A 144,179-nucleotide genomic window follows, 5' to 3' on the forward strand; every position below is an offset into this window, starting at 1 on the left:
ATACGACGTTTCGATTGCAACACCACCAAGTAGGGTGTTGACTGTTGTGTTCGCCGACTCTCTGTGTTGCATTGCATTACATTTTTAAGTTTACTAGGTTTGTTTTCTCATTCATTCCTACCCGATGAGGATTGCTTGTGTTGCAATCGAAACGTCGTATTCTGGTATTCAATTATTTTCTTTCTCCGTGACTTCACCGAATGAACCAAAGAGGTGCAAAAGAAGTTCAACATAAACCGCACCTCCGATTAGCACGTTTGGCTACGTACGGTGTGAAAGAAGTGCAACTTACACACAATACCACCGTGGTAGCGTCCGAAGCAAATGATGACCGGGAACCAATGTTGTCGGTTAGAGAGATCGCTTTTAAAACACACACATATACATATATACATATAAATACATGTTACCACGAGGTGCATGAAAAAGAAAACATCAGATCGAGATAATTATCGAGGAGTCTTCTTCGTTGGGGCGGTAACACCTCTCGAATGGCACGACAGCAAAAAAAAAACATCCCAAAAGTTAATTATAGTCAATCAGCTGTAGAGGGGGGGGAGGTGTGGGAGGGGAGACGAAACTGAAAAGAGCTGTCGTGTGGGCCCCTTTGTGCAGGAAAGATCTGCGGCGAAGGATCGATTCCTGAGAAGTGAATTTTACCGTGCAGCGAGTGACCTTGAGAAGAAGGAGAGAGGGTTTTGCTTGGTGCCTTCGCGGTTTCCGGCGGTCGTTAATGTGCAACCCATACGGTTGACCTCGGCTGGGCTCAGTAGACCTTGATGAGATGATTCATAGACGATTACGATGGCGAGTATGGTTCGTATGTTCATGACAATGATCACGGCTATGTTTAACACCCCTGTGGGTGTGGTGTTGGCCACCCACCCCCTCGCGCGCCGTGCCGGCCTTCATATGTGCTCGCTAACAGCACTTGCCCCAATCATATGTTAAGGCTATACGGGGGATCTTTGGCTTTGTGTGTGAGTTATTTTAAATATAATTTACAACCTCCTTATGTGTCTTCGTGGAACTTCTTTCGCACCGTGCGTAGCCACCCGTGCGGATCGAAAAACTGCGGGATGAAGGCCTCCGAATGCCGTGTCGGCTGTTGGGGATGTTGGCCAGTGCTTTTTCGGATATCACTCAACAAGGATGATAGCTGTGCCGGGGAATCGAACTCAGGTATGGCGGGTTCACGGTGCAGCGCGCTAACTACTGCACAATAAAATATATAAATAAATCGGTCGTGTTCAGACTGTAGCAATGCTATCCAAAATGTAAAGGTGCAGCACCTGAAATTACTTGCTGTTGGAAGAAGAGCCTCAACTGGATGGGGGGGGGGGCTCTAGAATAGCGCCGCGTCTCTAGATGGCACTTGGCCTACTCTTCCAGGCTGGACAGACTTCTTGGGAGAGGGGTGGGTACCCACACTTTAGCCCCCCACCGACACGAGACCTGCCGTGCGGTTGGACCCATTTACACCGCTCGGTGGAGGGGGTGGATTTGAGAAATCTTGCACCGTTGTTTTGCAACGGACACGCTGCGAGGTTGAACCGGCAGCCCTCTGGACTGTAGGGTCCAGTTTTTGAACCCTTAACACACCACGTGACACACGGTGGGTTATTCAGTTTAACACGTAGTAGGCTTTCGCGACCAATATTATTAATAAACGTGTTTTGGGGTTTAGATCGCGTAAGTATAAATGTGTCGTTAACCCACCACCAATCGACACAGCCAACCAGTAAGGTGCCAATTCGTTACTACTTCAGCCCACCGGTGTGTTGGAAAGTAAATCCACAACATTTATAATTTGAGTACTGTGACGTTTCGCTGGTAATCACGTGAACCAGCATCATCGGGCGACCTGTCAGAATTGCGACGAGATCCACCTTGCTTCCGGTCTTATATAGAGCACAAATTTGACGTCATCACGGTGGCCTATTGTTTGTGTGCGGTCATTGATTGCTTGAAGTCAGGCAGAAAGCCCTTTTGGACCCATCGCTTAACCTCCAACAATGCGAAGTTCGACCTCCCCCCCCCCCAATGAAGTTTGTAGAGAGATGTAAACGGAGTTCAAAATAACTCACAAACAACGCCACGTTGTGAAAGATCCAACGCAGAAGATCTCTGTGTTTTATCCTTCCACGAAGTTCATGGTTCCACTCTAAACCACATTCACTGCACAAACCATGGCATTAGATGCGGATACCTGATGATGCACAAATGGGAAATGTAAAACTCTCCGGCCGACTGTGATCATCCAGAGCGGACCGTACAACATATAACGACCCAATGCCCCGATGCACAAATAACGAAGGAGACATCACAGCGATGATAATCCACTCCGCTGCTGCTGACGGCGGTTATCTGGCTTGACCACTTAAATATGAAATCGTAGTTGTTGCTCTGCATCTACATCAGCCGTACGAAAGATGAAGATTGATTGCCAAGTCGAGACAATCAACTGGCTACAACGGAGAAGCCGGTTTCATTAAACTTAGCTGCTGATTTCAACTCAGATTCTCAGGGGTGGGGACAGGCGTGTGTATGTGTGTATGTTGAACTTCTTTCGCACCGTATATAGCCAACCGTTGCGAATCGGAGGTGCCGGGGGAGGACACCAAACTGAACACAACAATCAGTTCTAAGAAAATGAATTTTCAATCTAGCTTTAAAAGTGCATAGCTCCAGTGGCTTCCTAATATCGGAAGGAAGAGCGTTCCAGACGGCTGCAGAAGCGCATCTGTAAGCGCGCGATGTGGTGGCCGATGGCCAGCTAAATGCCGCTGCTGCGATGATGACCGGAGTTCGCGTGATGGATTATTGTCCTTGACAAGATCGGCAAGGTATTGTGGTTCATTTGTGGCAAGCACTTTGTGTGTGTAACGGGTGCGACATTATAATGTATACGTTCAGCAACGAAGTGTGGTGACAAGATGGTGGGGGGGGGGGGGAATATTAGAAACTCGCCGCATTGTTTCAGCAGCCGCGCCGGGAGAGATGGAAGCGAATCGACGACTCGATGGCAAGTCCCTTGCGTGACTCCCATTTACCCCATTGCAGCATCCTCGTGTTGCAGAAGTAACAGATGGGACAACGTGCCCGCCCGACGTACGTATACGCGTCGGTGCATTGTCGAGACGCAAGGACATTGCCTTCCAAAGCAGCGCACAATTGTGCCATTACGAATTTGCTCCGATGCCAGCCAAATGCCCCCACGAGTCGCACAGGATACATTGCCGCCCGTGACATTTACATGCCCAGCACCAGCGGAGTGTGGACAACCGTGCGTGTGTCGACTTGCAAGCACGTGTTGTTGTCGGTTGTTGTTTGTTGTTGTTGTTGTCGTCGCTATTGCTCCGCTCATTCAAACGTCGCCCGAGTGTTTTGTCAGAGACTCGGGATCGTCCACCACCTCTGCATCTTCCACAAAGCTGAGTCATCATGGGACCTCCCTTGCCAGTATCAAAAGATAAGAGGAGGTTTTACCCTTTCTGGCAATAAAACAGTTTGTGTTAAGATGTTAAAACACCAAGCAGAAGCCTTCTGCAAGGACTCATGTCACTGCATTAACCACATATGCTTGCGGTGAACATGCATAAAAAAAAAACATGCTGTGGAAATTTTTTTTGCATGAATGCAGACATGATTCCTTGAAAAAGTTTTCAGTTTGGTGCTTTAGCATCTTAAGACAAACTGTTGTATTGCTAGACAAGGGAAACCTATTCCTATATTTTGAAACTGGCAAGGGAGGTCCCATGAGGTAGCTGATCACCGCGAGCTCTCAATGCCCTGAGAGTGGCATTGTCTTTGTGCTGTTCGCCTTTTGGCGTCCTCTGGTCTAAACTGTTTGAGACTAGGCTCTAAAGAAAGCTGTCTCTGGTGTGGACCAATCAGTTTCAACGACAATGCATCATCATATGCTGTACTGCCAGAGCATATTTTTTGTTGTTTGCATGTTCGCCACAGGTATGTGTGGTTAATGCAGACATGATATCTTGCAAAATGTTAATGTTTGGTGTTTTAGCATCTTGAACACGAACTGTTTTATTGCCAGAGAGGGTTACGAACATCTATTCCGAAAAGCCGAGTCAGCTCATGTCGTAAAGATTGCATGAGCCCCCTACCGGTCTGACTTTACCATTACGTTGGAGCTGGGGATGGGGGTGGGGTATTATCAGCGTCGTTATTATTAACACTGCCAAAATGCGTGGCGTATGCCACGGGGAATCGGGAGAGTCAGTCAAGGACAGCATTTCAGGTCGCCCCTCGCTTTACGAGGGGTTTGGGTCTCTGCGCGATTTCGCGTGCCGTGTCCGGCGAAGCCTGTTGACACCCACACAGTCGCCGCAGTTTGCCGCTTGAAATCACTCGGCATGCGGCAACTGTGCGGTCGCACGTGGGGACAACATTGTGTGTACTGTGTAGACTGTGTGTACTGCGTGTACTGTGTGCACTGAGTGTACTGTGTGTACTGCGTGTACTGTATGTAATGTGTGCACTGTATGTAATGTGTGCACTGTATGTAATGTGTGCACTGTATGTAATGTGTGTAATGTGTGCACTGTATGTAATGTGTGCACTGTGTGTACTGTATGTACTGTATGTACTGCGTGTACTGTGTGTACTGCGTGTACTGCGTGTACTGTGTGTACTGTATGGACCGTGTGTACTGTGTGCACTGAGTGCACTGTGTGTACTGCGTGTACTGTGTGTACTGCGTGTACTGTGTGCACTGTATGTAATGTGTGCACTGTATGTAATGTGTGCACTGTATGTAATGTGTGCACTGTATGTAATGTGTGCACTGTATGTAATGTGTGCACTGTGTGTACTGTGTGCACTGTATGTAATGTGTGCACTGTATGTAATGTGTGCACTGTGTGTACTGTGTGCACTGTGTGTACTGCGTGTACTATGTGCAATGTATGTACTGTATGTACTGCGTGTACTGTGTGTACTGCGTGTACTGTGTGTACTGCGTGTACTGTGTGCACTGTATGTAATGTGTGCACTGTATGTAATGTGTGCACTGTGTGTACTGTGTGCACTGTATGTAATATGTGCACTGTATGTAATGTGTGCACTGTGTGTACTGTGTGTACTGTATGTACTGCGTGTACTGTGTGTACTGCGTGTACTCTGTGGACTGTGTGTAATGTATGTACTGCGTGTACTGTGTGCACTGTGTATACTGTGTGCACTGTATGTACTGTGTGCACTGTGTATACTGTGTACTGCGTGTACTGTGTGTACTGCGTGTACTGTGTATACTGTGTGCACTGTGTGCACTGTATGTACTGTGTGCACTGTGTATACTGTGTGCACTGTATGTACTGTGTGTACTGTGTATACTGTGTGCACTGTATGTACTGTGTGTACTGTGTATACTGTGTGCACTGTATGTACTGTGTATACTGTGTGCACTGTGTGTACTGTGTGTACTGTGTATACTGTGTGCACTGTATGTACTGTGTATACTGTGTGTACTGCGTCTACTGTGTGTACTGTATGTACTGTGTGTACTGTGTATACTGTGTGCACTGTATGTACTGTGTATACTGTGTGCACTGTATGTACTGTGTGTACTGTGTATACTGTGTGCACTGTATGTACTGTGTGTACTGTGTGCACTGTGTGTACTGTGTGTACTGCGTGTACTGTATCTACTGTATGTACTGTGTGCGCTACTCGGCAGTGCCGGAGTGCAGGCCACGTGGGGCGTAGCCACTGCCGCCATGACAGAGCATTCAGAGGAAGGAAGCCCTGTGTGTGAAGAGACGTCAGACGAGGAGGGAGGGGTGGGCTCCCTCCGATAGTCGGAAGGAGCTGTGATGCACTTCTCAATCATCGAGTGTGCAAAGCCGTGTCTTTAGGGGCCGTCCATAAATGACGTCACGCGATTTTGGACGATTTTTGACCCCCCCCCTTCGTCACACGGCGTCACAAAAGTCAGACCCCCCCCCTCAAATATGACGTCACAATGCTCTGCCCCCCCCCCCCAAAATATAAAACATGCTTCAAACCGCTTTAAACTATTGTCATTGTAGTGCTTATTTAATGTGGCGCTGCACTCTGATGTTGTCGGAGAAAACTTTGATTAAAAAGTCTATTTAATTAAGTGGAACGTGTTGTCTATATTTATTTAAAGTTGCGCATTTTTGCGTGACGTCACATTTCTACCCCCCCCCCATCGTCACAAATCGTCACAGATATCTGACCCCCCCCCCCTAGGTGCGTGACGTCATTGTTTTGGTTAACCGTCGAACAAAGAAGGGCACTGCATCTCGCGCGCTTTCAGATGCGCTTTGGCTGCCATCTGGAACGCTCTTCCTTACGATGTTATGAAGCCACTGGAGCTATGCACTTTTAAGTAATCTACATTGAAAACAGATTTCTTTAGAACTGCCCTTTGTGTTTAGTTTGTTGTCCTTGCCCCGCACGGTTGGCTTCGTACGGTGTGAAAGAAGTTCAACATATTTATAACCTACAGGGTCCTCCTCTGACTTTGGCTGCAAGAGATTTTCGGAAATAGATTTTTTTCATATGCCAATAACACAATTAGACTTGAGGTGGGGGTGGGGGGGGGACGGACGGACGGACATGAATAAATAATCAAGTATATATGTCATAGTTATTATTATTATTGCCATCATAAATAATCCATTTGGTTTCATTGACACTGGCTTGTAATTGGCCGAATCTTACAAGTGATATCTGAGGATTCATTTGCAACTGCAATTCAGCAGCAGCAGCCAGCGGAGTTATCAATTTGTCGTCTTGAAAGTGGTGAGACTAATGCACAAAGCTGTGGTACATCAACAATAACACAAACATGTGGGCCAATTAAACTACAGTCGATGTATTGAACATAATTGTACATATATTTATTCCGTTCATGCAAACATATTTTGTAAAATAAAAAAATGTCCCGCTGATGCTGCCCTGGAGTGCAATGCTTAGCACACCAGAACCTACAAAACCAGAGATCCATCGGTTTCTATCTCACGACGTGGAAGATGAAACAATGGATCAAGTTTCTAAAATTCCACTCACTCTCTCTCCCTACCCATGTTAACTACATCGCCTGATTTGCACGAAACGTGGGTTCAATCCCGACCCTGGCGCCTGTATATTTGGAGTTTGCACCTCGCTCTCTCGCTCTCTCTCTCTCTGTGCCTGTGGTCGCGTGGATTTTTCTCCGGCTCCTCCGCTTTTTTTCCCCTCCACATTTAGAATCAACGTCACGCGCTTGAGTATCTGTTCACGTGATAAGCCACTTCATTGGGCTACGATGTGTGTGATGGCCCACCATCTAGATCCCTTCTGTAGGGATGCCTCTAGTGGCGTCAGGGAGCAATTGCAGGGATGCCCCTTTGTTTTACTGAAGTGACAAATTGTTCACAGTTTTGTTAAATCGCTTAATGCGTGTGTGTGTGTGTTCACATGTCTGTGCAATGTGCTCCTCATTCATGCATTCATTGAATCAATCATTTGTTATCTGTAACCTTGGATTTGAAATAATCTCAGCAAAATATGCGAAGAATTTGTTTCACGGAACTCAATAGAATAGCCTCGGGCCTAATGGCATTCTCATGTCATGTTAACAAAACTCGACCGTGCCCTTCAGCACGTAGCTTGCTTACCTTCCCTCTATGTTGCACTCATATCGATTTCATTGCGTTGTTCGTTGTTGTAACTTGCTGAACCCGCCCCGACTATACTTGACATCTGCGGGGGAAAAAGAGCTTCATAGCTCATCGGATTCCTCCAGTCTCAGTAATGATTCTGATCGCTATCCAGTATTTCAAGTTCAAGTTCATTTACTAGGTATAGCCCTGTGAGCCATTCGGCTCTTGAATCGGGTGCAACCGCAACAAACAAAAAAACAAAAAAAAGAACAAGAAAACATCTTAAAGTGAATATGTGACTAAGACAGAAGGGGGGGGGGGAGACATCACCAGTTTTGGAAGCCGGAAAGGGAAATTGGACAGGGGGGAATCCCAATATAATGCATTTTGCCAGGCACAATTCACCCATGCTACGCCACTGGGGCAGTGCAATATGTGGCGTGTATTATTGGATACAAAATATATGTATAATCATCATTGGGACGCGCTGCTCAATACACAATGACTCCAGGATTGCATGCAGTGGGCATAGCCGTCGAGGCTGCAGGCGATGTGCTACTTCGCTTGGGCCCGTTGGCCAGAGGAACCAGCTAAACCCATTAAACTATATCAATGTTTCTACATTTGTACCAGGTAAGGCCCACTGAGCTATGTAGCCGTTTTTTGAAACGACCTGGCCACAAATGATAGCTCAGCGGAGTGACTTGTCACGTGGAGAATGTATTGCCGTAGCCAAACACTCTAAGACGCGTGGTGATGTTGATTCTAAATGTGGATGGGGGGAAAAGCAGAGTGGCCCGGAGACAAATCAACGCGACCACGGGGAGAGAGAGAGACACGCAAACTCACACATTTTCAGTAGCATTACTCTTTGGTTCTTTAGGTAAAGTCTTTCTACGTGACTTTACCGAAAGAACCAAAGAGTAATTCCTGCAGCCACGAAAGCTTCAAATCAAGTTTTATACAGCAGCAGGCGTCAGGATCGGGATCAAATCCACGACCTCCTGTATGCCAGGCGAGGTAGTCGACATCTTGCACAACCGTGGTGCCCGTCGTCGGGGCTACGGTTCGAGGGGAGAGGCGGACAGGCGTCACACCGCCCCTCCTGTGTGGGATGCGAGTAACCTGATGGACTCATTTCGCTGTTGCCATAACGTTGTTGTTGTTGTTATTTGTGCCTTTTTGCTTTGGTGCCATTGCTTAATGTCTTTGTTTAATTATGTTTAATTTTGAATGGCAGTAGGGGGGGGGGTCTTCATTTGCTTGGTGGTCGGATTTGGTCCTTGTATCTAATTAATGTGATGTACAGCGTTATGGGATGCAATTAGCACGAATGACGCTATATAAAATTTAATTATTGTTGTTAATTCATTCCTAGCATCAGGGCCCGTGCCAACCACTCATCCACCCTTACATCACCGTGTCCATGTATTGAGCAATGCAGATAATTGGCGGTATTTTTTTTTGTTAATAGAATCCCATGTATGCATAGTACATCTCTTTGGGGGTGGAGCGGTGGCGCAGTGGTTATCGCACTGCTTGGCGATAACCTGGCCGATCTAACGTCGATTACCTAGACGTCGGCTCACATGGGTGGGGAGCGATATCTGCCCCTTTCCACCAATGCGCTCTTTGACCAGCTTGGTGAAGTATGTTCAAGCAGCCCCTCGCGACCACCTCTGCCTTCATCCAGCAGCGGACCGACCCAAAGGCCTGCAAATGGCTAAGACACGCAATACGAAATGGCACGACATAATGATTACATTTAGGGGTTCAGTGTATAGCTCAAAAATCGAATTATAAATATGACAGTATTAACTAGAGAAGGAATATCTTGATGTGTATAAAAGTGAAGCTGTTTGATAAATCTGCTGGTTATTAATGGGATATGGTATCATGGTATTTAACACCATCCACCTTGAAACAGTCAGCCAGCCTTGGATATCATTTTCTGCTTCAGAACTCATTACAGCGCCATATGACCACGTGCTTAGCAACACGCGGGGCTCTGTGCCCTGTGTGTGTTACGTGTTTGCGTGTATGTGCGTTACGTGTGTGTGTTACGTGTGTGCGTGTATGTGCGTTACGTGTGTGTGTGTGTGTGTTTGCGTGTGTGTGCGTTACGTGTGTGTGTGTGTGTATGTGCGTTACGCGTGTGTGTGTGTGTTTGCGTGTGTGTGCGTTACGTGTGTGTGTGCGTGTATGTGCGTTACGTGTGTGGGTGCGTGTATGTGCGTTACGTGTGTGTGTGTGTGTTTGCGTGTGTGTGCGTTACGTGTGTGTGTGTTTGCGTGTATGTGCGTTACGTGTGTGTGTGTGTGCGTGTGTGTGCGTTACGTGTGTGTGTGCGTGTATGTGCGTTACGTGTGTGTGTGTTTGCGTGTATGTCCGTTACGTGTGTGTGTGTGTGCGTGTATGTGCGTTACGTGTGTGTGTGTGCGTGTATGTGCGTTACGTGTGTGTGTGTGCGTGTATGTGCGTTACGTGTGTGTGTGTGCGTGTATGTGCGTTACGTGTGTGTGTGTGCGTGTATGTGCGTTACGTGTGTGTGTGTGCGTGTATGTGCGTTACGTGTGTGTGTGTGCGTGTATGTGCGTTACGTGTGTGTGTGTGCGTGTATGTGCGTTACGTGTGTGTGTTACGTGTGTGCGTGTATGTGCGTTACGTGTGTGTGTTACGTGTTTGCGTGTATGTGCGTTACGTGTGTGTGTGCGTGTATGTCCGTTACGTGTGTGTGTGTGCGTGTATGTGCGTTACGTGTGTGTTTGCGTGATGTGTGCGTTACGCGTGTGTGTGTGCGTGTATGTGCGTTACGTGTGTGTGTGCGTGTATGTGCGTTACGTGTGTGTGTGCGTGTATGTGCGTTACGTGTGTGTGTGTGCGTGTATGTGCGTTACGTGTGTGTGTAATGAGTGCGTGTATGTGCGTTACGTGTGTGTTTGCGTGTGTGTGCGTTACGCGTGTGTGTGTGCGTGTATGTGCGTTACGTGTGTGTGTGCGTGTATGTGCGTTACGTGTGTGTGTGCGTGTATGTGCGTTACGTGTGTGTGTGTGCGTGTATGTGCGTTACGTGTGTGTGTAATGAGTGTGTGTATGTGCGTTACGTGTGTGTGTGTGCATATGTGCGTTACGTGTGCGTGTGTTATGAGTGTGTATGTGCGTTACGTGTGTGTGCGCGTGTATCTGCGTTGCGTGTGTGTATGCGTTAGGAGTGTGTGTATGTGCGTTACTTGTGTGTGCGTTTATGCGCGTAACGGGTGTGTACGTGTATGTGCGTTACGTGTGTGTATGCGTAATGAGTGTGTGTGTATGTGCGTTACGTGTGCGCGCGTGTATGTGCGTTACGTGTGTGTATGCGTAATGAGTGTGTGTGTATGTGCGTTACGTGTGCGCGCGTGTATGTGCGTTACGTGTGTGTATGCGTAATGAGTGTGTGTGTATGTGCGTTACGTGTGTGTGCGTGTATGTGCGTTACGCGTGTGTACGTGTATGTGCGTTACGAGTGTGTATGCGTAATGAGTGTGTGTGTATGTGCGTTACGCGTGTATACGTGTACGTGCGTTACGAGTGTGTATGTGCGTTACGTGTGTGTGCGTGTATGTGCGTTACGTGTGTGTATGCGTAATGAGTGTGTGTGTATGTGCGTTACGTGTGTGTGCGTGTATGTGCGTTACGCGTGTGTGCGTGTATGTGCGTTACGAGTGTGTATGCGTAATGAGTGTGTGTGTATGTGCGTTACGCGTGTGTACGTGTATGTGCGTTACGAGTGTGTATGTGCGTTACGTGTGTGTGCGTGTATGTGCGTTACGTGTGTGTATGCGTAATGAGTGTGTGTGTATGTGTGTTACGTGTGTGTGCGTGTATGTGTGTATGCGCGTTACGTGTGTGTGTGTATGTGCGTTACGTGTGCGCGCGGGCCACTCACCCTCTCGTGTGCCGTGCCCGCCTTCACAGGTACTCGCTCGCAGCACTTGCCCCAAACGTATGTTTAGGCTATACGGGGGATCTTTGTCTTTGTTGCGGGGGTGAGCGGTAGCGCTTAGCGCGCTGCGCTACGAACCCTGGCGAGCCGAGTTCGATTCCCGCTCACGGCCAACACCGGTGACGATTATCTGAAACGGTTCCTGCCCCCCCCAGGTCGACTCAGCCTCAAATGAGTACCTGGCGCAGAGTGTGTAGACATCGCCACGAGGAAGACAAAGGCGGTCGGGCGTGGCGCTGGCCACCCACCCCCTCGTGTGCCGTGCTGGTCTTCATAGGTGCTCGCAAACAGCGCTTGCTCCTATAGTCTGTTACAGCCTATACTGGAGATTCTCGTCTTCGTTTCCCACTGCTTGTGCCTCTCCATATTACACCGTGGGGCTGCGTGAGCGTGCCTGTGTGAATGCGTGTCTGGAGTGCGTGTGGCCTGGGTGTTTGTACGTGTGTATGTCTGTATGTATGCGCGAGGCAGTGCACTATTTTAACCGGTTCTGGGCCTCCCCTAGGTCGTCTCAGCTTTAGACGAGTACCTGGTGCTGTGTGAAAACATCAGCACAATGGGTCGTCAAAGGCGGCCGGGCGTGATGTTGGCCACCCACCCCCGTCATGTGCTGTGCCAACCTTCACAGGTGCTCGTTAATTGCGCTTGCCACAAACAGTTTGTTAAGGGCTATACGGGGGATCTCTGTCATTGTGCGGTGTCTGAGCACGCGTGGGTGTCTGAGTGGGTCTGCGTGGGTCCGTGTGGGTGTGTGTGTGCGTGCGAGCCAGTGTGAACGTGTGCGTGCGCGCGTGTGTGTGTGTTCGTACGCCTGCGTGCGTATCCGAGTTGAGAGCGTGGTGCTGGCCAACTCACCCCCTCAGTGTGCCGTGGCTATCGGCCTTCATAGCTATTCGCTAACAGCACTTGCCCCCCCCCCCACCCGCAAATTCTCTTCCGACGATACGGAGCGATCTTCGTAGGATCTTTTGGTGTGCGTGTGCGTGCGTTGCTGTGTCTCCCTCCGTGTGGGCTAGCGGAGACTTGGCGCTGAACGGGGCGTGCAAGAGAGACACGGGGCGGGGAAGAGAAAGAGTGAGAGAGCGAGAGAGCGTGCGAGCGAGAGAGCGTGCGAGCGTGGAGGGAGGAGAGGCAGGGAGAGAGAGGTGTTGCTAGATGCCCGGGAATCAGTGGAACACACACTCGCTCGCAGATCGGCAACGCGCGCAGTCAGAGAAGGCTGGGGCGCGGTCCGCAAGTACCGAGCGCTATTCCGGGTTCGATTGGCGTGTCTGTGCGTCCCTGCTGTTCAATGTAGTCGCATAGCCCGACGACCATTAACGCAGCAACGACAAAGCCGAGCGCAGGTAAAATAAAAAGAAGAGAAGAAGAATCATTGTCACCGCTCCTGCAACAAGAAGCGCGCCGAGAAATACGAACAGCAGACAACCTGCCCAGATATCGAGGGGACGATGCCTTAATTATGCCGACACCCCGCTGGGAGAATTAAAGATACGTTGGCGTGTTTTTTTTTTATTTAAAACACAACTGTGAGAATTAGAGCCATTGAGGAAGAAGAGAGAGAGAGCGAGAGAGGGGGGTACGGAAGGAAGACACGCAACCCGACTCAAACCGAGTCGACAACTACGCGTGAGCCGACGCTGGTTTGCCGGGGCATGCAGCTGCCCTGTGGCGCCGCTGCACTCGAGGCGTGCGTAACGGGCGTCGCGCCGGACAGGCGCTGTGGACGAGCGGGAGACCAGCTGGCGGCGAGGATGCGGGAGGGCAGACCTCCACTCTTGCCCTTGCACCTCCTCTCCTGGTCTCTCGTCCTCCTCTGCCTGGCTGCACGTGGACACTCGCACCCGCAGCCCTGCCGCATTCTCAAGCAGATTCGCAGCACCGTCCGCCTCGCAGTGGTGCTACCCACCTCCTCCTCCGCCACTCTGCCCTCCTCCTCGGCGCATTCCACGCTGCCCTCGCCGGCCACTCAGAGCCGCTCGCTGGACGCCGAGAGGGCCGTTTGGGCGGCCGCAAGCGATATCAACGCGCGGGGCCTCCTGCCGTACAACATCACGCTGGACGTTCAGACGGCCGGCGGGCTGGGCCAGGGTCATGATCCGCAGACGCTGATGCAGGAGCTATGCCACGGCGTGGTGGTGCACGGCGTGGCGGCGGTGCTGGCCTTCACCGAGTCACCGCGGCGGTTCCTGCAGTTGGAGATGATGTCGGCCGCCCTCCAAATCCCCTTCATCAGCATCAGCGACCAGGACTACAGCGCCCTGGCGCAGGTAAGCCGGGCGGTCCCTGTGCTGTCACGTCGTGTGCGATGTGATGATGGTCCGTGCGACGTTGTCCTTTGCCACCCCATTCGTGCCACGTGTTCATAACAATGCCCCATTCCGCATTCCATTGTTTGTACATCATCAGCATCATCATCATCTTATTCTTAGTCAGTCGTGGTCAATTCACTTCTGTGCGCGCGAGCCGATTTCACCGCTCCGTCTACTCGCTGGACGCTTCCATAGGACGCGTTTAATTCATTCTCCGTTAACTCTAGGACGCGTTTCATTCATTCCTCGGCATCCACTCCGCGTCCTTGCCCACGTCTTCCCACTTTTTGTTCATAGTTTGAGCGATTCAATTAACCTCAGCCGGCACACCACGCTGTTCGTGTGGCGAATACGCATCTCGCTCGCCATGTCGGCTTTGTCTACCCTGCCATGCTGATGTTTACTTCAGCGCTGCTGCTGCTGCCGTAACAGTAGCAGGTAGTCGTTTTTTTTTGGAGGGCGGGGTGCTGATGAGATCTTACCGGGTATGACTGGGACCCCGCTCAGATTGTATACCCAGCATTGGCGGAGTGCATGGCACATGATTGAGTCAGACCTCGTTCGCCAGGCTTGCGGGCCAATGCGTTAAGCAGCACTGTCCCGCTAATAGTCCACCGACACAAAATCTACGGAGTGTATAACGAACACCGACTCAGAGTTGCTGAGCGAGTGACGGAGAGGCTAATGATGGTCTGGACGGGGCCAGAAATCAAATATGCGGGAGAAATGAGAGCGGAGTTTGTGCTCACAGTGAGAGGCGCGTTCGGTTGATTGGTTTCACTCGTAGGGCGAGTTCAGCCTGAAGTTCTTACTCTGCTTGGAGGTCTCGTGCTAGACATTTACATAAATAGCCTTCCACCCCCAGCAACAGCGAGCCCATTGTTTTTTTCTCTGTGGTGTGTGAGGCTAAATCCGAGAGAGAGAGCGGGTGAAACGCCGCTAGTAACTGGTTACTCGTGTAAATAATAATTATAATGTTTCACGACTGGTCAATCCACTGCTGCATTGAATGCCTTCCCAAACGTAGTGGGGGGGAGGGGGGTTGTTTGATCATACTTCACCATCACGCTGGTCCGTGCGGGTATGATATAGCACTCGCCACTGGTGTTATCCGTGGGGTGGCAATCGTAAAACTAATGTCCACCGGTTTCACAGCGCGGCGGTGCGCTAACCAGCTGCGCCACCGCTCCGCCGGTTACCAGTATAGCATACTGCACGTAGCAGTCACTCAATCAGCCGCTCTACGTCAGGCGGTTGTTTGCCCTGTCGCGTTCACGATTGGTGTGCGTCGCATAATTGTGCGTACTTCGCATTTTCGGCGTGCAACACGCGACCTCTGGCATCACGCGCAACCCTGGAACGCGAGTGGCATTGTCAGCTGGGCTTCAGGGACGCGACACATAGGATAATGGTCTCATGTGTAATTGAATGGGATTCCATCATAGTTGGGGGTGGGGGGAAACACGATGGTGTCGCTAATTGGATAGTTATTTTAGTTGTGAACGTTCGTTATAAAAGTGTTACTTTTTTGCGCGTAGATGATATATTTTTTTTATTAATTACAACTCCGTTCATTATATTTTATCTATTGAAATAGCGCACACTTGTTTTCAGATTCAAACACATGTAGACACAGGTTGCAACCCGAACAATCGACACGCGGTCCAACAAGGAACCTCTCAGCGAATGCCCCAGTAGAGTAAAAGGGGATGAGATCATAATTGTAGCCGTGGTAATGTGAAGCCTGGGCACACACCGTAGATAATTGTGCGTGTCGCATCGTGAGCGATTGAGTGACGAAAATAAAACTCATTCCAACGACATCAATAACAGCTTAAACGTGACAAAAAATGCAAGAGTGCACACACTTTCAACGTTTGATTAAAGAAAAAAATTCCAATCCGATTGAGGATTATTGCGTTGACAAAGCCAATGTAGAGTCGCGAAGCCAGACTAGCACTTTACAGCAGAGAAGCACCCCCCCTCTCTGACCGCATCCCCCGTATTAAATTAGCAATGTTGAAATTTGAAGCGCAACGGGAGGTAGTTCCAGGAACAACGGAGATTTAATTTAATTTCAGCACCGGGGACAGCTACTTTGTGGTCGAGAGCCGAACCCGTTTATTCCACGAAGATTCGCTCGTTGAAAAGAGGCGTGACGGAGTTTAACTCCTAGAGACTCCGTCAAGGCCAAATTGAGGCCGCGTGACCTCTGAATTATTACGAATCACTGCGAAAATTGTACTCGGGATCTCATCGTGATGCGTTCAAAGTTTCTGCGAGGGCGAGTGGAGCGCTGTCTAGTGGCCAAGTGCTGTTCATTAGCTGGGATAAGTGGGCGGTACAGCCACCTCGCGGTGCTGCGATATCAGATGTTTTATCCATTGCGTCTAGAGATTCGTGTTTGACATTTAAGTGGAATTACCATTTCACTGCAGTTTCATCCCCCCACATCACCCCCGGCAAAATGATTTGTATTCTTGATTGTGATATTGGGCCCATTTAATGTACGAGTATAGTATGAATGGTTATGGTCGTGTATGTACGGTATGTCAAAGAAAAAAACCTGGCATTGTAATCAGAAAAAAAGACTGAAACAACAGGAATAACTTGTTTGTGCAATAGCCTTCACTTGCTGCGCTGTCACTCCAAGGCACAACAGTGTTTCCCAGGTTGGATATGATACATTGAAATGAATTAAACTCGACTGCCTGGCCATGTTATTCTGTTTGCAGTACCTCTGTTAACTGTTCTCACTTAGGTGGAAGACAAACGCCTTTACTACTTCCTCTAAAATGACCCTAATAATTTCACCTTTTACTGCGTGGAATATTCTTCCGTGTACGCTCTCGTTAACTCACTGACGAATGCACCCTGGTTGCACAGAACACTGCTGATCATCGCCCTGTAAGGCCAATGCATACTCGGAATACAAATGGACGTTTAAATGCCACCTAAACACGCGCGATCTCTCTAATTGAGCTGTTACCATTGTGTAGCAATTATGCGTCTACACCTGTTTTTCAGTGACTGTGTAGATCGCTGTAAATTGTCCTGAGCAAAATTGACGTAGTCGTCATTAATGCGTCCCCAATTAAAATCCTTGCTTTTGAGCATAAAGAGCCGACGTAAAAAAAAACAATTTTGGTGAAAACAGAAGTTATTCGAGAATGAAATACTGTTTTGCCAAGGATCATTATGGGCAGTGGTACAAAAACCCTACCAATTAAACGTGCAAAATGTTATATACTGATACTATTCCCGGCAGTGGAAAACACAGCATTACTTAACGAAGGTCAGGTGTACCATTAGCAATATATCCTACCCATTTCGCTCATTACAGACTTGTCATATATGTTATGGTTGCAGGCCATAAATTGTGTCTGCTCCGTGTTCTCGTGCGCAGGGTGCAATGTAATGGATACGTTTGATTCAGTTGAGTATTAAAGGTTGTATTATTCCACTTGAACCTTTAAAATGATATTCATCAAACCGATCTGTCAATGAGAATGAGTTCAATGTCACTCAATGTGCCTGCCCTTTCTTATAGATGTCAAGATGGTGATCTCTAGGAGAAACACTCCGAATACACTCATATCAGTTATCTATGGTAGGCAGCGTCATGGAGGATCCATTAAATACTCTCTCTCTCTCACGCTCTAAATAAAAGTGGGCCCTTTTAAATATTCAAAGTGGGTATGTACAAAACAAAGGTGCAGCCCTGAAGTTTCTTCTTCACACCACTGCTGGAAGAAGGGCATCTGCTGAAGGGAGATCCCTAATGAGCCCTTGGAGAGAATATGTTGGCTTACTCTTCCACGCTTTGGTCAGACATCTTAGAAGAGGTGGCGAGTGCCTACACTCTGCCCCACCAGGCACCACGGCAGCATCCCCTGAGTTATTGTGGCCTCTCAAATATCGATAACTCGTGAACCTGCAATCTACGAACAATACAAATTAAAATATCCAATGCACTTGGTCGTAGCCTGACGTTAACAATAACTGCACATGACACGCGCGGGAATTATGCATTCATGGCTTCGTGCGCAGGTCAGGACATTTGCCGACGCAGCAATATTGAGTAGACGCAGGTTGTGCAACGCATAAACATTATGGGGGGGGGGGGGGGGCAGCGAAGGTTGGTGGATTACACTGCTGCCGTGACAACTCCCCTTCCTACGGGTGTCGAGCAGGTGCCACACCCTGGCTCGCCAGGAGAAGGTAGTACAGCAAGTGCAGAATAATCGCCATCCATAACAGGATTTTGGTATAGATCGCGTAAATATAAATGCGTCGTTAAACCTGCCACCAACGACGCAGCCAATTAGTAAGGTTTGTAACGTAAACAAATCTAGCCAATTCGTTACTAGTACATCACACCGCTGTGTTGGAGAGTAAAGTCACAACAATTTTCATTCGAGTACAACGTTTCGCCAGTAATTACAACCAGCATCATCAGGCGAAAGCCAGAATCTCTATATGCGCCTTCTGTGTGGGATACGGCGTTGCCCGTCTCCCTCCTCACACACATTTGGTGTCTCCACGTGCTCCAATTTCATCCCACTTCGTTGTATAAACAACTCAGAGGTTGGCTGGAAACATTTTAAGATTCGAAATAAAATAAACAATACAGCAGGACCATCCTGGATACATCAGTAATTGTAATTGTTTTGTATGGTAACGACGTAAGGATTGGTCGTGAAGTTCTTTATGGTGAAGCAACTAGAGCTACGGACTTTTAAATCTAGATTGAAAACTCATTTGTCTCGGACTGCTCTCTGTGTTTAGTTTGTTGTCCTTCCCCCGTACTTCTGATTAGCACAGTTGGCTGCATATGGTGCGAAATAAGTTCAACATAATACATACTTACAATTGTGATACCAATAATAAGTAATACATTTAAGGAAAGTGGGGTTTGTGTTTGTGTGTGTGTGGACCCAGCAAACAGAGATTAATTCTCATCCACAGCTATTATTAGCGGCAAGTTTTGTTTAAACCTGTTCTGGAAAGCTCTAGGTCAACTCAGCCTTAAACGGGCACAGTACCTAGCGGGGTGTCAGCACTGGGAAAGAAACTCGTCTGGGTGCGATTTTGACCACACCCATACCTCAGTGCGCTGTGATAGCCTTTAATTAGTGCTCGCTCACAGCACGCAATCGTCTATGCAGCAACATCAATAGCTTCCAGAGCTAGATGTCCGTCTCGTTGATAGGTGGCTTAGAGAGCGAGAGACTTCCTCTTCTTCACTGCTATTGTGAACGCACCTCCGATGAGTGCGGTTGGCTAAGTACGGTGCAAAAGAAGTTCAACATGCACGCGAACAACGCCGAGAACTTTCCTTTTGACACCTTTGCACATACTCTTTGTTTTTTTCGGTAAAGTCACGTCGGTAAAACAATCAATAATATAAAATAAATGAAAGCAACTCAATAAAATCACGACGTTTCGGAGGCAACATAAGCTTCCTTCATCAGGTGTAAAAAAGGTCACAGCTAAATAACTATATGACAATGTCTCATGACAAGTAACTCTCGCTACAGTTCTTTTGCTGTGCCCTTTTTTTACACCTGATGAAGGAAGCTTGTGTTGCCTCCGAAACGTCGTGATGTAATTTAGCTGTTTTCATTTATTTTAATTTATTGATTGTTTTATCTACGTGACTTTACCGAAAAAAAACCCAAAGAGTATGAATTCCTTGCAGTCACGAAAGCTTCACATCTAGAACCTTTGCACTTGTTCTCATCGTTGTAAATCCCATGGCGACACTCACTGGGCGTGATCGTGTCTGCTCAGCTCTGCTGCGCGCATGGCTTTTATATTTGCATGGGGAGCTCACAGCCGCGGGTGATGCGGGGAGCAACTGTGGCGCAGTGGGTCGCACGGTGGTTAACCCCACCGCACTACGAATGTAGAAACCTGAGTTTGACTCCTGGCCATGGCTAATATCAATGGCGAGTAATTGCTGAACCAGTGCCATGGGGTCCCTTCTTATCTATATGCACTGGCCAGCAAGATGAAGTATGGTCAACCCCCCCCACCCCCATGACCACATGGTGAGCGGAACCCTTCATCCAGCAGTGGATTGGCAAAGGGCTGTAAATTATGAAGTTGTTCATTATAGATGGCAAATATAACATAACCGTGCCATGTTCTGCACTGCGTGGAGATACAATTGTTTTAGATATTCCACAAAAATACCTCTCGCATTGCCTGTCATTGGAAGCAATTCTTATTCAGATGCACGTGGCGAGCTGAAATAAAAGGTTTATTCCGTGCAGGTGACTCGAAGCACTCTCCAAAACTTTGTTCGTTGTTTTTTTGGCCGTGTTACAAAAGAAAATGAAACCGTGGTTCATTTGCATAGCGCCCGTACCGACAAAGCCCTTGAAAGAAACCCACGTTTAATTCATCGTGCAACTGAAAACCTCATGCCCGCATAACAGCGCACTTACGCGTCCTGCTGAGACCCTGAATTTGTTGTTGAGTTTTTTTGCATAACGTCTCGTTGTCCAGTTCATCATCGGTGGCCAAAAAAAAACAGGGGCAGGTAACGATGGGGGGGTATTTACCGTGAAATGTTTCTATTCGCGACTGACACACAAATGCCCGGGTAATAGCCGCGCAAATAGCGGGCCGTAATAGCCATCCTGAAACCAACGCTGGCACTTAAGACCGACGGTGTAATTCATCATATCGAAAATGCCATTTTTTTTTCACGATGGCGGATAACTGAAAAGGGGTCTCTGTATGTATGTTGAACTTCTCTCGCACCGTACGTCGCCACCGGTGCTAATCGGAGCTGCAGGAGAAACGTCTCGGGCAGCGGTGCTTAACCTTTACTGCAGCCTTGGTTCTCGATCGTAAACAAATAAAATCTACAATATTAATAAATACATAGGGTTTGATGATACAAATTTAGTTGCTACTTACGTGCTCGCGCTGCATTTGTGTTGCGATGATTTACCTTCTAAAACAAAACAAATCTGGCCACGTCTCGCACCCCCAGCAAGGGCATCTCGCAACCCAAGCTGTGTGCATCTCGCACCCCGGCTGAAGACTAAGAAGAAGACCCGCTGCTCATGAGGCTCGCGTTTTTCCTTCTTTTTCCATTTTTTTGTCGCTTCTCTCTCCGGATGGCGACGTATCACGGGCAACGGTTTTGTTGTTGTTGTTGTTCTTGTTGTTGTTGTTGTGCGTCGTCCTCGCCTCTTAAGCGGCCCACGCGGCGTTGCGTAGAACGCTGTCGGGTCAAGGTGAGACGCGTGGCGGCATGCGCCTTTACATTCACGCGGCGCCTGCATCCATCAGCCGTCATCCGCGCGGCGCATCGGTCAACCTTTGACTCCCGTTAACCACTCTCCATCTCGTTTGCCTCCCGCCTAGTTCGCCGCTGCATTGTGGGAGCAATGAGATTGCGCGGCGACGCACGATCTGTCAGTGGAATTACATTTTTTTCCGTGAAAAACACGTTACGTTATTCTACAATGTTAACGTACGAATGTAAGTTGAACGTCTTTCGTACCGTACGTGGCCCACCCGTGCTAATCGGAGGTGCAGAGGTGCAATTAAAAGGTGCAGCCCTGCAATTGATTTCCCATGCCACTGCTGGATAATCGGGTATCTATAAGAGGGAACTCGAGTGAGACACACACCTATTCGGTATTTGGATACGTGTCAACACCCACACTTTGCCGCACCACACACGACCTGTCAATCAACTGCGGCGCACCCACTTTAACAGAATCAGAATATTTATTCACATTAAAAGGAATCTGACGAGCTATGAAGCTCTTTTTCCACAGATGCCCATCTCCGTGGCGTTCGTTCTCCTGGGCGTGTGCTCCCTCCTTTGGCTGTAGCTCCACGTTTAGGCTTGACCACCGCCCGTCGTGCCCACAGGCGGCGTATCCTGCGAAAGCCCCGTTTGTTTTTCTCAACAGTCAATATGACCACCCTCCCTACCTTGCATGTGTTCTCCGATCCAGAGGTGTTCCTCTGTCTCTGGAGTGTCATTCCAAGCATGCGTCTCTCATCGTTTCACTCCGCCCTTTTCAGCTCGTGTTACTTTGTTAATTTCCTCAAACCGCTGTTAATAAACAATTGGTGCTTTGAATCGGCAAGAGACCTGGGTTTTAGCTTCAACGAAACTCATGGTGGGCCCTAAACCGTATCCGCACAAACCGTGGCAGTAGATGCGGATGCCTGATGCACAAATGGGCAATTAAAAACTCTCCAGTGTGCGACTGTGGTCATCCAGAATAGATCGTACGACGTATAACAACGCAATGCCCTATCCACAAATAACGAAAGAGACGTCCGAGCGATACACTCCCACTGCTCTTGACGCGGTTATCCAGCTTGACCACCTGAGTGTAAAATTGTAGTTGTTGCTCTGCTTCTATACCAGCCGTATGAAAGAAGACGACAATCGACGTTTGTAAAATTCTGAAGAAATGCCTGAGGCTCAGAACAACATATTATACGGATCAGAAACACTTGAACACTGACCAAGAAAAGCACGTAGATTATCGATATCTATCAATCGACTGATGAATAAAGCAAGACGCTGGTCATGGAAGTTGTTTGACCATACTTCACCACATTGGTCAGTGTGGGTTGGTAAAGGGTGGGGTGATTGGGGGCTGGGGTGTATCACTGGTTCAGATATCACTCTGCACTGATGCTAGCTGAGGTATGTTATATGATGGAAGAAAAAAATGTTACACATTGGAACTTTTTTTTTCGTCTCATTTAGAGCTATGAAATAAGCTCATGGGAGCAGTTTAGGGTGCCCTTCATCATCCAGCGGTGGAATGACTGTGGGTGATGGTCATTAGTAATCTATCCTGAATCATAATTTTAAATGATTTTTTTTGTGGGGCGGTGGGGGGGGGGGTTATTGTTTGTTCTGTAAATATTGGAATTTCTTTCCTGTTTTCTCCATCCGTATTTAAGGCCACGGTCTGACTTGAAATACAAGACTCGTGGTCTCAGTGGGCTCTTAAGGGGTCACCAAGGTCACCCGAGTGCCATCTATCACCGATTTAGATCAAGGGTAAAGAGTCAAACGCTCGTGCAAAACGATGGAAATGAACAGGTGTGCAAAGCGGGGCAAAATTCTGTTTGTCTTGAGGCTATATCTTGGGAAAATATTACAAATGAACATTTTACATGGCAGACAAAACGGTGGCCAGTGCTGCACAAGCACAATAACAACACTCGTGGTGCTGTTGGCGCACTGGTCAACAACACCGCTCACAAGAGGAAGTAAAAAATAAAAACAGCCTGCCTCCGCAGCACACCATGCTTTCCCACCTGATGACGGACGCTTGTGTTGCGCCCGAAACGTCGTGATTTATTTTATTTTATACCTACATGACTTTACCGAAAGAACCAAAGAGTATATGAAATAAATATATTTGACGGTTTTGCTCGCGTAAAAAAAATATTTGACCGATTGACATTCATTCTTTTATCTACGTGTTTTATTCCGTGTCTGTAATTGCGCGCGTATGTTGAACTTCTTTCGCACCGTACGTAGCCAACGGCGCTAATCGGAGGTACGGGGGTAGGACAACAAACTGAACACAAAAAGCAGTTCTAGTTTTCAACCTAGATTTAAAACTGCATAGCTCCAGTGGCTTCCTGATATCGGAAGGAAGAACGTTCCAGACGGCCGCGGAAGCGCATCTGAAAGCGCGCGATGTGGTGGCTGTCTTTGCTCGATCGGCCAGTAAAAAAAAGAGGAGGAAATGGCCTTTACCCCTCTGCACACAACCTGCTGATCCACCGACTGTGATGCAAACCATGGGTGGACAGAGGCGGGGGCATTTAAGAGATGTGCACCGTTCTTAATAAGTATACATTCTGAGCACGAATCTCCCCTACGCGTCTTTGCAAACTTTTCAGATTTGTTTTTGCCATCAAAATTACTCGTCCTCGTTCATAGAGGAATTAATAACTTGGTTCATATGAAGGGGTGGTGGGGGCGGTGTAAACTTTTGACCGCTCTTCCATGAGCTATCAGGATCTCCGAGTGTCTACTTGTTATAAATGTGTCTTAAAACATATTTATACAGCTTCCACTTATTAAAGTTTGAGTTCATTTAGTAAATTGATTTTTTAAAATGTATAATAATATAGTTTTTTAATGCCGAGTGTCTGCTGCTGATATTATCCTTGATGAAAAGCGCTAGATAAATGGAATTATTATTAAATACAATAAGCAAGCAACAATATGCTTCATTCCGATATATGTCTTGGAAGCTGTGATAGGGCCTCTTACGCTGTGGCGACACCTACACTTGTACATGTCGCTCTGAACAATGGCGCTGCTCACAAATCAAATTACTATCTCCCCGCACATTCCAAAACATATATTTAAATATATATATATATTTTACACCTCCCATTAGCCTTGTGGGAGTGACTCTTTTCAGCAGCATTGGTCTAATAAAATCAGACACCACTGGTGTTTTTTTTCTCCCTTTCATGCAAGTGTCTCATCGGCAGAGCCAGGGTCGCTTGGAACCATTGCTGGTCAACTGCCAGAAATCTCTACGCAAGGGCCCTTTTCGATTGGATGTGGGTCCTATATCAAGCGGAGAGCGATTTCAAAAAAATCGCATCTCATTGTCAAGAACAGTGGGGGCCGCCTCCCTCCCTCCTTCTTATTTGAATGAGACTTGTGCACTCGCCCTTGGGGGCTTTTTCCAGTGTTTGAAAAAATAATAATGTGTTTTACCCTTTCTGACAATAGAACAAGTACTGAGATGTTCAAACACCAAATAGCTACCTTTTTCAAGGAATCAAGTATGCATTAAACACACTTACTTGTGGTGAACATGTATTATTTCCAGAAATGGTAAAAGCTATTCTTATTTTTTCATACTTTGATCCTGGAATAATAAGGTCCCATGATAACTTGCAGTGTTAGCTGCAACGGTTGTTATCATTGTCACGCTACTGTCTCCTTTCACTACATCCATTCGTCTTTTGTTGTTAATCCCATCTACGGGTGTGGGGGGGGGAGCCTAAGTGTCATTCGCGTGTGTATTATGTCACTGGGCGACTCATAACAACGAGCGGAGCGCCAAGCGGCTAAAACACAACAAGTTGGTACGTTTTGGGGGCACAGGTGGTGCATCAGCCAGTCAGTCAACCCATGGCACCTGCTGGGTCTGTCCCGTGACCTCCTCCCAGCGGGCGTTCGACACTTCACGTGGCCTTAAAGTGCACATAGGCTGGCACAAACGCCGTGGCGACGTAACCGCCAATTAGTGGCGAATGGGGGTTGTTGGTGGTGGTGGTCGACTAAGCCTCAAAGGTGGCCGGGCGTGGTGCTGGTCACCCAATCCCACGTGTGCCGTTGCGGCCTTCACAGGGTGTTCGCTCACAGCAAGTGCCCCAACGGTCTGTTCAGGCGATACGGGGAAGGGGGTGATGGTGGAAGGGGGATCATTGTCTTCGTTAGACTAAAATATAGAGCTTACTTGCACCTGTACCGAACTTGTCATCTTTACACGTGCACTGTTATTGTTTTTTGTTTGACTCGCGCGTGTTTCGTTTTCGGACCGTCACACACCTCGCTTGTTAGCTGTGCAAATATTCCTTAAGGACCCCTGCTGCTGATGCTGCTGTAATCCGTGCTCGTTCTCAGCGATATTGACGTCTTTCGTCCAAGTTTGTGTTGCCGCCGTAAAATAAGCAGGTGGGGGGGGGGGGGGGTGCTGACTAAACGGGATCACCGTCGTGAACAAAACCAAATTAACTCAGACGTATCAGAAAGAGAATACAACAGAGAGCAGAATCCGCGAGGAGCTAAATGATGGGGGACAGGGTTGCCGGAATGGAGGCAAATAGGTTGAATCGATGCGAACCGGTATGCCGCATTCTTGGGTTAACGCTCATCCCCATCACCAGCCGTGCTCACTCCACTGCTAGATGGTGTCTCCCCACGAGTTGTCTCCGTCTTTCTCTCTCGCTCTCTCAGTCCTGCGTTGTAGACATACATCTGCGGCGTCCCATTGTTTTGTCAGCCACCCGGCCACGTCTTGACTCCGGGCCTTTCATCCAGCAGTGGATTGAAAAGGGGCCGTCATTGATTAATAACAGCAGCCCATCTGTCCATGCGACACCCACGACTGACCGCGATCGACTTGCCACTAAGTGGTACCTCCTTTATTGACCGTGGCCAGATGATGGGCCGAGTCAATTCCGAGAGAAAAAATGTGAACTTGCCGACCTTCTGATTGCGAGTGTCCCCAACACTTTGATCGCCCTTGCAATGCAGCTTGTTGTTGAAAGGAGGAAGAGTTCATGAACAGCGAACGGGCTGGCAATCCACAATGCATCAATGGAGCTTTGCTATTTCGTGGCAGAATTCTCGTGCACGAAAACTGTCTACCCACGGCACAACACGGGAAGGGGGAGCAGAGTGAGTCGTGTAAAAGGTGGCAGACGGGGGCAAAGATGCCGGTACGGCGGAGATCCCCAGGAGGGCACTGCTCACGATGAGCGGCAGGAAGGAGGGAGGAGCGCTGGGGCTAGAAGGGAAGGAGCAGGAGAAGGAATGAGTGGGTCACCATGTCGGGAATGAGAGGATAAAGATGATGAGAGAGGAGCGAAGAGGGAAGGGAGGAGTGAGATGAAGTGAGCTGCAAGGAGCGAGTGGCGTCTGATTAGCACGGTTGGCTATGTACGGCGCGAAAGAAGTTGAACGTGCATGCATTCAGAGAGCAGGCGTGGTCGCACACAAGCCACGGGATTTATAGAAGGACTCGAGCCGATTTAGACAGAGAAATGATTGTGGGCACAGACTCACGTGGCACGCACACACACGTGGGCACACCTGCTGATTTCACGAGCGTTGTAATATCTGTGACCTGCTCGCATGTTAATCCCACGGCTACATAGTAGGACTGAAAGATTAATCGATTTCAAATCGAAATCGCAATTTGAAACAATGCGATTAGCAAATCGCAAAGGCTGCGTTTTTTATGCGATTTGAAAATTCCTATTACTTTCTAATTGGAATAGTTTCATTTTTAATTGTTATAACTTCATTTATTTAACTTAACAAGTGTTCTATATTTGATTGTTCTATTTCAATAAAAAAAATCATAAATACACGTTGGAGCAATTCATATCTTTGTTTTTATCCTTGCATTAGAATATATCGAGCAGTTCATATTCTGATGCCATCATGTGGTAATGCTCCATCACGTGTTTTAAATCTATTACACAGTGAATATTGAACTGAAGCTTTACTTGACATCTTTTTTTGTATCGCAAATCAAATCGCAATCGCAATATCTGTCAGAAAAATCGCAATTAGATATTTCCCCCAAATCGTTCAGCCCTCGTGCATAGCAAAGGTGCAGCGCTGTCATTATGTGTAGGTGGATGTCCTCCACACTGCTCTAGCGGACCCCTCTAGAGTCGTGCTCTTCACTCCAAGGCCCCACAGGCCTCTGGTGGCCCCCGGTGGAATTTAGTGCGGCCCCTGACGTGCGGCCCCTGACAAGACACAAAATGTGAAAACACCCCCCCCCTCCATCACCATCATCGTGCTGTCAAATGATTTCAAAGTGCCCCCCCCCCCTTCTGAAAATTAGTGAAGAACACTGCTCTCTCTTCTTCTTGGTTCTCTCGGTAAAGTCACGTAGAAGGGAAATAATAAAAAATAATAATAATTCTCACGACGTTTCGGCTACAACGCAAGCAGGACGGCTGCTTGCGTTGTAGCCGAAACGTCGTGAGAATTATTTTATTATGTTTTATTTTTATTATTTTATTATTTCCCTTCTACGTGACTTTACCGAAAGAACCGAGAAGATGAATCCCTGCAGTCACGAAAGCTTTAAATCGAAATGTATACTGCTCTCTCTCGAGAGAGAGGGTATTTTGGTTTTGTTCTACCACGCTGTCCAGATATCTTGGAAGAGGTGGGAGCCACTCACACTTTCCTTCAGCACACGCGACCTGCCGATGGCCTAACTATTTAGAGTATTCGGCTGCGATACGTTTCCACATGATGAGCCACTTCGTTGGGGTATAATTTATGATGACCAGGTCGCTTCTGAAAAGAGCTGTCGGCCTTAGATGGTAAAATAATAACAACAAAAAGTTAGTACACGTGTCGTAAAGAAAATGATACTGCTGTGTGGACAAAGGTGGGCAGCATTAATAAACTTGCACCACTGATCGAACCGGCGACTTCTGAATGGCAGGTCCACTGCATCTGCATCCGTGAAAAGAGAAGGCGCTTCTTTTCGAAAGTAATTCACTTCCAATTTTAAGAGTTGTCAGGATCCCACTTCCAATTGTATTCAAAAACCATTCACAACCGAGTGGTGCCATTGGTAAGCCTCGTGGTATGTTTCACTGAAATCGTTGATGGTTTTTCGTGCTTTTTCTGGGGTATTTTCACACAATTTTATTTCTAATCGTTGAGTTCTCTCTCAGCGTTTGTCAAGCCGTGAGATGAAGAATTCATTCAGAGACGTCTCAGAGCAGTGCACTCCATTTGTTAGAGACTAGCTGCGGAAGACGTTTTTTTTTTCTTCACAGGACTTCTGACAAATCTTTCAAGTGGGCTTATTTGTACACTCTCCACAGCAAAGGATGCACTTTGCCACTCACCCTGCTATAAGATTGTCCCTTGACGGTCAAACCAGTGTTTTCAATTTCTCATGATCTACATGACATGGAGAGGCTCTCGTCTAACAGTGGATTGACACAAATTAAGTGCACGTGGTTTAATCTCAAAAACAACATTTCGTGCTTAAATACATCCCAATTTTAGATGTTTTTAAACTACACTATTTATTATTTCACCAGGCAAGGCCCACTGAACTATGTAGCTCTTTTTCATAAGCAACCGGGCCACAAATAATAGGTCAACGAAGTGGCTTATCACTTGGAAATTCATAGCAGCCAAATACCAGAGGAACCGGAGAAAAAAATCCACGCGACCACGGGGAGAGAGACACGCAAACTCCAAGGTCGGGATTGAGCCCACAACCTCCTGTATACCAGGCGAGATAGCTAACATCTCGCCACCATGGCGCCCCAGATTCGATGCTGAGCAGCGTTTTTGACAAACTTTGCTTCGCTTTTGCCGTTCGTTCTCCTCACCGTGTTGAAAGCGGAAGTCGGAGACGCCCGGTATCGATTTGCGGTTGAAGGAAAATCTTTTTTGTAATTCCGGAAATGTCACAGGGAGCTCAGGGGAGTTACCCCGTGTTCCCGAAGATGCCGGCACACGACGGTTGTATTGCTCCCGCTACTGCGCACTTTGTCACAACCGTGTGTGTGTTATCTTGTATGAAATATTCAGTGTGGTGTTTTTTTTTTTGCGCGTGCATTTGGGCCAACGTGAGTGTGTTTGCTACGAGCCCCGCGACCCGAGTTTCGCCGCTGACGAGTGTCTGGTTTAGACATGTTTGTTTGTTGAAGTACAGAGTTAGCCTAATAACTTTAATGTAAATTATCTCAAGGTTGTTATTGTTTGACTTGCATCCCATTGGGATTTTTAGCACACATCAATGATAAACGGTGTTTTTTCTGGCAGACTTTGCTGTTTTTTTCTTCGATTTTTCTGTTGCGCGTAGTCACTTTAAGACGTTTGTTTGTTGCGGTTGCACCCGAGTCAAGATCCGCATGGCTCACAGGGCTTTACTTAATAAATAAAAATGAAACTGAACACCGGTTCTGGGCCTCCCCTAGGTCGACGCAGCCTCAAATGAGTATCTCGTGTTGTTTGTAAAGATCACCACTGGGGAGACAAAGGCGGCCGAGCGTGGTGCTAGCCACTTTATGTACCGCTCCTGCCATCATAGGTGCTCGCTAACAGCACTTGCTCCTACAGTCTGTTGAGGCTAAAGAGCGAATATTTGTGTTTGCAAGTGCTCTTAGCGAGCACCTGTGAAGGCCGGCGCAGATTGGGGTAGGAGGTGTTTGGTAACCATCACCGCACCTGGCCACCTTTATCTCCCCAGTGCTGATGTTTGCATACTGCACCAGGTGCTCATTTACGGCTGAGTTGACCTATATGTGATGCCCAGGACCAGTTCAGACATTCGCCACTGTAATTGGTCGTAAGCCGGAATAGCTTGGGTCGTCGTATTCATAGCATGGTATGTTGAAGGCTCTTCAAGGGATTTTGTCAGCGGTGGTGTCGTGGTTTGGGCGCCACGGTGGCGAGATGTTAACTACCTCGCCAGGTATATAGGAGGTCGTGGGTTCCATCACAACCCTTACGCCTGTGTATTTGGAGTTTGCATGTGTCTCTCTCCCCGTTGTCGTGTGGATTTTTCCCCGGGTCCTCCAGTTTTTCCCTCCACATTTAGAATCAGAGTGTTTGGCTGCTAATACATTTCCACGTGATAAGCCACTTCGTTGAGGTATCATGTGTCGCCAGGTCGCTTCTGAAAAAAGAACGATATAGCTCAGTGGCCCTTGCCCTGTAAAAAATAAAAGTGTAGTTTTTATTTTAATGGGGTTGGCCATTACAGCCCAGCGGAATATTATCTTTGCTTCACGTAGATTTTTGCAACGTCCACGCTTTTGTTTTGCTGTTGTTGGTGGTGTTATGCTGGCCCACCCCCTTCTCACCATTACGCTGGGATAATCGTGAGTTGACTGCGTGACAATCGTCTGTGCAAGAGGATCGCCGGACGGCATGCCATCTGGCAAATGATATTGAAAATTGTGAACCCAGAGGTGGACAAGCGGCCTGGGGTAATAGTGCCATCACCGACACTCAGCCAGCACCGCTGACATCCTAGATTCGAAACTGGGTTTCAGCGGTCCGTGATTAAATTACCTTTTCAATTGTGGTGAACTTTAAAGGCGGCTAAAGCTCGGCCACCGAGAGATGACCGCACGTGAAAGTCAACAAAAAAACCAAGGTTACGTTTAACAAGGTTACTTACATAGCATCAGTATGGGATGACAGCAGGGTGAATGACGCTCTATAAAATGAAAGTGCTATTATTACTACGTCATCTGCAAGTAGGGTTTGTGACTGCGCAAGCAAATGTGGCACGTTCCAGCGAGTACGATTGAAGGGTTTTGTTTTGATTGCCATCTGACGCAAACGAAAAAATATTTGCAGGACTCATAAAAAGGTAGAGCGCTTTTGGAGTGAATTCAGAAGTGGTTCTGTGACAGAGCCTTTTTGGGGGGCCATTCCCTGAAAAGAAAAATGTGGCCTACTGCTCACAGAGAGATGCTCTCAGTTGACAATCCTTTCTTTTCTCTCTCTCGATCGAGAACTAATTTCTTTAGGACTGATTTTTGTGCTTAGTTTGTTGTTCTTCCCACCACACCTCTGATTAGCTCGGTTGGCTACGTACGGTGCGAAATAAGTCCGACATGCATGCAAACGCACATTATGACATGGCGTTGACAGCATAATTAAATACAAATTTATTCACAGACCTTTTCCAGTAAACGTACGTTGACTCAACGTTGGCTCATTGGTCCAAGTTTTCCGGGTTGTCAGTCCAATTGTTGGATGAAGGCCTTCCAAAGACGTGTTCGTCATGGCGGTTTTGTTTTTTACCATAGGGGCCGTCCATAAATGACGTTACGCACCTAGGGGGGGGGGGGGGGTCAGACATTTGTGACGATGTGTGACGAGGAGGGGGTGAGAAATGTGACGTCACATCAAAATGCGCAACTTTAAATAAATATAGACAACACGTTCTACTTAATTAAATAGACTTTTAATAAATGTTTCCTCCTACAACATCAGAGTGCAGCGGCACATTAAATACGCACTACAATGACAATAGTTTAAAGCGATTTGAAACATGTTTTTTTGTTTGGGGGGGGGGGGGGCTAGCTTTGTGGTGACGTCATATTTGATGGGGGGTCTGACTTTTTTTGACGCCGTGTGACGAAGGGGGGGGGGGGGGTCTAAAATCGTCCAAAATCGCATGACGTCATTTATGGACGGCCCCATACTTCACCACGCTGGTCAGTGTGTGGGTTGGTGAACTTTCAGCTCTCACTCACCGCTGAAATTCGCTGCGGAGTCAGGTTCAGATTACTGGGTTCGCCGCGCACTGTCCTCAACACTGCGCCATGGTGCCGGGATGTTAACTAACTCGCCTGGTATACAGGAGGTCGTGGGTTCGATCCCAATCCATATGTCTGTGTTTTCGGAGTTTGCATGTTCTCCCCGTTGTCACGTGGATTTTTCTCCGGGTCCTCCGGTTTGTCTCTCCACATTTCGAGTCATGCGTTCAGAGTATTTGGCTGCTATACATTTTCACATCATACGCCACTTCATTGCGCTATCGTTTGTGGCCATGTCGCCTCTGAAAAGAAGAGCTATATAGCTCAGTGGGCTTTACCTGGTAAAACAAAACATTGTTTAATTGTTGAATAGTTTTAAAAGCACGCTGCAAGCTAAAACACGCACACAAGGCATTCTGCCGATGCACCTGAGTAATGCAGCAAATTGGATGGTGGCTTGGTGGATTAGAAGGATATGTAGATGATAATGATGATGATATTAACAATTCTAGCCAGTAAGACCTCACTGAGCCTCAAGATTATGATTCGGTCGGGTGCTGCATTGGGATTATTCGTCGAATTCTATTTTTTGTCATAACTCTTTTACATGTTTAAGTATCCAGGGAAAATCCACCGATGCTTGACGCTCGGAAATCCATACGGATATGAAAGTAACCTTGTTAAACATAGTTGTGATTATAATTCAGTGTAATAGCACAGTTGGCTATATACAGTGTGAAATAAGTTCAACATACATACGGGAAAGTGGTGATGCAGTGGTTAGCGGACTGCGCTATGGAACTACAACAATTAAAATATGTTTTATTGTACTAGCTAAGGCCCACTGAGCTATACAGCTGTTTTTCAGAAGCGACCTGGCCACAAATGATAGCTCAACAAATCGGTGCATTATCATGTGGAAATGTATATCAGCCAAATACCAATAATAAGGTTTTTCCCCCTTTTTTCTGGCAACAAAACTGAAACCTTTTTACAAGGAATCATGTGTGCAAAACAAAAAACACACTGATAATATATGCATTGTCCTAAAAATATCTAAATTTATTAGTCCTAAAAATAGCCAAATACTCTAGACATACGTTTCTAAATGTGGAATGAAAAACCGGAGGACCCAGATAAAAATCCACGCGACCACGGGGAGAACATTCAAACTCCAAATATACAGGCGTCAGTCAGGGTGGGTACCGAAACCACGACCTCTTGTAGACCAGGCAAGGTAGTTAACATTTCGCCATGGTGGCGCCCTTCTCGCCACGCATGAACGCAGTGGCCATATCCAACATCAACAGCAACAATTGATTTTGAATCTGCACTGACAGTGTGGTGAAGTAGGGTCAAACCATCGCCACAACAGGCACGGCGTTGAGAATACCTTCAACCGGTCATGACTCAACAGGCCCATACATTCAATTATTGCTCATTGTTCACGGTGTCTCGGCACGCGTGAGTCTCTTTCAAAACTAACGGCATTGTTGTGTCACCTTCGCACGAGGCTGCGTTAATGGACCTCAAGATGTCGTCAACAGTGAATTGGAGACCCCATTAGCTCGATTTGTTTTTGGCAAAATTTGCTACGAGTGGAATGAATTTTGCCTGGAATTTCGACCTACACAAATGATCAACATTGAAGTTACCCCGAGGACCCAATATGCCGTAATGTAAAGCGTCGCTCCACAATTTAGGCCATTATTCCGTCTCCCGCCGCGCGTATAAAAATATAAAAATAGACGAACAAATAAATTGGACGGCGCGCTCGTAGCGTGTAATTTTCCACGCGTAACAGCACGTCCAGGGGAGCGTTTACAAAAGTGCGTCAAGGTTGAAATTGCAATAAAAAAAGGACGCGTTATGCGCCAGGGAAGTGCTTCTCGTGGTTGGTAACGTGGCGCGTACCGCGGAGAACGCACTTGCGGCGATCCGCTCACTGTCACCGTCTCTTCATCGCCCGCCTTGTGACTCCATCTGGCGGGGGTCAAACGTGGGCTGGTCGCAATCTGTCTGGCTGCCGTCAAGAAGGAAAGGCAACAAATTCCACCGATGGATGCCACCCAAACATGCCCTCTGTTCGGCGGTGATATTGTACAGCCCATTTGGCAAGCCGCTGCTAGATGAGGGCCTCCCGACGCTGTGTCAGTCATGAGGCTTGTTTGACCATACGTCACCACGGTGGTTAATGCAGGTTGGTGAAATGTGGATGGGCAGGACTAGGTCAGATATCACTCGTTCGCCGGTGTGAGTCAAGGCTGAGAACCGAATGCGGGTCGCCAGGTTCACAGTGCAGTTAACTAACCACGGCGCTACTGCTTCGTTTGGCTATGACAGTAGCGCTCAAAACGCGACGTGCAGTCACGGAGGCGATTCACGACTTGACCGAGCTGGTCAGGCGGCTTAAACGGAGGTCACAATCGCCGCCGTGTCATAGCGTGGGACCAGCACTGCTGAAATCCTGGGATTCGAGTTCAGGCCAACAACACAATAATATCAGAGGTGTCCCCGATATTGATTCTTAAGCTCGCGACCTCCATGACCAACGCAGGATTTTCAGTATTTAATCCAGGTGGTGGATTACCCTCAACTCCAGCTCTTTCTGCTGCTCGTCACTGAGGGCCTTTGCCTTGCAACTGTCATTTCGAACACAAGCACACACAAAAAGTGACCGTGGCCAAATAAGCCCAGAATTTGCCCGATCTCATCATGTCTCAGACCGCTATGCAAGGTTGAATTTGGGGTTGGAACACCCTCAAAATGTGTTTAACTATTTTTTTTTTACCAGGTAAGGCCCACTGAGCTACGTAGCTCTTTTTCAGAGGCGACCTGGCCACAAATGATATCTCGACGGAAGAGGCGTATCGTCACGTGGAAATGTATCACAGCGACTAAACTGGGTCCCTCAAATTGTAGCGAGCTGATGCTCTCATCCTGCAGCCCGGTGACCAATGACTGCACGCAAACAAACTAAACTGCCCCACCATGTTAAATTGACTTTTGCACTCAGCTAAATTCCAGCTCTGCGATCGTACGTGCATGCAGAGTCATTTATTGATTGATAATCCTGTACTCATCGATTCACTCCAATCACTCACTTACCAGAGGTCAGTTGCATTACTTATTGCTCATCTACTTACCCACCCTCTCACCGCACCGCAGGTCACAACATTTCACATCTGGTTATTCCCTCGTACTGTTCCACTTGAGACTTCCCTGCCATAGTCTCCTTCACAACCTTGCTCAATTGAACAAAGTATTCACTCCTATGTACCACAACTTTAATAGCGCTGATTGTCGCTGGCTGCTCGGCACTTTCCAGCCTGTATTTGAGCAACCGCGAGCTGAATAAAAACTTATGCTCAACTAAACTATTTTTAATTTCACCAGGTAAGGCCCACTCAACTATGTAATAGCTCTTTTACATAAGCGACCTGGCCGCAAAAATTCTATCTCAACGAATTGACATTTACAACAGCAGCCAAAACAATGAAAGTCATCAAAAAACTGCTTTTATTTACGGTCGAAAAAAAAACCACGCCCTGAACGCATTGCCATGTTTCACCTCGCGGTGTGGGGGGGGGGGCCAGGATTCCAACCGCCTGCTGCTGAGCTTCAGGACCCACCGGAGGACCTTCATGGACGTGCTGGTCGAGCTGCTGGAGATGCGCGGCTGGAGCGACGTGAGTCTCGTGGTGTGCAACGGCGACGTCCACTGGCACGTCTACGAGCAGTTCCTCAGCCACATCTACGTCAACTCCACCTTCGACATCCAGACGGTGCTCAACGTCAACCCGGCCGTGGGCCACCACGGCCTGGCGGAGCAGCTGCGCACCCTGAGGGGCGCGTCGGACACCATCGTCATGTTCGGCTGCGAGGTCGCCGAAGCCGGGGCCGTGTTCCGCGCCGCCGCCACCGCTCGCCTCCTCGCGCCCGCCTACCAGTGGGTGCTGGGCGACCCGCAGGACATCGAGGGCCTCCGCAGGGAGGAGTTCCCCCTCGGGCTGCTGGCGTTCGGCCGGACCCGCGACCCGAACCTCTCCAACTACCTGGTGGACTCGTTCGAGCTGGTGGCGCGCGCCATCCGGACGGCCGTCATGGTGCGGCCGGACCTCACGCTCGTGCCCACGGTCACGAACTGCTTCGACCTGGACACGACGTCGGAGACGTCGGGACAGTACCTCTTCAGGTGAGAGGGGTGAAGTCATTTGCGGGCTGTGGCTCAGCGGTAGAGGGAGAAGAGGCTCGCGGTCGGAAGTGCCCGGGTTCAAATCCTGCTCTGGGGTTTAACGCCAGGGTCGACGAAATGAGTACTGGTCCGATTAGCATGGCTGGATACGTACGGTGCGAAAGAAGTTCAACATACATGTATACCACACCTCCGATTAGCATGGTGGGCTACATATGGTGCGAACGAAGTTTAACATGCATTCGAGTGGTTTAGTCTATGGCTAGACTCGATCTACCCTTCACTCCAAACGCAACCCTCCCTCCCCAACCCTGCCATAGGAATGTGGAATTTCCACCACTGGCGCAGGGCTGTAAACAGCAGACGAGTACTGCCTCGATGCTCATTTGAGAAATAAATCACTTTGACCTTGTTGATTGTACAATCATTGATGTTACACCACAGGAACTTGGGGGATAGAGGCGACATGGGGAGGCCTTCATCCACAAGTGGCTTGGCCATGGCTGATGATGACCATGATGAGTATTGTCCTACTAAGTTGGTTTTCTAGGTCATGCTGCCGTACGGCTCTCCCGGTGCGTTTCCAGGTCTTACCGCGCATTCCGCACTGATGTCCGACGTTTCACTCCACGTGCCACGGAGCTTCTTCAGGAAGTGAATGTTGACTACGGCGCTCCGAGCTGCCACTGGAACTCTTTGCTCACGTAGCCTGATGCCTTCTCAGCCCAATTGTGTGTAGACACACCGCTGTAGGCTTACATAGGCCTTCATCCAGCAGTGGATCGACCATGGGCAGCTCCTGCTGCTGCTGTTGCTGGTGACGATGATACACACACACCGTTCGAAACCTCCAGATGCACACTTTCATAGATCTGTGTTGACAATCTCAAAAAAGAACCGGTATAAAAATCCCCCCCCCCCCAAAAGAAATTGGATATTTCCCATGAGAACTAAAGACTCAGCTAGAGTATATTTTTGCCAAATTTCAGCATTCCCGCTCTCCTCGACCATAATTTGCATTAGCGACTCTCTCACTCGCTCACTCAAGGCCAGCTATATATATGAGATTTGGACTTAATAATTGAGCACCGGGCATTTGGTGCGCATGATTAGGATTGTAATGCGAAATATGCCACTCTTGGCAATGAGTGCAAAAACACTCAATTATCTCCTCTCTCGGCTTAAACCCCAAACGGTGTCCCTTTAATTACAAAGGGGACACTTTTCAAGAGATCACCAGACTTTGTCGCATCAGCCCAAAGTGGGCCATTTGCTGCCGAACCGTTACATAACGGTTTAACACGTAGGCTTTCGCGACCAATATTATGAATAATAAAGGTTTTTGGGTTAGATCACGTTATTTATAAATGTGTCGTAACCCTCCACCACCCGACACGGCCAAACAGTAAAAAATGTGTCACGTTTGCAAAGGACAAAATCATTCACTTCTTTAGCCCACCGGTGTGTCGAAGAGCGAATCAACATCATTAAAAATTTGAGTACGACGTTTCGCTGGTAATTACATCCAGATTCATCTGGCAAATCGCCCGATGAAGCTGGATGTAATTACCAGTGAAACGTTATGTAACGGTTCGGAAGCACCTTGAGAACGATTGTTTAAGGGTGCTTCATACGCTTAAATTATTATTATCAGTGAAAAGTCGATATTTCAGCATTCTTGGTGAAATAGAGCAGTGGCGTAACGGTGAGCACGCTTGCGCTCGGATGCCGACAGCTTGCACGCGTTCACCTTTACCCGCCTGCACTAACCAGGGCGGTGAGGTACGGTCAAAGCAACCGTCATGGCCGACAGGAAAATTTGAATGTTAGCATTTCATACATTTAAATACACAACAACAATAACAACAACAACAATAAAAACTCCCACGAGTTAAAGCTGCGACGTTTGCAGTTGCCGAGTAATATTTTAGGCAACGTTGACCGAAATAAATGCTCCCCTGCAATGGAAGGCTACAGTGGCTTCCATGGAGTGGTGACCTTTAAGTTTTTTTGCGTGCGCTGATAAATGGAACTTTGACGGGAGGAAAATTGGTTCCTTGTAGCAATAAGTTTGTTCATTCATCGAAAGACATTGCATGAAAAAACGCTTTGCAGGTCTCATTTTAATACAAAGCAGAGGTCTTTTGAATCATATGTCAAAATGCAAATGTAATCCAGACTAAATAACTAACTACTATCACGTGACATTTACGAAACGTTCAAACTTCAGGATGATTTTCATTGAACCTCCAAAACATTATTTTCTTTTTCAAAAGACATTTCCAGGGGTGCCGGAAGGATGAGGGGGGGGAGGGATATTTGTCAAATTTAAGACGCTGAAATTGCCCTGCAATGTGTTTTTTTGGGTCGTACCGCCAGCATGCTGTCAGGCGCTATGAGCCCAAAACAACAGAGCGGGGGTGGCGGGGGGGGGGTTTCAGACAAAAAAAAACGTTCGGCTCCTGGAGGGAGTTCACACAGAGCGGAGCGAAACCTCGGCTGTCACTGCTGACGTCGTGCCGGAGGCAGAGCGCGCGGCAACAACCTGGGAGCGCACCGCAGGGCCGTACAGCCACGGACGCGTGGCGCTGAAACCGTTTGAACGAAACTTTCTCTTTTCTTTAACTCGGTAAGGCCCCACTGCGCTGCCGTGTAGCTTCTTCTTGCAGAGGCGACCTGGCTATCATGGATGACAGCTCAACGACGTGGCTTCTTATCGACGTCGTCGTCATTATCATCACGTGGACATTCATGGCAGTCCAAATCGTTTTACACAGAAACTAATGCATGAAACAATGCAAGATCGATGTGAACAAAGCCGTCGACGTTTTAGGTCACGTAAGTAAAACAAGTGAAGGTGGTGCAGCCCTGCAATCGCTCGCTCGAGCCACTGCTGGCAGAAGGGGCCTCCACGAGAGACGGGCTCTCGATGGTGAAAATATCATGGAAGAGGATGGGAATACTGTCCACACTTTTTTCCCATCACAAACCACGACCCACAGATCAACCGACTGTCGATAACACTGGTCAACACAAAAAAGAAAATTCTGGCCTGGACTTTTGCAGCTGTTTTAGACTAATTTAAGGGTGCTGATTCCAAATCTGATCTCAGATTTGCTCTGTCACATCTCATGTTATGCTATCGGCATACCCCATTTTCATTGATTTTACCCGAAGTTAACTCTGTCACTTATGATTGCAAGTTGTTGCGCGTCAGTGACTGCTTTAGTGTTAAAACATGGTGTTGTATTTTTAGGATAGTGTGTTTATAATATAATTTTATGTAGATATCCACATTTATTTAATATTTTTCTTCTGCAGTTTTTTTTTTTAATGCAATATTTGATATCTCAAAAACCTGATGTGATAGACAAAAACTGATGCCAGATTTGGAATCAGCACCCCAAAATTACCTTTAAACTGTTGGAATACCTTATGCCAGAAAAAGTGTGTTGACCAGTGTAATTGATTTACAAACTATTTAAACTATTAACTATTTGTTATTCTTTGGGTCTATCGGTAAAGTCACGTGGATAGGTTCAAAGAAAATAACAAAAATCTACGACGTGTTGATCGCAACACAAGCGGTCGTCATCATGTCGGTAAAGTCACCGTTAGGAATTCTTGCAGTAACGAAAGCTTTGAGTCAAGATTGAACTATTTGTTATTTTACCAGGTAAGGCCCACTGAGCTGTATAGCGCTTTTTCAGAAGCGACCTGAATATCACAGAGGATTTCTCAACGAAGTGGCTCATCATCACGTGCAAACAGCAACAAACACTCTAAACGCGCATTGATTCCAAATGTGGAGCGAAACACCGGAGGACCTGGAGAAAAATCCACGCGACCACGTGGAGAGAGAGACGCAAACTCCGAATATACAGGTGTCAGGGTCGGTTTCGAATCCACGACCTCCTGCATACCAGGCAAGGTAGTTCACATCTCGCCACCGTGGCCCCCTTATTCACGCAGTGAAGCACTACCAAGTGCCGCAATTGTGGAACGCTCCGAGCATTGAGTTGTCTACGCCAACACGTCACTGTTAGAAAAAGTTAGATTCGCAGAGTGCTTTGTTTACATTTTGAATACAATTGAAAGGCAAATGCAAAATGCGGTTTTCTTACGCATATAAATGAGGCTATAGCTCAAGATACTTTACAAGCGGGATTTAAGAGGATTTTATTTTATTTTTACGTATGCAGGGACAGCAAGGTAGAATGCTAACGGGCTTGGGGAGACTATGTTCATAGCAGAAGATAAAATGAAGAAACTTTTAAAGGGAGAGAGAGAGGCACACAATCATCAGGCAGAAAATGCAGGTATTGATGATGTATTTGAACACAGGAGGAGTTTCAGCAATTGTGGACTGCCAGAAGAAAGGAATTATAGACCGTGGGGACAGTAGCAGAGACCATAATATAGTTTTTGCTAGCTTAGATCACGTAAATATCAATATATCGTTAAACCCGCCACCACCCGACACAGACAATTAGTAAGGTTAGTCTCAGACAATTTGATAACTCAGATTGTAAATGTTGTGGGTTTACTCTCCAACACACCGGTGTGCTGTACTAGTAACGAATTGGCATGTTTTGTTTACGTGACAAACCTTACTAACTGGCTGTGTAGGGTGGTGACGGGTTTAATGACACATCTATATATTTACGCAATCTAACCCCCCAAAAAACCCTATATTATGGATGATATTGGTCGTGAAAGCCTACGTGTAGCAGAGACGGTTATTCCTCCAACCAAATGAGAGAAGGTTGATTGAGAGGTTTTTTTTTTACGGAAAGGCCCTTTTCGCGGCATTGTTGTCATTGTTATTGTTGTTATTGCAAAGGACACCTTGGAATTTCAGAATTCGCAGGGCGACTGGGAATACATGCATTTCTACATCTGGGGCACTGCCTTCCCTAACAAAAGCCTCCATCTTGTAAAATGACTTAATACATCATCTGGCCACCTATTTAAAATCGAGCAGCTCTCCATACATAATGAATACAGCACTCTGCATGCAGCCATCACTTTAAGATACAGAGCCGATCAGTTATAGGGTAGAGCAGTGGCGGCAGTGGTGAGAACACAACGCTAGAACCCATACACCTCGCTGTGAAACATTTTTTTTTTTATTCCTGGGTAGTAAATGTAATTTTTGGTATTGCTTATGCCTCAAAAGTACAGAACATGGCTATTATTCCCCACAACCTTTGCTTTTGTGACCAGGACAGTGACATTTTGAAATGGACCTATTTCCACTGAGAAAACGTGTGCATTTGTGTCATTCCTTCACATAAAGTCCTGGTCACAAAAGCAAATGTTGTCGGCAATAATAGCCATTTTCTATACTTTTGAGGCATAAGCAATTAGAAAATAATACTTAGTACAAAAATCGTGTTACATAGTGACTAACATGGTTGTTATTTCAACTGGGCCTGTGCCCCTGCTTGTATCAATCCACACTAACCTGCACAGTGAGGTATGGTCAAACAACTGCCTTGACTTCATCCAGAAGTTAATTAACAAAGTGTTATACCTCATTATAATAATGTTACCACCTGCAACCCCCCCACCACTCCATTAATATGCTTTCCAATGTCAATGCTGGAAGAGGTGGAGTTAATACCAGTGCCGGATTAAGCTAGTGCGGGGCCTGTAGCATATGTATTAATGGGGCCCTAAATAAATAAATAACACACATACATATTGAAAAACTGATTCAAGTCATCGTTTTTTTTCATTTGCTATACAGCCAGATAATACGACAAATCGATAATCTTAAACACCCAGTCGATCATAAAAGTTGAAGACAGTATAGTACTATAGTAATATAGCAAGTGCAGAATCACTGAAGCGGAATTGATAGCTTGAAATCATTTAGCACGGGGCCCTTGAAAGTGCGGGGCCCGTAGAATATGTAGATACTTTTGCTACGAGGATAATCCGGCACTGGTTAATACACGAGAATTAAGAATATTATTCGAGTACGATCTCAATTGTGAGCTTGCGAAAGAAACCTCTCGAGAGGGGATGGCAGCCGACGGCCAAGACTAACGATTCATAATGAAGCTTTTAGGGGTTAGATCAGCACGCCAGGTGTGTTGGAGAGTAAAACCCACAACGAGCATAATGACTCTCCAACACACCGGTGTGCTGAAGCAACTGGCGTGTTGTATTTATGTGACAAACCTTACAGATTTGCTGGTGATGGGTTAACGACACATTTACATTAACGCGATCTAACCCATGAAAACCTTTATTATGAATAATATTGCTCGTGAAAGCCTACTAAGTGTTAAACTGAAGACCCACGATGCAGTGACAGCCGAAGGGATAACCTGTCTGACAGCTCGGGTTTTCACAGCACAACAAACGTGGTATTTAAGTGACAGTGAGCTGTGTGGGCATTCAGTGTTAAGTTAGTAGGTGTGTTTTTTGTGTATTTTGGCGTCATCTGGTCGAACACCATATGAGACGAGGCTCCAAAGAAAGCTGTTTCTGGTGTGGACCAATCAGTTTCAAAGACAATGCATAAATTATCAGAGTATTGTTTTTTGTTTGCATTTGACTGCAAATATTGTGGTTAATGTAAGCATGATTCCTTGCAAAAAGGTATCAGTTTTGTTGCCAGAAAAAAGGGGAAAACACATATTAGTATATTTTTACGTATGTCTGTTCAACTTCTTTCGCACCGTATATGAACAACCGTGCTAATTGGAGGTGTGATGAACACGGTTGGTCGACGAGACCCCGGTGGAATTTTAAAGGTCTTAGTCTGCGGATTTCCTTCGGTTATCGTCTCACTCGAGGCGACAAAAGAGCCAGAGATGAAGTCCGCTCTTGATTATTGTTGGTTGCAGTGGAATTCTCTGCCGATGTTATGCTGAGGTCCGCTGTTATAAGTGAACTCGGGTAAAACAAATGTTTAATCTAAGCTTCCTCAGTGCACTATTGGCGTTCGTCTCCGTTGAGACTCGCCAGGATCGCCTCGTAACGGTCAGTCGCGCTACGGTCAGTGGTGGGCAGCGGCCCAAGTGATCGTCGCGCTCGGCAATTTCCACCCACTCATCATCGTCATCATCGAACGGAGCGACAATAAACACTCCGTCGACGAACATTCGAATATTTGTTGCCACCCATTTCATTAGCGAGATGAACGCCGCTTGGTGTTAACAGCCAACAGCACTCCACACGATGACCCTCTTGACCAGGGGTCCTCAAACTACGGCCCGCGGGCCACATGCGGCCCGCTGAGGACATTTATCCGGCCGATGGTCACTAATTGGGCTGCGCTTGTGAGCACTAATTGGGCTGCGGTGGCGAGCACTGATTGGGCTGCGGTGGCGAGCACTGATTGAGCTGCGGCGGTGGGTACTGATTGAGCTGCGGCGGTGGGCACTCATTGGGCTGCGCTGGTGAATGGTTCAATGGGCCAATTGACTGGACTTGCCCCCCAGGCCTAAGGCTGCCAGCCCTCCCCTGGCTGCGCTTGACTGGCTCTCCCTCCCTCAGCTCCCTCACTTGCCCCTCGGCTCCACTCCCAGTGATATTCCTGTGTGCTGGGGATGTAGATCCCCAGCACACGAACCGCTGAGTAAATGATAGAGGGGTAATAACAGAGTGATCTCTGATCTCTGGAGGGGCTGCCTGCTGTTTTCCCGTGCTGGTCAGTGACAGACAGCCGAGGAGTAGGAAACCCAATTTAAATGACAGTAAGTGCATTTATATTCTGATTGCTATTCAGTTGTATGAGGTTATATGTTGTATGTTGTGTAAGCCCCGGTTCATACTGTTGCGATTTCTGAGCAGTGCGAGTTCAGCCATTTGCTTGTATGGCTGAACTTGCATTAGATTCGGAAGAAAAAAGGGACATGTACCTTATTTTTTCCTGCAGTGGAATCGGATCGCATGGGTCTTCTCCCCCATGCGATCAGATTCCTATGCGAGTTCGCAGATCGCACTGCGAATCTGTGAACAAAACTGCAGGTGCAATTAACTTTTTAATGGCACCCGCACCTGTGTGAGCCTGGGGTAAAAGCGGAGTTCTCCCAATCAGACTGCATTGATGGGCAGTGCAGTCTGTATGTCTCTGTGTGGGCAAAGTTATTGCTGGTATATTGTTTTTGTAGCGCTGTATATATATTGGTATTTTACTAATAGCAATTTTGACTCCTTAGGAAACTAATGATGTCAAGAAAGAGAAAAATTGACTCGGAGTGTAGGATATTCAAAGAACAGTGGACTTATGATTACTTTTTCATGCAGTACAAGGAAAGAGCTGTGTGTCTGATATGCCAGAATATAGTGTCTGTGTTCAAAGAATACAATTTACGTCGACACTATGAAACTCAACATAAAGATAAATATGATTGTTTGGTCGGAGAAGGGAGAAAAGATAAAATATTAAAACTGAAAAATACATTAACAACTCAGCAAAATACTTTTGTGAAGCAGAAGCAGCTAAATATTTCATTACTGCGAGCAAGTTTTCAAGTTGCCAAGCTAATAGCGTGCACTGTCAGACCATTCGTGGAGGGAGAATTTGTTAAAGAATGCCTTCTTTCTGTTGCCAAAGAGATGTGTCCAGAGAAGGTCGATTTATTTAGTACAGTGAGTCTTTCAGGACCTACAATTACACGGAGGATTGAAGAAATGGGAGACAATTTGCATCAGCATTTGCAAAACTCCACAAAAAAACTTTCCTATTTTTCCTTGGCACTCGACGAAAGCAATGATGTTCGTGATTCTGCACAACTTATAATTTTTATTCGTGGGACGAATGACTATTTCGAAGTCACAGAAGAGCTTGCTGCACTGCAAAGCATCAAAGGAACAACTACAGGAGAGGATATCTATGAAAAGGTTTGCCAAACTGTGAATGTTTTGGAGCTGAACTGGGCTAAACTAGCCAGTGTGACAACTGATGGTGCTCCTAGCATGGTGGGATCTAAGAAAGGAGTAATTGCTCGCATTAACCAAGAGATGGACAAGCATAACCATTCTCATCCAATAGCCATACACTGCCTCATCCACCAACAAGCGCTGTGTAGTAAATCACTGAAGTGGGACTCTGTTATGAAAATTGTGGTATCTTGTGTTAACTTCATTAGAGCTCATGCACTAAACCACAGACAATTTTAGGAATTTCTGTCTGAGCTAAATGTTGACTATGAAGATGTTCTGTACCACACAGGAGTCAGTTGGCTGAGTCGAGGGAGAGGTTTGAAACGTTTCTATGACTTACTTCCATAGATTACAGCTTTTCTGCTTTCAAAAAACAAAGAAGTACCAGAACTCAATGATGCAGAATGGAAATGGCACCTTGCCTTTTTGACAGATGTAACAGAGCTACTCAACAGTTTCAATGTGCAACTTCAAGGAAAGGGGAAGCTAATCTGTGATATGCAATCACATGTCAAAGCATTTGAAGTAAAATTAGGCCTCCTCATCAAACAAGTGAAGAAGGAAAACGTCTGCTATCTGCCCACAACTCAAAATCTGTTAGCGGAAAAACCATTGGTTGCATTCCCAAACAAAACATGTGTGGATTCACTGGAAAAATTGAAAAAGGAGTTCCAATTTAGATTTAAAGAGCTTCATCTCCATGAACAGGACATACAGCTTTTCCGTAACCCATTTTCTATTGACATTGAAAATGTGGATACAATTTACCAAATGGAACTGGCTGAACTGCAGAATTGTGACTCTCTGAAAGATGCATTCAAGTCAAGCAGCCTTCATAATTTCTATGCATCTCTCCCCTCTGAGACATATCCTCATCTCAGGAACCATGCACTCAAAATGGCAACTATCTTTGGCAGCACTTATGTCTGTGAACAGACTTTTTCCAGAATGAAACATTTGAAATCTCCAACCAGATCTAGACTAACGGATGCACACTTGCATCACTTGTTACGACTAGCAGTGACAAATATGGAACCGGACATTGACCATCTCATTAGCCAAAAGCAGGCCCATAGTTCCCATTGAAATACTGGCAAGTTTGTTGATTTAACTTTACTTGTTCTTCATTTTAAATATTGTATTTGTTCTCGTTTTGTTTCTTCACTTCAAAATAAGATATATGCAGTGTGCATATGAATTTGTTCATAGTTTTTTTTAACTATAGTCCGGCCCTCCAACGGTCTGAGGGACAGTGAACTGGCCCCCTGTTTAAAAAGTTTGAGGACCCCTGCTCTTGACCAACCCCTCACCACCATCCCCTCTCCCAACCCTCCACCCCGCGACCTCCACCGTTACAGGTTCATCACCAACACGAGCTTCGAGGGCATCTCGGGGTGGATCGAAGTGCAGAACGCGTCGAGGATCACCGCGACGGCGCGCCACAACATCTGGCACCTCCAGCACGACCTGTTGGGCATTCCCACGTGGACCAAGGTCGGCTCGTGGGACTCCTCCGAGATCACCATCGAGCCGAGCCTGTGGCCGGACACGAGGGAGCATGCTCGCAAGGGCCCGGGGGGCCCCGCCCGGCCCCGCCTGCGCGTGGCCGCGCTCGCCCACCCGCCGCTCGTCTCCACCGCCGACGCCGCCGACGAGGGGCGGTGCGCGACGGGACGCCCCTGCCTCGAGGCCGTCGCCGGCGAGGGGGCGGCGGCGGTGGCGGCCACCCCCGCCGAGTCGCTGGAGGCCGCGTTCCACGAGCTCCGCTCGGGCAACGGCAGCGTCGCGACGCCTGCGGGCGACGGCCGCCCCGGCCGCGGCGAGGGTCGTTACCGCGCCCGCTGCTGCTCGGGCTACGCCGTCGACCTCCTGGACAAGCTGTCCCACGACCTGCGCTCGTTCGACCTCGACCTGTACGTAGGCGGCGGCGACGACGTTGACGAGGAGGAGGCGGTGGTGGTGGACGATCGGGGCAAGGCCCGCTGGACGTGGCCGCTGGGCGAGCTGTCGAGCGGCGCGGCCGACCTGGCGGTGACGCCGCTGGGCGCCGGGGGGCCGCGCGCCGCGCCGCCCCTCGAGTTCACGGCGCCGTTCCTCTCCAGCAGCCTCTCCATCGCGGTGGCGCGGCGGCAGGAGAGGCGCCACCCGCTGGGGGCCTTCGCGCTGCCGCTCCACTGGACCGTGTGGGTGGGCGTCTTCGTCGCGCTGCACGCCATCGCGCTCTTCCTCACGCTCTTCGAGTGCAGGACTCCGCGCGCCGACAGCGAGGCGCCGGGCGGCATCTCGGGCTCGGCGGCGGCCGCGGCGGGGACGCCGGCCAAGGCCCGGGGCTCCTTCTCGCTGGCGGCCGCCCTCAGGCCTCTGCTACTCGGTGCTGTTTGGCCGCAACGTGGCGAGGGGGGCCCCGCGGTGCTGGTCCAGCCGCTTCCTCGTGGGCCTCTGGGCAATGTTCTGCCTCCTGTGCTTCTGCATCTACACGGCCAACCTGGCCGCGATGTTGGTGGGAGGGAGGTCACGCGACGAGCTCACGGGGATTCACGACCCCAAGGTAGGGCGGCGATGATTCGGGAGATGATTCGGCGGTGGGCGAAACGATGATGCCGTCGCTTTGATGCTGACGGAGCGGTGCTCCGGCAAGGTTCACCGTCATCATCAACAAGGTTCACCGTCATCATCAACAAGGTTCACCGTCATCATCGCCATCATCATCATCAACAAGGTTCATTGTCATCATCGTCATCAACAAAGTTCACCATCATCGTCATCAACAAGGTTCACCATCATCATCTTTGTCATCGTTCCCATGGTTGTTGTGTAGAGCAGCAGAACGTTCTTTTATTAATTACAAAAACTCAGATTCATCATCATCAACAACCACAATATTTCGTAGTTTCATAGTGTATGGCTCTTCGTTGATCCACATGTTAGATGAAGGCCTCCCCATGCTGTTCATGAACGTGGGATGTTTGACCAAACTTCACTACGCTGATCAGTACAGGTTGGTGAAAGGGCTGCCCATGAACGCTTCAGATATTACTCGCCACTGGTGTTCGCCGTGGCCGGTAATCGAACTCAGGTGGCCGAATTCATAGCTCAGTGCGCTAACTACTGCGCCAATCCCCCCCCCCCCCAAACCCACCCATTATATGTTTGAAAATATCTTTCTCAAAGCTAATTTTGTTAAAAAAAACTTAGAAACTAGAAAGATGGCAGCTTCATTAAAGTAATAAAACAATATGAGACGGAAACAAAACACATCCATGTTTTTTTTTTCCATTTAAAGTTTTCGGGACTGCTTGTGTTGCAATCGAAACGTCGTGAGAATTGTATAATGAATTTTTATTATTTTATGATTTCCCTTCTACGTGACTTTACCGAAAGAACATCCATGTCTCTTGAAGGCTCTTAAAATCTCTCGCAGAGGCCGATGTTGTTTCAAGATATCTAATCATAGCCCACACGTCAACAAAAACCCAAAACAAAAAAACACACATAAGGCGCCGTTACAAGATGTATAAAAAAGACATTCACCAAAACAAAGAGGGTTCTTAGCAGTCTGGCTGCAGCACGATAAAGAAAAAAGTCATTTGTAGGCGCAACAACAACAAATTTGCCCAGATTACATTTTCGAAGCTTATTACCCTCAGCGTATCATCCCACGGCAAACAGATTTTCTGTAAATACTAAATACACGTAATATCAAATTCCCTTTAGTATTACTGCTTGCTCTGGCTATTTGAGAGCCTGTTTAATTTTGCGTGAGAATTCTGCATGGGTTTTTTTATTGCACTTGCTGATGCGCTCGCTCTCTCGATGGCTTTTGTAAGACAATAAAAAAAGAGAGATAATAGCGTTATCCGTGATTAAAATTGTTTCATCTACACAGGCCGTTCCGCAGCGGTTGCGATGTTTGGCGGCACATCAGACCCCAGAGGTCGTCCGGTTCACATTCAATCTCCAGGCGCGGCAGTTGAGAGCAACGATGCACGCTTCTCACATCCCATAGCCTCCGCCCACCCAGTCACCCTTTTCAAAGCGCTGTCCGCCCAGCAGTTGTGAATGACCACGCGATTCGCGGCTCGTCGATGGGCCACGTGGCGATGTGGTGGTGGGGTAAAGTGTGGGTACTGCCGCCCTCGTACGAGATGCCTGGCCGAGCGTGGAGGGAGGGGGTGGAGGCCGCAACACCGCGGGAGCTCTCTGGAGACGCCTCGAGTGGAGGATTGTCTGGCGGCAGTGGCGCGAGCGAGCAATTGCAGGGCCTTACCCTTTACCTTATGGCTCAGCTGCACGAAAGTTAATTAGGAATCGAACGATTGTTTGATTTGATTTATATTTAAACCAAAAAAATAGTTGTGAGGCGCACGTGTTAAGTTGTGTTTGTGTCGCGTATAATTGTTTATTTTAATCATTTATTATACGGCGACAAACATACGTGTTCTGGGTTCATATCGCTCAGACAAGAACAATAACATTTGGAAAAAAACACAATCAGCGCTGTTACTGCTTTGGACACTGCACTGTGAATCCAGCGACCCGAGTTCGATACCTGCCCAGGATCCTGGCCCCCTACTCCATCCCCCCCCCCCCCCCCACTTCACAAGCCAGCACAGACCACCGTGGCGAAGTATGGTCAAACCATTCCCTCGAGTGACAGAGCAGGGAGAAGCCTTTATCGAGCAGTGCACGTGCACATTCGTTGGGAGACTTATACGAATAAGTATTATTTGTACGTGGCGGGAGTAACAATTTGCCGAAGACAACTCCTACGTGTACACTTCTATAATCTACCCAACTCAATGAATAGAGGTCAGAAACCTATTTTCTGTACTGCCTCGCCCAATAACTTGGCTGGCGCAGTGGCTTAGACGCATCAAAGCTAGTACCACGCCCAACCGCCTTTGTCTCCCCAGTGGCGATGCTTAAACACCGCCCCAGGTACTCATTTGAGGCTGAATCGGCCTACGGGAGGCCCAGGACCGGTTCAGATTATCGTCACTGGTGTTGGCCGTGAGCGGGAATCGAACCCGGGTGACCGCTACCCACTACACCACCGAACCCCGTATCACACACGCACGTCGCGATCTCCATACAATGAGCAGTGGAGATCCCCGGCCCTTGCAGACTGTACTGAGTCCCAGGCACGGGGATACAAAGAGGGGTTGGGGAGGGGGTGTAATACAGGGGAGGGGGGGACCCCATTAAACCTCCGCGATTGGCTACATACGGTATGAAAGAAGTTCTACATGCATACAGACAAGCACGCCAACTGATCAAGTCCCGACAACCTCTCACTTTCGATTTAAAGCTTTCGTGACTGCAGGGATTCCCAGTTTCATCTTCTTGGTTCTTTCGGTAAAGTCGCGTAGAAGGGAAGTAATAAAATAATAAAAATAAAACATAATAAAATAAAATAATTATTTATAATAATAATAAAAATAAAACATAATAAAAAATAATTATTTATAATAAAATGAAATAATTAATTATTTTGTTATGTTTTATTTTTATTATTTTATTACTTCCCTTTTACGTGACTTTACCGAAAGAACCAAGAAGATGAACCTCTCACTTGGCAAAGCTCACGGAGACTACGCACGCTGCACAGGAGGGGCCCCCAATCGAACTCAAACTCATCCGACAACGCGACAGGTTTTTTTGTTGTTGGTGGTGCTGATGGTGGTGGTGTTGGTGGTGCTGATGGTGGTGGTGGTGTTTCAGCGGACCCCGTTGTCATCTTCGGCGCGGTGTGTTTATCGGGCGGAAACTGGGAATTGAAAGTGTGGGGGACCTTCCTTTGATCGAATCAAACCCCGAGCGATCAAATTCAATCTACGGGCAATGTGCAATGAGCAAACAGCGGTGCAGCGAGCGAGCAAGGCGGATAAGCAAACACTCCGCTGCAATACGCCCGTGGATCACATCGCACGCGCACTCTCGTTTGTAGAACGCGCTGCTACTGCGGTCACCGCGGCTACTGGAGTCGATTTTTTGTTCCCTCCGGATCCTCCGTTTTTTTTATATTTTTTTGTGTCCTCCACAATTAAGAAATGTTCGTTGCGCGCTATTTAGATTATTTGGCCACTATGAATGCCCAAATGATGACGTCGCTTCGTCTAGCTGTCATCTGTAGCCAGGTCGCTTTGAAAAATAAGTTAATACCTCAGTGGGTTGCCTGGTAGGAGGCGGATGATTTAGTGTTGTATTTGTTTGTGTTTGTATGATTTGTTTACCTCTCTTGTACTTTGCACTACCGTCGTGTTTTTGTACTGTTTGTTGTTGTTGTGTAGCGGGTTCCACGGAGACACACACTAGAACTTGGAGGCAACACGTGTAGTATAACACCCCAACAGGGTAACTGCATACACGTACACTTGCTTAACAAGACAGCAATGGGGTAACTACGTAACCGGGTCAGTCAGTAACTCACTGCCTGACCCACGAAGCCGAGCGTAAAGACCGAAGACCGAGGACCCAGGATGGAAGAGACGTAACACCGACGGGTTCCATTCAAACAGAGAGCCGCGATTGCTCTCGGGACCTCCCCTTCATGCTCCCGAGAGGCGTGGCCTCGCTCCGCCTTCGGCCTCGCTCCGCCTTAGGCCACACCCCCTTCTGGGTCTCACCAGAAGGTTCTCGACCGAGCATCACGTGTCCCTCAAGAACACCCTTTTGCCCTCCCTCGCTACCCTGTCCCGGTCACGTGCCCTCCCGGGTTCACCCAGACTGTCACGTCCTCACTTGCCCTCTCTCTGACCGTCACCAGAACTATCCCCCCTAGGTCCCACGTCCATGCCATAGGGGCCGTCCATAAATGACGTCACGCACCTAGGGGGGGTCAGAAATTTGTGACGATGTGTGACGAGGGGGGGGGGGGGGGTTGAGAAATGTGACGTCATATCAAAATGCGCAATTTTAAATAAATACAGACGACACGTTCTACTTAATTAAATAGACGTTTTAATAAATGTTTTCTCCTACAACATCAGAGTGCAGCGCCACATTACATACGCACTACAATGACAATAGTTTAAAGCGATTTGAAGCATGCTTTGTGACGTCGTATTTGAGGGGGGGGTCTGACTTTTTGTGACGCCGTGTGACGATGGGAGGGGGGGAGTCAAAAATCGTCAATAATCGCGTCACGTCATTTATGGACGGCCCCATACCAACTCTGGTGCCAGAGAGAGGCTCCAGACGCACAATTCCACTCTTGTGACAGCAGCTGGCGCTCAACGACATCGTGACTCCATTGACGTCACTACAGTTGTGACGTTCTTACCACGTGCCCCCACTGGACATCGGTGAAAAAGAGCTTCATGGCTCATCGGATTCCTGCAGTATTCATATTCTGAGTCGGGTTGTGCAAGCGCACTCTCATTTGTAGGACACACTGCTGCTGCTGCTGCTGGAGTCGTGTTGCCACCCGTCCCGGTTTTTGCAGGACAGAGAGGCTGGAGAAGGTGCTATGATAAAGGGTCATATCTACTATTGCCTATAATATACTATTTCTCTTTAATGTTGTTAGGTGTTTTTTGTTATTGTTATTGTTATTCGTGGTTCTTTCGGTAAAGTCACGTAGAAGGGAAATAATAAAATTAAATAAATATAAAACAATAAAAATTATCACGACGTTTCAACTGCAACACAAGCAATCATCATCACACCTGATTCATATTCATCACACCTGATGATGATTGCTTGTGTTGCAGTCGAAACGTCGTGATAATTTTTATTGTTTTATATTTATATTATTTTATTATTTCCCTTCTACGTGACTTTACCGAAAGCACCAAGAATATGAATCCCTGCAGTCACAAAAGCTTTAAATCAAAGTTGTTATTGTTGTTGCCGCTGCAATTTTATCAATTCGGAATCGAACAACCAGAGCAAATTTTTTTAAAAATGTGCAAATGCATATTCCCGTGACAGCTGCAAGCAGCCGTCTTCTGCGATGGCAAGTCAATACCTACGAAGACAAACGCACGTTGGAAACTGTTACGTAACCCACGCATAAGCGTCATTCCCCCTCCCACCGCCCCACTATTTAGTATAGAAAGCAGGACAATTGGGTGCTCAGTGTTGCTCATCTCTGTTCTTATGGCACTGGGGCAGGTGGTTGCAAAATGTCGCGTTTCCCACTCTGGGGCCCAGACACTTTAAAGCATGACAGCCGCTGTTTTAAGACACGAGCAGGTTGCATACTCTTCGGTTCTTTCAGTAAAGGCACGTAGGTGAAAAAATTTAATAAAATTTTACCGAAAGAACCAAAGAGTATGGATCCTTGCAGTCACGAAAACTTCTAATCTAGAACGAGCAGGTTGTTTTTCTTATTTTTAAGGTATTAAATACAGTTAGAGCTAACATTGAAAGTCCCTACGGTGAACCAATTTTTTTTTACATTAATGATATTAATTATTGTACACTTAATGAATATCATTAATGGATATCATGACGAGATGTTAACTGCGCATGACGAAACGTTAACTATCTCAATTAAAACAAAAATATCCCCAATAAACTCACGAAGCTTTAAGTACCATGCAGCATACAAAAACGTTGAATCCTACAATTATCTACTTTAATTAACTTCTCACCACAAGCCACATTTCCACGTGTTTTGTAATGGTCTCGGGGGAAAAAAATCGCAGCGCCAAGCGTTCACTTTCACAGTTTCCCGTCCTTTTGTGGGAGAAAATAAATCACTCGGTGGGTTGAAACGGAGAATATTCTTCATCTCACTTCCCAGGATGCCTCCGTTGCCCCTTGTGATCAATTCCCTCCACCCCTGTGAACGTGCCATTAATGCGAGCGAGGTATTAAACATCGTAATTAGTGTCGCTTGGACGGAGGGGGGGGGGAGGTAGCCAGCGTTTTGTTTCGTTCGAAATAAGTCCGAGAAAAAAAAACACACACGTTGCCCGGGCTGGGTTCTCTTTCAATCCTTTATATTAAGTTCACTTGCTTGCTTGCTTGCCGCTTACGACCGTGTAAATCTTTCGGTCGTTTTTTAACCCACTTCCCGTGATCCAATCGAGCTGACATTTTGCATACAGACTCGTTGTGCGTGACAATTTCTTTTCGTGAAATTTTTTTCTCCAAAATTTGACACTTTTTAGGTAATTTTTTTTTATATTTAATTACCAATTGCTTAATGGTGGCAGGCAATCATCTGACCCATAGGTGGCAGCCATCTCAAGCCAGAGGACGAGAGGACTCGAGCCGCCCGTTTCAAAGACCAATGTGGGCTGGGTTGTGGCCCATTGAACACGCATATAAAGGATTTATAGTGAAAAACTTTGTTTTTACGGGTTAATTTTTTTCACGTCTCGTGCGCATTCCTCCAGATCGCCGGGGCAAAAGTGAGCGGCATGAATGTCTTGCTGGAGATGTATGTGGATAGCGCGCTCTCCGTTGATTCGGCTGCCGTGACATTTTTTTCCCATTTGATCCCCGTGTTCTCACTTTGCCCACGTTGGGAGATCGTTCGATTTTCCTCCAGACAGCATCGGCTATCGCTGTTATCTCTCGCAACGGGGGGTGGGAGGGGCACCTCCAATGTGGTGTGTGAGTTTGGGCCACTTCTCCATTGTGTTTTCTTCTAAGCCACAAGTCCCGTTCATGGAACGGACTCAGCTGCTCAGATTTGTATGCTCCGTGGACTTATATTCTGCACCTCTTTTCGAATTATATCCACTATCTACTGTATGCGGCCTCCTGAGACGCTCTCCCTTCTGAAATTAGAAAGCCACTGAAGCTATTACTACATTTAGAATTGTAATGTATGACTTACTGTTAGTAGCTCAGCTTATTGGAGAGTATATTTAGTATATTGATGATATTGATGTAGTTTATATTTTAGTTTTTTTACGTGGTGGTTTGGCTGCTGCAGCTCCTTACTATTAAAATTCCTTCCCTTTATTACTGCTAATCCTACATAATACAGGAGCATAATATGACTTTGAGACCCCCCCCCCCTCCTACGCATTCCACAAGTAGTGACTAATCCCATATCTGCATTTTCCATAAAGATGCTAAATTCCTCTGTTGATATGCAAATTCCTATGTCAAGGCGCCCTTCCTCCCCTAACCCGGCTTAAATATACGCTGCCAAGCTTGGTGGTGTTCATTCAGACGCTGTCTTTCCGACAGACCTGTTCTTCACCTGAGGACGGCTGCTTACGTTGTGGCCGAAACGTCGTGAGAATTGTATCTTATTATGTTTTATTTTTATTAGTTTATTATTTCCCTTCTACGTGACTTTACCGAAAGAACCAAGAAAATGACTAATAGTTTACTGACCTCCATCAAAGCAGTGCTAAATGAAGTCCTCCCAGTTCTCTACTACGCCAACATTTAGTCGATCGACAGGTCTGTGGTGGGATAAGGCGTGGCTATTCCCACCTGTTCTGAGGAGTGGAAGAGTAGGCCAATATATCCTCCACAGGAAGCTTTCTGGAGCTCCCTTTCGAGAAGGCAGTGCTCTGAGCAAACTCAAATAAAACTAAACTAGTTTTTTTACCAGGTAAGGCATTGTAGCTCTTTTTACAGAAGCGACCTGTACACAAATAATAGCTCAAAGAGGTGGATTATCATGTGGAAATTTACAGCAGCCAAATACTCTAAACGCGTGACGTCGATCATCAATGTGAAGGGAAACACAGGAGGACCCGGAAGAAAATTCAGGAGACCACGTGGGTAGAGAGAGACACCGCAAACTCGAACATATACAGCAGGCGTCAGGGGTCGGGATCGAACCCAACCACGACCTCCTTTATACCATGGCGAGGAAGTTAACATCTTTCCACGGCGGCTCCGAACAATTGCAGGGCTGCCCCTTCACCTCTTTGACACTGTTCATTGAGGAGTTGTAACGATTTACCGTCTCCATGATTCCAAAAACTGTCGCGATACGGGATCACAATTCGATTCGTGATTAGATTCCTGCGGAACGTAGCAACGCGCGCGGAATCCAAATCATCCGGACGTTTTTTTGGTTTTTACGGGAACCCTCTTACGAACCAGCTTCTTGAATTAAGTGTAAATAACCAATCGTTGCGTGATTCCAGGCATACATGCTTATAGTTTGAATAAACAAATCCACGTTTCACCGTACCATGCAAAAGTGTATACTTACCGAGTATGTTTTGTCACATTCGGAAGGTTAACCTTATATATCTAGACCTTGGCATTATTTGTTTTGGCTTGTTGCTTCAAATAATGCATTAGCCGCCGTTCAATGGAGCCTTCAGAACAGATGCGGTCTCGGGGACTGAACAACACTGAACCATTGTTCCGTACTGTTGTCAGATTTTTGCCGTCAGTTTCTGTCCTTCGGCGTGCAGGTGGGTGTACATTTTAATCACAAGTAGGGCCAATGGAGTGAATCGTGGGAGCATTTTTTTTAAGTAAACACTTTTAATCCGTCTACTCGGCAGGATAACATAATTTCTGCCCCCTTAAAAGCGCACGCCTCTCAAACGATGGTGGGATTTTTTTTTGTATCAACTCCCGCATCTGCTTTCCATCATCCTGCGGGGTTTTCACGGATTTTTATTTTTTCCATAATTACAAAGATGCCTTTTTGGAGGTGGCTTGGTGGCTCAGAAGTCAGAGCGCTGAGCTGGCGCTGCTAAGATGTTGGGTTTGAATAATGTGATGAAGAGGGTAGTTGTGAGGGCATGGTCTCAGCCTGATCACCAATGACTGCACGACGAAATAAAATGAAAAGCATCACATTCGAATTGGTTCTGGCACTTGATTGGCCTACGTTTCAGCTCTTAGGAATTGTAAATATCGGTTTGATCGGCGTGGGACAAGATACTGCTCTCCGTAGCAGAGCGGGTTGGGGCATTTCTGCCTCCTACTGTGAGGGGCCAGCGTACGCTGGGAAGCAGACGTTTACATTATTGTCCAACTGACTTGTGACATTTTGGCCACTCCACCACCCCTCCAGTGGAGGTTCTCCAAAATCCGGCTAAACGTTGGGATTGTGGTCTGGGGTATGGCGACCGAACGGATTTATTTATTTTAATTTATTTTCTCTGCGATGATTGTTCTTGTTGTGTATTTTCCTTTTTTAGTTATTTACATATGCATTTGTTTTGCTAAATAGTGGGGTTTTTTGTTTTTGTATCATCTGTCTACGTAGCTGGATAATCGATGTGCAGCGTGGTGGGATTCAATTGCATTAATGACGCTATTTAAAATGAAATTAATCCTAAGTATTACTACTACTACTTGAGGGATCTCAACGGGAGTAGCTCTCTGATATCCACTTCTCGAACACAACGGGCTGCGCTGCTCTGCGCAAACGGATGCCTCCTTCCCCGTGGCGTGGAACCCCGGCGGCGCAATCTGGATACAGCTGTGGCAAAGACGCAAATGTATTTATAAAACGTAAAGATTGCACGCTCCCCCCCCCCCCCCTCCTGACGCATTGCGCACTTTATCGCGCACACGCGCTTACTGCTTTCTACCTCTGAAACCCGTAGCTGTTGCTGCGTGAGCGCTCGATTGATCGCGAGCTGATTCATTCGTCGCGTCGACGTGAAATGCTGTCCCACTGCCCGCGAATTGCAGTCGCTGAGCTTGCATTGCTCCGCGTGCGCTGGAAATTCTTACGATTTTTATTGTTTTTTTTTCAAAAGTGTTTTGTTTTTTATCGCGACTCAACGCGAGCCCGGTACAATACGGCCGATCCACATTGGGGGAGGAGGGGCGGGGGTTGGAACAGAAACTCCTCGGGAGTTCAATATCGGCGCAACGGCGATCGTTGTGTCGAATTTGTGGGGGAGTTGTAACCCCTGTCCCAACTCAGTGAGGACTACGCGATGGGGGAATGCGGTGAAGATTCATATAGGGGGGGAAGGGGGGGTAACTAACAAGACTGAAACAGGAGGAAGGATGTGTCCACAACTCTGGCTTTCGCCTGATGAGGCTGGTTGCAATTACCAGCAAAACGTCACAGACACTCGAATTGTAAATGTTCCGGTTCACTTTCCAACGCACAACCGGTGTGTGCCGAACTAGCCAATCATCGCCACGTTTTGTTTAAGTGACAAGCCTTACTAATTGGCTGTGTCGGGTGGTGGCTGGTTTAACGACGCATTTATATTTACGCGATCTAACCCAAAATAGCCTCTATTGTGGATACTGAGGGAAGATCAAGAGCAGAAGGAGCGGGGGTTTGGGTGCGGGCTGGAACAATTCTGATAATGTTATTGGTGTCCGTGCGTATACTTTATATAACTGAAAGCCAGCGATGTATAGCAAGCAAAAGATGCTCTCTGGCTCTCACCCCCTGTGTGTATATTTCCTACTGGGCATCTGTGGAAAAAGAGCTTCATAGCTTATCGGATTCCTCCAGTATAAATATTCTGATTCTGATATGTATCCATGCTGAACTTCTTTCGCACCGCACGTAGCCAGCCGTGCTAATCTGACGGCGGCGGTGGTGATGAGACTGCAAGAGCGGTCCTCGGATTTCAGATGTCGAGTTTACACAATGATCAGTTGAACACGTGTGAGGCTTTCGCGACCAATATTATTCACTAATCAACGTTTTTGGGTTTAGATCGCGTTATTTATAAATGTGTCGTAACCCTCCACCACCCGACACGGCCAATCAGTAAAAAAGTGTCACGTTGACAAAAGACAAATAGTTCACTGCTTTAGCCCACCGGTGTGTTGAAGCGTGAAACCACAACATTTACAATTTGAGTACGACGTTTCGCTGGTAATTGCATCCAGCATCATCGGGCAATTCGCCAGAATGGTGAGGCTCTCCTCTGTCTCCCGTTCTTATATAGAGCAGCAGCAGGGTGACGTCATCATTAACTCATCAGGTGCAAAGATTTGAGGGGGGGGGGGGGTTATTGTAATTATATACTACAATTATGGCCGATGTTTTGGACAATGGACCTTCTTGATAGCGCGCGTACATTCTACCCTATTCTAGCGTCAGGGCTGCAATGTGTTCAGGAGCCAAATGCCAATGGCGAGGTCGGCTCGACACGACGAGGGGGCTTCAGGAGACGACAGTTCGTGTCGTTTTGCCGTTCCGTGCTCTTGGCGATATGGACGTCATGGACGTCAGAGCCAACCGTGATAATCGGAGGTACGCGGTAGGCGGGGGAAAGAGTGACGAACTTGAAGACAACAGCAAGCAGCTCTGACGAGAAATTAGTTTTACAATTTCTGTGAGAAAAACAAATCGGCAAAATTCTCTTTAAAGTCTGGAGACTCAGCGAGGCAGTTTCTGGGTCATCAATCGTAATCACAGAAATGTACGTCATTTATGTAACGTATGCTTTTTGTACGGATCATCACATCGGGAAGAAAATGCTTGCGAACAAGTGTACGTGTCACACATTTTATAATGAGCACACTTGCCTAACACCACAGCTTAAAGATTCTTACATCCTTGAAGTTACATCTTTTTTAACAATTGAACACCGCTCACAGCGTTTGTTTACGAGGGTCATCCAAGGTTAACCAGTACCATTCGCCCTCGTAAATGTGAAACGCAGCATGGAAGTGGTTGAGGCCGATTCAATTTTCCACCATAATCCGCCGACATCCGTGTGAATTTCTCCCCTCGGCGTTGTTACATCTTATTTGCTGCCAGAAGCGAAGGACTTCTTTAGGATAGGTTGCACTTGGCACATTCTCGGGACATCTGTTTTTCACACCCTCATCACTCTTGCATGAACTCGCATCCATTTTTAAACATTTTGCACCGCTCACACGTTCTGCCTGGAGACTAATGTATCATGGATTCGTACAGTTAAAACTACATGTAACATTTCACGCTGAGGTTTTTTTTTTTTTATTCCCCATCACCGCGATAAAAATCTCATCGCGTAACGCGCTGCCGCCCCGCTGCGCATTGTGACAGTGGGGCTTGCCCGCCATATTGACATTACCCAGAGTGCTTTGTGACAGCTGCAGTGTCACTTCACGAGTTACTAGATGCTGCTGCTATCGTATGCATGTTAAACTTATTTCGCACCGTACGTAGCCAACCGTGCGAATCAAAGATTCGATATGCATGTATGCTGAACTTATTTTGCACCGTGCGTAGCTAACCGTGCTAATCGGAGGTGCGATTAGCATGGTTGGCTGTCGATCCGCAAACCTCCACCAGCGATCTGTCTTTGCTTTCTGATTGTCGGGATCAAAACGAAATACTCAGTTGACCTAAAAATCCCCCCACATATCAATAAACCTCGTAAAATGCCGTTAATTAACGGCAGACAAGCTCTTTATGTAAAACCGATGTCAATGTAAATATTTGCTCCACATGCCTGCACTGTTCTCAACACCTTTAAAGCCACGATCCATCGATACCAAATTTAATTTGCTTCTGTATGGCTACGTCTCGAGTAGCATCCATGTGTGCAGTGTCGCCCCAGATAGGGACGAGTCAATCTTTCGGCGTCTCCCCACAGCTCTCTCACAATCTCCCAGAGCCGTTCTTGCAGCTTTAAGGATTTATAAGGAGTCCAACGGAATGGCAAACGCAACACGGGCTCCGAAGGATTTCTTATGAAGTGGCCACAAACATACACAAACACCCGACACTGGCTCTGACCCACGATCTCGAGCACACGCAGTGCGTTCACTTGGCGCGACGGATTTACGCGGCTTCAGCTCCAAAGTCTTCTCTCGTTCAATTGCAACACGGCAATGTAGTTTCCTTCACTGGCTGGCACAATGGCCTTCTCAGCTTGCGTCCCCTTCCTTGAATGGTTCTGCTAATGCCCTTCTGTAATCCTGGCGGAGGGGGGCTTTCTCTCTTTCGATTTTTTACCAGCATGTTGAACGTGGCCAAGCGTGCAAATCAGAGGTGTGGGGGAAGTACAACAAACCAAATACAAAAACAAAAATCAGTTCTTAAACAACGGCCAAAGGAATGGCCAATCTCAACAGGAATCGCACAATGTGATTCTAAAGCAATGGCCATGCAGAACTGAGAGGAGCCGTATCTGAATGAAAACGCGTGCAGATTGGCCTCTCGACGAATGGGAACACTGCTCAATTTAAACCCGCGTACAGAATGCCGTCTCGTTCAACGTGCGTTTCGAGTTGTTTGGCCGCTATGAATCCCCACGTTGATAAGCAGCTATCATGCGTGGCCATGTCGCTTCTGAAGAAGAGCAATAGAGTGAGCCCCCTAGGTTTAACGGACTAATAGGGTGGAAGGGATGTCCGGAGAATCCAATTGTCCCTTAATGGCCAAATTACGTATTTAGAGCATTAAATCACACCATACCACACGCAAGCGACTCACCGACAGTTCAGTAATGGATTGTTATAAAATATTGTAATGCTTTTAATAATAGGAAAATCAACACAGTAATAATGCTAGTTTATGATACGTGTACATTAATAATACGTTAATACATTGCAGTGATGAACTAATACTGTAATATAGTACTACTGTACATTCACATTTTAATTTGAGTGGAGGGTTACATGTAGAGACTTTGTATTTTAACGCCATACCAACCCGTCCTGTTGAAACTGTCCAAACATCAAGCCATCACTGTTCATCTTTGTCTCAAAGTTACGTATACGATGCTGTACTGTCAACTCAATTTCCACTTTTATTCCTCATATGTGTTGACCTAATTTTAATAAAAAAAAAACACGTGCAGTGTCATTAATGCCGTGCACCCATTTCAGGGGAGGAAGCGAATATTGACCGGACTGATTTCCCGATTACTGGACTTAGTCCGTTGTTTGGTAAAAAGTCCGTTTTTGTTGTTGTTGTTGTTGTCTGATCTTCGGATAAAACTCTTGATTCAACAAATTGTGTCCGTTACATCCGAGATCCGTTGAATGGGGGTACATTAAACCTAGGTTGTACCGTATATCTCATCGGGCCTGATGCGGTACATTAAACACGTGTTTAGTTTAGAGCGCAGAAACACAACTCGGAAAACGTGTGCTGGGGAGGCTTTGATTGACAGGATCTAAACTTCTTTCAATGGGAGGCCAAACGTCTCGGAAGCTGGAGGGAATACCCCTGTAACCTGGCACAAAATACTGACAGAGAGATTTGTAGACTCACAACAAAGACCGACAAAAGAGACCCACACGTCGAGATGTCCTTTTGGAGTCACGCAGAGACTCGCATAGACTTGCATACAGAGACCCGTCGGCTCACACAGGGACCCACAGACGCATAGCATACGCGAGTGCGCGCGGACCTTCACAATAACGTGGCGAAGATGGGAAACCATTGGACTTGCTGTTGCACCCCACTCTCTTCTGACAGCATAGCTGAGCAGAAGCCCACACCGCAACAGCCTGCTTTGGGGACCGGAGGTTGTCCATCCAAGCACTTCCCCAGGCTCAACCCGCGCTTAGCTTGTGGCGTGATCTGCGCATTCCGGAGTGATTTGGTCGGAGGCATCGCTTAGCTGCCTTGCGTGGAAAATCAAACGAGGCTGTTTTGTCGTAGTCACCTGCCTCCCGGGGTAATGGTGTGGAAACACAATTTATTCCGCGGAATACGAATTGCGGTCGATGAGCTAACTGATCGACCTTTATCAGCGCTGCATGTAAGCGGCGTTTGTCTCTGTCAAAAAATGCTTGTGCTTATGGCGATGGACGCGATATTGGGACAGCGCGCTTTCTGTAGGGTGCGGGTGAATGTACTACGTACAATGTAGCGGAGCTGCTCAAACACATTGTCACACTTGTATGTACGTGTGTTGAACTTCTATCGCACTGTACGCAGCCAACCATGCTAATACGAGGCGCAGGGGGTAAGGACAACAAACTAAACACAATTTTATATTTTTTAATGCATAGCTCCCAGTCGCTTCACGATGTCGTAAGGAGGAGCGTTCTAGACGGCCGCGTCTGAAAGCGCGCGACTAGCAGACAAAAGCCCGCCGCCGTGAGTACGACCAGAGTTCGCGTGATGGTTCACGCTCCTTGACGCGATCAGCAAGGTGCCGTGGTTAATTTGTGGCAAGCACTTTGTGTGTAATGATATAGCACCTCAGAGATGTCATGTGCTATGAACAAGCGGCTCTAGCACAAAACATCGCCTCTTATATATGTATATATTGTTTTCCTTTCAAGGCCACAGTCTTATCGACAAATGTGTTGAGTTTTTTTTTCTGTTACAAACATATTGGATTATCATTGAGCACAGCTGACTCATATTGGCAGCGCAGGGATGTCTATAATGTGTTGGGTTTTGTGTGTGTGTGTGCATGAGTATATCAACCCGTGGGTTTCAGTAGTTGGGAGGGGCAAAGGCTGCTGCATGGATACCGTGCAGGGGACATTTTTCGAATGTGCGCGGGAAAAATTCGGCATCAGTGTGTAGCAACAGAATGTAGTAATACATGAAACAAATGCCTTACCAGCACAAAATACACGCTTATAAACAACATGAAAGAAATGCCTTACGAACACCTTTTGTTAGGAGTCGTGAACATGTGACGTTCTCTGGAAATTCTGGCTCTTAGTAACCGGGCAAGTTGCAAATATACCAAAAAGGTAGAGAGAGTGCGCTAAACCTCAGAAACGATAGCAATTTACGGACCGGCACAACGTTTGCGATCTCCGTTCATGCATTTCTAAAAAGGACATTCAGGACGCACACTCAAGGGGGTTCGGGCGGATTGGCACGTGAGGTCAGATTGAACTTGGCCCTGGAAAGCCACCGGATCTCACTCCTCTTGGCCCGGCCGTCCCAGAGACGACACAGAGCTAGCGATGACACTTCGAGCCGAGTGAGCTCACGTCAACGTGGCGGAGTGTTCATGCATCCTGCGTGGAACGGACTGCGACGGGTGTCCAAGCAAATACGACAAAGCAAATTATAGTCGGTGGCTTGCAATAATTGGCAAAGGTGCAGCCCTGCAAAGGCTTTGCTCATGCCGCCGCCGGCAGATGCGCCAAATGGTATTTTAGGCCTACCCTTAGGGGCCGTCCATAAATGACGTCACGCACCTGGGGGGGGGGGTCAGACATTTGTGACGATGTGTGACTCGGGGGGGGGGGGGCGTTTTAGAAATGTGACGTCACATCAAAATGCGCAACTTTAAATAAATGTAGACAACACGTTCTACTTAATTAAATAGACTTTTTAATAAATGTTTTCTCCTACAACATCAGAGTGCAGCGCCACATTAAATACGCACTACAATGAATATTTTGGGGGGGGGGGGGGGCAGAGCTTTGTGACGTCATATTTGAGGGGGGGTTTGATTTTTTGTGACGCCTTGTGACGAGGGGGGGGGGGTCAAAAATCGTCCAAAATCGCGTGACGTCATTTATGGACGGCCCCTTACACGCTGGCCAGATGTCTTCGAAGAGGTGGGAAGTTACCCACACTTTACCCCACCGCACGCGCCTTGCCCATTGACCGCTCGGCGGACAGGGGCGGCGATGATTTCGGAATCTTGTCCTTTGTTTCCACTGCCGCGACTGGGGGATCAAACCGGCGACTCGTGCCGTTGCTCACGCGCGCGCGCTCACACATAAATCACGTGAGCGAAGTGGCTGTGCGAAAAGCGGCAATGCCCCTAGCCAAGGTCCCTCACGACGAGAGCTGCATCATCTCGCACACCCCAAGTCTCTCAGGTGCAAATGATCAATTACGATCCCGGGATGTTTGCTGTCTTCGCAATCCGTGGCCTTCGTGGATGCAATGACCGAGCAGCAAGAGCGTTGAACGGAGAGCGAGTGGGCAAAACTACACCCACGCTTGCGCACCCGGTTTCTCAAATCAAATCCACTGCCAATTTTTTTTTATTTGAGCTGCACGCAAGGCTGCGAGAGCGACCCTTGAAGCACGTGTCGACCGGGTAACAAGGGGGGAGACTGAGAAGCAGAGGGTATGTATTATGTATGTGTGGACCTGTCTCGCATGGCACGTAGCCAGCCGTGCTAATCAGTGGTGGTGATGAGACTGCAAGAGCGGTCCTCGGAGTTCAGATGTCGAGTTTTGCAAAATAATGGTCGATGTTTCCGGGAGAATGGTCCTTCTTAGAAAATAATTTACATTTATTTGTAAGGCGCCTTCCACTAATGATAGCACGCCTACATTCTGTCCTACCGTTGCGTATTCCCGCAACGTGTTCAGGAGATAAATGACGATGTCGAGGTCGGTTAGCCACGACGAGAGAACTGCCGTTCCGTGCTCTTGGCGGAATGGACGTGATGATTTAGAATGCGGATATGAATAGAGAGACCGGAGAAATGCAGCTGATGATGATCAGAGTCTGAGACTACACTGAACAGCGTGAGATCTCAAGAGAATCGCCCTCCCTATCCCTCTGGCTTCTCTACCTTGTGCTATGGAGTAGAGCCATTACCCGAAATGTCTACTTTCATATATTTATTCCTTCTAAGGCGATGTCCTCTTGGCCGTGGCACGTGAATGTGTATCGTGCATCTGGGTCTGTGTGTGTGTTGGGCGCGTGCCCGTTGTTCGTGAGTGCGCTCGTCCGTGCACGCAGACGTGCCCACGTGTGTAACGGGGAGGGAACGGCAGTGTAGCGGTTCACGCGCTGCGCTGCGAACCTGACGGCCCCGGTTTGGTTCCCGCTCGCGGGCAACACAAGCGACGATTATCTTAACCGGTCATTCGCCTCCCCTAGGTCACGAGACAAAGGCGGCCGGGCGTGGTGTTGGTGGTCCACCCCCTACTCGTGCCGTGACGGACCTTCGTAGGTGCTCGCTAACAGCACTTGCTATACGGTGTTGGATATTTGCCTTTATCTGTGCGTGCGTGTGCGCGTGTGTCGGTGCGCCCAGCTGCAGCATCCGTCGCACGGCGTGCGCTGCGGGACGGTGCGGGGAAGCGGGGCCGAGAGCTACGTGGCGAAGGTCTTCCCGGAGATCCACGATCACATGCGCCAGCACAACGTGCCTTCCGCTTCGCAGGGCATCGCCCGCCTCAGGTGCGCCAACCCCCCCCGCGCTCCCCCCGTTTCTCTCCCTCCCTCCACCCCCCACCACCACGGTTCTCACAAAGTCACCCTTCGTTGTGGTTCGTTCGGCTCGGACTTGGCACTGGCTCAAATGAGCCGGCTCAAACGACGCGCTCAACTCGAGCCACTCGAACTCGAGGTCGTGGGTTCGATCCTGACACTGACACTTGTATACATTCGAAGTTTGCATGTTCTCTCTGACTATCTGCCCGTAGTTGCCTGATCCTCCGGTTTTGCCTTACACATTTATCATCGACGTGCATTTAGAGTAATCGTCTGTTGTGCAATCCTATGCGATAAGCCACTTTGTGGAGCTCTCATTTGTGATGGCCAGGTCGCTTCTGACAAAGAGCTATGAAGCTCAGTGGGCCTTACCTGGTCAAAGAAAAGTGTCATGGTAATGCTCACCATCTGAGATCTCGATTTCAAATCCGGCGATTGACTCCTTATGGAGACCACGCCAATGGATGTCTCAGCAATTGGCCCTTCCCCATGCTGCACACACGTGAATCACCCAGCGCAACCGTTTATGTGTAGTAGAGTTCACGACTCTTGGACGCCGGAGTGGGAGGCACACGGGTTTATTTCACACAGCACGGTTTTGGCATACAACACTAGAGGGGGTATCGGCCCCCTCACCCGGCTAGCTGGGGATACACGCGCTAGCTACTCCTAGCCTGCCTCCTAGTCCTCCACTAACGGGCTAAGGGAGGCTATCTGGCCCGACACTGGTAAGTCGGGCCCGGTACCCTGAGTCCCAGACCAGCTCTGACAAGAGCACCGGCTCTGGCTCTCGGGACCACGCCGCTGGCTCGATCCTGTTCGGCCCTGATAAGGACGGCGAACCAGGGGAGTTCAGGCCTCTAGCTAAGACGTCTTCAGTCTTCACTGGTTAGCTTAACATTTCTCCCCGAGCCCTCCGACACATCCCCTTTTATACCCAACCCCCCGCTGAGGGGTGGGGCCCCGGGGGATCATAACTCTGAATCAGCCCCCCCCAGGGTGCCTGGCGCGGACGTCGTAGAGAGCACCTCCCCGTGCACTCACGTAGCCCTGCCCACTGTGGTTGTTTGCCATAAGCTGCCATGCATAACGGGCTCTCTCTCTAACACCCCTACACATGCACCTCCGATTAGCACGATTGGCTATGTACGGTGCACGAGAAGTCCAACACGGAGGGACGCCTCTACTTACAAACATTCGACTCATGAACTTTCAGAGATACGAACAAACCTGACCGTATGTCCAGTTGCCACTTCGGACCGAGAGTCGTAAGTTCACTGCCGTGCAATAGATGGCGGTCGGGGCATCTATATCTGCAGAACGTGAAGAACCAGTGGCATCTATATCTACAAGAGAGTATGCAACTTTTAAAGCCATTCCCCATGTTCAGTGTATACACTGTACAACATGTTTGGAATCGCCATGAGCAAAGTTGGACTTACGAACAAATCGACTAACGAACAGACCTTTGGAACCAAACTCGTTCGTAAGTAGAGGAGTCCCTGTACATGTGTAGGGACAGTGCGGAAAGAGAGAGACGGTGCGTGGGTGGAGATAATGAGGGGATAGGGGCCGTGCGTGGCCCCTATTCCCTGAGCCAGATTTGAAGTTTTCGTGACTGCAGGGATCCATACTCTTTGGTTCTTTCGGTAAAGTTACGTAGGTAGAAATTTTTTTTAAATCACGACGTTTCGGGCCCACTTCAGCAATTGTTTCTTGCTGTGGTTGTCCCACCTGATGGCAGACGCTTGATTTGCACCGGAAACGTCCTGATTTAATTTATTTTATTTTATACCGACGTGACTTTACCGAAAAAACCAAAGAGTATGGGCTGAGCCAGTTTGGGAAAGAGGGCGTGGCCAGGGGCGTGGGCGGGGGAGGGGCGGGGAAGGGGCGGGGCCACGCCGGGGGGGGGGGGGGGGGGGGATTAAAAGGCGGGGACTGAGAGAGCTTGGGGCTGCCCTGGGATCGGAATGTATAGCTTCGACGCCGCCGTCGTTGTTTGGTGTGCTGTCCTTGCCCAATTATCTGTTGTTATTCTCGCCCAGTGCTGTGTGCTAGTCATAGCTCTAAGTACTGTAGGATATGAGAGGACGTTATCTGCGCCCTAAAAAAGTTTTCGAGAGTCATTAAACATGCATACGCCTAAATCATACTCCCCAGCACTGCCCTGCCGTGTCCTCTTCCGAACTTCCACATTGTCTTAATCCTTTCTCGAAACGAAATTCCTCGTTATAAACGGCCTCAAATAGATTTTTAAAAAATCAATCCAGCCATCAAAGATAATGTTATTCTCAATTGGACAAATTGACAAGCATAAAATCTATTTTAGATGTATACTGAAAATATTTTTTGTTTACGTATATAAAACAAATCCAATTATTATTTCTGTTTTATAAAGTTACCGACACCGCATTTACGCACGGGGTCAAAATAAAATTAGATTTTTCCGATTGCCCGTAAATGTATATACGCTCTAGTCCACCTTGTTCCCGGCTCTGCCTTTAGCCTGAACGACGCGCAACTGAAGAGCAAAGCACTTAATCCCGACTCTGAAGCTTGTGTAACGAGCACTGCGCACACGAACGTAAACAGCTCAGAGCCATGGCCATGACAGACTCCCGACCCGCATCGGGATTTGCGCTTCGGGGATTAAAGAGGCAGATGCGCTGTCCTTGCTGGCATTTCCAAAGCAAAATTCCCCCGAGTTCCCCTCTGCGTCCTACGGCAGGTCTAACGTGTGAACAATTGTGCATCCAAAATTCCCACGGGAATCTTCCGATGTAAATGCCACACACAAAACAACAACAACAACAAATCTGCCGAGGCACTTTATGCCGCACGACTTTGTTTGTCGTGAGAAATGCAATGGTAAAGGTACAGCTCTGCAATGGCTTGCTCACGCCACTGCTGGTGGAGGATGCTCGACTCGAGGGGGCTTTAATGTGCCCCTCTATAGCAGCGATTATTGGCCTACTCTTCCGCGCTCCCCAAAAATCTCGGGAATTCTGGGAATACCCACACTTTACCCCCCCCCCCCCCCCACACACAGCGAAATGCCGTGTGTCCCAGTTACACTGGGCATTCGTGAAAAGGGGCTTCATAGCTCGGTGGAACAGAGGTGAGGGGAGATTTAAAACACGTGCCATTTGACCTATCTGTCGTGCCAGGAGATGGCATCGAACCTGCGACCTCTGGATTGCAGGTTCCTTTGCGCTAACCGTTACACGTAAAATACATTAAAGCACAATTCGTTTTACCGAGTTTCTAACGTCAATGCTAAAATACACGTTTTCATCATGAGCAAAGCATGCGAAATATATATTAGATTCTGGGTCGACATTGCATGGGGCCTGCCAAATGATTTTGCGTGTGTGTCGGATGTAATTTTCTTATAAGCTTCATGAATTGTTTTAAGATGCACAGCCGTTTTAATTAGTTTTTTTAATGCAATTCGATATGATTTATAAATATAAAGTTACCATAGAGTCTCAGCCATAATGAGATATAAATTGGTACAAAATACGTTTTCGCACCAATGAAAATCAACACCAGCTAATTATAATCCTCAGTTCATTAGGAGACAATATATGCCCTTAATTACCTTACACACGTTCCTCTTATTGATGGAGCCTCTCTCAAGGTCATAATGAGACATATGTGGTTTTCTCAAATCCATCTCAAAGATTTACTCTCACCAAATTTGTTCGAATTAATCGGCGTTGCTGAAAACATGTTTGGAAAAAAAACATTTACACGCGTGTTTGTTTATTGTACATTGAGTTTAGTTCGTCAAAATAACAGCGGTTAAGATGCAAAGATAAAGACCCCCCAGGATAGCCTTAACAGACAATACTCTTAGTTCTTTCGGTAAAGTCACGTAAGTAAAAAATGAAATTAAAATTAATAAAAATAAAACAATAAAAATCACGACGTTTCGGAGGCAACACAAGCTTCCGTCTTCAGGTGAAACCGTCACAGCAAAATATCTGTACCTTATATAGTGGTTAAGGGGGGAGGAGCCAGGAAGGGCAGCGGGGGAGGAGGAGTTGTGAAGTGGTCAATTACTGCTTTTGTTATACTGCTGGGTGGGGCAATTGCTGTTCGTGAGCACCTATGAAGGCCGAAACGGCACCCGATGGCGTGGTTGGCCAGCACCATGCCCGACCGCCTTTGTCTCCCTAGTGGCAATGTTTTAACACATCCCACTAAGTACTCATTTGAGACTGAGTCGACCTAGGGTGGACCCAGGACCGGTTCAGATAAAATTGACTGGTTTTGGCTGTGAGCTGAAATCGAACTCGAGTCACCGAGTTCGTAGCACAGCGCGCTAACCGCTGCACTACCGCTCCCTACACTACCGCTACACTAAACCGCATACATGCTCACACAAACACTTGAGAAACACATCGGAGCATAAACACCTTGGGCAATTATTGACGTTGGAACATCGTAGAAATTATTAAATAAAGAGGGAAACACGTGGCAGTTTGGAGTGCTTTTGGAAGACTGAATGTGCAAAAGATCCATTTAAATTGTCGTGTATTACTCACTTTGGTGTATGAATCCAAAAATAAGGCCATTAACAACAGAAAAATGCAACTAAAATTTAAAAGTCATTAATTACTTTGAGATATAGAAACAAGGAATGCTTAGAACAGGGCACAAATATATTAAAATCAATCATACCGATTTGACTGAAAAAAAGCGAGTGGGCATTGGCAGGACGAGTCCGCAGAATGGGATGGCAGACAATGATCAATGATAGTAACCAACAATGGCCCACGCAACAGAGAGAGCACGTCCGCCAAAGAGACGGAGTGATAAAATCAGCTCTTGCATAGGCTCTACCACGGATAATTTTCATCGCAGGATCGTGAAGAGGCGGTGGCAGCTTGGCAGGGGGGGTGCAGGCCGTCATCCAGCAGCGGAACGATCATGGCTGATGACGATGAGTGGGATAATGTATTTTTTGAGCGTGGTGAGAGCTCGGTGCTTGGCTTCGACGAGACGTTGCCAAGATAGCGCGCACTTTCTGCAGATAGAAGCAAAACTTACGAGAGAATGTCACGTGGGGACGGCTCGCGGTGAGTAAAGTTCAGGGAAGGGACAATCTTCTCCAGTTCCGTTCCGGAGATTTGAAGAAAAACGGGGGTCAGTTGCTCCATTGCAGATAACAGCCTCGCTCGGTTGTTTTGTTGTTGGCAGTAGACAGACCACGAGGCAAGCTGAAAATGCCCCCCCCCCCCCCGCACACACTCACACGAGCGTCAGTCCATGGTTGCCTTCGTCATTGGCTGCCTCGAGGCTAGAAGCCGAAATTCCACATTACTATGGAGGGAAATTACTATTCTCAGTGGAAGGCTTGCCTTTCCTCTTGTGTATGCTTAAGGAAAATAATTATAATGATAATGATATAATAAAAACTCATGTTACTTTAAAATCCTTTAGTTTTCTTACGTAAATACAATATGCATTTAGATAGCGTCTGAATGCAACTTCATCTCAAGATGCTTCACGGAGGGGGAGAGAATTTAAGTTTTGCTCGTAGTATAAACCATAATAATGGAATCATTGAATATCCACATTCACAACATATACATGGTGGTCTATTTAAATAACAACTCTCTAAGTTTCTTCTCGACAGCTCATTGAACGTTTGCGAAAACGATGCCTCTGTATGTGGATAGATCATGGCTGATGATGATCGTAAGTGCACAACATTGAATGATTTAACACTCCACGTGGTATTTACGAGCCTCCATACAGGGGGCACTTCGAACAGAACTGTTTGCACACGGAGATATGCTCCTGGTGCTGTTGTTCATGTCAGCTAGTGATTTCCCACTGTTGGACAAATGCCATTTTCTCTCATTCCAATCCACCAACTTCTCCCGTGTCGTCCTGACCTCCGAACTCTGTAGTTCCGTCTCACTGCTGTCATCTTTTAAGCTGTCTTCCTCTGCGCCCTCTTCCCCTGCTATCTGTCGCCACACTCGACAGTTGAGTGAGAGAGAGAGCGCGAGGAAAATTGTAATTACAAGAGGTTAACAACGTGTTAAAATAGGAAAAATGCATTGGAAAAAAAGTGAACAAAAAAGTTTTATTCGGTAATGTTATTGCACCCGTGAAATGTTGATGGATTTTGGTAGTAAGGGATAAATGCGTGCCATGCAGTGTGAATGGTTGTAATTATACATCAGCAGTGGTAACATTGACAAATTATTCCGTTTGTGTTGCCTTGTTTTACATACGTTGTTAAAAGACAACAGCCATATCCGGCCAACAAAAGTGCTCAATTTTGACAAGGTAATTTCCTGTAGTAGTTTGTGTGTGTGTGTGGCATTTTCATAAAACGATGGAGTATGACAGAGCTCTTGATGTCATTGTGTGCATTCCAGGGGAAGGCCAAAAGAGTTCACTGCCTGACAAAATATGTTGTGAATTTATTTCCGCAAAAATCTTGGCAGTGGACTGCTTTGCTATATTTCCTTTTTTGTATCACAGTCTTCCCTCGTTGTTGGCGAACTTACGATCCGCGATTTGTTCTAAAAAATTTAATAAATCAACAGTAATTTGGAAGAAAATCTTAGAAAATCCAGGGAAATCTGGAGTACAAACCCACACTCAATTGAGCTGGCTCCCAGTGCCGTTCACGCGTTGTACGAGCATACGAATCATTATCTTCGGTGAAAGTATTTTTTCTAGCGATTGAATTTTGATCCCACCGTTGGTGAGACTCACCAGTGAGATTAGGCGGTCGTGAAATGTGTCCAAGGTCTCTGATAATGTCACCAAGGCGTATTGGCTTCTTTAACTTCCAATCGGTAAAAAGGTGTCAGCTATACGGGCACACGTGGGTCTTGTGACACATTTAACTTCGTGTAATTCCCGTGGTAAGTTTGTGTTGCGAAAATATATATTATTCCGGTCGCACAATAGCACTGCATGCCAATATTGTATGAAGAATGGAGAGACAAACTGCGTGGGGTTTCATCATCACCGACTGTCTATCTACTGCTGGATGAAAGTCTCCTGAAGGCCATCACCAATTCTTACGGTTATGCGATTTGGATAATCCATGTAGCTCCTGCCCACAAGTTGATGTCGTGACGAAGATTTCCTCAGTGGTGTTCTCAGTAGATATGTTCCATCTATTGGCTGCCACTCTGTCATTATTCTCTAACGCTAACTATGAACCCTAACCCTCGCGATGTGTCCCTGCCCTAGCCCACTTGCGTTTCCTAAAAGTGAACGCTCAATTGAGAAGGAAATCATTTAAACTTCATATAAATACGATAGTAATTAATAACTTACATTCATCTGTCAATGTACTACTAGATGAAAGGCTCCCCCATGCCGGTCAGTTCGGTGTCGTGAAGGGGCCAAATCCAAGACCCGTTTCTATATCACTTAGCCGTAGGCCGGGAGTCGATCTCGGGCCGGCAGGTTCATAGTGCATTGCGGCAACCACCGCTAAACTTCAAGCACCCCAACGCATTTATTTGCTTTTTTAACGAATAACCCCGTGACCTAGGCTTGCCTTCGACGAAGTGGGGGGGGGGGGGGGGGGGTTGTCCCTCTCGTTGGCTCGTCGGTCGTTGCCTCCGCTCTGAGTGCTTCGAACGCAGAGAGAGAGAGACGGGGAGAGAGGCTCGCGGGAACCATCCCCGCTCGCGCACCGAGAGGCGAGCACGGTGGGGGGGGGGGGAGGATTGGGGGCAGAAACCGACGTGCGCACAGCTTGGCCTTAGCCATCGCAAACAACTTGTCTTTTGGCATCGGCCGCTCCATACTCCCCGCGCCCTCCGCTTGCACGGACAGCGCCCGCTGTTGACCCTGAGTGCCCATCACTTCTCCTTTCGAGCGGCCGCCTTCTGCAGAATTTACAGCCTCGAAGGGACGTGCCGAGGGGCTCTGCTTGCCCCCTGTTATTTTTCGTTACATTTCAGACGGTGAAGCTCTTGTGGGAGGCAAACCAGAGGCAATGTTCCACCCGTGCAGCCTTGAGCAGGCTGATGGGGAAAGCGATTATTCGCGAGCACCTACTTGGGTCGGTGCCTCGCACAAGGGGGTGGGCGGCCAGCACTGCTCCCGGCCGCCTTTGTCTCCCACGTGCCAATGTTTTTACACCATACCACATTATTCATGTAAGGCCGAGTCGACGTAGAGTGGGCCCAGAACCGGTTCAGATGTACGTAACCGACATTGGTCGAAAGCGGGAATCGTAGAGCATCGTGCCAACCGCTTGCAGCACCGCTCAGCGAAATTGCGCGTGCTCGTACCAAGCCATGTAATTTCGATGTCCACATTGAAAAGGGGGTCTCTTGGAACATTTTAATTCAAACCTTCGCCTCGCTGTGCTGTCATGCCACCAGGAGTGGTCTGCTGGACGCCTTCATAATGGACAAAGCGCTGCTGGATTACGAGGTCTCGGTTGATCCCGACTGCCGGCTGCTGCAGGTGGGCAAGCCCTTCGCCATGGAAGGTGAGGACGCCCTCGACACCGTTTTACACAACACAACATGATGATCGGCGTCGTCGGGAAGATCATGAGTAACGCAAGCATGTAGATTGTTGTGATTTTTTTATCCCTTTTATTTTATATACAACCTATCGGCCGCATGGCCTTCTGGGAGTGCATTCATTCAGCAAAGTTGATTCCAGTACATGGAAGACCTCTGGACTCGTTTCGAGACAAAGTGTCTCATCAGTAATCAGTTTACCTGAATCAATGCTCGCGAACGTCCAGATGTACAGTATGAGGCAAGAGCCCTCTTTTTAAAATACTGGGTCCTGGTGTGATGCTATATTATTTAACAGTTCCCCAGAGTTGCATTTAGCAGGACTTACTCTGCCGATGAGATGGTAAATGTCAACGCCGATCGACAGTTTGCTTATATTGAACAAGTGCTGCAGAAAATAATGACTCCCAGAAGGCCACGTGGCTGATGTGATGTGCTAAGAAAGATGTACTTTTATATTTTACGTGAAGGCTTTGGCAAGGAGGGACATCGTCTGCGTGATTCTTGTTTTAACTTATATTCTCCATGACGACGCGAATAGTTATTTTGTGTTATCTTTTATTTAACAGGCCAGGCAGTTATTCAGCTTGACCTTGTTTAATTTTTTTTTAAACTCGAGGTGGGGGAGGGATGACAGAGTGAACGTTGTACACGGTTTAAACGAATGTTCAACGCTAAACAGGATGAGTAACAGTTCAACACGTAGTAGGAGGCGTTCACGACAATATCATCCATAAGAGGTTTTCTACTGGGTTAAATCGCGTAAATATATAAATGTGTCGTTAAAAACCCACCACCACCCGACACAGCCAACTAGTAAGGGTTGTCACGTAAACAGAACGTGCCAATTCGTCACTAGTACAGCACTAGTGTGTAGTGTAGTGTATAGTAGTGTAGTGTATAATGTAGTGTATTGTGTAGTGTATAGTAGTGTAGTGTATAATGTAGTGTATAGTGTAGTGTATTGTAGTGTAGTGTATAATGTAGTGTATAGTGTAGTGCATAGTAGTGTAGTATATAGTAGTGTAGTGTATAATGTTATGTATAGTGTAGTGTATAGTAGTGTAGTGTATAATGTAGTGTATAGTGTAGTGTATAGTAGTGTAGTGTATTGTAGTGTAGTGTATAATGTAGTGTATAGTGTAGTGTATAGTAGTGTAGTATATAGTAGTGTAGTGTATAATGTTATGTATAGTGTAGTGTATAGTAGTGTAGTGTATAATGTAGTGTATAGTGTAGTGTATAGTAGTGTAGTATATAATGTAGTGTATAGTGTAGTATACTAGTACAGCACACCGGTGTGTTGGAGAGCCAAGCCACAACATTTACAATCTGAGTACGACTTTTCGCCAGTAATTACAACTAGCTTCATCAGGCGACACATTTATATATTTACGCGATCTAACCTAAAACACCTCTATTATGGAGGATGAGTAACATTTCCTTCTGCTTTTATCTATCGTACACTCTGCTCTGGCTCTCACCCCCTGTGTGTATATGTCCTACTGGGCATCTGTGAAAAAAAGCCTCATAGCTTATCGTATTCCTCCAGTATAAATATTCTGATTCCGATATGTATCTATGCTGGACTTATTTCGCACCATACATCGCCATCCGTGCGAATCGGAGGTGCGGGGGAAGGAAACCAAACTAAACACAAAAATCATTCGTAAAGAAATGAGTTTTACAACCTCGATGACTTAAAAGCGCAAAGCTCGCGTGACTTCCTAATATCGGAAGGCAGAGCGTTCAAGGCGGCCGCCAAAATCGCATCTGAAAGTGTGCGATGCCGTGACCACCGTCTTTGTTCGATGGCGAGTCAAAAGCCGCCGCCGCCGCCGCTGCTGCTGCTGCGGCGAGGATGAAGGATGTGAGGGAAGGTTTATGAAAACCGCCAGGGTACCACAGGGCGGGAACAATAAGAAATTCGTTGCTGCAATTAATTTGCGAATATTCAAAACAAGTTCGGAGGAAGGATGCATTACTGATGATGATGATAATAATACATATATATAACAAGGCAGATTGTTTAATTACCAACAGATCATCTATTGACTTGTGCAATCTTTGAGATCAATCTTTGCCGATAGCTTTTAGCTGTCTCGTGTGAGCAAATATGAACATGTCGTGACTACGTAATTTTCTACAGCCTTGTTTATTTACTTAGTAACATTTTTCCTCCAGCACCTTGTAGATTATAGACGCTACTTATCAACCTCCTGAGTGGCCAATCTCAAATGTTTGTTGGGTGAATTGTGCTCTAAAAATGTCCAATTTTGCATAAGTCATGCCACTGAAATGCTCGTCCTGTCTTAGTCTTCAGCCGTCCTTGATCCGAGGGTTGGCCGCAACCACGGGCAAATCCTTCTCCACTGACCTCTGTCTTCTGCTATCCTCATTTGTCTGTTCCAGCGTGTGCCTCGTCCTCGGGTTTCCTCGCGCACGTGAACCGGGTATTGTGCCTTGCGAGTGTGATAATTTGACTAGTCTTTCTTCGCACCAGTAATAAGTACCCTCACTAACTCGCTCACTCACCTACCATTTAAGGCCCCAAGACTGGAGGACATTTTCACAATTTTCAGCAAACTGGCTGATGATGCTGATTGCAACTACCAGCAAAACAAACGCAAACACATTTTATATTTTTGGCCCTGCAAACATTTTTTTTTGGGGGGGGGGGGGGGGGGGGGATGGAATAAATAAATCATAGTTTAAATAATTGAAATTTGTTTCTGGGGACCTTTTCAAAGGTTTTCAACATCATAAAAAAGCATTGTTCATTGCGGGCCAAAATTGTGAGCTTCAAGAAAACCGTTTAAAATCGAGGCCTTTACTTGTTCTGCTCTTGTTATTTCAGCGAGACTCACACTGCTCTCCTGAGTTCTCGCCTAGTTAAACAAAATAAAACTGTAACTTGAGGGGAGATATATCAAGGGGGGGAAGGGGGGGGTCAGTGTTACAGAAAAGGTTGGGCTAAGAGGAGGAGGTTTTTGGGACACCATTGAGCTTCGTAGCTCATCGGATTCCTCCAGCATAAATACATATTCCGATTCTGATTCTGACGTGGGAATTGCAACCTGAGCGAAGCCATGCACTGCCCCCTCTTAAAAAATACAGCGCAATATCTAAAATACTCGACACATCCGTCAATAGCACTGTGGCCTTAAAATGTTACATTTCTATTCGACGAAATTTTTTGCAATGGCCCTTCTTCTTAGCACACAAATAGAGATGCCAGAGAGTGAGAGATAGAGTGGATGGTAAGAGTTGGAGACTTGCTTACAGCAGCGGGCCTGATGAGAATTAAAACTTTAATGCTTTCTGATGACCATTTTTTTTTCTGAAGCTAATAGTCGCTTTTGCAATAATTCATGTAAATATTTAATCTTAGCTCGTTCCATTCCATAATGAATTACTTCTCGGCCCAGCAATCTGCGTGTCCCCATGTTCGCAACGCAAGATAATTACGCGGCGCGTAAACATTTACTGCATACACGTGACTCGTGATGAAGATGATGATGATGGTGATGACGGTGGTGGTGGTGGTGTTGGCAACGCCATCCGCGGGCGTCACATTTCACGTATCATATTACGTGCGTACGCACAAGCAATCGGCGTACGTGGGTGGACGCGCGTGAACTCTGCTCGCTCACTGCGAGTTGTTAATTGTTGAGCTCTGCAGCTTCGGGCATCAATTGCAACGCCGAATTCCCGGCAAACTCGCGGTGTGGTTTTATTTCATTTGACTATTTCATTTTCATGTACGTAGCGCCCTTGCCCTGCCGAGCTGCGTAGCGCATTCTATCCTTGAAGTTGTCATTGCACTCAGTGGTTATTTTCACGACGCTCTGTTAAATCATATTTGCTTGCATTATTATTGTGATTGTATTTTCGTATTTCATCCAGAGGGCTAACCCCCCCCCCCCCCAAATCCCCTTCCCCGCCCTGTTTATGTTTTGCGCCGATAGTTTTTTGTGCATTTAAATGAGATATTGTATCGCGCTAAGCTCTTATCTTTCTCCATGAAGAAAGCAATTCATTTGTGACTCATATTGACATCGTGGGTGCTTTCGCTATAATTGAGATGTATCGTTTGAGCATGGGAACAGGGGAGATTGTCATGCTACACGAGAGTGCTATTTTTAGACTTTTTTTATAAAAAATAATGTAGAATGATTAGGCACATTTTCCAATTGATTAATGCCGTTTGAAAACCTGTCTTCATTTTTTTTACCACAAAATAGCCGTCAAATCATGCACTGTATGATGATTTCACAGAGGCCCGAACCTCTGACGTGATTTGGTGTCGGGACGCAATCGGAGATAAACTGTGAACAAGTAACGGCGTGCATCCCTTTCGTCCAACCGCTGCTAGATGGAGGCCTCGCCACGCCGTGATGGTCGAGGAGGTTTTTTGACCTACTTCACCCACACTGACCGGTGAAAGCCGGCGAACGTGGCGGTCGGGCTAGGACTGGTTCCCGCTTCAGCTGTCACTCGCCACCAATGTTAGCCAGGAATCAAAGTCACGTGACCAGGCTCGGGAGGTCAGCGTGCTAACCACTGGTCCACCGCTCGACCGTCCATTAGTCCGTCTAGGTATGCATCGAATAATGATGTTAAATACATTCTTATGCTCACGAGGAATTCATCCAAAATTCATCCAGATGATATCTTAGTTTACACCATTGGAACCTCATTTGCCAGTAAAAAATATGATAATTGTTTTTTTACCCTTGTATCTGGCAACAAAACTGACACCTTTTTTACAAGGAGTCATGTTTGCATAGACCACAATACCTGCAGCCATAATGCAAAAAAAAGTGTCAGTTTTGTTGCCAGATAGAAGGGTAAAAAAAAATTATCATATTTTTTACTGGCAAATGAGGTTCCAATGGTGTAAATGCTTACCCCGAGCTCTCATACTCTGATGGTGCATTGTTTTTGAGTTTTGCGCCTTTTGGCGTCATCTGGTCCAACCCATGTGAGACTAGGCTCTAAGGAAAGCTGTCTCGGGTGTGGACCAATAAACTTCAAGGACAGTGCATATATTATCATAGTTATATTTTTTGTTTGCATTATGGCTGCAGGTATTGTGGTGTATGCAAACATGACTCCTTGTAAAAAAGGTGTCAGTTTTGTTGTCAGATAGAAGGGTAAAAAAACAATTATGATGTCTTAGTTGTGTAATGTGCGTGCTCATGTTACACTCTTCAAACATGTGAAACGGACAGAGTGAATAGAACCGTACAAACGACGGAACGAATTACAAACAATACGAATGAGTTCTAGATTTTAAGCTTTCGTGACTGCAAGGATTCATACTCGTAGGTTTTTTCGGTAAAGTCACGTAGGTAAAAAATACTCACTTGATACAGTAAATCTAGCTGTGACGGTCCCACCTGATGACGGAGACTTGTGTTGCCTCCGAAACGTCGTGATTTATTATTTTATTTTATTTCTATTATTACTTTTATAAATTTTAATTTTATCTTTTACCTACGTGACTTTACCGAAAAAACCTAAGAGTATGAATACGAATGAGATGACATCCTCCATCACGAAGGTGCACATGGGAATGACTTCATCCAGCAGCGGATTGAAACATGGCTGAACATAACATGTGTTATTAAGACAGGTGTATCTATTCGCGTGATTTGGCTGAGCATATGTTTTAACAACATCTGTTTATGGAAAATCCTGTTCATACTTCGCAATAATACTCACTCATTTGTCACCTTAAATGATTCCAAGGTTCAAAGCCGGTGCAAAGTTACGATCTCAAATTAATAATTCAGTCAATCTGCATGCCCTCTCTGCTACTCCCGTGTCATCTGTTGTTGCAAATCAATGGTCTTAGTTCAATCACCAATCACTGGAACAACTGCAAAAAATAATCACTCAAAATACTGTGTATATTTTTTGTTGGGGAGTTCTTAATCCTACCACGCATGAATAATTAAAAGCAAAAAAAGTAATCAATAAAGTATTGGATTCATTTAGATTTCACGAGTGACGTGAAAATGATCCAAACGTGTAAGAACAATCATACCATTTCATAGCAGTCGTATAAATCATTGCGGTCCACCACAGTTGTATCGTGAGCTACGATGAGAGGGTTCATTCACAACCCAGCTGAAGCCGAGCATTTATTAACGTGCTCCATCACCTTCTAAGCATTAGATGAGACAATCGTGCCGAATTTCGATGTAAAGCTTTCGTGACTGCAGGGATTCATCTTCTTGGTTCTTTCGAGGACGGCTGCTTGCGTTGTGGCCGAAACGTCGTGAGAATTGTTTTATTATGTTTTATTTTTATTATTTTATTAATTCCCTTCTACGTGACTTTACCGAAAGAACCAAGAAGATGAATCGTGCCGAAGTTGCCCGTGTGGGATCTTCACCTTGCGGGGGAGTGGGGGGGGGGGTCTTCGTGCGTTCACGTGAATCGACGCTCCGCTGGATGAAGACCTCGCCAGCAGACATCGTGTGGGTGGTGGAATTCCCACATTCCCTGCGCCAGCGGGACGTAGTCGTCTTTTTCCTTTTGTATCACGAGGCAGCCAACTCTTGAATTCCCATGAGTTATGCACGTGTTCTCGTTGGTGTCTGCCCCACGGGAAAAAAAATTATTGACCCCTGGCCGGAATTTGAACTCCCATCGTGGAAATAATCCGGTTTTGTTAAGGAAACTGACATACCTATAGCCACTGTCCTGTACATCCCTTTACACTCTCTGATCGTGCCATCTGAATTCCCTCCCCCAGTGTTGTGCTTCTCCCTGGCTGTTTGAACGCATTCCCCCAGTGTTGTGCTGCTCACTGGCTGTGGTTTAAACCTCACCTCAAGATCCAGTTATTTATTTATTGCTTTAGGTTCTCTCAATTTGATTCTATACTTCTTAGTGTTTCCTCCCCTTGGGTAATATTTCATTTATTTATGTCTTGGCATTTACAGCACCTTGAGTGGCTTGCATCGAGGTGCTTTGTGAATGCGATTTATTGTTATCAACAGCGCTCTGGTTACTTGCAAGATAGCTGCCGCAGAATTATAGCTTACATGTTTCTAGGTTTATAATGAAATTCCCGACGAAAACTTGAAAATTGAGGAACCATTTAATATCACGGACGTCGAAAAGCTCTTTTGGAAATCAACAAAAGTTGCATTCATGATTGTGACCTGACGAGGATTTGTTTTTCTGGAGCATCCGACTATCGCGGGCCACGAATCAATCGCGAATCTCTTCAAGTGGAGAATGCCCACGCGCGCACACAATGGATGATCTTGACCCAAAATGCGCCTCCGTCCACATTGTGTCATTTATCCTAATCCTCTGTTTTATTTACGTCGCGTCAGCCCCGCGCGTAATGGATGTTGAACGTGCGGCGTTCCCACCACCCCCCGCCGCCGGCTTCATTCTCTCTCCGGAAGAGGGAGAGCTACGCCACGGGCCGGTCGTCGGACACGACGGACGGACGGGCGGGCAGAGGGATGGAGAGACGCGATCGACAAACGTGCTGAGAGAGATGGAGAGAGGGACGCACGGGCGGACAGAGACATGTGTCCGGCTGGACGTCTGTGAAAAGAGCTTCTAGCTCATTGGATTCCTCCGTTATTAATAAGTATTCCTATACTGATATACAGAGACGGATTGACAAATGTGCAGAAATGCGGAGAGACAGACTGAAATGTGATGAGAGCGATGTTCAGGTACACACGTATTTACGCTGACACGGAGACAGACGTTTAGAGACATATATATATATACAGACATATGACAATATAGACAGAGTTGTGAAGATATAGAAAGGCAGAGACACAGACATGAATGTGAATTTATACACTAAAATGTGAACTTCCAGACATGCGAGATAGGTAACAGCAATTTGCAAGCGTAGGATTTGACTCATCTCCCATATGAGAGGTCATAAAAAATAAAATGAATCAGAATTCAAGAAAACAATAGCTGAACACTCATCCGTGGAAGCGACGGCAGATTTAGCCTCAGCAGTCTCATCGTTGGTTCCGTAAGTCAGAATTGGAATATTTTTTCTTAAAACTGGGGGATGAATCTGATGAGCTAAAAAGCTCTTTTTCACAGGTGTCCAGTCGGAGCAGGTCCAGAATGTTCTCCCACGCCTCAAAATGTCCTTTTCACGTTCAATGTGTATGTGCCACAAGATATGTTTTTTTACTCACGGAGGAATGCGGGGGAGGAATCCAGAGGCAGGGGTTTGGGGAGATCTCAAAACGCTCAAATTGACCACGAGGATCGCTTCGTTCAATGTTTCCACCGGCGGGCGAACTGAAACAAACGATAACAATTGGCGGCGCCGTTAAACACTCGCTCGCGTGGAAATGTAATCCTGTTTTAGGAGGGTTCGTAATGTCACGAAATTGAGGTGACGTCGTTCGTGCGTCCAAACCGAAATTTCCGGAAAAAATAAAATTTTTACGATATGCAGAGTGCTTCAAAAAAATGTCAACATTTCTGAGAATTTGCAACAATACCACAAGAAATGTGCCTCCGGGCTCTGGAGACCACCTGGAGAAGATTCTGGGCACGCGTTGACAATGATGGAGAACAAGTGGAGATTTTTCGATTTAAAGCTTTCGTGACTGCAGGGATTCATCTTCTTGGTTCTTTCGGTAAAGTCACGTAGAAGGGAAGTAATAAAATAATAAAAATAAGCATAATAAATAATTCTCACGACGTTTCGGCCACAACGCAACCTGAGGACGGCTGCTTGCGTTGTGGCCGAAACGTTGTGAAAATTATTTTATTATGTTTTATTTTTATTATTTTATTACTTCCCTTCTACGTGACTTTACCGAAAGAGCCAAGAAGAGAAAAAAAACAAGTGGAGACTTTGACTTTTTGAGGCTATTAACATACGTAACGTTACAGTGTAGAATCCGTTTCTTTTCCCATTAAAAATGATAGTCCCATGTGAGTGTTAACATTTTTTTGCAGCACTCTGTGTATACTTAAAATAAAAATCGCATCATGTCAATTTCGGATACGCGCGAATTCACCAGAATCTCCGCACTCGCCGTGGTGTGCCGCTTCCGACACTGCCCTGGAGCATGCGTTACGGTCGCACACAAAACAATTTGGGGCGACACCAATTTCGTTTGAATCTTCATATTTTTATTGTTGAACTTTTTATTTAGGGCGATTCCGCCACGGTACGATGGTTAGTTCGCACACCGCTCACTGTGCCTTCGGTTCCATCTCATGGCGAGGCAATTGCAACAATGATGCAAGGTTCTTAAATTCTAGATTTGAAGCTTTCGTGACTGCAAAGATTCATACTCTTAGGTTTTTTCGGTAAAGTCACGTAGGTAAAAAATAAATAATAAAAATAATAGAAGAAATAATAGAAATACAATAGTAAATCACAGGTTCTTAAATCTCTTTCCGTGATCCCAAATGGCCTCGATCGGTCCCTGGCGTTAAGGGCGTATCGCTGTTACACGCTCGCGACCTGTTGTTTCCCTCCTCCTCAGAGTTTCGCTTGTATTCTGGGTCCCTGATAAACAATTAAAAATAAAGACGAAAATCAAATCTCCCCGGCTCTGGCCACCGAGCGGTAAAAATAGGGTGCACCACGACTTAGTCGATCGGCAGGTTTCCGTTTGGTGGGGTAGAGTGTGGGTACTTGCGACCTATTCCAAGACGTGTGGCCAGTGTGGAAGAGTAGCCAAACTGCCCCTTCTAGTGGGATTCTGTTCGAGTTCACTTCCACCAGAAGTGGCACGGCTGCACCTTTGCCGCTCACACTCGCGTCTATTTAAAAACAATATCCGCACGCGTAGCGGCGGCGAGCAATTGCGGGGCCGCACCTTAACCCTGCACCAGATTTTACGACAATTTTTGTTTTGCATTACCGCCTTCTTTCCCTTTTGCCGCTGCAGAATACGGGATCGGACTGAGAAAGGGATCTGGGCTGACGGCCAACATCTCGGACCTGATTCAAACGTACAGGCTCAACGGGGACCTGGGTGCCCTGCACGACAAGTGGTACAAGCCGGGTCCCTGTGGGCAACACGGACTCAAATCAAAGGATGTGAGTATTGGGGGGGGGAGCCCCCCCCCCCCTCACGTGGTGGGAGCCCCCCTCTTGCCCCCCACCCAACACCCCAATACCTCCCCCCACCCTCACATAACACAGTTGTGTCCCGCGGCGCTCATTCTTATTATTTTTTGCCGCTGTGATTCCGCGAGACTTTAAATGTGATCACCGGGCCGGCGTGATGGGGTTCGCATTGTGGTTCTGTGCGAAATGGACTGGAGACTGAGAGAGTGTGAGCGAGGGTTTGTGTCTGTTGCGGTTGTCGGATGGTTGTGATGCTTGCTGCTACTGCTGGTGGTGGTGGTGCTGTCGATTTGACGGCGACACCACCAGCAGATTCGGAAGGCTCTGCCTGGAGAACTCTGCGCCTGACCGCTGAGATTCTCCCGTTTAGAAATAAACTAAAAACCAACGCTTAGTTTCTATCATATGTGAGATGAACTGGATTTTTTTCTTCCAATACATTTCATTGTACGGCGCTCCAAGGCCTTTGTTGTGTCTGCTGCGTCTTATTAAAAACGTAAATAGATCAAATAAAAACTGTTATTATTTAATGATGAAAAAATAAGTCAAAGATGGTGATGGTAGTCGGTGGTGGCATTGGCCGATTGATGATGATGACGATGATGGTGATGATGATGCACTACAGAATGATTATGATGATGATGCACCACAGAATGATCATGATGATGATAATGATGCACCACAGAATGATGATGATAATGAAAACTGTTGGTAGTGGTGATGGTGGTGTATGACTGATGATGATGCTGCAATACAGAATGGTGACGATGTGGCAAGTGATAATGGTGGGAGTTGATTCATAATTATTAGTAGTGGTGGTGATTGACGAAATGTGGATGGCGATGATAATGATGGTGCAGTGAACAATTATGATGATGGTGGTAATGGTGATGGTGCTTAATTTATGATTATAATGATGCTGATGATGATGACAGTCATGGTGGTGGTGGTTGGCTGATGCTGAACTACAGAATGATGATGACGACGATGGTGTCATTAATGTTATTAGCGATGTTAATCGGTAATAATTGTGTAGTGCCATATGACGTCACTACTATGTCGTGACTGTACGAGCGTAGGGACACATGACGTCACTACCGTGGGAGCTCTCGGCGGGTGTCACGGGGAGCGTGTCAGGCCGTGGCACTCCTCGTGAACCCAACAGGACACGTGACCGAATAACGGGGGGGGGCAGGGGCCCCAGGGGGAAGCTTGGGTGTCACGTGGTTGGGGGCCCAGACCTTCCGGAAGGATCGAGAAGGGGGGCGTTGCCTGGGGTGGAGCCGGCCACGCCCGAGTGGTTATAAGTTATAAGCGGGGTGTGAACGGGGAGCTGGGCTGTTCTACTCCGGGATGAAGACGCCATGAGACGTCCTCAAGTCTCTGATCGTCGTTCGTGACCAGGCAGCAGTCACCTGCCTTGGTCACGCTGTGCAGTGTTCCCCGAGTGTTAGTGAGATTAGTAACGGTGGTTCTACCTTGTGTCTAGTGTTCACGTTGGTGTTATGTGTTAATAAATAGTGTTGGCTCCAAATCGAGTGCGCGCCTCAGTCGAACCCATTACAACTGTGGGCCGTCCATAAATGACGTCACGCGATTTTAGACGATTTTTGACCCCCCCCTGCCTTCGTCACACAGCATCACAAAAAGTCAGACCCCCCTAAAATATGACGTCACAAAGCTCTGCCCCACCCCCCAAAAAACAACATGCTTCAAATCTATTTAAGCTATTGTCATTGTAGTGCGTATTTAATGTGGCGCTGCACTCTGATGTTGTAGGAGAAACATTTACTAAAAAGTCTTTAATTAAGTAGAACGTGTCTATATTTATTTTAAAGTTGCGCATTTTGATGTGACGTCACATTTCTCACCCCCCCCCCAATCGTCACACATCGTCACAAATATCTGACCCCCACCCCCCGAGGTGCGTGACGTCATTTATGGACGGCCCCTGTATACACCGGTCTTTTATCACCACAGGAACGTTTCACGATGGGTGCGGTGATCACGTCAATGGCAAAAAAAACATCGTGACCGTTGACAAAACAACGAGACGTGCATTTGACAAGAACCAGTTCCAGCGAAATAATGAACTTGGCCCCTGAACACGACATCGGCGTGCTGCTTGTCATAAAGCGCAAATCAGGAGGGACCGACTTGTGGGATAAGCAATGACAACGTCGATAAAAGCACACGCAAAACAAAAACTGACACAGAAAAAGACAAAGACCCCCCCCCCCCCCCGTGTAGCCTTATCAGACTGTTTTGGACAAGTGCTGTTAGCGAGTAGCGCCTATAACGGCCGGCACGGCACACGAGGTTGGCGGCCAGCACCACGCCCGACCGCCTTTGTCTCCCTAGTGGTGATGTTTACACACCGCACCACGTACTCATTTGAGGCTGAGTCGACCTGGAGGAATGCCCAGGACCGGTTCAGAAAATTGCTGTTGGCCGTGAGCGCGAATCGAACTCGGGTCTTCCCGGTTCGTAGCGCTGCTACACCGCCGTTTCCCTTGCACACACGAGCAGACCCCCCCCCCCACCACCCAGGTAAATCCGCGCGCTCTCCCTTTGCCGTTCAGAGCCAGCACATGGGACTGAAGCATTTGCTGGGACTCTTCATCTTCCTGTGCGTCGGGGCGGCTGCGGCCCTGCTGACCGCAGTCGTCGAGCAGCTGATGCATCGCTTCGGCCTCCAGAGGCAGAGGCGAGCGTCTGGCAAGTCCATGTCGGGCCACTACACCAGCCAGGTAACCGATATCAATAATAACAATAACAATGCTAATCTATAATTGGTGTCAATTGAAGCGTATCTTTAGTTTTAAGTAACATGGGGAGGTTGTTGTTGTTGTTGTGAATCTGCCGTTGGCTAAGGTGCCTGAGTGCAGATAAGAAACGACTGGGCAGGTTTCTTCGAAAAACACTGCCCTGAATGAAAAATTGATGAACGTGTTGATTTTTTGTTAAGAGACGCACGCATCGTTTACAGAATGAGTCGATGGTTGTACACGCACGCACACACACACACATGCGCGCGCATGAAACTGTAATGCAGCATCGTCGTTGGTGCGTGGCATTTTATTAGGCATTTCTGCCTTATCGAGGGAAAGTGCACTAGTTGTTCTCATCTGAATTACGGTCCTAATTGGCTGACTTACTTTTAATTTTCTCCTGGGATTTGTCCAGCTCATGCGGGGATCTTGGCTGCCTTCCCACCATCACGCGAACTTACGGTCATCCTCTTAGCAGCGGCTTTTGGCTGGCCATCGAACAAAGACGATCACGGCATCGTGCACTTTCAGATGCGCTTCTGCAGCCGTCTGGAATGCTCTTTCCTCTGATATTAGAAAACCACTGGAGCTATACAATGTTTTCAATCTAGATTAAAAATTATTTTTTAGAACTGCTTTTCGTGTTAAGTTTGTTGCCCTTCGCCCGCACATCTGATGAGCACGGTTAGCTACGTATGGTGCAAATTAAGTTCAACAATCACCACTCATTCATCTCAAAGCCCACTCCACAGTCCTTCACATCCTGGTTGACCACTCTGATCCACCTCTATCTAGGCCCTGCCTCTCGGTCTTCGTCCTGATAACTCCACGTTCATCATCTGCCTGGGATGCCACATCCCAGTCATCCGAATCGATTTCATAATCGGTCGGCATACTATGCCCAAGTAAAAAGCCCCCCCCCCCTCCCCACCGCGATTATATGAAATATTCTACCTGAGTTTGCATTGTGCAGACTTTATAACACAATCTGTGGTGGACCTCCCAATCTTCTGGGCGGCTGGAGGGTACTGCCAGGTTTATTCCCAATCTGCTGGGCAATGTTTCCAAGTCTAATCCCAACTGAGTTATTTCCAGGTAACGATTCAGCATTGGGATGTTTGGCCAAGACCAAGTTCCATTGCGTGGTGCTCCTTTTATAGCTACAGGAGGGAACCGGAGAACCCGGAGGAAACACGTGAAGAAATAATGAGGGGGAGAGAACACACTCTTAGGTTTTTTCGGTAAAGTCACGTAGGTAAAAATAAAATTAATAAAAGTAAAATAAAAATCACGACGTTTCGGAGGCAACACAAGCTTCCGTCTTCAGGTGGAACCGTCACAGCACGATTGCTGTATCAAGTAAGAGACATTCTAAGAGACCCGTCCTTGTATATATACTGGTTGAGGGTGGGAGGAGCCAAGGTAGGCACCTGGATCGGAGTTTTGTATTATTATTGTGAGGTTGGTGCGGCTGAGGCTGCTGCTAGGAATGAGCCTTTGTTGTGTAGACTCGTTGAACTGGGAGGTGCCAGGGTTGTTAAGGTGCGGCTGCTGTAAATGGGACTGAGCCTTTGTTGTGTAGACTCGTTGAACTGGGAGGTGCCAGGGTTGTTAAGGTGCGGTTGCTGTATATGGGACTGAGCCTTTGTTGTGTAGACTGGTTGAACTGGGAGGTGCCAGGGTTGTTAAGGTGCGGCTGCTGTAAATGGGACTGAGCCTTTGTTGTGTAGACTGGTTGAACTGGGAGGAGCCAGGGTTGTTAAGGTGCGGCTGCTGTATATGGGACTGAGCCTTTGTTATGGGGAGAGAACACACAACAAACTGCAACGCAAACCAGCGCCCGGGTCGGGCATCGAACCCAGGTGGTTCTTGCTGCGAGGCGCACGTGTCATCACTGCGTCACGCCGGCGCTCACCTCTGTTCGCCTCCATGAGCCCCTTGTTCCTATGGCAGGGGACAAGTCCATCCATAAGATCACCGCAGGGAATGTCCCACCTTGGTCCTGGCGTACATTAAGTTGAAGTAAATTACATTACATTTTAATATCGCGTTTATTCAGTGCAACAAACAAGGGGATTGATAACCTATTTGTATGGATTTTCGAGAATCCATTTGTGTGTGGGGGCTTTCTAAAGGTACCTTATGTATATTGTACCAGTTATGGTGGAATGATATTGCCTCTGTGGTACATTCTTCATCCCTGCCACCGCAATAATATTTCATTTCATTGATCGATTCTCTAATGGCCAGTCGTTACGACAATTGTTTTTTAGAGACCATTAACGCAGACAGCTTATATAGCACATTACGCTAATTATATTTTAATTAACCTGAATTATTTCATTTTAAAACTGCCGCTTGGCGCAGTTAATAGATCACTCGTATTTTTTTTTTACTTCATGCTATTTGCTCTTTCTAAAACAATATCGCTCGGCGGTTCAGTATATCTCTCATATTATTTTTAATTTCGAAGCGTTCCCTTTTCTTCGCGTGCCATTGTGCGTCTCGCATTTTATTTTCTGCGACCCACGTTGCCGGAAAGCAGGGTCGCCGCAGTGCTTTTGGAGGAACTGAAACTTTGAGAATTAATTTGCGCCCATGGAGAGGGGCAAACGTTCGCGCTCAGCGTGCAACGACAGCGCTGCTTCGATTGAAAATTATTCTTCGAAAGAAAACAAAAACTGAGTTCGCTCGTGAAATACCGACGGAACGAAATCTCGCAGAAGTGCCCAAATAGGCTTGGAGAGGCACACGCTCAGAGTTACGCTGAGAAGCGGACAAAGGAATTCACGGATAAAGCAAACGTGCAGGAGTTTAGGGTCGTCGTTCATCCCAATTACGAAATAAATTCGGCCTTGGGCAGGACGCGCGTCACGGCACGAAGGGACCATGGCCGATGGTCGAGACTGATAGCGGAGCGGCGGTGGAGGAATGGAACGCGCTGGAGGGGATCTCGAGCATGTAGATGGAGCGATGAAATCAGCTCACGCCGCAGGCGCTGCGTGGCTTGTCAGATCGCAGAATAATGAGATTTGACAACAGCGTGGGGAGACACTCATTCAGCAGTGGATTGATCGTGGCCGATGATGACGATGGTGACATTTCACGCGTTTTAAATCTCCTTTTGCAAAAGAAAACGTTTGCCTCAATGCCCTCTCACGTGGTTATGCGTAAGGGGGACCTTGTCTAATTGCTGATTCGGAGCGGTTGTCAAGAAGTGTGGCCCGGAGTGGTATTCTAAAGGGTGTGCGAGACACGCACAGGAGTGAGAGACATAGAGAGAGAGAGAGAGGAATGGGCAGGCATCACTCGCTCGCGCAAATCGTCCTAATCATGTGAACGCTGCCTGCTCCCGCTCTGTGACAGAGCTTCCACGTGACGCTCGACTCCCCCGAGGCCAAGACGCCACAGACCCAGCTGCATCACAACACCGAGATGAACAACAGCAGGTATCGTGCACCCCCCCCCCCCCCCCCCCCCCCCCAGCTTACCGGCCTCTTCCGAGCACGATCACAAGTCACACACGCCCGCCGATTCTGTGTCCACGACTCTCAGAGCCGTAGCGAGACTTTGGTTGGCACTCCGGGGCAAGGTGCCATCCTTGCATCCCCCCCCCCCATCCCTCCCCACCCCTCCCACCAACAATCGGGCTCCCCATTCAAGCGGTACCCCCCATCACCTCTCGGGAGGGATGCCTGAGGCAGTCCACCGGGCCGGCCCCATCCTTGCTAAGGCACTAATGACCTCACTTGACAACCTGGCTGATGCATATCCTGGCCTGTGTACCCAATATGGTCGCAATGGGGACACTTTGAAAGCGCATCCTCTTGGGTCACACTCGTAACTGATTTTCGTTCACGGGATTTGTTTGCCAATGAGCACTCCTTCCAGGTCCTTGCTCACCTCTTTATTTCATGATTTTCATTCCGATACATTCTCATCTAATTGCCCTGGGTATAGACTGAATATGCACATTCTGCTGCATTTTCAAATCTGTGTCCAGCCCATGATTATTTTACGTGGTTTTATAATATAGTACACCTTCCACATCACGAGTACTCTGTGTTTTAGCCCACAGGCCACATCACGTGTCACTCCGCTAATGTAATGCGAGGGCATAGCAGCGGCAGCGGTTTAACCCCGAAAGCCGGGCACATCTTGCGCTGAAAATACACATCCTGTTTGAGTGAGCAACGTGCCTTGTTTTCGAAAGAAAACAAAGCAAGCCACGAATCAAGAGTAATTAAGAGTCCTTGGCTGATGTAAATTCCCACATGATGACTGGACACTTTGTTGAGCTATCATTTGTGGCCAGGTCGCTTTTGAAAAAGAGCTATACAGCTCAGGGGGGCCTTACCTGGTAAAATATTATTAGTTTATAGTTTTTGTTTTAATAGCTTGTACCTCAACAGCTAAAAGCACATCGGTTCAATTTCGATTTAAAGCTTTCGTGACTGCAGGGATTCATCTTCTTGGTTCTTTCGGTAAAGTCACATAGAAGGGAAGTAATAAAATAATAAAAATATAACATAATAAAATAATTCTCACAATTTATTATTTTATTACTTCCCTTCTACGTGACTTTACCGAAAGAACCAAGAAGACACATCGGTTCAGTTCCCGAATTGTGTGCTGGTCCGTTTGGAGTCTGTAGTGAAACACTCTCCTGGTGTGCATTGAGAGTCTGTGTGATAAAGTGGAGGGGGGGTGATCCCGACCTCATGGTGCTAAATTGCGAACGTTATCAGCACCACTGAGTGGACAGGGGCACCCAATCCCAACAGCTCGTGGGTGTGACGTGGAGTGCGGTCGGCGGGGAGCTGTCAGTCGGGGCAGCGTGAACTTGGCAGCTACGAGGCTGTCGGTTTGGGGCAATTACGGGAGTGTGAGAGTCGAGATAAAAGGAGGCGAAATAGCAGTTTGGAGGCAGTTAAGCCTGGAGAGGAGAGGGAGCGGATGGGTTGTGAGAGCTCCGTAGGAAGTTGCGGGATATATAAGCATAGGGGTGTAAACAACAAGCTACCGATTGTTTCATTTGTGAAGCGATATATTTGATTAAATTGTGTTACCCATTCTGGGTGCAAAACATACACGATTGTCAGAGTCTTCTCTGACTGTTAATGTATAGCAACGTTTAGACGACGTTACATTTGTATGCCCTCTGCCCCTGTATTTCTTCATGGGTTTCCTCCAGGTTGTTCGGTTTCCTCCTGTAGTTGTTGTGAACTTCTTTCGCACCGTACATAGCCATGCGTGGTAATCGTAGGTGCGGGAAAAAAATAAGAACGATTCACTGTAACTGCTATTGGCCAAACATTCCAATACCGGAAAGTTACCTGGAAATTACTCATTTGGGAATAGATTTTTTTATTTTGTTTTACCAGGGAAGACATTTGACCAGAAACAATAGGTCAACGGACATCGCCCCCTTGCTGCCAATAAACCTGGCAGGACCCTCCTAAAAAAGAGTCGTTGTACTCAGTGAGGCTTTCTTGGGTAAACAAGTAAAAAAGATAGAAAAAATATACAAAAAAACGTCGTAATATTTGTTTTTTAAACTTTTTTTTCCATGAATCATTTACACGTAATTTGACTAAGCCAACGACGTATGCTTTGAGGATGTTTTATTTGATATTCTATATTTATATATTTGTGCGGTGTGTTTTTATTTCCCCTGCTATGCGGTCGTTCGGCTCCTGCGTTTGTTTGATGTCCCCCATCGTGCGTATTCCGCTTCATGGCCCTTTGTCCCCTTCTGGTGACCCCGGGGTCACTCCCACAAATGAGACCATCCCTGACCAGTCTCTTAAATTATCGCTGGGTCTAAACAAAACAACAATAAACCAAAGTAATGGTTTAACACTGCCATTAATTGTCACAATTACATCTCATGCACACCTGCCTCTTGCCGCGACAGCATTGTTGTTGTTGTTGTTGTAACAATCCCTTACAAAATGTATCTACTGTATTTGGTGTTGGAACATTTTAACACCTGTGTTTCGTTGCCAGAAAGGGGTAAAACCCATTCAGATATTTCACACTTTGATACTGCCAAAAAAGGTCCCACGATATATGTGTATTTATTTATTTTATGCAGCGTCATTCATGCTGATAGCATCCCACAACGCTGTACGTTAATTATATATAAGGACTTTATCTAATTGTCAATCCACCGCTCAATGAGCGCCTTTCTGCAGACTAATTGCGGGTCATGGAGACTATTATCTCTGTAATTTTTGAAACAGACGTCATCGAGAGTCAAACATTACAAAGGCAAACACACGTAATTGTTTCGTAATATAATTTGGCTTTATACATATGTATTATTTACATATTTTATTTCGTGTTGATGAACTATTGCTGCCGTGTCTGTCTGCTGGCCGAGTCACCCTTGAAAAAAGAGAGTCCTCTAGCTCAATGGGTAATTTACTTGGATGATGAACTCCTGATTCTGATTTGACCACACTTCACCACGCTGGTCAGTGCGAGTTGGTGAAGATATGGAACATAGCTCGTGAAAGCGTAGAGTACAACAGTGGACTTGCCTACACTGTCCCTCTGTTGCCTACCACGTGTTCGCGAGTAGCACCGATAGAGGCCGGCACGGTACGTGAGGGGGTAGGTGGCCAGCACCACGCCCGACTATCTTTGTCTCCAAAGTGGTAATGAACACACACCACATCCAGTACTCATTTGAGGCTGAGTCGACCCAGGGGAGGCCTAGGACACGGTTCAAATAATCGTCACTGCTGTTGGCTGTGATCGGGAATTGAACCCGGGTCGCCGGATTCGTAGCACAGTGCGCTAACCGCTACACCACCACTCCACACAAAACAAGATCCCCCATATAGCCTTGACAGATTGGTGGGGCAAGTGCTGTTATCGAGCACCTATAAAGGCCGGCATAGCACATGAGGGGATGGGTGGCCAGCACCACGCACGACCGCCGTTGTCTCCCCAGTGGCGATGTCCCCACAAACGCAAACGAACGTGCGTTTCTCCGCGACAGGACCGTGTACCGCGACCTGACCCTCGTCCCCGACAGCGCAGAGTTCGACTCCGACGCCCTGCAGCGCACGTTTCCCCGCCGCTCCAGCAAGCAGCAGCAACAGCAGCATCAGCTACAGCAGCAGCAGCTGCAGCTGCAGCGCCACGCGTACCGCGAGACCCTCCTCGCCAGCGCGTCCGCCCCTCGCCGGGCGGCCGCCCTGGGCCACGGCCGCTACGCCGGCTCCAAGGCGTCGTGGGGCCATCGGCTATCGGCACCCAAGCGGAACCCGGCGGTGGCTTCCGCGGCGGCGGCCCCGTCGCCAGACTCGGGTTCGCCGGCGGCGATCGCTTCGTCCGCGAGCGCCACTCCCGTTGCGTTTCAGCAGCAGCAGCATCAGCGGCAGAGACAGGGCTTCCTGCCGGCCGACGGACACGTGTCGGTGCTGCGCGAGCTGTCAGAGCTCGACTGCGAGATCGAGCAGATCAAGGAGCAGCTGCGGCGCGTGACGACGCGGAGGGAGGAGCTCGTGTTGCTGATGGACCAGCTCAAAAACTCCAAACTCTGAGCGCGGCTTATACCCGCGCGGTCACGCGCTGATGCTGCTGCTGCTGCTGGTGGCGGTGGTCGCTGGACGTATCGAGACTATGGACCCAGTAGGGAGCCCTCCGATTGTTTTTTTTTTTCAGGGTTGTCCGATGTTTTTGCTGCGAACGTTCCGGAAGGCCGGGGAGCTTCTTCGGGAACTGAGAGGAAGCACGTCTCGCTGTTCGGCACGACGCCCGACACGTCTCGCTCTGCCCGCAGAGTTACCAAAGCGCTCGGTTCCTGAACAAGGTCCCGGCACGTGTGGAGCAAAACGTCGGACGTCGCGCCAAACAGTGCGCGGTACGATACCGAAGGCAAATCGAGAGAGCGGCACAACCGCGACAAGCCACGCAGCAGTGTAACGGACTTTGTGATTTATAATTCACGCTAGCTATTTGTCTCGGAACGATGAAGCCAAGGTTTTTTGGGAAGTTTTGCTGAAGTTTCTCAGATGGAACCCTGGAATATCGATTTGCTTCGCTAGAAGAAGAAAAATAATTGCTAAAAAAAAAGCGATTTTAAAAAAGAATTCTGAAACCTCCCGAAGCTTTTGAGCACTTTATTTTAAGAAAAGCTGTGGAATTAATTTGAATGTTGTTGTTAATAAGGTGGGGGATACACGCATTGGCTGAATAGTACTATACCGTGTATTCTATATGCAAAGGATTAAAAGTAAAAAATGTGCCCAACATATTGGAGTCCATGCCCAGCAGGTGCAGATGACTTCAATATATTAAAAGGAAAATGCTTTAGCATGCAACAGGCAGTACACACTAGGTCTGGTAAATAATTTAAAAAAAGAAAAAAGACAGCTTTAAGCAATCTTAAAAGAAGAAAAAAAGCCATTGCTGCACTTGCCTGGATAACATTGCAATTAAGGCAGGGTTGGAGGATTACGCAAACATCATCGTGTGGTGTTTTTATTTTTCAAATGGAATTCGTGAAAAAAAATATATGGGCGTGTTGATAAATGCATGCCGAGCTTGGAGAAGCCATTTCGATGGCGCTCCGGGCGGCTACCCAGCCGATTCCGTTTTGCATCCCCTGCAAATGCGCCTGTCGGGGGCCAATGATCAGTAGCAGTGCAACGGTTAGCGCACGCGTCGCACTACCAACCAGGCCACCCGAGTTTGATTCCGGCTCACGGCCAACACCAGTGGCGATTATCTCAATCGGTCCTTGGCCTCCGCCTAGGTTGACACTCAGCCTCAAATGAGCACTTGGTGCGGTGTGTGAACATCGCCACTGGGGAGGCAAACGTGGCCGGGCATGGTACTGGCCACCGACCCTCTCGTGTAGCGTGCCGGCCTTCATAGGTGCTACTTGCCCCGACAGTCCGTGGTGTGAGCGGTGGAATCCGCTTCACCGCAGTAATCATTAGAACTCGCATAGACACCCACAGAGAGATGTACGTGCTCACATAGAGAGCCCGCAGTCTCGCACCGTCCGTCGCTCGCCTCGCGGAATAATTTCAACTTGTGACGCACCGCAAACTATTCGCTCGCTCTCGAAGAGGGAGAGAGAGAAAATAACTCGGAGGCACGTAAAAGCACAGACAAGCAGAAAAGGCAGCAAGGCTGTGAGCTGGTGCCAACTATTGCCTAAGCTCTGCAGGCCTCTCTATATTAAGGTGTTATAGGCCAATTAATTAGTGTTTGTATCTATCATGTTGAACTTCTTTCACTCGTAAGTAGTCAACCGTGCTAATCAGAGATGCGCGGGAAAAACAACAAACTAAACACAAAAAGCAGTTCTAAAGATTTTCGTTTTCAATCTGGATGATGCTTTAAAAGTGCATTGCTCAAGTGGCTTCCTAATATCGGAAGGAAGAGCTTTCCAGATGGCCGCCAAAGCGTGCGATGCATTGACCACCGTCTTTGTTCGATGGCGAGCCGAAAGCCGTTGCTGCGAGGATGACCACCGGTGTTTGCGCGATGGAGGCACGAGGAAGCACTTTGTGGTAGGAAACCGGAGCACGCAGAGAAAACTCGCGCGCCTGAAGGGGCAACGCTTGTCTCGTACAGACGGAACAGGTGGGCCCCACGTTTGGTCGACCGCCTTCTTCTGGCAAGCCAGGGTATGGCTCCACCTCGATGCCCACGGGGAGTTTCGCAGAGCGTGCGTGATCCCCCAACCTTCTCCTCCACGGTGGTGCTTCATGAAAGGCCACATGTATAGCCACCGACACTCGGCACGTTTGACATTGTGTTGCGTATTATGGCAAAACATTGAGGCAGATGATTGCTGGCTCCCAAATATATGTATACTACCCGGTTTTGAGTGCTGCATTTTCTAAGACGTACAGAGTTGCCCCCCCCCCCCCCTCGTCTTCTCAGAGGCAAAATGCTCAAAAAGTAATTGGTCAAACTATTTCAATGCAGGACCCTCCTGCAAAAGAGTCTCGAGACTCAGTGGAGAGAGATTTCCTGGGTAAATCTTAATCAGAATCTTTATAGTGGAGGAATACGACGAGCTATAAAGCTATTTTTTTCACAAATGTCCAGTAGGGCGGGCCAGAGAATACTAAGGCTGCGTGGAATATTCGCTTAGTATTCAAACTTGGCCGAATACTGGGTCGGTTTTTATTGTTTCTCATTGCACACTTGGCTGAATTGTAACATGGGCAAACATTCCGAGTCAAATATCTTGAACTGGCCCACGTTTTGGAGGCCACGTGATCATGTCACGTGACCATGGTGGGGGGGGGCAGGTAAGTCGAATGCCTAGGGAATGGGAGCTCCAGATGAGATGCTCATATTTTTGCCAGAAAAACACATTTATTGGTGATATTAGTAAAAAAAAAATATCAAACAGTAAAAATAATACAATTAGAAATTTTACATGATGAAAACTGACAACCAATTAACAGTTCAGATGATACCAGCTAAGGAATCAGGAACGTGTAACAGCAGTGGTTGTTATACGTTCCTTCAGCGAAGGGAGTGGAAGTGGTGGCGCGGCGGTTAGCGCACTGCACCATGAACTTTGTGACCTGCGTTCGATGACCCGGTCACGGCCAACACCGGTGGCGAGTGACGTGTCAACCGGTCCTCAACCCTCTCCCCATCTCCCCCTCAAAAAAATGGCACTAACCAGCGTGGTGAAGTATGGTCGACCGACACGACGAGGAAGGGACCATCATCCAGCAGTGGATAGAGGAAGGGCTGTAATTGGTTAATTGACGAATTATCATTCTCCACGAAATCAAAGTTAATTTGGACATTGTGTTTTTAAGGCACTATTGTGCGTTTTATAGCCACGAACGGCCAGCACTGTGTTTAAAAGGCGTTTAAGCAGTGGCTGTTGCAATTTGAAATGAAACTCTACATATTTTCAGGAAAATTAATCAAAGGCTTCATAATCATCAGTATCCACCAGAGGTTAATGAGCAGTTTACCAAAACATACATATGGGGGGGATGTGCTGCAGATTTATTTAATTTTTCTGAAACTTGGATCGACTGAAAGAAAACTAGGATGAATATTCAATTGTTTTGTTCATTTCGGATTTATCTGAAAATGTGACATCACAGGAAGTGACATCACTTCCTAGACGTCACCACATCTGCGTTTTTCATGTAAACAAAAAAGTATTATCCCTCGACGGTAAAATTTGCTCATATTATTCTTGTTAAAATTCTCAAATGTCTTCTTGAATATCATTGCTTCACTGACTGAACGTTGTTTTTTTCTAAATGCCACACTCTTCATACGGATCGGTACCGTGTAAACAAGTCAAGTTAAGCACACAAAAGAGAACACGTTTGGAAATAACACTGCATTCAAATACAAATGTATATCATGTGTTTTTTTAAGGCCACAGTGTTGTTGACGAATGTGCTGAGTTTGGTATTGTTTGTTAATTGTGCGTGTGCACCACTGCTAGCGTAGCAGCATCAGCAAATCGTTTGTTTAAATATAATGGCAATGTGTTTAAAACAACAAATCTAAAATAAACTCCCAAAATGAACTTGGTAAAATTTTAAATCTGATGTCTGGATAAGAAATGAGATCAGAAACTCATCCCTATTACATACTAAAACACATCTTTTTTAGGATGCAAGTCATGGATTAAAAAAAAACAATTCCTTTATTTTCAGGGGGGGAGGGGCACTTCGATGCTTTTAAAATCTGACTTTCTGACATCAATGCAGTGGCTCAGTTTGATGGACCAGACGTACTTGCATAATTTTGTTGGGGGGTGGGGGGAGAGTACGTAAGTGAACTAAAGCACCTGGTCAATCTCAAAACTTCCATTAGCTTTTTGTGATGTCTGAAACTCTGCCTCGAAATGTCCAATGTTAAAGGAAAAGTCAATTCCATTAAAAGTCGTAGCTCTCCGTTCCACCGCATTTTATTTGTAGGGGAGGAGGGAAAGCACTCGGAGGCGGATTCACGGTGTTTTCGATTGCTGGCTGGAATTTTTTAAAAGCACCGCGGAATGAATTTAGAACTTTCACGACGCACGGTTTGTATTAACCGTTTTCTATCAAAGCATTCAAACGCAGTCGCCATCCATGAAACTAAACGAAACTATTTTTTTTATACCAGGTAAGGCCCACTGAGCTATGTACCCTTATTTAAGACGCGACCTGGCTATCGCAAATGATAGCTCAACGAAGCGGTTGATCATCGCGCCGACTCTAAATGTGGAGGGGAAAACACCGGATGACCTGGAGAAAAATCCACGCAGCCACGGGGAGAGGGACACGCAAATTCCAAGTTTGTAGGCGTCAGGGTCGGGATCGAACTTATAATCTCCTGTATACCATGCGAGGTAGTTAACATCTCGCCACCGTAGCACCCACTCGCGGTTTTGAAAACGCTGTCATTCATCACACTTCATCCACAGTGTCCGTCTTCTCAGCAGCGTTTCCAACCCATCCTTTTGGCTGCCATTCTTCCACCAGGCTCACACAATGGCCAGTTTCGTGAATACAGTTTCGTCCTTTTCTTGAGCGTCTCAATCGGGAAGAACTGGACCAATGCCACTTCTGGATTGAAAATTAATTTCTTTAGAACTGCTTTTTGTATTTTGGTTTGCTGTCCTTCCCCCGCACCTCCGATTAGCACTGTTGGCTATGTACGGTGCGAAAGAAGTTCAACTTACATACAACATACATGCTCAGACGTACTTAGCTATGATGACGTGGTTTGTTCAAACCCAATCTTCTTCAGTCAAATGTGATGTTTCTGATTTGCGTTTTTTTGACTCGATCAAAGTCTTCATTTTCGTCTCGGTGTAATATGAGTTGTCCATCTCTCCATGTTTCTTTCTGCACTTAGCAGTTTTTTTTTCTCCCAGTCTTATTTTGTAGTGTTTCTCAATTCACAGGTTACAGTTGGCAATGCGTACTGATTGAAAACCTTCCTCTTGGGGCACATTCCTATCTGCTTTTTATTACGGAATTAACTTTTTTGAATGAGCACTCCATCTGGTTCTTGCTCACCTCTTTATCTTTTCATTTCCATCAGATACATTTTAAAAAATGCCCTGGGTATAGACTGATTATGTATATTTTGCTGCATTTTCAAATTTGCATCCAATCGACGGTTATTTCATGTGGTTTTGAACAGTACACCTTTCACATCGTGAGCACTCTGTGTTTCAGTCCAAGGACCAATCAAATGTCACCCTGCTGATCTTATATGATGGCAGAGTGGCTCAGTGGTAACACTTGTACCTCACAGCTAAAATGACATAGGTTCGGATCCCGACTTGGGTGCCTTTCTGTGCGTAATGCCTACGTTGCCTCGCTGCCCTGTATGGATTTTCTCTGGCTTCTCTGGTTTATTGCATAGCTAAATAAATAAAAAAAACATCCATCAGTCTAACTCGTAATGGCCAAAACATCCGATGACTAAAAAAATACAAATTTTCTCAATAGGAAAATCTCCTCTTCCGATTGAAAAAAAAGTATTGACACCCAATGAGGCTTTCCTGGGTAAACAAATGTAATAATAATGAATACATATGCAGATGCGGTAAAAAGCATGTGTTAAATACTCAATCTCAAACTACACACTTCAGTGACATAACATGCAAATGTTCACGTGGAACAGAAAAAAAATCTTCAATCCCGATTCTAGGAGAATAAATTAGACACCAGTTGCATAGCATATATTCACGAGTGGTGAAAGGTCAGGGGCGATGGGGTTAATGCATTTTACTGACACCAAATCCCATTATCACAGCAAATGCCAGTATAAACAAAACATTCCAAAATTCGTGTCACGACTGAAAGACGTAAATATATATATATAAACGTTTTTAAAAATGCCACTGTAATGTCACACTTCTGTCAGTATTAAAATATCTACATTTGACAGCTTACTATGAGTACCAACACGATGACAAAGGGAGCTTGAGGAGGCAAGATGCACTTGTGAGCCAAGCCAGTCTGGGGCCCTCGCGGTACAGGTGGGGTTTTTTTCCACTGGCCATTTACCGAGCCGAGCCAGAACCAAACTGTGGCCACAACAAGCCAACCGAATCTGGCTTGAGGCCAAGCAGGGCCAGTGGGCGGGGGCTGGGGGTTAGATAGCGATATGATATGGCAGGGTCGCGTCGGTGCGGGTGGAGCCACGGGGACACACCATGGCATATGCTGTGTGCCTCCCTGAGCTTCATGGCTGCATCTCACCTGATCGCAAATAGACATCACAACGATTAACCACGATTAACGCCACATTACGCTGATTGCTGCTGGCATCCTGACATTCCAGCGCTGAAAAAACACCGCTCCTAGATTCCACAATGCCATATGACATAATAATTGTTAAATTAATTACCGGGTTTTTTTGTTTGCTCGCTGTCGTATTATCTGGTTGCTTCGTTCTTGTTTCCTCGTCGTACTGCGGTTGATTGTCGTGGTGTCCGACGTTTCGCTCCGCAATGGAATTCAGTTCGTGAAGAAGGTTCCGGCACGTGTAGCAAAACGTGCCGAACAACTTGCAGTACGACCTTAAAACGCATCGGAGAAATACACAGCAGCAGAATCACAACTGCACGAACACCGACACAGTCGTAGACATGAGGAATATTATTGTTGTTGCTTGACGTGTGATATCAATGTGACGTTAAATGCCATGGGCCTTAATGATTTAATAACGCTACGTTGTGTGTCCGTTCTTGTGCCAAAATTCTTCAAAGTTTGCAAACAGCCCAAGATGTTTGACTCCGATTGTTACTCTGGCTTTTTAGACCTTGTCCTGATTTTGCTTGATGTAGTCACAAGCGGAAACATCGCGTGTGTAATTGCTAAGTTTGGTTGTGGGGATTTGTTTTTCAACTTACCAGTGAGCTGAGCGAATCACAATTGGCGTGTTAAACGCTGGTATACGTGACAATTTAATTTGTTTGGCTGTGTCGGCTGGTGGAGCATTCCTTGCGACATAGATTTGGCCCTGATAATTCACTATGTAACACAATTTTTTGTTCCTGGGTACTAAGTGTTATTTTTTAATTGCTCATGCCTAAAAAGTATAGAAAACGGCTTTTATTCCCCACAAACTTTGCTTTTGTGACCAGGACTGTAATGTGAACGAAAGACACAAATACACACGTTTTCTCATTGAAAATATGTAAATTTCAAAATATCACTGTCCTGGTCACAAAAGCAAAGTTTGTGGGGGAATAATAACCATTTTCTAAACATTTGAATCATAAGCAATTAGGAAATTACACGACCCAGGAACAAAACTTTTTTGTTAGACAGTGTTATTAATGGAGTGGATTATTAACTTTGCTTTTGTGTGCTGGTGAAAAAAGCAAAGTTCGTGGGGAATAATAGCCATTGTATATGTACTTTTGAGGCATAAGCAATTCAGAAATAACACTTACTACCCAGGAGCAAAACAAATTGTTGCACAGTGTAATTACTTGGCCTAGCCCCAAAGTCAATGACGAAACATAACAGCGGCTGAGAAAACCCACGGACTGGGTCGCTCATGATGAAGCCTATTTGTAAATGATTTAGCTGCCGTGGCAGGACGTCCGTACGAGTGAGATGGACGCATCTGTAAGAAGTGCAGGACTGCTGGCGGAGCCCTAAGAGATGCCCCCTGTATAGGGAATTCGGCCCACACTTCAATGCTGGCCAGATATCGTTCGAGAGGTGGGACCAATTGATTGACGTGTGGTGCCTCCCCATCACCAGTGCTGGGCAGACAGATGTGGGGTTGGATTTGAGAACAATTAGCCGATTGTTGCCACTGATGCGCCAGGAGACGGAATCGAACGGGCGACTTCTGGATTGCAAGTCCAGTGCGCTGCGAACCACCGCAACCACATCCCGAGTGACTGTAGGCAATGTAAATAATGTTTGTTCAAACCGAGATAGATTTATATCAGCACGTCCGAGGTAAATGTGCCCCTTGTTTGTCAAGCTGCTGCTGAATGAGGGCCTCCCCACGACCGGATTGGTCAAGAAAGGGGACATGCGCAGACATTTGGGGCAGAGCACAGTTGCAACGATGGATTTTCGTATCTTCTCAAGATTTACATGGCCCCTTTAAACCAGGGGGTGATTTTCATCAGTGATGAAACAAAAAAATAGTACGTGCGGTGAGAGCGGTTGAGATGTTTTTTTTATTTAAAGTGGGGTTATTGAAAGTGATATTTTAGCTACGGTGAAAGTTGGGAGAACGGGCGGGAGAGGTTAGCGGGGGTGGGGGGGGGTGCGTTGGGCCTGGTCGTAGCTGGGGGGCAGGGAGCAGCAGTAGGGTGGGCTGCACTGTCCCCTGTTACCCGCAGTGTAAACACCGCAGCAGCCTATAGCACCTGTTTTGCACGACGGTCGCCCATCCAAGCACTCTCCAGGCTCAATACCTGCTTAGCTTGCGAGTTCCGTCGAGAGCGGGATATTTTGGGGCCCTTTGGTCTCATGCGTGTGGATATAAATACATTCCCAAAAATCCAACTTGCATTACAATGCCCCTCATTAAACTTCATGTCTCTACCCAGGGCTTGATTTGATACCTGAAGCTGTCAGGGCGGTGAGCTTCACCCCCCCCCCCCTTCCCCCACAACACGGAATAGTTTCTGTGAGAAAGTGAGGCCTAAATTTCGATTTAAAGCTTTCGTGACTGCAGGAATTCATCTGCTTGGTTCTTTCGGTAAAGTCACGTAGAAGGGAAGTAATACAATAATAAAATAAAACATAATAAAATAATTCTCTTCCCTTCTACGTGACTTTACGGAAAGAACCAAAAAGTGAGGCCTCTTCATACCAAACTTCGTTTAAAGCAGGGTGGGTGGTGTGGGGGGGACAGCAGAGCCAAGCGGTATCTGGGAAGCGATGCATTATTATACCTATGGGTGTCCTACTGTCCTTTATATAAATGAATCATAGAACCACAACACGCTCATCGGAGCTTATGTGTGAGGGGGGGAGGGGGTCACGGATGAATGCCTGCTTTTTGAACGGAAGAAATGGCTTTGCGCTGATGATTATACTTGTTTTTTTATCCATCAACGGACAATGCTTTGAGTGTGGTACGGAAAACGCCAGGTTGTGGAAAAACAAATACGGCGAATAAGAAGAAGCGACGGACCACAGTTTGAGGACGGGGCGTGCGTTTCCTCCTTAGGGGCCGTCCATAAATGACGTCACGCACCTAGGGGGGGGGGGGCGTCAGACATTTGTGACGATGTGTGACGATGGGGGGTGGGGGGGGGGTTGAGAAATGTGACGTCACATCGGAATACGCAACTTTCAATAAATATAGACAACACGTTCTGCTTACTTAAATAGACTTTTTAATAAATGTTTCTCCTACAGCATTAGAGTGCAGCGCCACATTAAATACGCACTACAATGACAATAGTTTAAAGCGATTTGAAGCATGTTTTTTTTTGGGGGGGGGCAGAGCTTTGTGACGTCATACATAAGGGGGGGGTGTGACTTTTTGTGACGCCGTGTGACGAAGGGGGGGGGGAGGTAAAAAATCGTCCAAAATCGCGTGACGTCATTTATGGGCGGCCCCTTAATTAGTCGCGATTGAGTCGGCGATTTGGTTTTTCGTTTATTCTGATCCTCGCAAAACACTTGTCACATCGGAGGCGCGCACTGGCTCCCCCACCGCCCCCGCCGCGCAACAGAATAAAGGAGAAGAGTGTTTGAGTTGACAAGTCTCGCCAGATTCCCTCTTCCCTGCCGGGACGGGGGAAGGCTCCACAGGTGATGGACAAACCCCCTCCTCCCCACACTGTCCGCGTGCGACTAGTCGGCAGCGGCGCTTAGGCAAAAGCAAACAAAGCAAATCAAGCAAACGCTTCGAGCCCCCAAGGGAGCTCAGGGGCGGGAGGGCGGTGGGGGGGGGGGATTAATGAAAAAAAAATGTGAGCCCAATGTTGTATTGTCATGAACATAACACGGTCATTGGTATCGAGTGTCGATTAAACTTTCATTGTTGTTTTCTTGAATCTCTCCTTAAATCTCACTGGCATCTCTTTTGTCTGCCTGCATTCGTCTTACCTCACCACGGCTCCATCTCTTTTGTCGATATCCCCTCTGTCTTGCCACCTCCTGATTAGCGCGGTTGGCTACGTACGGCGCGAAGGAAGTTCAACGAACAGCGCTGTGCGTACGCACATTCTGTCATCTCGCTTCACGAGGGAGTTTTTTTTTGTGCTTTATTGAAAAAGTGTGGAGCTCCAATTTTAATTCGTTGAGGCCCCACCACGGACCCTCGCGATGACCTCACCGCCGATCTCCTCGAGCCTCCCCAACGAAAAAGGTGCTGAACAACATCCCCTGCTGTGCCCGACGCGTCGTCCTTGTCACATACTTACACTCGTTCTGCATTGCGCGTGAATAAACTTGGTTCGTTTTTGTTTGCCTCTTGAACAGCGACCCTGGCTGTCCTTTATTTTACGTAGCCCCGCCGCTCTTCGTTTCGTGCGGGGTGGAGGCGGTGGTAAGCCGAGTTCGATCCCCGGCCATGGCTCACGTTGCTGGCCGGGGTGATGTCTGAAGCGATCTGCCAATTCGTAAAGGCGGATGACTCTGGGATTTGTTCGGCACCGCGCGACGGGTCAGTTGCCGCAGAAGCTCCGGGCAACGTGGAGGGCAAAACGTGGGACGTCGTGCCAGGACAACACGCGGTACGACCCGAACAACACATTGGAGAAATAATTTGGCGTTTCATCGATGAATTTTTGGAACCAAAAATGCAGAGGATGATCTTTGAGGACTCTCATATAAGGTAAACGAATTACACACGTGCAGGACATTTTAATAATTGGCGGATGCTATGGAGACATTTCGCCGTGTAAAACAAATTATAATGCGTGAAACACCCTTAAATGAAAAGACAAAGCAATTGTTGTTTTTTCTTGTAACTATGTGTGCACATGTACGTGAATGCATAATGAATAAATAAATAAACACCACAGAGGGTAGTGGCCAGGTACCATTAAATTACGTATGCCACGTAATTAGATTACAGAAATTGTCTGGCCTTGGGCCAAAATGACACGAATTTCATTTTGTGATTTCAACAGCTTTGTCACAGCACAACATTGTAAATAACCCACAGCAATGACCAACAAAATAAACCCATTACAACTCTCCGCCGTGTGAATGCTTTCACATAATGATGTATGTGCTGGCCACGGAGTCATTATACGTGCCACGGTATACGATACAGTAACATGATATACATTCACGTCGGATGTGGAGCCGTGGCGCGGTGGTTATCACACTGCTTATTGCCCTGCGCCACGAGCCCTGCGACCTGAGTTTGATTCCTGACTGCTGCGAACGACGGTAGCAGGTGACATCTAAACCGGTCCTGGGTAGCACCCTGCACACCCCTCCCCCAACCCTTCCCCCAACCCCTTCACCAACCCACATCCATCAGTAGATTTGAAGTTTTCGTCACTGCAAGGATCCATACTCTTTGGTTCTTTTGGTAAAGTCACGTAGGTGAAAACGTCGTGATTTAATTTAGTTATTTTCATTATTATTTTATTTTTTATTTTTATGTTCACCTACGTGACTTTACCGAAAGAACCAAAGAGTATCCATCAGTAGATTGAATTGACCATACTTCACCAGGCTGGTCAGTATGCGTTGGTGAAGGGGGTACCCAAGGACCGGTTCAGCTATGACTGGCCACTGACATTAGTCGTGGCTGGAAATCAAACTCGAGTCTCTCAGTTCATAGCGTAGTGTGCTAACCACTGCATGAGAGCTTCTCTCTAATACAAGAATACATGGACACCATCATTATTCTCATCCACTGATCACATCCCGTCAATGGAAAGTCCCAAACTCCAGACCCCGTGAGAGTTTTGTTGCAAGAGTAAAGCATTGCATGTCACGACACACCCCAGATTTAATGATTGCCACCGTCATCAGCCATGATCTATCCACTGCTCGATGAAGGCCTCCCCAAGCCGTCACCATCCTGTGATGGACCTGTGATGCAACAGTTCACAGATCTCCTGCGCAAGAAGTCGTTTGTGTCACGCCATCCCCTTTGGTGAACATCATCTCAGATGCGTTTCCTTCTTTGGCTGCGACTCTGCAGTCATCTCAGCCACCAGCCAAAATTACGAGCAACTTCAAGCGGATGCTTGCGAAAGCATCACCTCCCAAGATATGGCTTGCAAAAAACTAAAAGAGGTCACGAATCGCAACAGACTTTTAGCTGGCTACGTATGAGACGATCGCACGGAATGGTGCGAATTCAATCTGCAAACTGATATTTACCCTTTCCTAACCTTGGCCATATGAGAAAACGCCACAGGTGTCCTGAATCGAGCGCTTATTCATTCACACGAACGGCAGGGGAGTTTTAGAGCACCACACTTTTGGACAGTCCTTAAATCCCAGGCACACAGCTCTCACCTCGTCTTACATGGACGTGGTCATGTCACGGTTTCGTTTGCGATGGTTAAACTCGCGCATTCCCATGGCACGCTCATGATATGGCCGCATTGTGTTGATATTTCATGGGTGCTTTTGTGCGGGAGGGACCTGTCACCCTGCAGGGTTCTAGGCGCATTTCCTTCATGGGATAAATTGAAATATTATGTTTTGGAGGTGAGCCCAAGGCTTAGGGCACTAATACCGTGTCAGAGACACTGAGCAAGCACCGCTCAGATCCTGGGTTTGACATCAGGTGCCACGGTGGCGAGATTATTCACTTTCTCGGCTGGTCTACAGGAGGTCGTGGGTTCAATCCCGACCCTGGCACCTGCTGTATATTTGGAATTTGCATGTTCTCTCTCTCCCCGTGGTCGCGTGGATTTTTCTCCGGTTTTCCCTCCACATTTAGAATCAAAATGCGTTTAGAGTATATGGCTGTTGTAAATTTCCACATGATAAGCCACTTCGTTTGGCTATCATTTGTGGCCAGGTCGCCTCTGAAAAAGAGCTAAATAGGTCAGTGGGCCTTGCCTGGTGAAATAAAAAAAATAGTTTTTTTTATAGTTTACATCTGGCCAGTGTGGAAAAATATGCCAAACACCCAATATGTGCAGCACACTACAGCTTCCTCTCAGAGATGCATTTCTCGTCAGCGATAGCATGAGCAAGCAATTGCAGGGCTGCACCTTGCCCTCTTCATTGCACCTCTGCACCTCTGGTGAGCACGGTTGGCTACGTACGGTGCGAATAAAGCTCAAGATACATGTTGGTACAATTCTGAATTCCGCCGCTTGAGATGTGAACCATGCTCTCAAAGTTAGACAGGTCGTGGTCTCAGCCCAGTCAGCACGTTAAGGCCACGTGACGTGTGGAACGCCAGCTGCCAGGAGGTCACGGGACAGACCCAGCAGGTGCCATGGGTCGACTGATTGAGATGACTGGCCGATGCACCACCTGTGTCCCCTACTGTGCCAAGTTGCTGTATTTAGCCACCCGGCGTTCCGCTGGTTGTTGTGAACGTCGCTCCTTTGCCCTCCGTTGTTGCTGGAGGGCAACTGCCTTCCAACTGCCCAATAGCGTCCTTCACGAACCTCCTCCATAGAGGCCGATCTTGACACCGATAGTACCAGTCATCGGCAAGTCCATTCAGCTCAACATCCTCTTGTACCCCTTGAATGTACTGCACACACACGAACATCACATTAGATTGGTTTTGCCACTTAATTGGGCTAAATTTCAGCTCACAGAACTGATTTAAAATATAGATATACTTAACTTTACAATGTAATTAACTCAATATTTTTTTTATTTTACCAGGTAAGGCCCACTGAGCGATATCGATGTTTTTCAGAAGCGACCCTGGCCACAAATGATAGCTCAACAAAGTGGCTTACCAGGTGGACATTTATAGCAGCCAGATCATCTAAACGCATGTTTATAAATGTGGAGAGAAAAAACCGGGGGACCCAGAGAAATATCCACACGACCACGGGGAGAGAGAGAGATACAGGCAAACTCCAAATATGCAGACGCCAGAGTTGCCAACGAACCCACGGCCTCCTCTATACCAGGCGAAGTAGTTAACATCTCCCAGCCACCACGATACAAACATCTCAAACATGGAAGTGTGAGAAAAGGCTTGCACCCCGAGTGTGGCGAATAATAAGTATAACCAGTAAAAACAAAGTTTTTCACTATAAATCCTTTATATGCGTGGCGGCTAGAGTCCTCTCGTCCTCTGGCTTGAGATGGCTGCCACCTATGGGTCAGATGATTGTCTGCAGTATTAAGCAATTGGTAATTAAATATTTAATTTGTTTTCCCTAAACAGTGTACAATTTCGGAAAAAAATTTTCACGAACATTAATTGTCACGCACAACGAGTCTGTGTGGAAAATGTCAGCTCGATTGGATGACGGGAAGTGGGTTAAAAAAACGACCGAAAGATTTGCATGGTCATAAGCAAGCAAGCAAGCACGCAAGCAAGTGAACTTAATATAAAGGATTTAAAAATGGCATCTGTGATCTCCCCTTCCACGTGGCCGTCTCGAAAACAGGGTGATGCCCCGCTTGTTTCTTCGTCAACTTTACACCCTGCCAAGACGTATTGGGAGAGAATGAGATATATTAAAACGGGACCCGCACAAAAGCACTCATGATATGTAAACACAATGCGGCCATATAATGAGCGTACCATGGAAATGCGCGAGTTTAACCACCGCAAACGTCACTGTGACATGACCAACAACAGATGCTTAAGATCTACATTGTTTCGATGAAACACAGGGGGCACGTATGTCTTAAAATGCCAATAGGTCGTGTACCCGCATAGAACCAACGGGATGTGGCCTAACGTCGAACGAGGGAGACAGTTTTTAAATCCTTTATATTAAGTTCGCTTGCTTGCTTGCGGGCTTACGACCGTGCAAATCTTTCGATCGTTTTTTAACCCACTTCCCGTGATCCAATCGAGCTGACATTTTGCACACAGACTCGTTGTGTGAGACAATTAATGTTCGTGAAAAATTTTTTTCCAAAATTTTCCACTTTTAAGATAAAAAAATTCAATATTTAATTACCAATTGTTTAATACTGGCAGACAATCATCTGACCCATAGGTGGCAGCCATCTCAAGCCAGAGGACGTGAGGACTCTAGTCGCCACGCATGTAAAGGATTTATAGTGAAAAACTTTGTTTTTACGGGTTATACTTATTACAGTTACAGGCAACGGCACGTCTTTGTGTGATGCACTGGGTGAGTGCGTTGCAGAGGCTTTCATCCAGCAGTGGATTGAGAAAAACGTTTTAAATTATCATAATTTTGTAATTGCACAGTGTACAATTGTCCTACGTTAAGCATTAATCTTTGTCACACTAACACTCCGTGACGTTTGAAATGTGACAACTATATCAACCCTAATCTGGGTTTCCTTTTCCAAATGTTACATTGTCGTAAAAAGATGATGTATCATCTCCGTAACATTTGACTCGAGTTTGCATACATCAAAGTTAAATTGCATACAAGATAAACTCCCCGCTGAGAGCTCACTAAGTAACACAATTATTGTTCGTGGGTGCTAATCGTGCATTTTTAATTGCTTATGCCTAAAAAGTATAGACAATGGATATTATTCCCCACAAACTTTGCTTTTGTGACCAGGACTTTATGTGAAGGAATGACACAAATGCACACCACGTTTTATCATTGAAAATAGGAACATTTTAAAATATCAATGTCCTGGTCACAAAAGCAAATTTTTTGGGGAATAATAGTCATTGTCTGTACTTTGAGGCATAAACAATTAGGAAATATACACTTACTACCCAGGAACAATTTGTTCTGTTACACATTACCTTCGTGAAAGCATTTGTTTATTTTTATAAATTAACTGTATTCCCAAATTATGTAATTCACGTTGCTGCGCCCGTGAGTGTGTGGGTGGCGGATGGAGGGGGTTAGAGAGACATTGTTGCATATTATCTGTCAATTATGAGCATGCATATTAAGATTTAATTTACAAATCTTACGCGCAAATGTGCAAATGTAACACAATATACTTAACTCCTTGACGATTGGTAGGTAAAAGGTGCAGGCCCTGCAATCGTCTGAATCACGTCTCAGCTGAGCGGAAGGGCCTTGAGTTCCCCGAGTGTATTTGGCCTACTCTTCTACGTTGGCCTCACCTCCTGGAACGGGTTTTGCAGTTACCCACACTTTACCCCACCACACGTGACCTGCCGATCGACTACCTGTGGTGACTCCATTGAGACAGCCGCTGGCTGGGAAGAGGCAATGCGGGGGGAGGAGGGGGCGGGGGGGGGTTGTGGAGGATTTAATAAAACTTGGACATCTGTGAACACTACTGGACATCTGTTTTTTTAAAGCGCTTCATAGCTCATCGGATTTCTCCAAAATAAATCAAGATCCTGATTTCAACTGCCAAGCCGGGCAGATCAAATTTGAGCCGGCAACCTCTGTCCAGTGCAGTTTAATAACCATTAAACCCCGACAGCATCTTCTGTGAAGGGGGTGTGGGTGGGGGGCAATAGAGCAACGTGCTCGTTGTTTTAACTTGCCGCGCTCGTTGATCAGCATCGAACCGACGGCCACCTGCGTATTGCAGGTCCCGTGTTGCTCCACCACTGTGGCAGCATCCGATGATTCACGCAAAACGTACGTCCGTTAGGGATTGGGAAGGTTATTTTCCAGCAGTGGAGAGACCACGGGATGATGATGATGGCAATGATAATGCCCAACGTATAAATGTCACGGTTTTTCCCCCCCACGTGTAAATATATAACGCGTGCGCTACTTGACCACAATTCCCTTCTGAGTGATAGGGGTCCCTTTAAATGTGAGACGGATTTAATTGAAACCGCTGTTTGGTTAACAGTGAGTGCATGCGAGCACATTAAATATCCCTTCCAATTATGTTTCCTGATTGCTTTTTCTGCACTTCTGTGGGATTAGCCGATGTATAACAGACAAACACCAATTAATTGAGGCCGGTCTGTTTAAGCAGTGAATTAAATCGAACACTGACGCAGGGCCCATTACTTGACGCGAGTCTTATTTGCAGTTGCGAGCATTGATACCGGGTTACATTGTTGTTTGGCACCTCGTGTGTAGTTTTTTTTTTTCGTATCCGCACATTTAAAATATTACCTCTTATTTGATACATTTCAGTTATAGAAAACGTTGCTGTTGCCTTGATTTAAATTACGTATTCTTGGTTCTTTCGGTAAAGTCACATAGAAAGGAAATAATAAAATAATACAAATATAAAACAATAACATTCTCACGACGTTTAGACTGCAACACAAGCAATAATCATCAGGTGTGAAATCCACGGCAAGAAAATTTTGCTGTGGATTCAGCAATCATCATCAGGTGTGAAAGTTTTTTTTGCTGTGGATTTCACACCTGATGATGATTGCTTGCGTGACATCCACCGCAAGAAAAATTTTCTTGCTGTGGATTTCACACCTGTTGATGATTGCTTGTGTTGCAGTCGAAACGTCGTGAGAATTTTATTGTTTAAATTTTTTATTATTTTATTATTTCCCTTCTACGTGACTTTACCGAAAGAACCAAGAATATGAATCCCTGCAGTCACGAAAGCTTTAAATACACATTTAAATTACGTACTTAATAATATTTACAGTCGATTCTCAATCCACCGATGGATTAAGACCTTCCCCACACCGTTGTCAGTCACGAGGGGTTGTCTTGTCCATACTTCACCACCCTGGCCAGTGCGGGTTAGCGATTTGTTACGTTCACAAACAAACATGCATTGCCTAGAGCATTAAGCATGAACCCTTAGTAGTGAAAATAATATATTATAATAACAGCAATTTCTATCGGGCAGTAACACCGCAAACAAATGTGTTGAGCTTAGTTTTAAACGCAGATAATATAAGTCCTTCGCTCATGTGGGTTCTCTCCGGGTGCTCCGACTTCCTGCCACATGTATAAGCACCCATTTACTGGCTGAAAACATCTTCATATGTAGAGGACAGCAGAGCTCGGGCAATTGTTGGTAGTTGGTAGCGCTGACTCACCGTGTGGCTGCTGCCTTACCACTCGTCCACGATTCCTCCTCGCGCCTCTCACTCTTGACAGCTGTAGTCACATATTGGCTCTCGAGCCACATTCATATTTGCTGACCCCCCTCCCCCATCTGTGAAAATAAGAAGTGGACATCTGTGGAAAAGGTCTTCGTAGCTCATCGGATTCCTCCTCTAGTCTAAATAAAGATTATGATTCTGATATTTGTCGTGAGGTCAACTTATCGTGATTTATTCTGGCTCAGCTCAGCAGATTAGCAGATTCATGACTCGGGCTTCTGTCTGTGTGTGGTACGTATGCTCTACCCCCTATTCTGCATGAGTATTCTCCGAGTTTTCCACTTTTCTCCCATAGATAATATATATTAATGCAAAGTAACTGGTATTGACCAACATCCCAATGTTGAATAGTTACTTTCAAATTACTCAATTGGGTTAACACGAAGCAACATCGCCTCCTCTCCCTATTGCAAAACATTTTTTGGCAGGACTCTCTTGAAAAAAATATAAATATTGGAAATGATTTATATTCGGCAGCCTCATTTAGCCGCACTACTTGGAACGTGTCTCTGTAAGCCCAGCAATTAGAGTTTACCTGGATTCAAACTCGTGATGCCAGCGGCGATGTGCGTAACACATGGCCGCGTATTGTATTATCCCTCTGAGCCAGCCAGAGGCCTCGGAGTCTTTGGCATGTGCCATATGAAATAAGTATCAATCTGAAAGTTTTACTTTTTTCATTCTCCATTTGCTGGAGAGTCCAAGGACCCTGCAAAGTGGTGAATATTTGTCAAGGGGCCAGGCATGCACGGACATCCCTCCCTTGGCAAAAAGACACGGAAGATGCTACGCAGAAACAAGCGACATTTAATGGCCCCAAGCAACTCAAGCGGCCATGAATAATAACAATCTTGTTTTTTTTAAGAAGAGTGCTTGTGGTGTCACAGGTGAATCGCTGGATTTTTTTGAACGGAACAAATGGCTTTGCAATCATTGCTATCAACTGGCATTGCTTAGTGCGCGGTACGAAAATGCCAGAGTGAAATTTTTTGTAAAAATATATATTTATATATATTAAAACATTTTGAGCTAGTATGTTTGTTAGTGAGTTCTGCGATTCGGGGCGATGCATTTCATTCATTTATTTACCTTACAAGCTCGTCAACTCGTGGGCTCCCAGCCCCCCCACACCCACCGCGCTTCCTACCCCCTGCCCCCGTCAGTCGCGGCACTTGAGGCGTAAGCGAACGAAAGCGAAAGCCTAGAGCCCCCAAGCAGCTGAAGGGGGGGGGGGAAGCCCCCTCCCCCCCCACATTCGTGGCGAAACAACGGTGCATCAAACACCAGCTCAAAATTCACGCGCTGATAAACATGAGCTAATTGTTATGAAAGGGAAAATTCATCTCACGGATCTCTCGTTCTCCCGCTAGCTCTCACACTTGTCATCTCACGTCTCCGTAATTGTCTCTACATTTCTCTTATCTCACGGCCGTGCGTCATTTATGGGTTGAAAGAGAGGCCTCCCAAAATGTGTTTCTACTTCAAGTCCCAAGTGGGCCCACACCACCACTGACAAAAGCCTCCCTCACATGCAAGGTGAAGGTTGCTGCTCTTGAGCTCCACTCACGTCAATGCGAGTGTCCACATAATGCGGCATTGGTGTTGCACCTGACATGTGTGATCATTTATTTTTTATTTAATTTATTAATTCACGTATCAAACTAGATTCGAAGCTTTCGTGACGGCAGGAATTACTCTTTGGTTCTTTCGGTAAAGTCACGCAGAAAATAAAATCAAATAATAATAGAATACGACGTTTCTATTGCAACACTAGCAACCATCATCTGGTAAGAATGAATGAGAAAAAAAAACAACCATAGTAAACTTTGAAACACAATTCAACACAACAATGAGAGCCGGCCAACACAACAGCCAACACCCCACCAGGCTTACCACGCTCCTCCAAAGAATGACAAACAGAGGAGCGTGGTCAGCCAGGTGAGGTGTTGGTTGTTGTGTTGGCCGGCTCTCTGTGTTGTGTTGCATTGTGTTTCTAAGTTTACTATGTTGTTTTTTTCTCATTCGTTCTTACCTGATGATGGTTGCTTGTGTTGCAATCGAAACGTCGTATTCTATTATTACTTGATTTTATTTTCTACGATACTTTACCGAAAGAACCAACGTGTAATTCATGTATATTTGGAAACATGCTTTTTAGATTATATAGAAATTGCCATCTTATCACACATTAATATAGCGCCTTAACCGAGGCGCTGTGCAAGTGAACTAACTATGGTACAAGATGATTGGCGGGATGAAACGAGACGAGTGGATGGGATACCTTATCTTATATTTACATAGCGCCCTTATCCAAGGCGCTTTACACGGGTTACGAGCAGTGCAATGAGGGCAGTTAAAAGTGATGTGGTGCATAGGGATGTGGTATGGGGAGGGAGGTTTGTGGGTACGGGAATGACGGGGGGTACCTAGGGATGGAGGGCAGGATGGGCAAGGGAGAAGAGGCGCGGGTCTTGAGGGAGGAGCGAAAACTCGACAGGGAGGGTGCTCGCTTATTGCGGAGGGGAAGTTTGTTCCTGTGCAAGTGGGATAGTCGGCAAAAAGGAGTGGAAACGGGATTGCGTAAAATGAGGTGGTGACGACGATGCGTGGAATAAACGATTATTGAGTTGAGATTAGTGGATTGATGATGGGTGACCAGGGGTAGTTGGAGACAGGGAAGGCGTTAGTGGGGAGGACAACAAGGGGGGAAGGAAGGGTGGACGATAGAGAATAAGTGGGGTTTACGAGAAGAGCAGAAGGTAGCTCGAGAGGGTGATTGTTTGACGTGCAAAGGCAGTCCACGTGATGAGCCACTTCGTTGAGCTACCATCTGTGGCAAGGTCGCTTCTGAAAAAGAGCTACATCGCTCAGTGGGCCTTACTTGAAAATAAAAAAAAATGGTTTCTAATAGATGTATTAGTTAAAATCTGGCCAGTGTGGAGAAATATGCCACAAATACTCAATAGGTGCGACTCACTCGAGCTCCCTCTGATAGATGCCCTTCTTGACAGCAGTAGGATGAGCAAGCAATTGCAGGGCTGCACCTTTACCTTTTAATTGCACCTCTGCATCTCCTGAAAAGTAAACTAATAACTCAGTGGGCCATACCTGGTAAGGTTTAGTTTTATGTGTACATACTTTGCACAAACGTATATAACCTTTGGTTGCATTAGCTCTCTCGCTAAATTTTCTCCTCAGCAGTCCGCCTGCTGTATTGTTTCACCTGAAGATGGTGGCTTGTGTTGCTATCGAAACGTCGTAATTTTTTCGGTTTTTTTTTTCTATCTATGTGACTTTACTGAAAGAACCAAAGAGTATGAATTCCTGAAGTCACGAAAGCTTCAAATCAAAATTAGGTGGTGATGGTGAGGGAATTCTTCTGGGATGGATGGTGGTGGGAGTCAGGTTTTAGGTAGACATCCGTATGGGTGGCTTTCCTGTAGACAGTGTGTCCCATTGAGCCATCAGGTCTCTTTTCGATTAAAACATCCAAGAATAGTAACTTGCCATCCTTTTCCACCTCCATGGTGAATTTGATGTCAGGGTGTATGGAATTGATGTGGTTGAAGAATTGGTCCACAGCTGGTAGGCCATGTGGCCAGATGACAAACGTGTCACCAACGTATCTCTTCCACAAGGAAGGACCGAGGGTGGATGCCTGGATGGCATCTGTCTCAAATTTCTCCATGAAAACATTGGCTACAACTGGAGATAAGGGAGAACCCATTGGGCTCCCTTCAACTTATTTGTAGAATGTTCCATTCCAGGTGAAGTAAGTGTTGGTGAGGCAGTGTCTAACCAGGGCCGGTACATCAGCATTCAGTCCTTGTTGGACCAAATCTTCAATGATTGCAATGGTGTCATACACAGTAACTTTGGTAAACAAAGATACTACATCGAAACTGACAAGCAAATCACCTGGATATAGTGAGATATCCTTAATTTAAGATTCCAAGTGAGCTGAGTTAAGTACAACTGAGGTGGTCTTACCAGCAAATGGTTGCAAGGTCTCAGACAGAAATCGGGCCAGTTTGTCGATGGGTGAGTCAATAGTGAGGATGATAGGACGAAGGGGTGTACCCTCTTTATGGATTTTCGTCAGCCATAGAGTCTGGGTGGTCTTCCAGCAGAGGGTTTTAAGGAAAGCCGTTTGGTTGGCTCGATTAAAAATGTCGAATCAGTGATGATATTGTTGGTTGTCGTAACCAGACGCTTGGTAGGATCTCTATTGATTTTGGTATAGCTTCCATCATTAAGTAGGTCTTGCCACGGTATCGCAGGAGAAGGTCGATATTACTATATGTGCGCAATCCCAATTGAGTCATTTCCAGGTAGCTACAATATTGCAGCATCGGTCTCATTGATTTTGCAAATAAGGTTACACAGTCCGAGTATGTTTTAGCTATGGACGGAAACCGGCGAACCCGGACCAAACCCATAGGGAACAAGGGGGGAACGAACACACAGAACCCATGCACAAAGTCAAGAATAGAACCAAGCGACGTCTCGCTTCGAGGCACACAAGTGTTAACGACGGCGCCACCCTGCCACCCAGCGTGCATTTTGGATTTGTTCGACGGCATCTGTCCAGGTTGAACGGCTCGGCGGCTGAGCATTCGCTTCTCACGCGGACGAGTGATGCCTCGTATCATGGATTGTAGCTCGCACGCACACACGCACGCTGCCCGAGTGTGATGTTCTCTGATTATATATCGGTCGCGGGACTATTCTTCAAGTGCGATGTCCCCCACGCTCAATTGAACGTCTGGGGCAATACTCGTCTTTATGGGGCCTGTGGGCGGAAATGTAATGTTGCCGTCATGGGAATCAGGCTCTCTTATGTAAATCCACGAAGTTTTCTGATTTCCAAGGGGCCGTCCCCGGCTGCCCCAGATCATTTGCGTAACTGGGGTTCTATGCATTGTTGAATTTATTTTGCACCGTACGTAGCCAACCGTGCTAATCGGAGGTGCGGAGGAAAGACAAGAAAGTAAACACAAAAAATAGTTCGAAAAAAATTAGTTTTACATCTACATTTGAAAGTGCTTAGCTCCAGTGGCTTCCTAATATTGGAAGAAAGAGCGTTACAGATGGCTGCAGAAGGGCATCTGAAAGCACGCGACTGTCCTTGTCTGACGGCCCGCTTACTTTTCTTCAATGTCACTATGATGTATTTAACCTGCTCTCTAATCCACGTGGTTGTCTCTCCATCTCATGGTGCAATCCAAGGGTGCATCTCTCCACGTTTACTCATGTACCTTTCAGCCTTTTTTTCCATTAATCCTGATCTACACATCAGAGCGGGTTGTACAAATTAATATTATTAATAATAATTAAAATTAACTTTCTTCTGATGACTCATCACTGCGTTGCAGTTTTCCAAGAGAGCGCTCCAATCTGCTCTTGTCTGCTTCTTCACTTCATAATTAATATTCCGGTCTGTTTCAAATTTCCTCTCCCACGTTTCCACACTCGGCTGGGTTTTCCAGCGAGGTCCCTCCTGCAAGATTTCTCCGACTGTTTAGGAAACAGGTCGGACGTGACTTTCGTTTTGCTCCTAATTATCCTGGGCAGCTAATTCCCTGTCGAAGGTGACGTTGACTGGGTCGTTGGCAGATATAAGACGGTTAATGTTATGAGATCTCTTTTACCAGTGGCAAAATATAGTAGTAGGTTTTTACCCTTTTAAACTGGTACAAAACTGACACCTTTATTCAAGGCATCATGTTTGCAATAACCACAACACAAGTAGTCAAAAAAGCAAACAAAAAGAAGCAACTCTGATAATGATAATAATATGCACTGTCCTTGAAGTTGATTGGTCCACACCCGAGACGGCTTTCTTTAAAGGTGTCAGTTTTGTACCAGTTTAAAAGGGTAAAAACCTACTACTATATTTTGACACTGGTAAAAGAGATCTCATAGTGTAAATGCTTACCCCGAGCTCTCAATACTCTGATATTGCACTGTGTTTGAGTTGTACGCCTTCTGGTGTCATCTGGTCCAACACCAATGGGGACTAGGCTCTAAAGAAAGCCGTCTCGGGTGTGGACCAATCAACTTCAAGGACAGTGCATATTATTATCATTATCAGAGTTGCTTCTTTTTGTTTGCTTTTTTGACTACTTGTGTTGTGGTTATTGCAAACATGATGCCTTGAATAAAGGTGTCAGTTTTGTACCAGTTTAAAAGGGTAAAAACCTACTACTACGGTTAATGTTGTCCCATGAATACTCCAAATACATTTTTTTGGGAAATATTGCAAAATTCTGATTCTCTAATGATCTCTAAATGAATGGGTTTATAATGATTATTAAATATGATGATGCTATGGCGTAACGGCTCATACACTGGGCATCCCAGTCCAGAGGTCATCGGTTCTAGCTCTCAGGAGAGCGGCTGTTGAACCAATGATGCAGGTTTTTTTTAATCTCCCATGCCTGTGAATAGTTAGTTAAACAATAATGTGCAATTTTATTGAGATGCTACTGTGTGGTGTTGTCTTGTTGTGGTCTGGAACTGCGTTGTTGTTGTTGTTTTTGCTGCCTTGCCACATATTGATACATTTTACTTATATAATTGAATTAATGTTTTTTTATTATTTCGTTATATTTAGTGACTTGCTTACCATTTCTCTATTTTGTATTCTGTTTCGCTATTGTAACTTACTGACCCGCTCGTACTGCTCTGTGAAGAAAGAGCTTCACAGCCCATCGGATTTATCTTGCAATCTCCAAAGTAACGATTCCGATTCGTAAATGGGTACACAGCACAGCTGATCAGCAAGCCCGCCGCGTGGTGGAGTAAAGTGTGGGTAGCACTTGTCGTAGTAATTTTATTTTTTACAAATATTACATACAAAACAGAGTAAACATAGACATAGAGTAGGGAGAGAGGGGGTAGAGAGAGAGGGGGGTAGAGAGAGGGGGTAGAGAGAGAGGGAAGGGGTAAGAAGGAGGAGAGCAGAGCGTGGAATGTTTTGCGAAATCTTTCAATTAAAAAGGGGGGGGGGGGCACATAAAGCAAAGCATTGAAAAAAACCGAAATGATGAACGAAGCAAAGTGCCGACTACAACGAGCATCTTATTATTTCCTCTCATCGTAAAAAATAAAAAAGTGTGGGTATACTCACACCTTTTTTTTGCAATACGGTTCGCCAGTGTGAAAGAGTAGGCCGAAACACCCTCTTAAGACCTTTGTCGGCAGTGGCGTGAGCGAGCAATTGCAGGGCTGCGCCTCTGTTTAGCGCTAACCTCATCTCTCCTGTGATGCACCGCCCGTAGCGCTCGCACGCACGCAACTGCAACAAATATGAATTGGACATTAGTATTCGTCTCTGGAATTGAGCACACTTGTGGAGAGGACCGCAGTGAGTGCTCAGTGGTATAAATAATTTATGCTGCTCCATGGCCCTGATCTCTCCCACTTCTAAGCGCAGTGCAGGCAGAAGGCGGATTAATTGCATTGCGTGAGCCGCACGACACACCTGCATATTGTTTAACAAAAATGTTCTTTACAAAGTCATCGGAATCCAAAAAGTTGTTTTGTTTATTTCCCAATTTAAATTGCAGTGTTGGGCGTCAGTGAGTTGCAGAAGAGGAGAGGTCATATTGTGGGCGTTCCGTTTTATGGTTGCCAACTATCCCGGATTGGGCCGGAATCTACTTCTTGGAATATAAACTCTTTGGTTCTTTCGGTAAAGTCACGTAGGTATAAAATAACATGTATGGATTCCTGCAGTCACAAAAGCTTAAAATCAAGATTATTCCTTGAATAGCTATGGCTTCCCCCCTGACGTGAAAGCAATCCGTGGGATTTCTTCCTACGATATTATATTTTAAGACAATAAATGTAACAACAACACGAATGTACGTAATTCGTACAGAAGCTCGCGCATTGTCAAGAGATATAACGGTGTCATCTCATGGCATGTTTCTTTTCCTTTGGCAGCGTCAGACTTAACACGTGATGTAAACGGACTTGGCTTCACTCAAGAGTTGGCAACCCGCGCGCATAGGGAGATCACGTGTAAGGTTGTCAACCGTCTTCATTTCTCCACTCAGCATCTCTCAGGAAGCCACGGAGTGGATCGCCAAACTAAACGTCCCATTGCCACCGTTTTACGTCAAATGCATAGCTCTCTACTCAAACGGTTTATCCGTATTCTTGTGCAGGGAAATTTAAATTTCGATTTAAAGCTTTCGTGACTGCAGGATTCATCTTCTTGGTTCTTTCGGTAAAGTCACGTAGAAGGGAAGTAATAAAATAATGTTTAATTTTTTTATTTATTTAGTTTTTTATGTCCATAGGGCATACAGTCATTTCAATAGGAGCAAACATGCTTTTTTGTCTGTGTGTGTTTCTCCTTTGTAATGGGACTTTGCAGGATGAACGTTGATATTTATAAGGGCCACGGGGTGACCAATACGGTCTGAATTGGTAACGAGTTGACAGGTATGAAAATGACAGAAGAAGATTCAAATGTTGGTCATCGACCTCGCGTCACGAGACGGAGACTCCATTCGGAAACTGTGGCGGTAGCAGCGCTTCAATGGCCAGAAGAAGTTGACACAGGCAGGGGCGGTTTCTTCATTAGGGCGATTGGGCGACGCACCACCAATGTCATTGAACCACAGAGTTACGCGAACCGTTACTGTGCCTCTGGATATAGTCCAATCAGCGTCATGTCACGTTCTGTGGACTACCGCCTCTTTTTGGGCGATTTCACTCCGGCTGAGAATCGCCCCAAGTGGCCCCATAGACTTACATTCAAAGATGTTTTTTTTCGAACGGCGGGCGCTCCAATGCATTCTCTATGGCTTCTGGGAGGGCTCGCACTAACGTGCTTACGTCATCATACGTAAACATGTTTCAGTCAAAAATTTTATTTGTCGCCACCTAGTGGAATCTTTAATAAAAGAAACTGAGTGGATTGTAATAATAGTGAGTATATAAACAAGATGTATTGTAAGAGTCACTTTATTTTTCATTAATATTAAAGAAGTGAAGTTGCCTTTACATGCTTAAGCTGTTAATTTATCCATTGCGTGGGTGGACCTTATCCTTATCAATCATCCAGACATTTGCCCCCCCTGAGAGATTTTGCAGGAGCCGCCTCTGATCACAGGGCTACTTCTGAGATCCTTTCATTTGCCTCCTGTCCACACGCGCGAGACGCTGCGTGTGGCGTGGCGACAGAGGTGTCTGTCACGTCGCAGTTAAACGGAACGCATGCGGTTCTCAGCGGTGCGACGGCAAATTTGAGCGAACACTGAAATTTAACAAGATGGGTGACCGGGTTGAGATCATCAACTCGCTCACACTTGAGGACCCAGTTTAATCATAGCCGGGTGCCCGGGTTGAAGCCCAATTTCTCAGCATTAGATCCCAGGGATTGAGTTGTAATCGCAATATTCCCTCGTTATTCGCGAGGGATACGTTCCGGAGATGCTCATGCACAGCACATATTGTGGACAACGACGTTGGCCTATGAATATCGTACAACGCGCAACGTCTGCAGATGTTTTTAAAGCCTCGGCAAGTTCTCTCTATCTCTCTCATCTCTCTGTATCATCAATGTCTCTCTCGTCACTTTATTTTATCACGTTATCTCGTCACATTCTCTCTCACCACTTCGTCTCATCACTTTCTTTCTCTCTCTCTCGATGCGTTCGCGTGGAGTTGCACATGCGATTCGCGGAGAGCCAAAATCGCGGACAGCAAGTTTGTGAATGCTGCACCTCGCTTAATAGTGGCAGGATGCATGAAGCGAAATCACACGGGTCATTCCATTGAAGAACCAAAAAACATCCTGATGTTATGTTATCTGTACTGCAAATGTGCACGCGCAAAATTTTGTTAATCCACTATTCGATGAGTCTCCCCCAATGTCGTGCAGCTCGTGGGGGAGCGGGGTTAAATTGACCATACTTCCCCACGCTGGTCAATGCGGTTTGGTGAAGGCAGAAAGCATAGGGGCGCCACAGTGGCGAGATGTTAACTACCTCGTCCTGGTATGAAGGAGGTTGTGGGTTCGATCCCGACCTTGACGCCTGCTGTATATTTTGATTGTGCGTGTCTCTGTCCCCGTGGTCACGTGGTATTTTTTCTCCGCGGCCTCCGGTTTTTCCCCTCCACATTTAGAATCAACATCACGCGTTCAGAACATATGGCTGCTGTGCATTTCCACGTGATAAGCCACTTCGTTTAGCTATCATTTGTGGCGAGGTCGCTTCTGAAAAAAATGCCATACAGCTCAGTGGTAAAAAACAACAGTTTAAAAATAGTCGCGTTTATAGATGCCGCAGCATAGCCGTATCATGGCAACGATGGAATTCGTTGCACCGCCTAAGAGCTGCCCCACAACGCAGTGTGACAAATTAGAACCTCGGCTCACAAGAACTCGCCCGCAGAGAAATGCTTGAAATTATTTATTCATGGTATTCGTGCAATATTTTCTTTTTTGACTGGGGTCGGGGGGGACGGGCGGAATTTTCCATGGACACTGCTCTAAGAACTGGAACACTCTCACAAATGGACACTCCTCGCTAAAAACTTGCCACCGCAAAGGACAACGCGATCTCTCTGGGCCTCCCCAGGGTTCCTCGTTTTCTTGATATTCAACAGCATTTCGCACACACCCAGGTTGTCACGACGGACACCATTCAAGGGTTGGTTTCTTTTGTGTTCCATCGTCGTGGAGGTATAATCTCAGTAAAAAAATAAAACCGATTAAAACCCTCCACCACCAGACAGAGTCAATCAAATTGAGTTGCCGTCACGTCGTGGGCAACTATGTAGGTTGATTGTGTGTGTGTGAGATTGTACGTGTGTGTAAGGTTTTTCATCAAAACCCGATTACGTTGTGAAGCAGGCAGAAAAGCGTTGACAAATCCGGACGACGTTTCGCTGGGGATGATTCCATCCGGCAACATCGTGCGCATTGACAAACGCTCGCCTCTCCCTCGTGCATAGTTTACCACCACGAGCTGCCATCCGTCCCTTTTCCCCGACTTCCCCCTGCGCCTGCAACGAAGTGCGCACTTAAAATCACGAGTTATGTCGGGCGGGGGGCTACTGAGCCCCCCACTCGTCTGGTTTATAAAACTCCCGCTGTATTGCAAAGGGGGTGGATATCATCATCATCACGACCCATGGGCAGAGAGCCCATAGGTGTCCACTGGACACACACACACAAAGAACATCTAAATTCAGTAGAATTGAGCGATCGCAGTCTTTCATCGTGCACGCAGGGACACAGCGGTCGTGGTGGTGGTGGTAGTGGTGGTTGGGTTGCGTAACAGCAGAATGCACGACAGACGCGGAAGATCGCACCGTTACTCATTCCGCTTCGCGTTCGACAATTGTTTAAGGTGTGTTACGCATTGATCGTGTGGTGCCTATAACTCCCGCGGTCCCCTTGCACCCCCCGTCCCCCCCCCCCCTGGAGTATTGTACCCCCCCTCCCACTCCCCCACCAACTTTTAAACAAAGCCACGCTCTGGGGACGGCTGCTTCCATTCCTGAATGGCGAGACGCCCTCGTATGCACGTACGTATGTTGAACTTCTTTCGCACCGTACCTAGCCAACCGTGCTCACCGGAGGTGCGGTGTTGGGCACGGGCAATTATTTTCCACGCACACTTGAGTGTCCTTCCCTGTGCTTGTGGTGGTGCCCGCGCTGGGAATGGGGGTGGGTGTCAGTACGAAGTGAGAGCTTGACATTGGCAAGCGTCCTTCCCCGCTCTGTGCCTGAGGCATCTAATGAAGAGCGCCAAGCAGCTGCCAATTCTGGCGACTGCCTGATGATGCTGTAGCTATGTATGTACGTAGTCAACTGCGCTATTCGGATTATACCGATTTGTGAAATGTTGTGAGATCGCTCTCCAATCAAGCAGCGGCGGTGTATGTTTAAAAGCAATGCTGAATTGGCCAGGTTTGTCCATCACGTGACAACTTCATTCATTGGCCGTGTTGGGTGGAGGAGGGGTGTACGGAACACATTTTACTGGTGGGAACCTCCTGGTTACACCAGCAGGGAGGGGCTGGGTGGGGAGGGAGGGGCTGGGTGGGGAGGGGAGGGGAGGGTAGGGAGGGGCTGGGTGGGGAGGGGAGGGTGGGGAGGGGCTGGGTGGGGAGGGTGGGGAGGGGCTGGGTGGGGAGGGAGGGGCTGGGTGGGGAGGGGAGGGTGGGGAGGGGCTGGGTGGGGAGGGGAGGGTGGGGAGGGGCTGGGAGGGGAGGGTGGGGAGGGGCTGGGTGGGGAGGGTAGGGAGGGGCTGGGTGGGGAGGATGGGGCTGGGTGGGGGGTGGGAGGGGTGGGGCTGGGTGGGGAGCGGCTGGTCACCCCGTGGTGCCCTTATAAAACTCAACGTTTAACCTCCTCACGCCGGCTTGTGCCCACCCTCACAATCGGGCATATTTGCGGAATACACCACGCCGCCGTTGACCCTGGCCATTGACCGAGAAACCCAACGTTCCTACCAGCTCCCTCCGCAGGAATGTGTTAATTTGTGTGTCGTACACACATATTGATGAGGCTAGTTGTAATTACCGGCAAAATGTCGTACTCGAATTGCTGTTGTGGGTTTACTCTCCGACACACCAGTGTGCTGAAATAGTAACTAATTGGCATGTTTTGTTTACGTAACAAACCTTACTAATTGGCTGTGTCGGGTGGCGGCGGGTTTAATGACACATTTACATGTATGCGATCTCACCCAAACACCTCTATTATGAACACATTTTAACAGGCGTGATGTGGCCCCAAAAAACTATTATAAAAGCATGCACGTGTTAAAGTAACAGTGCATGTTTCCACTTAAGTCATGTGTAGCATATGTCTTCCCCTACCCGCATGTGTTTGTTGAGTTTACTGTGTGTGCGTATGTGGAACTTCTGTCACACCGTACGTAGCCAACCGTGATAATCGAAGGTGCGAGGGATGGACAACAAACTGAACACACGAAAAAAATGCCCCCCCTTGCCTCTCTCCGCCCAACAGCGTGGTGGGGCAGAGTGTGGGTTCTCCCACCTCTTGCAAGACGTCTTGCTAACCTGGAAGAGTAGGCAAATATACCCTCGAGAGTTGGCTCAGCAGAACTCCGTCGAGTGGACAGCCTTTCCACCAGCAGCGGTGCGAGTGAGACATTGCAGGGGATGGCACCTTTACATTCACCACATTAGCCCAGATGCAATCGGCGAGTCATCGGGACGGATGGAACACGCGAGAAAAATCACTTCGCAGAATTTCAAAGGAGGTCTAATGATGTAGATGCTCACCCCGAGCCCTCATTACTTTGATAGTGCATTGTCTTTGAGCTGTACGACTTTTGGCGTCCTCTGGTCGAGCACAAATTGGGTCGAGGCTCAAAAGAAAGCCGTCCCTTGGTGTGGACCAATCAGTTTCAAGGACAATGCATATGTTATTATAGTATGTTTTTTTGTTGCATTTTGACTGCAAGTATTGTGGTTAATGCAGACATGAATCCTTGTAAAAAGGTTTCAGTTTTGTTGGCAAAAAAAGGGGAAAATCCCTATTATTATATGTTGGTACTAGCAAAGGAGGTCTAATGATGCAGCATTTCAAAAGTTTCGAATTCGACACAAACGTGACAAAATATATTACCGTGCAGAATGTAGGTAAGGGTGCAGCCCTGTAATTACTTGATTATGTCACTGCTGGAGGAAGGGTCTCCACTAACGGGGAGCTCAAGAGAGCCCCCCCATCGCCCCCCCGCCCCCCCCATTAGTGGCAACTTTGGCCTACTATTCCACGCTTGGCCATACGTCTTGGAAGACGCTTTACGACCTGCTGATTGACTATAACCGGGGTGTGCGTGTTTATGCTGTTCGTCTGGCACATGCTAATTCAATCATCACCACGGGGGGGCAGTGGTTGGTGTGGCGGGGGGGGAACCCCTGACGGTTTCAGGTTTAATTATAACGCGAAATTGCACGCACTTTGCCCGCGCGCGTGTCTGGCTTTTCCGCGGAGAGCCGCGCCGATTGTAATTTCTTGGTAATTATAGCTCGCAGCTCAAGAATACATTTTACTCACAAAATGGGGCGGCTCGCTTGCTAAAAAAGAGTGCATCAAAAAAAGCATCGACAGACACCGAGACATGGAGAGAGGAACACGCGGATTATTAGAACAAACGCAGGTTCATAAAGGGCCGTCCATAAATGACGTCACGCGACTGGACGATTTTTTGAACCCCTCCCCCCTCGTCACACGGCGTCATAAAAAGTCAGACCCCTCCCTCAAATATGACGTCACAAAGCTCTGCCCCCCCTCCCAAAAATATAAAAAATGCTTCAAATCGCTTTAAACTATTGTCATTGTAGTGCGTATTTAATGTGCCGCTGCACTATGATGTTGTATGAGAAAACATTAATTAAAAAAGTATATTTAATTCAGTAGAACGTGTTGTCTATATTTATTTAAAGTTGCGCATTTTGATGTGACGTCACATTTCTCAACCCTCCCCTCGTCACACATCGTCACAAATGTCTGACCCCCCCCCCCCCCCCCCATAGGTGCGTGACGTCATTTATGGACTGCACCTAAGATATTTTCAAAGCTATTCATAAAGGTGATCGGATGATGTGGGGGAAGGACAACACACTAAACAGAAAAAGCAGTTCCAAAGAACAAAAATAGTTTTCAATCTAGATTTAAAAGTGCATAGCTCCAGTGTCTTCTCGATATCGGAAGGAAGAGCGTTCCAGACGGCCGCAGAAGCGCATCTGAGGATGATGTTGCCGATGTTCAAGCATCGGCCAGTCAAGGTACGGAACGCGCCTAGGATGACGTCCAGAGACGGAGGGTCGAGGTTGGATTGGTGAACAGAGTGCCGCGTGGATTTGTTACATCGCGAGAGGCGGCGGCGGATTGGAGAGGCCTTCATCCAGCAGTGGATTGATGACTGATTGATTCTTTATATTTGGGGTATCTTAGAGCGCTTTATACGCAACAACCGACTTAGGTCACATTTACTAAGCCCCCCCTCCCCTCCCCCCTTAGCGAAAGCTGTCCCTCTGTGGGACAAGGTGACAGAGCACATGGCATTCAAACAGGCATTACGTCTATGATACAGGTTTTGTTTGGGGTTAGATCTCGTAGATATATAAATGTATCGTTTAACTCGCCACCACCCGACAACAGCCAACTAGTAAAGGTTTGTCACGTGAACAGAACATGCCAATTTGTCACTAGTACAGCACACAGGTGTGTTGGAGAGCCAAGCCACAACATTTACAATCTGAGTACGACGTTTCGCCAGTAATTACAACTAGCTTCATCAGGCGACAGCCTTCGTCTGCCAATAACGGCGGCGATGAATTGCAATGCACAACCTCAGCTGAAGTCATCGGCGACGATGACGTTTCAGCCACTCGCGCCAACAATGACGTCGAACTATGGAATTGTTTTTTTTATGCATCTCGTGGCTAACTCTATCCGATAATATTGTTGCGTGGCGCCGCAGGTAATAATCGAGCTGCATAATGTTCAGCTCGTTCCGTATGAGCGGCTACTTATTTGAATTTTAAATACGCCACCCTCTCTCTTATGAAAGAGATCAGAACATTTGGAGGCTGGAAGCAATGCATATTTACGCGTTGCCTCTTCAGCATCTACGCATAAGTTAATACTTCAGTCAGATTTCTCATATTGAGCACTCCCGTTCATTGTCAAAGTGTGGAGAGCTGCAATGTATCATTTTGAAATGAATACATATTCAGAATAGATTCCCATGGAAGGCGTTTATCAACTCTCGGGGCTCATTTATAAAACACGTGACCAATCTGTATGCGTGTTTGTCTGCGTAACTTCTTACTAAAATCAGCAATTTAAATGTGAATAAATGAACCTTGCCCTGAAACATTTCAGATTTTGGGGATTTGAAGGACAACTTGGGATTATTTTTTTTCGGATATATATTTGATCATTTCCATTAAGTGCTGGATTAAACACGGCGTTGCGCTGATGAAAACACGTGATGCCACTGGACACCAACTCTGGAAGGGATGTCACTTCATATGAGTGACAGTTGTTTCCAGGTTTATACACGCTGTGGCGATGGTGGATTTTCCTTTTCAAATTGTAATGTGTGTACGTACGTTGGAATTCTTTCGCACCGTACGTAGCCAACCGTGTTGTGCAGGGGGGGGGGGGGGGGCAACAAACGAACACAACAATAGTGCAATTAAATCTTGACTTAAAGCTTTCGTGACTGCATGAATTCATATTCTTGGGTCTTTTGATAAAGTCACGTTGATAGGTTCAAAGAAAATAACAAATAAATTAAAAACTACGACGTTTCGAGCGTCGTAGTTTAGAACGTCGTAGTTTTTTGTTCTTTTTTGTAATTTTATTTGAACCCATCTACGTTACTTTACCGAAAGACCCAAGTATAATAATAATAGTGCACTTCTAAACAAATTGGTTTTCAACCAAGGTCTGAAGTCTGCAACCTGCGGCTCTTCAAGGACTCTTTTGTGACCGTTATTTATTAAAGGACCACCGTGTCATATTCACCACATCGTGGCATTATGGCTCTTGAAATATCGAGGTTGTTCTTTGTTATTGTTTAAACTGAATTCGAAAATGCAATGCCTCGTCTTCTTATTTGTGTTGCCGACTCCTGATCGAGATTTGAAAGTTGCACAGCTCCGGTGGCTTCCCAATTGTCGAGAAGAAAGAGCGTTCCAGACGGCCACAGAAGCGCGATGCGGTGGCCGTCTCTGTCCGACGCTTTATCCAGCAGTCGCTGCTGCGTGGACGACTGGAGGTCACGTGATCGTCTGAAATGTCAAATCTAGGCCTGATATTTTAAAAAAATGTTGGTAATAATGCGAAAGTCAACAGCACACCCTTGCTATGTAATGCATGCAAGCGAGTTGTAAATTATAAGAGAGAAAAAAATATAACCTTAAAAAATTATTTTTACCTCATAATTTGGCTCATTAGAGCCGGATCTGCTTATTCGCTTTTCCATTAACAATATCCCAGCTGATATAATCCGAGCCAAATATAAATTCACACAACGATTAGGCATATGCACCTCCAATTGTAACGCTTGTATTTGTGCCGTGGAGATATGTTTTCGTTAAATATAATGCTAGATGTTGTATTATTATCATGCAAATGTTATAACAAAGATTGGTATTGCTTTATTGTAGCTTTTAATAGTCAAATTTAATTAATCAAATCTCTGTGGAATGTGTGAAACTCAAAGTAATTATTGATTGAATCTCAATGGGCTGCCTGCCTGGTGGATTTTTTTGTTAATTTGTATAAAAAAAACTCGTGTTTTTCAAGAATGTCTTTACACGTGTGGGAGAAGATGGGGGGCCTGGTAACTGCTGGAGCAACCGCACGCATGAGAAGAGAACACGGCACAGGGATTCTCTGCGAGTTCGTTTTATTCTAGGGGCGCGCCTCGAGATACTCTTTTGGGCAAGGCCGTCCATAGGTAGAGGCGGGGCCCGGGGCCAACCCCACCATGTGAGCCCCCCCCCCCCCCCAGGACGCCTTCAAACTATGACGACGATTACATGTGATACCGTGACGTCAACGTGCGTGCGAGGCCCCCGCCCCCCTCGCCCCCCCAAAGCCAAAGCGCGGGGCCCGGGGCAATCGCCCCGATTCGCCGTGCACCAGAGGTGGCAACCGGGTACCCGATACCCGTACCCTACCCGATACCCGTTTGCGACCCTGGTGCGGCCGGGTACGAGTACGGGTAGGCCGTGAGTCACTGGTGAGTAACTGTTTGTCACTCATTTCCCAACGTCTTGTCTCTTCTCACAATTCAAGTTTCTAGAATCAACCCACCCGCGCCTGCAACATGGCTTCATCCAAGAGGTCGCAATCAGGTACCCGATACCCGTACCCTACCCGTACCCGGCCGGGTACGGGTAGGGTACGGGTATAGCCGGGTACGGGTACCCATTTGCGACCCTGGTGCGGCCGGGTACGGGTACGGGTAAGGAATCAAAACCCGTTTGCGACCTCTGCCGTGCACCCAACCCTCGATGACGGCTCCACGTTCGATTTGCTGACAGCTCCCACTTCATCATCAACCTTAGACGCGTGCGACTGGCGCGTATTTTCCGACCCCCGTGAAACCAACGAAAACGTAAAAACCCCTTTTTCAACACAACCAAGGTACGTTCGTGTGTAAACATGGATAATAATAATTACGTATGTGTCTCTGTCAAATTTTACACTTAACTTCTAATTTTAGCAATCTTTGGAGATCGGAATCAACCAGGCTACGCGTTAACTCTGTGTTAGCCGACTCTATGTGTTGTATTTTATTACATTTCCCCAAAAAATTGCTACATTTTGTTTTCTCCAACTGGCTATTTCTCTCTTTCTAAGATTAACCAGGCTCTCATAGGTCCATTCGCTCTTTCTCTTCCTCGGTCACTTCGGGGTGGATTTCCACACGACTCTCTGTCAAATGTACCAGTCTTGTTGGGTATTTCATTAACATGCTAATTTCCCTGCTCCAGCAGCTGCCCCAGCAGAACCACCTCTCTCTCTGCTCCCCGCCCCCCTCTCTCTATGTAAGGCCACGACACAGAGGCATTGTGTCTCTGTGTGTCTATGTTGTGTGTCTCTCGCTGTGTGTCTCTGTGTTGTCTCTCTCTGCTTGTGTGTCTGTCTGTGTGTCTATGTTGTGTGTCTCTCTGTGTGTCTCTGTGTTGTCTCTCTCTGCTTGTGTGTCTGTGTGTCTATGTTGTGTGTCTCTCTGTGTGTCTCTGTGTTGTCTCTCTCTGCTTGTGTGTCTGTCTGTGTGTCTATGTTGTGTGTCTCTCTCTGTGTCTCTGTGTTGTCTCTCTCTGCTTATGTGTCTGTCTGTGTGTTTATGTTGTGTGTCTCTCTCTCTATGTGTGTCTGTCTGTGTGTCTATGTTGTGTGTCTCTCGCTGGGTCTCTGTGTTGTCTCTCTCTGCTTGTGTGTCTGTCTGTGTGTCTATGTTGTGTGTGTCTCTCTGTGTGTCTCTGTGTTGTCTCTCTGCTTGTGTGTCTGTCTGTGTGTCTATGTTGTGTGTGTCTTTCTGTGTGTCTCTGTGTTGTCTCTCTCTGCTTATGTGTCTGTCTGTGTGTTTATGTTGTGTGTCTCTCTCTGTCTGTGTGTCTGTCTGTGTGTCTATGTTGTGTGTCTCTCGCTGGGTCTCTGTGTTGTCTCTCTCTGCTTGTGTGTCTGTCTGTGTGTCTATGTTGTGTGTGTCTCTCTGTGTGTCTCTGTGTTGTCTCTCTCTGCTTGTGTGTCTGTCTGTGTGTCTATGTTGTGTGTGTCTCTCTGTGTCTCTGTGTTGTCTCTCTCTGCTTATGTGTCTGTCTGTGTGTTTATGTTGTGTGTCTCTTTCTGTCTGTGTGTCTATGTTGTGGGTGTCTCTCTGTGTGTCTCTGTGTTGTCTCTCTCTGCTTGTGTGTCTGTCTGTGTGTCTCCGTGTTTGTGTTTTGTCTGTCTCTCAAATTAAATTCTATCTGATGACGGTTGCTTGTTTTGCAATCGAAGCGTCGTGCTCTATTATTTATTTATTTTCCTTCCTACGTGACTTTACCGAAAGAACCAAAGAGTAATTCCTGCAGTCACGAAAGCTTCAAATTAAGTTTGAATAATAACGTAGTCAGGTGATTCACTCACCTGAAACTTTGGCGCAAGTCGTGTGTGTGAGGTGACCCTGGGGGGAGGTGGTGGGGGGAGGGTGAGTGGGTGGGGGAGGGGCGGTAGGAACCCCCCCCCCCCACCCCCCGTGGAGTCATCAAACATAATATCAGAATCAAAAATATTTATGTCAACTGAACGAGGAATCCGATGAGCCAAGAAGCTCTTTCTACTTCCACAGCTGTCGTCACAACGACGAACAATTTACACGCAAAAATTATTTTACCGACAGGAGGGTCAAATGAAGATGAAGGTAAGAAAGCCACTAAATATTAATTACAGATGTCCGATTTATCAATCTCGGTCAAGGCGGGAAGAAGAACAGCAATGCAGGCCCAGACCACACCACGATGTCACCACGCAGCGGCAGTCCTTCGGTAATGTGGCACGCGAGCGTTGGACCATCGAGACTACACAGGTCAGGAATTAACGAGACAAACGAGAAGTTAAATCGGGGAGAGAGGGGGAAAAAGGTGCTAATTTATGACGACCGTAATGAACAAATCGTCCGTGAATCGAATCACCGCAAAATGTCGAGGTCCACCTGTGGTGTTAGAACGGGGTGAAAACCTAAGAGGCTCGGTTCATTCCCATCGCACCGGGAAATTACGCAGAGGAATTAAATACAAATACAGTGCGTAAAATATCAATGAATCAGAGCAGAACAAATGTGTAGGTTTGCATGTTTTGTCACAAGTACGTGTGGCGAATGCAGAAATGATGCCTTGCAAAAGGTTTCTATTTTGGTGTTGCATTGCCAGAAAGGGTAAAACCTATTCTTAATTTTCATGATGACAAAAAAAAACACTTGCGCAAATATGTGTAGAAAAAACTCAACTAATTATGTTGTGATGCTGCTGGGTTGGCCGTGACACACAAGCACTTATAATAACAAGCTCAGCACACACGTGTACATAACACCGCCCACGACTTCGCTGACCACTCTGTGTGCTCTGAAGTAGGGCCATTGCCCGAAACGTCACCTGTTACGTCCCTTTTTTTAAGCAGTGTAATTGATGTGTTGAAATGTGTGTCTGTGTATATATTAATCAATGTATGGAAAACATAGCACGCTGCCCTACGAACCCGGCGGCCCGAGTTCGATTCTCGCTCACGGCCAACACCATGAACCGGATCTTGGACTCCCCTAGGTCGTCTCAGCCTCAAATGAGTACCCAGTGCGGTGTGCGAATATCACCACTGGGGAGACAAAGGCGGCCGGGCGTGCTGTTGGCCACCCACTCCTTCATGCGCCTTGGCGGCCTTCGTAGGTGCTCTCTCACAGCACTTGCCCCAAAAGTCTGTTCAGCCTATACAGGGGATCTTTGTCTTTTTTCATATATCAATGTAAAATTTCATCAAATTTCCCGTAACAATTTGGCTCGAACCAAATAAATTCCTAAGCATTACTCGTAAAGAAATTACTTAGAAACAAAAACGATTGCATGTAATTTATACAATTCATTGCAGTATCAGCTACAAACTCCCAATCCATGGATTGCCCTGCATCCTCTCCAAAGCGAATGAAAGTCCAAGAGTGATCATTCCAAGAACATCCATTCCATCATTTCCCGTGAACGCAGCGCACGGTTAGCACGTGAATAAAACACACGCTTGGCCAGTTGTAGCAGCGCTTCTGTGGCCGTCTGGAACGCTCTTCCTTCCGATAGTAGGAAGCCACTGGAGCTATGCACTTTTAAATCATCGACATTAAAAACCCATTTATTTAGAACTGATTTTTGTGCGTTCAGTTTGTTGTCCGTCCCCCGCACCTCCGATTAGCACGGTTGGCTACGTACGCTGCGAAAGAAGTTCAACATACATACACACATACATACGGAGTCATTCTCGAAGGTTACGTAAACCCCGAGCGTTCCGTCTGCTCGCCCACCGTCTCGACAGCCCTGGCTCATGGCCAAAACGCCATCAGCGAGGGCGGTATGGAAATGGCAACCCGTTTGAATCGATCGAGTATCAGGGTGTGTGGCCATCTTCGCACATACCCTACCACGCGGGGTTTGCTTGATGTCAGCAAAGCCGATAATGGCTGGTAGAGGAGAGAACAGCTGTGCCAACTGCAGAAGAATCAGGGGAGGGGTGGATATATAAATGTCCTTGAATCAATCTTGATTTGAAGTTTTCGTGACTGCAGGGATCCATACTCTTTGGTTCTTTCGGTAAAGTCACGTAGGTATAAACAATAAAATGAATTTAATCACGACGTTTCGGGCGCAACACAAGCGTCGGTCATCACCAATAATCAACTGACTTGAATCAAGTCAGCTGATTATTGGTTAAAGTAAAGGTGCAGCCTCCAAAATAAATTTCCCACGCCACTGCTGGTGGAAGGGCAATCCACGAGAGGGGAGCTCAAGAGAACACTGCCCCTCCCTTATCTAGGGGGTAGTTGGCCTACTCTTCCATACCGGCCAGACTTCCTGAAAGAGATGGTAAGTCCCCGCGTTTTTACCCCAACGCACACGATGATTGACTAACTGTTGCACACCCCCACGTGTACCTGTGTTGGTGTGCAACAGTTGCTGCTGGGTGGGTCGAAACGGTGTGGGGGGATTTAAAAATGTTGACCCCTTGCTCAAACCGCCGTGCGAGAAGATGGGTTCAAACCGGGTGACCTCTGGATTGCAAGTCCAACATGCTGACCAGTGCACCACTGCAAAAGACCCTACTCCCCCCCCCCCCCCTAGTCCGTTATTATACAACTAGTTCATGAAGTCTGTCTTCGCCAGGCAAAAGTTTTCAATCAATATCATAATTAATCTGATGTGATGTTTAACGGTTTTTTTTAATCTACGATCAGACGCTAATAACTCTTCCAAAAAAATGTATTTTTCCGAAAAAACAAAATTACTTGATTCAACTTCTTTGAAATATTTCGATTTAAAGCTTTCGTGACTGCAGGGATTCATCTACGTGACTTTACCGAAAGAACCAGGAAGATGAATTATTTGAAATATTTAAAGACCGACAACCGCTCAATTTAAAGATTCCATTCTTTTTAATTAGGGGCCGTCAATAAATGACGTCACGCACCTATTTGGGGGGGTCAGACATTTGTGACGATGTGTGACGAGGGGGGGGGGGGGGTTGAGAAATGTGACGTCACATCAAAATGCGCCACTTTAAATAAATATAGACAACACGTTCTACTTAATTAAATATATTTTTTACAAAATGTTTTCTCCTACAACATCAGAGTGCAGCAGCACATTAAATATGCACTACAATGACAATAGTTTAAAGCGATTTGAAGCATGTTTTATTTTTTTTTTGGAGGGGGGGGGGGGCAGAGTTTTGTTAGGTCATATTTGAGGGGGGTCTGACTTTTTGTGACGCCTTGTGACGAAGGGGGGGGGGTCAAAAATCGTCCAAAATCGCGTGACGTCATTTATGGACGGCCCCTTAGAAAGAACAAACATCTTTAAACTTAATACTCTATGAGGGGAAGCTCCTAGCTTTTAGCGTCTTCGAACTATTTAGACTTTTACATCATACAATTAGTAAGTTTTTCGCTCAAACCCGCTTAAATCCGAAATATCTGAAAAACAATATGAGATAGAACAATGGTTCTCGCTTTAATGTTATTTTCTGTTTAACGCTCTATCAAACTAAAAAACACGCAATCTTATATTTTGAACGGTTTCTGAATGACACGCACAAACACGTTTATGGGGCACTTAAGTTCGAGATTTGGGGGCATTAAAATGAAAAATCTCGGATTTTCCGATTTTTGCTGTTGTTTGTGTCCTAAAAGCCACCCATGTACCACTTTTCAGCTTTCTACTTTGTCGGTAAGTACCCTAGAGGTTTTATTGAGAAGTGCATATATATTACGGTGTATATTTTCATCGACAGATCATAAAGTCTTACGACAACCTCATGCCCTGTCTCAATGTTGACCCGCACATTTTTTGGGCGTCCATTTTCCGACGCCTCGCGCTCAATCACTGAACGTCATCTCGGCCGCGTGAAGTTTTTTTTCCCCTTAGACGTCGTGTGTCAAGAGAGAGATTAGAACCGCAATTGAGATAGGAACATTTGGTTCAACTTTCTTGAATAACGGAGACATTGTCAAACGTTTGTTTTACACATTGCATATTCAACGGGTGTTTGAACACTCCCTGGCGTCGCCCGCATTAAGTAAGCCGTGCGCTTCTCGCGATGAGCATCACACCCTACTTAGAAAGACACACACGCATTGGTAACAAAGACACACGCCTTGGTAACAAAGACACACGCCTTGGTAACAAAGACACACGCCTTGGTAACAAAGACACACGCCTTGGTAACAAAGACACACGCCTTGGTAACAAAGACACACACCTTGGTAACAAAGACACACGCCTTGGTAACAAAGACACACTCCTTGGTAACAAAGACACACCCCTTGGTAACAAAGACACACGCCTTGGTAACAAAGACACACGCCTTGGTAACAAAGACACACGCCTTGGTAACAAAGACACACGCCTTGGTAACAAAGACACACACCTTGGTAACAAAGACACACTCCTTGGTAACAAAGACACACGCCTTGGTAACAAAGACACACACCTTGGTAACAAAGACACTCCCCTTGGTAACAAAGACACACGCCTTGGTAACAAAGACACACACCTTGGTAACAAAGACACACACCTTGGTAACAAAGACACACGCCTTGGTAACAAAGACACACGCCTTGGTAACAAAGACACTCCCCTTGGTAACAAAGACACACTCCTTGGTAACAAAGACACACGCCTTGATAACAAGACACACCTTGGTAGACACACCTTGGAAAAGACACACCTGTACCTTGGTAACAAAGACACACCCCTTGGTAACAAAGACACACAGCCTTGGTAACAAAGACACACCCTTGGTAACAAAGACACACCGCCTTGGTAACAAAGACCACACACTTGGTAACAAAGACACCACCTTGGTAACAAAGACACACACCTTGGTAACAAAGACACACGCCTTGGTAAACAAAGACACACCCTTGGTAACAAAGACCACACCCCTTGGTAACAAAGACACACCCTTGGTAACAAAGACTACACCCTTGGTAACAAAGACACACACCTTGGTAACAAAGACACACACCTTGGTAACAAAGACACACGCCTTGGTAACAAAGACACACACCTGGTAACAAAGACACACCACCTTGGTAACAAAGACACAACCCCTTGGTAACAAAGACACACACCTTGGTAACAAAGACACACACCTTGTAACAAAGACACCACCTCCTTGGTAACAAAGACACACCCCTTGGTAACAAAAGACCACACCTTGGTAACAAAGACACACAGCTTGGTAACAAAGACACACCCTTGGTAACAAAGACACACCCCTTGGAACAAAGACACACACCTTGGTAACAAAGACACACTCCTTGGTAACAAAGACACACGTCCTTGGTACAAAGACACACGCCTTGGTAACAAAGACACACACCTTGGTAACAGACACATACTCCTTGTAAAAATGCACACCCTTGTAACAAAGACCACACGCCTTGGTAACAAAGACACACATCCTTGGTAACAAGCCATACGGCCTTGGTAACAAACACACCCTTGGTAACAAAGACACACACCTTGGTAACAAAGACACACACCTTGGTAACAAAGACACACCCTTGGTAACAAAGACACACCTTGGTAACAAAGACACACACCTTGGTAACAAAGACACACACCTTGGTAACAAAGACACACGCCTTGGTAACAAAGACACACTCCTTGGTAACAAAGACACACGCCTTGGTAACAAAGACACACACCTTGGTAACAAAGACACACCTTGGTAACAAAGACACACACCTTGGTAACAAAGACACACGCCTTGGTAACAAAGACACACACCTTGGTAACAAAGACACACGCCTTGGTAACAAAGACACACGCCTTGGTAACAAAGACACACACCTTGGTAACAAAGACACACCCTTGGTAACAAAGACACACGCCTTGGTAACAAAGACACACGCCTTGGTAACAAAGACACACCCTTGGTAACAAAGACACACACCTTGGTAACAAAGACACACACCTTGGTAACAACACCTTGGTAACAAAGACACACCCTTGGTAACAAAGACACACGCCTTGGTAACAAAGACACACCCCTTGGTAACAAAGACACACGCCTTGGTAACAAAGACACCCGCCGCCTTGGATAACAAAGATACACCCTTGGTAACAAAGACACACCCTTGTAACAAGATACACACGCTTGGATACCAACACACCCTTGGTACAAAGACACACACCTTGGTAACAAGACACAACCGCCTTGTAACAAAGACACACACCTTGGTAACAAAGACCAAGCCTTGGTAACAAAGACACACCCTTGGTAACAAAAGACACACCCCTTGGTACAAAGACACACCGCCTTGGTAACAAAGACACACCCTTGGTAAAACGAAACACCCTTGGTAACAAAAGACACACCCTTGGTAACAAAGACACACCTTGGTAACAAAGACACACACGCCGTGGTAACAAGACACACCCTTGGTAACAAAGAACACACGCCTTGGTAACAAAGACACACGCCTTGGTAACAAAGACACACGCCTTGGTACAAGACACACGCCTTGGTAACAAAGACACACGCCTTGGTAACAAGACACAACACGCCTTGGTAACAAAGACACACCCTTGGTAACAAAGACACACGCCTTGGTAACAAGACACACCCTTGGTAACAAAGACACACACCTTGGTACAAAGACACAGCACCTTGGTAACAAGACACACACCTTGGTAACAAAAGACACACAACCCTTGGTAACAAGACACACACCTTGTAACAAGACACACCTTGGTAACAAAGACACACACCTTGGTAACAAAGACACACGCCTTGGTAACAAAGACACACACCCTTGGTAACAAAGACACACCCTTGGTAACAAAGACACACCCTTGGTAACAAAGACACACGCCTTGGTAACAAAGACACACACACCTTGGTAACAAAGACACACGCCTTGGTAACAAAGACACACGCCTTGGTAACAAAGACACACGCCTTGGTAACAAAGACACACACCTTGGTAACAAAGACACACTCCTTGGTAACAAAGACACACGCCTTGGTAACAAAGACACACGCCTTGGTAACAAAGACACACTCCTTGGTAACAAAGACACACACGCCTTGGTAACAAAGACACACGCCTTGGTAACAAAGACACACCTTGGTAACAAAGACACACGCCTTGGTAACAAAGACACACGCCTTGGTAACAAAGACACACCCTTGGTAACAAAGACACACACCTTGGTAACAAAGACACACGCCTTGGTAACAAAGACACACCCTTGGTAACAAAGACACACGCCTTGGTAACAAAGACACACACCTTGGTAACAAAGACACACGCCTTGGTAACAAAGACACACCCTTGGTAACAAAGACACAAGCCTTGGTAACAAAGACACACACCTTGGTAACAAAGACACACACCTTGGTAACAAAGACACACCCTTGGTAACAAAGACACACCTTGGTAACAAAGACACACGCCTTGGTAACAAAGACACACCCTTGGTAACAAAGACACACACCTTGGTAACAAAGACACACACCTTGGTAACAAAGACACACACCTTGGTAACAAAGACACAAGCCTTGGTAACAAAGACACACCCCTTGGTAACAAAGACACACTCCTTGGTAACAAAGACACAACCTGGTAACAAAGACACACCTTGGTAACAAAGACACACACCTTGGTAACAAAGACACACACCTTGGTAACAAAGACACAAGCCTTGGTAACAAAGACACACACCTTGGTAACAAAGACACACACCTTGGTAACAAAGACACAACCTTGGTAACAAAGACACAAGCCTTGGTAACAAAGACACACACCTTGGTAACAAAGACACACACCTTGGTAACAAAGACACACACCTTGGTAACAAAGACACACACACCTTGGTAACAAAGACACACCTTGGTAACAAAGACACACGCCTTGGTAACAAAGACACACGCCTTGGTAACAAAGACACACACCTTGGTAACAAAGACACACTCCTTGGTAACAAAGACACACGCCTTGGTAACAAAGACACACGCCTTGGTAACAAAGACACACCCTTGGTAACAAAGACACACACCTTGTAACAAAGACACACTCCTTGGTAACAAAGACACACACCTTGGTAACAAAGACACACACCTTGGTAACAAAGACACACACCTTGGTAACAAAGACACACCCTTGGTAACAAAGACACCCCTTGGTAACAAAGACACACGCCTTGGTAACAAAGACACACACCTTGGTAACAAAACACACACCTTGGTAACAAAGACACACGCCTTGGTAACACAAGACCACACTCCTTGGTAACAAAGACACACCCTTACCCTCCTTGGTAACAAAGACACAACTCCTTGGTAACAAAGGACACACAACCTTGGTAACAAAGGACACACTCCTTGGTAACAAAGACAGCCACCTTGGTAACAAAGACCCACGAGCCTTGGTACAAAGACACACGCCCTGGTAACAAAGACACACCCCTTGGTAAACAAAGACCACAACCCCTTGGTAACACAAGACACCACTCCTGGTAACAAAGACACCACCCCCTTGGTAACAAAGACAACACTTCCCTTGGTATACAAAGACACACTCCTTGGCTAACAAAGACAACACTCCTTGGGAACAAAGACACACCCCTTGGTACAAAGACACCACTCCTTGGTAACAAAGACACACCCCTTGGTAACAGACACTACACCTTGGTACAGACACACCTGGTAACAAAGACACACGCCTGGTAACAAAGGGACACACGACTTGGTAACAAAGACACACAGCCTTGGTAACAAAGACAACACACCTTGGTAACACAGATCACACTCCTTGGTAACAAAGACACACAGCCTTGGTAACAAAGACACACGCCCTGGGTAACAAAGGGGAACACACGACCTTGGTAACAAAAGACACATCCGCTTGGTAACAAAGACCACACGCTTGGTACCACAAAAGGGAAACACACCTTGGTAACAAAGACACACACCTTGGTAACAAAGACCACCACGCCTTGGTAACAGACACAACACCTTGGGTAACAAAGACAAACACCTTGGTAACAAAGACCACACAGCCTTGGTAACAAAGACAACACATCCTTGGTAACAAAGACAACACTCCTTGTTAACAAAGACACACTCCTTGGTAAACAAAGACCACACATCCTTGGTAACAAAGAGAAACACCCTTGGTAACAAAGACACACTCCTTGGTAAACAAAGGACACAACCCTGGATAACAAAGCACACAGCCTTGGGGTAACAAAGACACAACGCCTTGGTAACAAAGACTACCACCCTTGGTAACAAAGACACACACCTTGGTAACAAAGACACAAGCCTTGGTAACAAAGAAACACACCGCTTGGTAACAAAGACAACACACCTTGGTAACAAAGACACACACCTTGGTAACAAAGACACCACACCTTGTAACAAAGACAAACTACCCTTGGTTAACAAAGACACAAGCCCTTGGTAACAAAGACACACCTTGGTAACAAAGAACACGCCAGCCTTGGTAACAAGAAACACACGCTTGGTAACAAAGACACACTCCTTGGTAACAAAGACACTCACGCTTGTAACAAAGACACAAGCACGCCCTTGGTAACAAAGACACATCCCTTGGTAACAAAGACACACATCCTTGGTAACAAAGACCACCCATTGGTAACAAAGACAACACAGCCCTTGGTAACAAGAAACAGACACCACCTTGGTAACAAGACACACGCACACTTGGGTAACAAAGTACACACCTCCTTGGTAACAAAGACACCACCTTGGTAACAAAGACAACACGCAATTGGTAACAAACGACACAAGCCTTGGTAACAAAGACACACACCCTTGGTAACAAAGACACACACCTTGGTAACAAAGACACACTCTTGGTAACAAAGACACACACCTTGGTAACAAAGACACACACCCTTGGTAACAAAGACACACACCTTGGTAACAAAGACACACGCCTTGGTAACAAAGACAACGCCTTGGTAACAAAGACACACACCTTGGTAACAAAGACACACTCCTTGGTAACAAAGACACAGGCACCTTGGTAACAAAGACACACGCCTTGGTAACAAAGACACACACCTTGTAACAAAGACACCCACGCCTTGTAACAAAGACACACGCCTTGGTAACAAAGACTACCACCCCTTGTAACAAAGACCACACCTTGGTAACAAAGACACACACCTTGGTAACAAAGACACAGACACCTTGGTAACAAAGACACACACCTTGGTAACAAAGACACACACCTTGGTAACAAAGACACACGCCTTGGTAACAAAGACACCACCTTGGTAACAAAGAACACACCCTTGGTAACAAAGACACACGCCCTGGTAACAAAGACACAATCCTTGGTAACCAAGACACACACCTTGGTAACAAAGACACACACCTTGGTAACAAAGACACACACCTTGGTAACAAAGACACACCCTTGGTAACAAAGACACACCCTTGGTAACAAAGACACACCCTTGGTAACAAAGACACACCCTTGGTAACAAAGACACACACCTTGGTAACAAAGACACACCCTTGGTAACAAAGACACACCCTTGGTAACAAAGACACACACCTTGGTAACAAAGACACACCGGTAACAAAGACACACCTTGGTAACAAAGACACACCCTTGGTAACAAGACACACTCCTTGGTAACAAAGACACACGCCTTGGTAACAAAGACACACGCCTTGGTAACAAAGACACACCCCTTGGTAACAAAGACACACCCTTGGTAACAAAGACACACGCCTTGGTAACAAAGACACACCCTTGGTAACAAAGACACACCCTTGGTAACAAAGACACACCTTGGTAACAAAGACACACCTTGGTAACAAAGACACACCTTGGTAACAAAGACACACCCTTGGTAACAAAGACACACACCTTGG

At 46.7% G+C, this 144,179-nt stretch overlaps 1 protein-coding gene across 1 annotated transcript; it reads left to right on the forward strand.

Annotated features, from left to right (window-relative positions):
• Positions 1-12,795: 12,795 nt before the first annotated feature.
• LOC133349242 (glutamate receptor ionotropic, NMDA 3A-like) lies at positions 12,796-103,626 on the forward strand. Its single transcript, XM_061562572.1, has 10 exons — positions 12,796-13,883; positions 35,549-36,147; positions 46,410-47,303; positions 47,374-47,599; positions 65,839-65,984; positions 74,396-74,505; positions 84,460-84,611; positions 87,224-87,391; positions 90,779-90,861; positions 94,422-103,626. Exons 1-10 carry the CDS (start codon positions 13,269-13,271, stop codon positions 94,966-94,968), a joined length of 3,540 nt encoding a protein of 1,179 aa, XP_061418556.1. The 5' UTR covers positions 12,796-13,268; the 3' UTR covers positions 94,969-103,626.
• The last annotated feature ends 40,553 nt before the right edge of the window (positions 103,627-144,179 follow it).

This window comes from Lethenteron reissneri, chromosome 4, assembly GCF_015708825.2.
Source record: "Lethenteron reissneri isolate LAM-NWPU_2019-01 chromosome 4, ASM1570882v1, whole genome shotgun sequence".
Taxonomy (NCBI): domain Eukaryota; kingdom Metazoa; phylum Chordata; class Hyperoartia; order Petromyzontiformes; family Petromyzontidae; genus Lethenteron; species Lethenteron reissneri.

Excerpts from the sequence above, each read along its gene's own strand:
- LOC133349242 (XM_061562572.1), top strand. The coding sequence starts at position 13,269 with ATGCAGCTGCCCTGTGGCGCCGCTGCACTCGAGGCGTGCGTAACGGGC. Across the intron at positions 47,304-47,373 it reads CTCTTCGAGTGCAGGACTCC|GCCCGGGGCTCCTTCTCGCT; the intron begins GCGCGCCGACAG and ends ACGCCGGCCAAG. Across the intron at positions 65,985-74,395 it reads CAGGGCATCGCCCGCCTCAG|GAGTGGTCTGCTGGACGCCT; the intron begins GTGCGCCAACCC and ends TCATGCCACCAG.